Raw genomic sequence first — 144,179 nt, forward strand, 5'->3', positions numbered from 1 at the left:
CTCACTGACTCACCTCAGTACTCCAATTGTGTGATGAGAGGAGGACTGCAACCTGGCACTGTATGCCATACTGGATTGTACAGGCCTCATAGACAAACCGAATGATAGAGACAGGGCCTTCTTGAGAGACCTTTATGATGACCACAGATTGTTCTATGTATGGCGCCTCCTCCACTCGACTGACAAGGAATACTGTTTTTTCTTACCTACCCACGGTACACAATATTGCTTAGGTTATTCCTCATTTAACATCCAGCCTCCCTGGTGAGCCAAGACTCTGCAATCCTTGAGGGATGCCTCTCAGAGCATGCTCCTGTCTGATTGAACATAAACTGGAACCTGCAGGCCCCTATCCGAAAACCATGAAACTTCCATGTAGCATGCTATAGGTCACCCCAGGAGAAAACACAACTGAAATCCCAAATGACCACCCACTTAAATCACAACAAAGGCTCTGTTGTATTGGCCCAAACCTTAAGAGCCACAATCAAAGCCACCCTATGAAGCCAACTGATAAGGGACACAGCACTGGCTAATAAACCGTGTGTGCAGCGACAGCTTACCCTAGATAAAGATATCAAAACACACACCCAAGCACATACCGCATGGCCCTCAGCAGCATACAGGTGTGCATTGAAGAAAGCCAAAGTGGAACTGAATTTGCTCTACATGTCTAAGGTGGAATTCACCCTCTACAAACTTAAAGTCTATAATTGTGAACATGGAACAAAGGCAGGAAGACTGTTGGACACACATTTTCCTCAAAGGGAAGCTGCAATAGCCATCCCAGCAATCCAAAATGGCTCAGACCCCATATTTCTAGATCTAGAAGGCATAGCTGAAATTTCAGGGCCTTTTTATGCCAATATGTACAGTTTCAAAACTCACAATTGTGAAGATTGGATGAAGGCTTTTTCCACCAATATTAACCTATCCAGTCTCAACGACAATGGCACAGCTCTCCTGGTGGAGGAGATCACGAAAGAGGAAGTTGCACTGGCCATCTCCAGTCACCCATCTAGTGAAGCCCAAGAAAAGGACAGGTGAATTTTACCACTGGATCAAAGACGATGTAGTGGACCAACTCCATGCTGTCTACCATGAAGTTGAAAGAACCAGGTCTATTGCTCTTATGTTTAACAAAGCTCTGATCTTGGTCCTACCAAGACTGGGTGAAGACCCATTGTTTTTTGGAAGCTACCACCCAGTCTGCCTCTCCAATACCGACACTAAGGTACTAGCCAGGATCCTGTTTACCTGACTCAAGCAGGTCACTCCGACTTTCATACATGATGCTCAGGTGGGATTTGGAAGATCATCCCATAACCACCTTGACCCACCTTCCATGGCTCTCAAACAACTCTTTGGAAGCCACTATTGCCATCTGGGGGAGAATGCAAGTGGTGAAAATGGTGGTGCCCCACCTTCACATACGTCCTTGGGATGCTGTCTTTCCTTGTCTGGACCTTTATACTATGAGCAATAGGCAAAGGTATAACATCCTTCATCTGAGGGGAAATGAGACCACGGCTGTTCTTCCCCAAGATGATAGCACATATGAAGTGCGGAGGCCAGGTGGTGTGTTGCATAGAACTCTGTTATCATGCCCTCCACATGGAGCAACTGTCTTACATGAGACTGGAGGTGACTGACCCCTAGCCCCGATTCTGGGTTAATTTGGAACTCATCCTGACACAATGTCCCAGGCCTGGATATCTTCTACTGATACCCTCTAGGCTGACACCCGAAGCCAGAAAGTAAACAATGATGAGGGTCTGAAACTACTCTCACAAACTCTTATGCAGCTGCTCTCCACTACACTGTTAAGGGACGAATGTGGAACAATGCCGCCATTAAGGTGGGTGGTCATCCACTAATATGGAAAGATTGGGAAGCGGCAGGGATAAGGACCTAGATTACATTGTGTTTGACGGGGAGATGAAACCCTTTGCCATCCTAAGAGAAGAGTTTCTGTTACCACACTCACAACTATGATGTTACTCACAACTTCAACACTTCCTCCATAGTACCTTAGGGGCTAGGCTGTGGAATATTATGATCTCTTCTATCCAACAATATATGGTCCTAAGGGGAACCTATGAAGGAGTTAAATTGGGGTTCTACAATCTACTTCTTCAATGCCTCTACTCTTGCCCCAACTGTCCCTCCTCCATACTTTCTGGCAGGACATACTTCAGGTGCAATATACAGATGAGGACTGTAAATAGGTGAAAGTGGAAATGTATAAGGTGCACGAAAGGCCAGAACGAAATGTTGCCTCTTTAAAATGTCACTGAACTGGTGAGGATACCCCAAGAGACTCACAACTTCTGGCCTCATCCTCCACCACTCACAAGGTTGGAGATGCACCCATATCCTATGTGACTGCCTTGCTATCGCTCACATTTGGTCACATACATGCAATACTCAGCAATTTGTTATTTCTATGTGTGCTACGGAAGCAAAAACTAGAAGAAATTAAAGTATATCTCCTTGTTTGCCATGCTAACACCACACCTGGGGTGACATTAGTTTTTGTCACTGCCATAGGCTTAGAAATTCTTGTAAATCTGGGTCAGCGTCAAAAGCAACAGGTGTTGTGGTCGAACGCCCACTGCAACACCCAAGGCATGCCCCTCTACCACAGAAAACTGTGCCAGAGGGGCCCATATTTACAAGGTGGCACAGAGCCACAACAAGTGGCATAGCCCCACCTCGTAAATACGGTGCAGTGCACAGCGCCTCTGGAGGGTCACAAAAAGTAATGCTCTGCTGGTGCTAAGGGCATGTAAATATACCCCCTAGTCTTTATAGAAGTCTCTAAAGGCATATTCTCTATCACAATACTAGGTTGCAGTCCAAATTCAGCAGGATTTCTCATAGTAACCCTCTTTTATCATTTATCTTCTTCCAAATTTCCCTCCTCCTAAAACAAGATTACATTACCTGCGAAAGTATTTCTTTACTGGTGTTGCAATTCCAAATACACTGGAAATATTTTTGAAACACAAGAGCTTTGAAGCTTCTCTCTGTAACACACTTTTTTAGATGAAGTACAATTCACTGGGGCACGTTTTTGCATGGCTCACTGGTACAATGTGGAAGGATCTATATCCACCTCCTTATCTGCAGTAGGTCTGGGTGGAGTGCACGGACTCGCAATACGCAGAACTCTGCAAAGCAGTAAAAAAACTCCACTGCGCCATGCAGTTTCGTGGGTGGGCGGTGTTTCCTGTTGCACCCATTCGTGTTGCGTTTTACATCAATACAGAGTACGTTCTTGCATTTCAAATCGCACGAAAGGCACCAGAGGGTTCGCATTGGCCTGACCATCTTGCTTTTTACCTATTCATGGTGTTGGGCCTGTTTTTTTCATCCCTTAATAATCTTTTCAATCCGCCACCCTCCTAAATAGTCTACCCCATTTTTATTTATTGTATTGGTGTGACTTTTTCTGTCTGTCTATTTTTATGCTTTTTACATTTTATTTGTGCTTTTTGTATTTTTTTTATGTTTCCCTTTAATTCCTTAGCTATTTCCTTCCTTCCTTTCTTCCTTCCTTCCTTCCTTCCTTCCTTCCTTCCTTCCTTCCTTCCTTTCTTCCTTCCTTCCTTCCTTCCTTCCTTCCTTCCTTCCTTCCTTCCTTCCTTCCTTCCTTCTCCTCCTGTTTCTTTTCTTCATCCCACCACACAGCACCATGGCAGAGAGGGAGATCGCTGGCAAACTCAGGCCCCACCTCGGGGCAGCCAGTAGCAGCCATCTACCTTGTGGGCAGGGGCACAGCCAAGGGGTGCAGCCCCGGACCATCTTTTGTGAGGTGGATGTGACAGCACTTGTTTTCTATGTGCAGCACCACCTCCGCTCCATACTGGCAGCAGGTGGTAGGCCTGGCAACGGTACCCCCCAACGGAAGTGTCAGCTGCATTGGGAAAGGGTGCGCAGATGTGTTCAGTGCACCACTCAGGTCCAGCGCACCACTCAGCAGCTGACGCACTGCTGGGCATCATCATCAGCTGCGTGCAGAACCTGCTTGACCTGCTAGGCATAAAGATTCCGGGGCTCATAAGTATTAACTATAGTTGTGTTCTACAATGCTAACTTTTTTTCCAATGAGCATGCTGCTCACACTCAGAGGTAAGTTAAGTTTAGTTTACATTAAAAATATTATTATGTGATTCAGTTAGAGCTAGACAGGTGCTCGACGTTACCATCGTACTCCTCGGCACTCCCTTTGGCTGATTAGTTAAGAAGCCAGTGCAGTGCAGACCACTCTGTCTTCTTGCCACCATAGTGAATTAGTGATCTCTGTGTATTCGCATTCTCTGTGACTTTCTTTTTGTAGCTTGTATGGTCCTAAGCAATTTCACAGTCATGTGTAGTACTAGTATGCATTTATGCATTGCAAAACAGGGAGACTGAGTTGGTCCATCAAGGGGGTTGAGAAATGAAAAAGGTAATTCACTGCAATGCATTAGTTCCAAATGTAGTTTTTGTTAAGGAAATTTGGAATAGGGATTTTAGGACTATAGCCAACTCAACAATAGTCGATCATACTAGTACCACAGGCAATGTGATTTATATAAGTACACTACTACTGTGCTTGCCTGTTCTAATATTTGTTGGAGATTAACTGTTCCACAAATCTATTTTTCTTATCTTCTTTATCTCTTGAATCAGCACCCAAGGCCAAGAAGAGAGGCACCACATACGTGGGTCCGGCAGGAGCTGGGGAGGTGCCGACCACCAGCTCCAACGCTGAGTGCTCTGCTCATCCCAGTAAGTCCTATTAGTTATTATTGTTTTCCTAACTTTTACCTCTGCCCACTAATATACTACTTTTCATTTTGGCTTGTTTAATCTCTTTATACTGTCTCCTGTTTTTCCAACTCCACTTTCCAATTTTTGTTTAATTCCTGTTATCCCTGCATTATCTTTTTTTTCTGTCTTTCATTGACTATTTTTATTCCAATCCTTCATTGTGCTTCAACAATTCCAAGTCATCAACATCATAGGCTATAGCCCCTCCATTATGCAAAGTTTTTGATTGGCTTGACTACCTGGCTTTTCTAACATTGTGAACCAACAAAATGCCCAGAGTCATATTTTACATAGACGATACTGCAGTGCTAACTGAACTGTAGCTATGTATTGCAGTTGCATTTTTTTGATTAATTAAATTAAGGTTATGCTGCAGGAGCAGATGGATCAGGGGGAGAAGCGGCAGCATGGATGGGCAGTGGTAAGTCACATTGCTTGATTATTGACAATTACTATTACTCACTAGTTACAAGGGCGTCATCATGTTTGTGAACCCACGTATTACCAGCTACAGCAGTGGTTGGGTTACTTATGGCCTCTTCTAATTGTAACTTAGCAAAAGCACACATAATGTATGCCGAAAATGATGGCTTGATGGAAATGGGAATGAACAGAAGGTTAAAAGAAAGGATGGGTGAAATGAGTGAATGGAAAGGATGCATGGGTGGGGGAAAGGATGCGTGGGGGAGTATTGGAAAAATGGATGGATGAGTTAAGAGATGATTGAAAGAAAGGGTGGATAGTGGATACTGAATGGATGGATAATGGATTGTGAATATTGGTGGAAGACTAGATGAGAGAAAGTAAATCTTTAATCATGGTGGGTATGGATGAATATAGTAGGAAGAATGAAAGGGTGATTGAATAATTGCTTGGATTAATAAACAAGGGAGCTCTTCTGGAGAAGAGCATGCTACTCACCTACCTCACTTCTTTTGTGTTTTATGGTTATCTGAGCTGTGGTTGAAAGTGGGGGGTATTTTAATTTGTGCTCCAATCCCTTGACTCACTGTATTTGTAGGAAAGTCTTCCTTTTGCCCTGGTCACCCCCAAACATTTTGAACAGATACTGGTGGTTACTGACTCTTCGTCTGTGCCCTGGGTACTCCTTACCAGTACCAGGGCCAGTGCTCTGTGTAATGTGGATATGCAAATTAGGCTAATTATAATTGGCAGTATCAACCTGCCTATAACTCCCTAGTATATGGTAGGGCATATAGGTATAGGGACCCCAGCATAGGTAGTGCACCTATAGGTGCATCGCTGAGGTGCCCAGTGTCATTTTAAGGGCATTTAAAGTTACATGCAAATTCGACTTTGAAATTAAAAGTACTTTCACAGTCTTAAACTACCTTAGTTTTACATATAAGTCACCTCTAAGGTGTGCCCTAAGTGGCCCTAGGGCTGGGTGCTATGTAGCAGGGATCTCATACATTTTGTTTATGAACACTGGTGAGGTAAAATAGCAATTTTCCCTCACTGTAGTGAATGGGCTCCATAAGCTAAAATGGGAAGACTTTCTTTTAATTAATAAACTCCCCATAGGAGCTACATATTTCAAGTTTGATATCAAACTGATTGTTATAATAAATGCAACAACTTGGCATTGTTGAATTTAATATAACTAGTTCAGCGAAGGAGTTTTGGAACTCTACCTGAAAGTTGCCAACTTCAGCCCATAGTGCCTTTCTCTGATTGGCCAGCCTCTGGCAGCCTGGCCAGGCTGTCTTGATGAGGTGTGAAGTGGCCTTGGCTGAACACAAAGGAAGTGCCTGGGAGAAGAGATCTGCCACAGCAGGTGGCGAAACAGGATGGGTGAGAGCAGCCAAACTGGTCTTCAAAGGAGGGAAGGACATTTGGAGCAGCTCAGGACCTCCCTCATTTCCTGCAAACCCAACCAGGTGCCCTCTTTACTAGGTTAGGGCGTGTTAAGGATTTTTAGCCACACCAGTAGGTGTGTTCAGCCAGATCTAACATCCAAAATTAAGTTTCAGCCATTTTGGATTTTTAAAGAATGTTGCTCCAAGGGATTGATTTTTGCCACACTTTTCAGGAAGTGGTCATCCAAGGTGGTGGTGTTCTCCCTGTGATTGAACAGTTGCTGCTCTGTTTTTCACCCCAGGAACAAGGATACATTTGGCAGATCTGCACCCACAGAAAGGAGGACTGCCCTGCTGTACCCCTGACCTGCACCTGGACACTATACTCTATAGGACTGCGCCAGCTGCACACTTGGGCTTCACCACAACAAGGACTTTGCCTGGCTTCAACCGGCTCAAGAAGGGACTCCCTGCTTGCTACAGGTGAAAAATAGCTAGCCAGAGTCCCCTGAATCACATCCTGAAGGAATTGACCAGTTGACTACTGTCCAGTGGTCATTTTGGAGTTTGAGCCAGGTGCATTCTGGGAGTTGAAGTCCTAGCCCTCAAGTAGCAACTTGGAGCTTCTGGAACCTTGGGGTGACCTGTGGACTCCTAAAGGACCTTCGGGAAGAAGATCCAGAAGTTTTGAGAAGATTGGAGAACATTTGGTAAAAAGCTCCACAAAGGGACTGTGGTGCGTCAAGTCGGCTTACCTCAACCACGACCCGGCCTGACTTGCAGGTTCGTCCCACTAAAAAGCTCCAAAGCCCCAGACTTCCAGCTGTGGCCCCAACAAACATTTACGTCCTGAAAAATTGTCTAAGTCTGAAGGTAGAATTCTTCACCGAGGACTCCTGTGACACGTATCCGAAATGGGCTCGGGGGAAGTCCGATCGGATTGATGATTTTGCCCCGATCTAGTGTGACCAGATTGGTGCTTTTAGGGCCTGATTTATACTTTTTTAGTGCCGCATCTGCGTCATTTTTTGACACAAAAGTGGCACAAACTTACAAAATATAATTGAATTTTCTATGTTTGCGCTGCTTTTGCTTAAAAAAAGGATGCAAATGTGGTGCTAAAACGTATAAATCAGGCCCTTAATTTCTATGTGCTAGAAAACATTAATTCTTTGAAAATTCATATCTCTGGTTCTTTTTATTCAATTTTATTTGTTTTGGTGTCAAATTAAAGATAAAAATATTTCCTAATTTTATAAATTGGTTTTGGATTGTTAAACTGTTTCCTGTGTTTTAATTGTTACTGTTTTGTGATACATGAATGCTTTACACATTTTATCTCCTAGGTTATGCCTTGCTGCTCGTTGAAAAGCTACCAAGCGTTGAGCTGGGGTTAATTCATTGAGACCTAACTGGACCTACTGGGGGTTAGTGGCCTATTGCTAAGTGTAGGTACTCACCTGCCCTTACCAATAATCTACTTTCCAACATTTTTTGTGTAGACTACAGAGGTCTAAATGCAGTCACTAGGACTGATACTCACCCCATACCTAGAGCTGATGAGCTCATTGACAAGTTGGGCGTTGCTAAGTTCCTGAGTACATTTGACCTGATCTTAAGATACTGGCAGATTGCCTTAAATCCACGAGCTAAGGAGAGGTCAGCATTTTCCACCCCAGAGGGCAACTATCAGTTCAAGGTGTTGCCCTTTTGCTTGAAAAATGTTCCTCCCACCTTCCAACGGTTGGCGAACAGAGTCTTGTCTGGAATCTTTCAGTGCAGCTTATCTAGATGATATAGCCATATTTGATTCTATCCGGGAGGATCACCTGGTCCACCTGAAGGAAGTTCTTCAGGCCCTGCTCCAAGCAGGCCTGATTATCAAGGCAAGCAAGTGCCAGATAGGGCACAGTTCAGTAGTGTACCTGGGCCACCATGTACAGCCTCTCCAGCCCAAGATCCAGATGATCCTGAATTGGGAAGCTACTAAAACCCAGACTCCGGTCAGGGCCTTTCTTAGTCTGACTAGGAATTACAGGAGGTTTGCTCATAATTATGGGACGATAGTGGCCCCTCTGACAGAATTCACCGTAAAGAAACAGCCCAAGAAGGTCATTTGGACCCCAGAGTGTAATAAAGCCATTTACACTCTAAAAAAGGCTATGTGTTCAGCACCAGTGTTACTGGCCCTTGACTACAGCAAAGAGTTTATAGTGCAAACAGATGCTTCAGAAAAAGGGACTGGGGCAGTGTTAGAACAAGTCAATGAAGATGTCCAGGATCAGGCAGTTGCCTTCATCAGCAGGCAACTAAACCCCAGAGAAAAGAGATGGAGTGCCATTGAGAGGGAGACCTTTGCCATGGTCTGGTCCCTGAAGAAGTTGAGGCCATAACTGTTTAGCACTCACTTCTGTGTTCAAACTGACCACAGACCTCTCAGGTGGCTGATGCAAATGATGGGGAGAGAACCCAAAACTGTTAAGGTGGTCCATTTCCCTTCAGGGAATGGACTTCACAGTGCAACATAGACCTGGGAGTGTCCATGCCAACGCAGATGGCCTTCTCAGGTTTTTCCACTTAGCTATTGAGGACAACCAGGGTGTAGGTTAGCACCCATCATCTGTCATGTGTAGGGGGCATTGTAGGAAAGATCTCCTTTTTTGCCCTGGTCATCCCCAAATGTTTTGGACAGATACTGGTGGTTACTGACTCTAGGCTGTGCCCTGAATACTACTTACCAATCCCTGGACTAGTGCTTTGTGTAAAGTGGATATGCAAATTAGACTAATTATAATTGGTAGTATCAACCTACCTATAGGTCCCTAGTATATGGTAGGGCATGTAGGTTTAGGGGCCCCAGCATAGGTAGTGCATCCATAGTTACACAGCTAAGTGCCCAGTGTCATTTTAAGGGCAGGCCTGCCTTGCTGGCTGCTTTTAAACTAGAGTACATGCAAATTCAACTTTGGAATTAAAATTACTTCCAAAGTCTTAAACTACCTTATTCTTACACATAAGGCACCCCTAAGGTGTGCCCTAAGTGCCCCTAGGGATGGGTGGTATATGATGTAACTATAAGCAGGGATCTTATAAAATTGTTTTATAAACCCTGATGAGGTAAAATAGCCAAATTTGTTTTTCCCCTCACTTTAGTAAATGGGCTCTATAGGCTAAAATGGGGAGACTTTATTTTAATTCATAAAGTCCCTAAAGGAACTAGATGTTTCAAATTTGGTATCAAATTGAGGCCCTCATTACAACCCTGACGGTCGGTGTTAAAGCGGCGGTAATACCGCCAACAGGCCGGTGGTAAAAAAAATGGGATTTGGACCCTGGCGGTTACCGCCATCCAACACTGCCACTTCAACACACCAACTGCCAGGGTGGTAACAGCCTCTGGGCTGGAGACTTCAGTCTCCAGCCCGACGGCCGTCACATTCCTACCCTCGGCATTACGACCCGTCCTACCGACATGGTTTTTGTGGTTTCTGCACCGCCACGAAAACCATGGCGGTAGGCACTATCAGTGCCAGGGAATCCCTTCCCTGGCACTTATAGAGGTCTCCCCCACACCCCAACCCCTCCCCAGAGTCCTCCCTCCTCCTCCCTACCCCTCCCCTGCACATATACACACCCACGCGCGCACCCATATACACACATGCACACATGCATACTCACCTCAACCCACGCATGCACACATACATACCCACACACCACAACACACATCAACATACCTTGTCACACACATACATCCACAAAACACAACACTCACAATCACTCAATCAAGCATGCATCCAACACGACTCACACCCGCATGCACACATCCCAAAACATACACACACACCCCCCCACACACACACACACAACACCACCTACCCCCCCTCTCCGGTCAGAGAATCCGACTTCCCTGCTTGCAGGGGGTCCTCCGGCTGGAGACGGTCCGCGGCGCTGCTGTCAGCAGCAGCGTCCTCCAGCGAAACCCCGCCAGGCCGTATCATTGCTCCTGATATTGTCAGCGGTGTTTTGCTGGCGTGGCGGTGCTGTTGTCAGCAGCGCCGCCTTACCGCTGTCCACCACCATGACCGTCGGTGGTGTTCTGCCAGATTTCTGGCGGAATACCGTCGGCGGTCATACTACGTGTTGCCGGTTGGTAGCCACGGCGGTGATATGTTGGCGGTAGTCACCGTGGCGGTAGGCGGTCAATAGCGCAAATGTTGTAATGAGGGCCTGAGTGTTATAATAAATGGAAAAACTTGCCATTCTTAAATTTAATATAACTAGTTCAGGGAAAGAGTTTTAGAACTCTACCTGAAAGTTGCCAACTTGAACCCTGTAGTGGCCTTCTCTGATTGGCTAGAATTTTTGATGAGGTGTGAAGTGGCCTGGGCTGTATACAAAGGAAGTGCCTGGGGGAAGAGACCTGCCTCAGCAGATGGTGAAACAGGGTGGCGACAGAGCAGCCAAACTGGTCTTCAAAGGAGAGAAGGACATTTAGAGCAATACAAGACCTCCCCGATTTCCTGCAAATCCAGACAACCAGGTGCCCTCTATATTAGATTAGGAGAGGGCAGAAGAGGGGTGTGTTAAGGAATTTTAGCCACACCAGTGAGTGGGCTCAGTCAGACCTAACCTCCAAAATTCAGTTTCACCTATTTTGTATTTTTAAAGAATTTTGCTATCTGGGATTGATTTTTCCACACTTCCTAGGAAGTGGTCATCCAAGGGGGTGGTGTCCTGCCTGTGATTGGACTGTTGTCCCCAATTGCTTTTCACCCCAGGAGCAAGGCCAAATTTGGCAGAGCTCCACCCACACCTTAGATCCCTACAAGGAACAATGACAGTTGAAGAAGAAGGACTGCCCCGACCTGCACCATGACACTGCACTCTGCACCAGCTGCACACTTGAGCTTCACCACAAAAAGGACTTTGCCTGGCTTCCACTGGTTCAAGAAGGGACTCTCTGCTTCCTACAGTTGAAAAATAGCTAACCAGAGTCCCCTGAATCAAATCCTGAAGTAAATGACCAGCTGACCACAGTCCAGTGGTCATTTTGGAGTTTGAGGCAAGTGCGTTCTGGCAGTTGGAGTCCTAGCCTTCAAAAAGCAACTCTGAGCTTCTGGAACCCTGGGGTGAGCTGAGGATCCTAAACGACCTTCAAAGACCTTCCGAAAGAAGACCCAGAAGTTTGGAGAAGATTGGAGAACTTTTGGTAAAAAGCTCCATAAAGGGACCGACCCACTGTGGTGAGTCAAGCCGGCTTACCTCAACCGCAACCCGGCCTGACTTGCAGGTTCATCCCGCTAAAATGCTCTGGTGCCCCAGATTCCAGTATTTCACCAGGGGCTTCTGGATAGGTAATCTGACAACCTTGCATCAAAATTGGCTTGAGATGGAGAGTCGACCCTCGTCAGAAGAAAAAAGCTCCATAAAAGTGACAAAGTCCAAACGTAAAAGGTTGACCGTGACTTCCCGCACAGCGTATCCGAGGAGGGCTCGAGGAATGTTGGATCAAGATTTAGCTTTGGCCGGAGGAAGATTTCTATCCTGAAAAATCGCCTAAGTCCGGAGGTAGAACTCTTCACCGAGGTCTCCTGAGACGCATGTCCGAAGAGGGCTCCGCCTAGGTTGGATCAGATTGGTGACTTTGTCACGCTGCAGAAAATCTTTAAAAAAAAGACTAAGGGGGTTATTGCGAGTTCGGCGGCTTATGAACACCATGTTGGTGGTGGCGGTCGGACTGCCAAAATGCTGGCGGAGAAGATTGTCAAATTATGACCGTGGCCTTCATCCCAACAGGATACAGCCAATCCACCGCTGGCACCGCCAGAGCAGTCAGGCTGTCATGGGCGATGGTAGTCACCTTCAGGCCTGCGGAGACCATGTTCCTGTCGGACAGATTATAAGGCTACACACCACCAAGGTCTCCGGCGCGGTCGCACCACCACGGAAACCAACTGTATAAAAGGAGACACTCACCTTCAGGAACACATACCCGTCTTAGCTGCCATGGAACCTAGACGACACGTCTTCCCACTGCTCCTGCTCAGCCAATGACTCCGGAACCAGTGACAACAACAACAGCAACCGTGAGTACACACACTTACCTGTCACTCTTGCACAATGCCAATGTATCTGTGCACACACAACATACTTATCATGAATGGGTGGCAATGGTGACACACACACACACTCACACTAACATGCACGCCTACATACAGCCACACACACACACACAAACATATACATAGTACACACACTACTGCCAACACACACACACACACTTCTAAAACATACACCAACACCCACATACACATCTCTGGCACAGTCAAACACTACAACACACAACACAACCAAATGACACAACAACACCACAGCCCCAACACCTCAAAAGCACCATCAATCATCCACAATTCACACCTCCACTTGACAATTCATACATACATCACAACCTTACAACATCAGAAAACCAACACACCCAATCACACATCCATACAGCAATTCATATGTTATACCCCATCAACACACATTACAACAGATCTGACATACCAATCACCACACACACTCACACACAGTTGAACCACACAAGGGCACACATCAATCAAAATAACACATGTCAACACAATCACTACACACAATATCTACATAAATTAATGTCCCAAACTCATACATGCCCATACCACAATACACAGCCATCACAGCGGGACAAATGCAATGCACACACACACACACACACACACACACACTGGCCAGACACAACTGGTAGCATAACCACTACACACAAAACATGCTCACACATAAACAAACACAGCCAAGATGAAAACAGCCATAAGGAATGAAAGGCAGGATTTTTTTTTACCTTGGAACCAACAACTAGTTGGCCCACATGTATAGCAATAGATACATAAATAGATATACAGAACTATGTACAAAGGCCATTCTAAACATATATGTGCTTCAGGCACATATGGCATATTCCAGTGTCCCTATTTGACTCCTGACTGTCATACAACCTCCACAGATAGGGAGCATCAAGGGGGAAGGCAGGCACCTCAGGGAATAGGGGAGGGTCAGCGGGGGTTAAGGTTTGGGTTTGGGAGGTGGATCTTTGGGCTTGGGATTGGGAGGGGTAGGTTTAGGTCGAGGCTTAGGGGAGTACTCTCTTGGGAGGGGTTGACTTCTTGGCGGGGAGGGGCATGGCTACCTGCAGGGGAGCCAGGGGAGGACTTGGAGGTGGAAGGGCTGGACTTGGGGAGGGGTGCAGATCTTTTGGGGGTCACATGGAGAGGGAGAGGAGTAAGGAAAGAGGACAACTCCAAAAGGAAAAAACAATTTGACACATGGGGACAGTCATGGCAAAAGGGTGTCGGAGTGGAGGGAGAGGGAGTGGTTGTAAGAGGTGTTTTGTTGGATGTCTTAGGTGCATGAGTGTGAGGTATGCTTGTGTGTGCTGGGTGTCTGTTGGGTGGGTGAATGTGGGTGTTTATATTTGTTGGGAGAAGGGGGTGGGGGTGCTGGGAGATGCCGTAGTGGATGGGTGACTGTCTGTTGGGGTGAATGTGCTGTATCTAGGCATGTCTGTGGTTGTGGTGTCTGCGGATGTGGGGACTGGGGTAGATGTCTGCGGGTCTGCTATTGTGGTGACTGTGGGTAGAATAGAAGTTGTGGCTGGATCGGTAAATGTTGGTGTGGTGTCTGCAGGTGTGTCTGGTATAGTGTCTGTGAAGGTGGGAGTGGTGGGGGAGTCAGTGCAGGTAGCTTGTGTTGGTGTGTCTGCAGGTGGGTGTGTGCATGGCGGTGGTGGGTCTTGTGGTGCTTGTGTCTGTCAGTCGTGCCCTTGGATTTTGAGGTGGATGTATGCTTGACTGTCTGTGTGCATTGCCTGGGATGGGGAAGATGGAAGACAAAGGGCGACTAGTTGCCGTCAGTGTGGAGGCCAGAACCTGAAAGGATCTCTGTAGGCCAGTCAGTGCACCATGAATGCCCTCCAGAAACACACTGCTCTGCTGGACTTGAGTTGCCAGTCCCTGGATGGAATTCATGATGGTCGACTGACCCACAGAGATTGACCTCAAGAGGTCAATAGCCTCCTCACTGAGGGCAGCAGGACTGACAGGGCAGGGGCAGAGGTGCCTTTAACAAAGGAGACACCCACCTTCCTGGGTGAGCGGGAATAGACAACTCGGTGGGGAGCTGCAGGGAGGATGGTGGTAGTAAGGGGGATGGTGGACAAAGATGGTGCTGGGTGGGTCCCAGAAGGGTCCGCCACCACCAGGGAGTGTCCACTGGAGGAGGATTCCGAAGATGTTGTGGACCTTGTCCCCACATGGCACTCCCCTCACTCTCCGGGCCACCATGTCCCTCACTGTTGGTGATATCAGCACTCTGGGTCCCGTGGCCAGCAGCATCCCCACTCGCCTATGCCCCATCTCCTTCGCCTGCCAGTACTGATGCACACAAATAGAGGGAGAGGGAGAGAGAGGTTCATTATATTCTTCACCTAAACATATTACAACATAGACCACTGTAGGTATACATCTCCTGGCTAGGCTATGTCATTTAGTAACCCACAAAAACCTACATCATGTCACAACATGTTACTCCTTTCCACCCCTTTATGTCCAGCCTCTCACTCACATCATAATCCAAATAAGGTAGCCTGACTGGAGCATTCCAAGAAATCACCTGTAAAGCTATGCCAGCATGCTCACCATGCCCTAGCTGAAGCAGAAAATCTGTCTTAATCTGGATCATACTCCTATCACCTTTAGGAAAAGCAGTTGACTGATCACAACATAACATGCATGTTCTGAATCTATACCTGACCAGTCCAAGTCCATAAGTAATGTCCCATGATTGTTAAGAAAACTAAATTCACAGACCACACAGCACCTGCCATTCTAATCAGATGCCCGGCTGAACCCTCTGTACATATATACCATAATGGATACAATCACTGATGTAGCCACAACATGAGGCACTTTCATACAGGTGACATCTGATGTGTATAATAAATGTCTGGAGAACAGCCATGTGAGTACATGTACCAAATCCCAGAGGAGCATCTGCTGACACTGAAGACAAATATACCACATCACTACATAACTGCATGTGTAGCTACAGCGGGCTACATAGCACACGTGAGACATCCACTGACAATCACTGAGTGCAGTGTAAGAACACCTAAACCATAGCCAGCCATGAAATACATCATGGGGAACCTAATATTCTACCTGACATGCTGTTAGATTTCCACCATATGATGACATGAGTACAGCAACACCACTCAAACCATTCCTGACGTGATTATCTGTACCCAAGTTCAGACAACACACATATCCCACTGAAAATATATGTACACATGGAACTACATGACAGCCATTACACTGACAACATACCCCACACCAATACCCGTATTAGAAATAGTAGTACAGCTAAACCATTAAATCTTGAAATTAGAACTCATTCAAGAACAATTCCTGTCCAAACTGCCCACATTAGCTAGGCTACGGGTAGCAATGGTTGACCCACTCTACTACATGTGTCCCCAAGTAACCATTGAGACATGATATAGTCAGATAATAACTTATGTGTCACTGTTATTGGTAGGACATTGGCACACATAGCATGGACATTGCATATTGTCAAAGGGTAGCTCTGCCTAGCCAATTACCACCTCTAGAACAAAGCCATTGGGATTAATATGATTTGCCCATATGTCAAAGCCATGAAAATGCATGAAAAGGACAAATAGACAAAATCAGACACCCAAAGTAGAATAGCCTTTCCTTACTACCTTCACATACCCCATAATATGAAGATGATGGGACATTGGCAATACATCTACAGACCCAATTGTACTGCCCTATACTGGCCATATCTGTGGAGTGATTGAGATGCCTGCCTAACATGGAGTCAATACCTGTACCAGGACAAATGTTACATAGCCCTTGTATGAAATATGTCAGGCACCCAGTTGCAAATACTGGTGATCAAGACAGATGGGATTGCTCAGACACCTTAGAGCTACTAAAGCACAAACGCTGAAGGATGGACCAGGACATACTCTATGGGTAGGATGAAACAGCTACTTACATCCATAGAAATGGCTGGGTGGAGTCACACATGTGGCATTGTCATCTGAGCATCTCCACAGGCAGTCATAGATATGTCTTGAAACAGGTGATCTAAATGTACACACATCAAACCATGAATGCCAGATCTACATTTAATAGTCAGGCAATGTGGGTACTAAGTATTACCAATAATCTACATACATGTAGTATCTGCAACATTGTCACAGCTGTTACAGTGTAACTGCGAACACCATACAAACAGAGTCAAGTACAAGAATACAGTCAGTACTTCCCCCTTTGTGGTTGTGGCTGCTGTGCTGCCCTCAAATCCCATCCACTGCAGGGTAGGCCACCGCCAAAATGCAGGCCATTAGGTGGGGTCAGGGTGCTTGATGGGAGGACATCCTCAGCTGGGCCTCCGCGGTCTTCTGGGCCCAGAGTTTCAGGCCCTCCCACCGTTTGTGACAATGGTTGCTCCGCCGGCTCTGGACCCCTATGGTCTGCACTTGCTGGCGATGGCACGCCAGATCTCTTTCTTCTGATGGGCGTTCACCTGCATGGATGATACAGACAAAAGGAGAAAGTCATGTATACATGCACCATACCAATAGGAGTGGTCACTACACATCTGTCACTGCAAGTAGGCACACATACCCACCCTCTCTGCTCACACGTCTTCACAATATGGCATCTGCATGCATCTATACCCTACCAGTTGTCATGCCCGAATAAACATCACACACAGCACCTAGCACATATGGCTGGGCCATTGAACTCACCTGCTCCTGTGGTGCCCCATGTAACTGTCCATACAGGGGTATGACCTCTTCCACTAGCTTATCTAGCTCCTCAGGGGTGAAGGCAGGGGTCTTATCACCTACAGGATGTGGCATGATGGCTGCCAGAGACAGTACACAGCAGCTCACATTGTGGAGGTCTTGTTGTGGAACAGCAATGTTCCACATCTGATGGCACAACTACAAACAGAGAGGGCCTGGCTACCTGGTAAGTATGAATTGTAGTGTTTCAGTATTATGCCACCTGTCATCACATTATAGCCAGTCGCTGAAGCTATATATGTTTTGTTCTACCATTGTGTTCACAGGTGACTATGGCAATCCAAACCTTCCTTGGCTGTTGACTCTAGTGAGGTACCCAGCCACGCCAGGGGAACTCCGTTTCAGTGAGGCCCACAGAAGTACAAAGCATGTAATTAAGCAAACATTCGGGCTCCTGAAGGCAACATTCAGGTGCCTGGACCTATCTGGAGGTGCCCTCCTCTACTCGCCTCACAATGCATGCCAAATAATCATTGCCTGGTGCATGCTCCACAATCTAGCCCTGAGATGTCAGATACCATTGATAGCAGATGAGGGGGAGGCAGCAAGACCAGTGGCTTGTAATGCTGATATGGCAAGTGATAAAGAGCCAGAGGAAGAAGGAGCAGCTGACTCTAGGACAGAGCTCATCAACTTCCACTGACATCCAGGTATATGAAATGGATCTTTACAAATCCTGATTAGATTATTAATGGTGGTGTAATGAGCTCCAATTCCTATATGTGAGTTGTGGAAGCAGACTGATAGATTGTAAAGTGTACAGTGATAGAAGGTCATCTCAAACATGTATTGTTACATCTGATCCTAACATTCACTTTTGGAACAGACAATTCAGTATTGAGCTATGTTTCTTGCATTTTCCTATCCTCTTTTCCTTCCACTCACAGAAATTGCAATTGTCTGTTTTCCTCTGCAAGCTATGGCTTGAGGTATGCATTGTCAGTAGCCAATGGTAGTAGATGACAGACATGAGAGTTGTTAATGACAGATCACAGGTAAATTGGATATAGTTACAATGGGATGAAAACTTGTTTGTACTCCCTTTATACAAGTGGAATGTGACAGCTTCGTCCTTTCCTATTAACAGTGGGGTTGGTGGGGATGTGAAATGGGCATTTCATGTCAGTTGAAGTATGTGGCACTTGTGTGAAGAATGAGTCATGGCCTCTGGTTACACAGTGGGTAGAGTAGTTTGTGATGACCATGGGGCCTAGCTGTGTTTATATTCTGACGTTGCTGTGCAAGATACAAACTGTAAGAAAGCAGTAAGAACATTACTTCAGGTATAGGCCTTATGTTTGTGTATGGTTAATGTACTGGGTTCTCATTGATGTCATATGTGTGTTCCACAGGATATGTGATCTTGTAGCTATGTTATGTGTGTGTGAAGAGTCTGTACCTAGGTATATGTAGATCCATTCTGGGTGCCCCTGCTTTGTAGGTGGGTTACCATGGCCATGACTTCTATTACCTGTATTTGTGCATTGTGTGCCACCATGCCTTCCATCCTGATAGTACTCTCTGTCATGCTCTATTCGCAGATTGGAATACTAACTATACTAATGTGTTGGCCTGGATTGCAACCTTTCTGACATCTGTCCTGTGACATCTCTGTTGTAATGTGTCTCATGCTGTGGAGGCCTCATCTGATGACCATTGCAATGGCTGTTCGATGCAGGGGGGCATTACCTCACCACAGTTGGTCAGCATGGCAATTGTTGCTGTCTTATTAAAGACACTTATACAGTAGCTGTGCTGAGTTCTGATTTATTGTGCATATCATGATGAATAAGGTCAAAATCAAAGTGGTTAAATGAAAAAAGGGGTGATGAGTTAAGTGATGGTAGATGGCTTCATCAGAGTAGCAGCTACACCAGTTGGTTACACAGGTCCAGTGTCCTTGTCTCATAACAATCTACAGGGTGTCTCAGTGGCACACAAGGGTGACATATCAGGAGAGGATCACTTACTGGCAGTGAGTTTGGTCTTGGCATCTGCTGCAGCCTGATGTCTGGGTGGACGTCCATGTTTGCGGGAGGAGGTTTTTCAGCTACATAGGGAGGGGTGTCTGAGGTTTATGGTTCCCCTGGCAGGGCCCCCATTCCACTACCTGTTGCAGGTGTAGATAGGGAAGATGTTAGGTTTCTAGTGGAAGGGGCCTGATGGTGTGTTGAGGAACCAATGAGGGTGGTATTGATGTCCCTCAGCACCCCTGCAATAGTAGACATGGTGGCATTATATGCCTGCCACTGCTGCATGACTTTCTGGTGGTATTCCGTCTGCAGCTTTTGACTCTTCCCCCAACATGGTGATAATTTGGCCCATCCTGTCCTGGGAACTTTGGTATGCTCAAAGGACTTGGGAGATGGTTTCTAGCCCCATCCTCTGGCCCACAGCATCCCTCCCATGCACCCTGGCCCCAGTTGCCTGTGCTCCTCGCACAGTGTGCCCACTCCCAGTGGTAGCAGGGCCATCATTGTCAGGGATGTCAACGTTCAACTCAGGTCCCTGTACTGTGGGGCACACAATAGATTTAACAGGCCTTGGGACACAGGTTGGGGGTTGAATGGTTGCTTGTGATGTGGTTGTACCAGGGGTGGGGGTGTTGATGTGAGCAGGGTGAGTCAGGGAGTTATTGACTGACCAGGTGTCCCAGATTGGCCAGGTGGTTGGTTGTTGTCCAGACATCCAGGTGTGTTGTCCTCACTGGGGCCTTCATCCAGAGGGGGGCTGGCAGTGTCTGGTATCCTCTCCATGGCGGCAATGGCTGAGTTACCTGTGGAGGGAGTGAGGCACATAGTTCAGGTTAAAATGTGTATTAGATTACCTCTTACTGAGATGCATGACAGTGGATGTACATGATTCCCTGCAGTGACATTGACAGATGCTGCACAGCATCCCTTTGTTGTACATTCTACTCTGTGACTTGATTGCCATACTCCATGTTGGGAAATGTCATACATGTTTGGTACAGATTGTACTGCAGATGAGTTCTGTTATTGTCTGATCATTGACATGACAGTCCTCCTCTGTTGCCTAGTTATTTGTGAGGCTTGCTAGATGCCACAAATTATAGCTGTACAATGCACAATTGTGTCCTAGTGTGAACAAAGTATGTGAGTATGCAAGGATAAGAGTCCTGTATCTAGATGTTCTGCATGTACATTGACTCAGCAATCTTACTTTCCAACCCAGGTCAGTCCATTTCTGGTTTGGGATATTTGATCTGCAGCCATTAGGAATGGTCACTCAGCTGTAGCTGTATGTTGCCTTTCTGTCATTGCCATGTACTGATCCTCAATAGGCCAATCTAGATGGTGTAGTTAGTACTTTAGTTGTACATGCATGAAATGTAATGTGTTGTGCACATTCAAGGTGTTCAAAAAGGTGTGCATTCCGGGAGTCGTAGTGATTTGATTTGCTAGTGGTTAACTTGCATTTGCCAAGGGTTGTGGGGCAGTTGGGCTGGGTTGAGTGGTGACATGCAGGAGAGAGGAATTAGGTGAACAGGTGGGAGGTGTGGTGGGTATTTTAGTTAATTTGGGAGTATTTGGGTGGTGAGGAGGCAAGCAGGACAATACAGTTGTGTGACATGACTGCTGTGGGTACTTACCAGACTTCAGTCCCCCAGGTATTCCAGTCATGCCTCTAGGATGCAGAGTGTCCAAGACCTTCTCCTCCCATGATGTGAACCGTGGGGGAGAAGGTGGGAGGCCACCACCAGTCTTGTGACGGCAACCCACCACCAGTCTTGTGACGGCAACCTGGTGGTATGATGCCATGGAACGCACCTTACCCCGTAGGTCGTTCCACTTCTTCCTGATGTCGTCCCTTGTGAGTAGATGGCTGTCTACTGAGTTGACCCTGTCGACTATCCTTTGTCACAACTTCATTTTCCTTGCAATTGAAGTTTGTTGGATCTGTGCGCCAAATAGTTGTGGCTCTACCCTGACAATTTCATCCACCATGACCCTCTGCTCCTCATCAGTGAAACGCAGGTGTTTTTGTGGGGGCATGATAGTGTTTATATCAACTCAGTGTGGGGGTGTTGTGAGTGTAAGGGTGCAGTGTTGGGTAATTGGTGAGGTATGGGTGCTGCGTTGTGGGGTGTGACGTTTGTCAAGATTTGTGTGTTCTTGTGATGTGTGCAGTGTTTGTTGTGTTGATGTGGGGTATTTGCTGAGTGTGATATATATGTGTGCCTATGATGTGAAGGTACTATTTCAATTCTTTTGTCTGACTCTGGATATGTGAATGCCGTTTTTTTGCAAAAACTTGTGGGTTGTGTAGAGGTGTGTAATATAGTGCAGTGAGTAGGTGTGTCTGGTGTGTGGATGTGCCAGGTGTGGGGTGTTAAGACTATCTAGTGTGGTGTGGTGTTCTGCCTGAAGTGAGTTTTGACCATGGGGGTTCACGCTGCCAATGATTTACTGCCATGGAAGAACTGCTGTGCTGATTTGTAGCTCGTAATTTGGTAGGTGGATTTTTGTCAGGCTGGCGGTTCTGGTGGTGGAACTGCCTCTTTTCCACCTGCCAGTGCCCTAGTGGTCTTGGATTTTTGGCGGTCTTCACTGTGTGACTCTTAATACGGCAGTCAGATAACTACCAACAATATGGTCTTTTATAGGCCACCACCACGGCAGTCTTCCGAAAAGACCGCCAAATTCGTAATGAGGCCCTAAGTTCAAAGGTAAACTTTTGACCGTGGCCTCCCATTTGCTGTAGCGGAGCAGGGCTCCATCGTGGTTGGCCTCAAACTTTGACTTTGCCCCAGTTTAGTGTGGCCAGATGACCAGATTGGCGCTTTTAGTTTCTATGTGCTAGAAAACATTAATTCTTTGAAAATTCATATCTCTGGTTCCTCTTATCCGATTTTATTTGTTTTTATGTCAAATTAAGGAGTAAAATATTTCCTATGTTCATAAATTGGTTTTGGATTTTTAAACAGTTTCCTGTGTTTTATATTATTACTGTTTTGTGATACTTGAATGCTTTACACGCTTTGTCTCCCAAATTAAATCTTGTTGCTCATTGCCAAGCTACCGAGGTTTGAGCTGGAGTTAATTTATTGAGACTTAACTGGACCTAGTGGGGTTTAGTGGCCTATTGCTAAGTGTAGGTACGTACCTGCCCTTACCTATAATACACTTTCCAACAGTATTTGTTAAACAAAACAAATATTTATCCCACCCATCATCATTCATCAGCTGCTTCCCTGCCCATGGGATTTGATTTTGCCACCCATGACCGAAGAACTGTAGTATGGTTCAATTTGTGACTGCAGTGTTGGCTGTGCAGGGTGCACATGTTTCAGTTAATGCACAATTTACAAAATGTTAATGCATTGCAAACCAAACACCCAAGATGTATTGTTTCCCTTTGCCCACTCATTCACCTCTTAGTATTTCACTTCATTCCTTTATTCTTTTCTAAGTTCTTCTGTCCCAGCGTACCAAACAAATTGAAAAATCCATTCTTGCCACATGCCACATTTTTATGGCCATGTGAAGTGTTTCCAAATTATATTTCATGGTTGCCCATAACAGATTTGGTTTACTCCTATTCAGATTTTTCCCCTTTAGACTTTCATCTATACAGTTACTGAATAAGCAAAAGCTTAGGCACATGATGAATGGATGATTATTGACAACCCTCTATTCTTTAACAAAAGCTCCACTTACCCACCTAATCCCTCTGACTTACTCTACAATAGGGAAAGTCAAGTTTCCTTTCCTTACTGCCCAGCTAATTAATTTGCTAGAAAGAATTTGTGGTGGTGGGTGAGGCCAGTGAGTAAAGTGGGGCTAGTAAGTGCCTGAATTGATTTCATGTTTGGGGAAAGGAATACTCTGTGAGAAACATGACAAATGTAATCTATATAGCCAGTTCCTTTCCCTGTAGTACAGTGCATAATTTTCCCCAAGGTCTACTTACGGCAGACAGGATAATATATTTGCATTTCATACGTTACATGTGTGATGTATCTTATTTATTCATCTGCCACTTTCGAGTCAGGGTAGAAACTGAGTGAAAGGCACTTAGGGAACAGCAGGGCCAATGGAATTAAAGATAGATAATTGTCAACTACAGCTGCCTCAGCTGCAGACAGTAACAAAGTACTTAAAGTGCTCACTAGCATTCTTCCATTAATTTGGCACAACAACTGTACTCCATAGTGCATAATGCCTTACTCATAAATGAGAGGTAATTAATTTTCATTTTTCCACTGAAAGTATCTGTTTAGTTACTAGAAAAGCCTTCAACAGAGCAAAATGAAATCACTGTTTATTTAATCTGGTGTTACTCTACCTTAATTATTTTCTAGCAGATAGGCAGTCGTTTTCATGTGACGCGTGTGTGGGTAAACAAATAACACTGGCCCTGTGACTCACCCAATCATAAAAAAAATCACATAAAATGCCAATTTGCCTAGGGGACCAGCAATGTAGATCTACTGTGCCACCCATTACCTATTTTTGAAGAAGTGTTTGTTCAGGTCCTTGTTTGCAGTTTGTCTTTTTTACTTTTGTTTTTCTCAATATACCTACTCCTGCTTGTCAACCAGCACCACCCAGACAGGAGATAGCAGCCCATCTGCAGCAGCAGAGGCTGAAGGACATCCAGGCTGAATACCACCCGCTAGTGGTCCTGAAGCAGGAAAAGGTTGAAACAGATGCCTCTGACCCAGCTCTGCAATCCATGAGCCCCAGCCTCCCAGCCACTACATCACCAGACATCTGTCAGGGGCCCTGACTGTACCTGGGGCCACCCCCTCCCTGCTCTGACAGGTCATTATTGTCATATCCTGCAGCGGATGTACTGGATGGAGTAGAGCCTGGACCAGCAGTATTCATTAAAAATAAAAAGGGAATAACTTATTTTACTTTATTTATGCCTCAAATGTTTATTTTGGTGTTTTAGTTTGCACTGTTGTCTTTTAGTGCAGCCTGTTTTTTAAATTGCCTGAAAAAAGTGTATGTCATTTACTTATATCCTTACTCTACTGCCCTCTGCAACTATGTTGACCACTAGGTGTTGGTTGCCATTGCCTAACGAGCCTCAGAAAGCTAGATACAGACCGACAGCATCTTCCTCAGTAGGAGTTAATTACTAACTAAACAAGTTCACTTCAATCCACAGTTTTTCCCTTACCAGAATAGATGAAGCAAGGGAGTCTTCTTACTGCAGGGTTTTTCACAAGGTGGCATCTTTAGTCTTTAAGAGGTGGTAGTAGCAGGCTAGAGTGCTAACAGGGAAGAGAGAAGGTGCTACTCCCAGCTATGTGAACTCCAAATGCAGGATTAATCAAAGTGTTATCCATCAATGTCAACTAGATTGAAAGCCAACAGTGAATTAGTGGGTCATATTATATCATAACTTTAGACAGACTACCACAATGATAGCATTTGACACCAGCAGTTTTAGGTAGCTAGTATTTAAAAACTAAATAAAGGAAATGAAATCATCGAGTCAGGAGAAATGGGCCCAGAGTCAAGAGTGGTTGGATAAGGTTAAGAGTTTAGGCAACGAACGATACAAGGGAGAAATGATGATGTTGATGGAGCCGGTATGAAATATTGCTCAGGCAGGCATGCAGTGAGCTGGTGTCTCTTTCACCACAACCCCAGCAAGTGTGTAATCCATGTATGATGTAAAATTAAGTCACACCCTAATAAATCACACACCCTGGGGAAAGAGGGTTAGTGGCTCAATGAATGGATGGGAAAGGTGTGGCAAAGGCAAACACAACACAAGAGAAACAACAACAATATTCATAGGGGAGCTAGGCAGCACACCGTCATCAATCTGTTGTGGAAGGAAACAATGAAGGGATAAGTATGACACAGTTCATTTAAATGCATTGCAAACAGTCCTGCTGTCCCAGAGAGACCAAAGATAGTATATCTCTGAATGTTATGTTTCCCAGGTTTAAAAAATACATATTGTGGAGGATTGAGGTTAACCCACCCAGTTCTAAAAATTGTGATTGCTCAAAGGAAAATGATACTGTATTGCAAATTGGGCGGTGGATCTCCATTCTTCTTGGAGTATCTTTCACTCTTGGGTGCCTGGCAGTAGGTAAACTGGAGTCTTGAGCTCTCATCAAGTTTTGTTCATGTAGGAGAGGATTAGGAAAATGCTATGTATTGAAAAAAAGAGTAACTGTATTACAGAGTAAAGGAGAAGGACAAAAGTAAGCAAGGTTAGCTTCATAAGGAATCAGGAGTATACTAAGAAGACTCAGAGGCAGAGCAAGAACATAAGAGGAGTTTCACGTTTGCGCCAGCAATGCAGCAAACACATACTCAGAAGCATTTCTCAACAAGGCAGCTCTCTCCAGTCTACAGATCTGAGTTAGTACTTGTCCCCAGAGTCTTTACCATCATCATGGATTCTCTTGAAATCCATAACATTCTCCTTCTAGTTGTTAATGTACTCCTGCTGTGAGTCCTTCCATCCTTCTCCTCCAGATTCTGAGGAACTGCATCCTAGTTCCAAACCGAGTTAGGTAGACATGTGTAGTCCTGTGCACTGCAGTTGAAGAACAAATAGAGAAACAAAACTGGAGTATTTTATGTAGATTTGTGTTTGGTAACTAAAGTGACTGGTCTGGTCTGAGGAACCAAAAAAAAAAGTAGACCCTGCAGGCACATTTCACTAAGTTTGATAGAACAATCACTTTCAGAAAAAAAATGATCACCAATCAGCCCCCAAACATTACAAATCATCAGAATCAAGTTTACAAATTTAGTGAACTCCCTCCTTCACTGTCAGTCACCAGAAACATCATGAATCATCACTCACAATTAATCAATATACACCACTCGTTGGTGTAATTGTTAGTAGTTACCTCTTCCAATCCAAGCATGGTGGTGGAACAAAATTATCTCCTTGATTGGTAGCAGGTAGCAACCCATTGGAATTTGGCATTGGCACTGGCAGTCTTTTAATCAATGATCTACTGGGGCAGCCCTGAAAAGGTATGTAAAAAAAGGATAGGCAATGGCCTGTGAGGGAGGCAGGCATTGTCTCCAGTGTCCTAGGGAGAATGTGGGGGCTTCTTCATTGCACACAGGTCCAACTTCAATCCAGCTATATAATATGTGACTATAAAATAGTGGGGCAGCATAAATCTGACACAAACTTAATGTTCCACTAGCATTTTTTTTGTTTTGCAAAGAAAGAAAGAAGTTGAACGAGAAATATTTACAAAGTTCTCTGATGGCACTGGCATACTCTGCCCAGGAATTAGAGTACATCCTCACTCAGGTGGTAAATCCAGATTTCGGTAAGTAAACACGCCAGCTTCTGACCAACCATCCTCCTCCTCCTCCTCTGGTGTTTCAGGAATGTTGTAATCAGGTATAAAATGATGGGTCATTTTGATCATGGTTAATCTCTCCACGCTTTGAGGTGAGAGACTGGTACTTCTCACAGTTTCAACTGCACCATATGCACTGAACACACTTTCAGCAGACTCGCTGGCCAAGCCAGATACTTTGCTGCCAGTCTCCTGAGCTCTGCCCATTGGTGCATCTTCCCATGCCAATACACCATTGGGCTTGATCCACATACACCTCGTTTGGGCCATCAAGATACTCGTGGAACATCCTCTGACGTGTCACTGGTGCTGCCACTTGCTCAACCTCTTTTGCCTTTGCATCTGCACTGGACATAAGACCTGCCACTTGAAACCAAGCCAGTGCAGAGGTTGGGTCAAATTCTTCTAATACTATTGTTGCCGGTTTTCTTGTTGCCGGTTCTGGCTGCTGTGAGACAAGAGTGCCCTTTCTGGAAGTTGAAGCGGGCACCCCAGACTCTAAGTTCCAGCCATTCTTCTTCCAGTTTTTTGGCTTGCTCAGCAATCCACATCTTGTATTTTGAAACATCTCCTTCAGAAAAAGGAATGAAATTGGGAAGATTTGTTTGTACCATGAATCACATAGAGTGGCAAAGATGTACTCTTTGGATGAGATAATGTCATTTTGCAGCCTTGCATTATAAGCCAAGCAAAGGAATCGCTGTTTGTGAGGTGCAAAAGCCACATTGCGATGCCCATTCCCATTTTGCGAGTCAGTAACCTGGTTACCGACTCAAAAAATGGGATTGCGAGTCACAAATAGGAAGGGGTGTTCCCCTTCCTATTTGCGAGTCGCATCGCGATGTGGGATTGCTTTGTGACCGCGGACGCGGTCGCAAAGCAATTCACATTCACCACCAGTGTCACACTGGTGGTAACCCATTCGTAAAAGGGAAGGGGTCCCCATGGGACCCCTTACCTTGTGTGAATGGCCTTGAAAACATTTAGTCAGAGCAGGCAGTGGTCCTATGGACCACTGCCTTCTCTGAAAAAATGATACTGAAACGTTTAATTTTTCATTTTGTAATGCATCTTGTTTTCCTTTAAGGAAAACGGGCTGCATTACAAAAAAAAAGAAATTGCTTTATTTAAAAAGCAGTCACAGACATGGTGGTCTGCTGTCTCCAGCAGGCCACCATCCCTGTGAGTGCTGCGACTCACAAGGGCGTCATAATTTTTGATCCACCTTGTGACTCGCAGATGGTATGAGGGACACCATCCTTCATCCGGCATTACGACTCGCAATTTGCGACTCGCAATGCCGGAATTTCGTACATCTGGCCCTAAGTTCTCAACTAAGGCAAGCGCTTCTGGGTTTTTTGCTTTCACCTCTGAGTGCAAACCTTTTAGACACCTTTTTTAGCTGTTCTTGTAGCAGATGCAACAACAGGAAAGCTTGGCCCATCGCCCTGTCCTCTTTACTAACGTCCTGCTTGAAAGCCTCAAAAGAGAGCAGCATCTGTGTCAGGCATTTGACTAGGCCCCATTTGTCTGCATCCATGGTTACAGCTTTCACAATCGCATCCTTTCTTCAAATGACATAGTCATTGATCTGTCTGTACTGCTCTAACAGATGTTGCAACATATTACATTAAAAAAAATCAAAAATTACAAAATTTCATGAAATAAAAAAGTACATTAAGATATAATACATTAAAATGAAAATAAAATAGAAAATAACAAAAAAAAGATCAATAATTAACAATGTTTGTATGTAAGCCTTTGGCAACTGGCGAAGACACACAGGCTGGATGCACAAAATAGCTGCCAGCCATATGGTAAAATAACAACAAGGAGGAAAGAGGCTTGGCAATCCAAGAACACATGCAAGCCTATGGCAAAGGGACACTGGCTGGATGGTCAAAATGACTGCCAGTCACATGGTCAAACAACAACAAGGAGACATGGGGAACAAAGAAGAACTCATGAACGCCTATGGCACAGACACACTGGCTGGATGCACAAAATGGCTGCAAGCCATTGGTCAAACAATAACAAAAAGCAAAGGAGCCATGGCAAACAAAGAACACATGCAAGCCGAAGGCAAGGGACATTGGTTGGATGGACAAAATGGCTGCCAGTCACATGGTCAAATAGCAAGGAGCAAGAAGGCATGGCAAATAAAGAACACATGATCAAACAACAACAACAAGGGGTAAGGAGGCCTGGGGAACAAACAAAGGACAAATGCAAGCCCATGGCAAAGGAAAACTGGCTGCATTCACAAAATGGGAGCCAGCCGCATGGTCAAACAACAACAACAACAAGCAGCATAGAGGCATGGGGAACAAAGAAAAAACACATGCAAGCCTATGGCAAAGACACACTGGCTGCATGCATAAAATGGCTGCCAGCTACATGCCCAAACAACAACAACAACAAGGAGCAAGAAGAACAAAGAAGAACATATACAAGCCTATGGAAACTGGCTGGATGTATCTTCCATCCACACCACTCAAAACAGGCATTTCCCATGCAGCATGCTCACAGTGTACTCACCTGTTAGTCTGGAGGACTGTACAGTTGCGTGTACTGGGGGAGAACCCCATGCCCCATCCACTAGTTTCTCCAACTCCTCCAAAGTGAAGGCAGGGGCCCTTTCTCCAGACACATGAGCCATCGTCCCTTCCAGACACAGGTCACAGCAGCACTTGCAGTGTAGGTCCTCTCCTGTTGAAGGTCAGGTATCAAGTGAGTGAACAGACAGAAAATGGTGGTCACATCCGCGGCGGTGCGTACCGTCACCGCCGGCGTACATCGTCATTGGCTCCTGGGACCCATAGGGCCCAATGTTAACCAATGCAGAATTGCGTCACGGTCTTTGACCGCCCACTGTGACAGTGTACAAAGCCAGCGCAGTTACCTCATATCCCCTTGTCCCACCTTATAGGTCAGGCAGCCGCCATTTCAGGAGGCCACATGGGATGGATGTTAACTGCGTCACACCTATCTAGGCCGGGAATATAGACAGATAACGGCACATTGCGGATTAATAACGTTTCTGCAAATAACACATTGTGATACCTCAGTGTTGGATGACTCTGCTTGCTGTTCTCCTCCATAGGGCACATCCACTGGGGCAGGTGATGAGATGGCGGCATCCTCCGGTGTACAGACCCCTGGTGGACCTGTCGACAATGGAAGAGAGACACATCCTAGTCACATACAGACTTGATCGTGCAACAATCCAGGAACTGTGTGCCCAGTTGGAGCCGGACCTGATGTCAGCTATCCGCCATCCCACAGGAGTCCCCCCTCTAGCGCAGGTCCTGTCTGTACTCCATTTCCTGGCCAGTGGGTCTTTTCATACAACAGTGGCCATGGCATCAGGGATGTCCCAGCCAATGTTCTCTAACGTGTTGTCCAGAGTGTTGTCTGCCCTGCTGAAACACATGCGCAGCTACATCGTGTTCCCTCAGCTGGAGGATTTGCCCACAGTGAAAGGTGACTTTTATGCCCAGGGATATATCCCCAACATCGTTGGTGCCATTGATGGGACACATGTGGCATTTGTACCCCCCTGGAGGAATGAACAGGTGTACAGAAACCGGAAGAGCTACCATGCTATGAATGTGCAGATGGTGTGTTTGGCAGACCAGTACATCTCCCATGTAAAAACCAAGAATCCTGGCTCAGTCCATGACGCTTACATTTTGAGGAATAGCAGCATCCTTTATGTGATGGGGCAACTCCAGAGGCACCGTGTGTGGCTAATAGGTGAGCCTAAAGTCCTCACACAGTTTCATTTGCTGTCTCGGTATGGGGCTGTCCCTAAGGGTTAGTGTGTGTCTAACATTTGTCCCTCAACATTTGCAGGTGACTCTGGTTACCCCAACCTGTCATGGCTACTGACCCCAGTGAGGAATCCCAAGACAAGGGCAGAGGACCGCTACAATGAGGCACATGGGCGAACTAGGAGGGTGATCGAACGCACCTTCGGCCTCCTAAAGGCCAGATTCGGGTCCCTCCTTCTGACAGGTGGCTCCCTATACTACTTACCGAAGAAGGTGTGCCAGATAATCGTGGCCTGCTGTATGCTGCAGAATCTGGCTTTGCGACGCCAGGTGCCTTTTCTGCAGGAGGATAGGCCAGATGGTGGTAATGTGGCTGCTGTGGAGCCTGTGTACAGTGAAGAAGAGGAGGCTGAAGAAGAGGACATCGACAACCGAAACAACATCATCATGCAATACTTCCAGTGAGATAAAGGTAAGAAGATGTCACTGCTTCCCACATCTCATTCTATTGTGAGAACTAGCATACGTCTGTCATTTTCATTTAGTGTATGGACCCTGACTTCTCACTTTGACTTTCCATTTCACAGATCTGGGTCCCACTTTGTGCCCTCTGCTATGTTTACTGCTGGCCTACAGCTGTGTTACATTGGTATGTGAACAAGTAAATTGACATTGCTATATTCCATAGTTATTGCAATTACACATTTGTGAAAGCACAGACTGACTCCAGATTGTTTTGTGATTCAAGTGTGTTTATTCCTGTGCTAATAAGTGGAGGGGGTTGTAAAATGGGCTGGGGGGATGGTGGAGGAATGTCCATGGCAGAGTCCAGTCTATTTGTTTCACATGTGCATTGTCCAAAGGGACATAGAAAGTGGAGCAATAGCAGTTTAAGGATGGACAGGGTGACATAGTGGGACAGAAGGGTGACATTCAGGGGGGTCGAATTTCCTGTCGGGTGTCTTGGCAATGTTCTCTGTCTTGTTCCTGGATCTCAGGGACTGTTTGCGGGGTAGTTCTCCATCTGCAGCGGGTGGGGTGCTGGTGTCCTGTTCTTCCTGTGGCGGTGCCTCCTGTCCACTAGCACCGGCAGAGGTGGAGGGCTGTTCATCATCCAGGCTAGTGTCAGGGGCCCCTTGTTGTGCCTCTGTGTCCCTCCTGGTGCTGACAAGGTCTGCCAGCACCCCTGCAATGGTGACCAGGGTGGTGTTAATGGACTTGAAGTCCTCCCTGATCCCAAGGTAGTGTTCCTCCTGCAGCCGCGGGGTCTCCTGAAACTTGGCCAGTACCTTTGCCATCGTCTCCTGGGAATGATGGTAAGCTCCCATGATGTTGGTTCCCTGGGCCTGTCCTCCCCCTGTCACACAGCAGTCCTCCCAGTTTCCCTGTTATCCTGTGCCTCTGTCCCCTGAACCGTGTGCCCTCTTCCACTGCCCCCAGGTCCCTGATTTTCTTGGGTTGGTGGGTTTGCCTGGGTTCCCTGTAGTGGTGGACACACTGCTGATTGACGTGTCCTGGGGACTGAGGGATGGGCCCGCTGGGTGGGTGCTATGCTGGTGTTTCCTGAGGGGGGAGGCTCTGTGGTGGCTTGTGACAGTGTCAGGGGAACCGACTGTCCCGAGGTCTCAGATGGGCTGGGCTGGTCATCTTGACCCAGGCATGCAGAACTGCTGTCATCACTGTGGGCCTCTTCTGTGGGGGGACTGGATATGTCTGGCACCTCCTGTCCAGTGATGTTGGGTAGGGGTCCTGTTGGTGTGTAAATGCATAATTATTGTATCTGTGTGTGCCATTGTGTGCAATGGGTGGTTGACCCTCTACTCCAGTGCTTGCATTATTGGCTTGGTCCTTGTGTGATTGGTGATTTGGGGGCATGAGTGAGTCTCTGTACTGGACATGCTTGGGTGATGGGTGTCCATGCATTGATGTTACATGCAGGGCTTGATTTTGGGATGTGTGGGTTGTGTTGGTGGGTTATCTGTGGGTTGTTGGGATGATGGGTGTGAGGGTAAGGGTGGGAGTATGTGATGGCATACAGGTCGGGTGGGGGGGATACAGTAGTAAAGATTTGACTTACCAGAGTCCAGTCCTCCTGCTACTCCTGCGAGGCCCTCAGGATGCAGTATTGCCGAGACTTGTTCCTCCCATGTTGTTAGTGCTGGGGGTCCACCGCCAGTACTCTGTACAGCAATCTGGTGTCTGGAGACCAAGGAACGCACCTTCCCCCGTAGATCGTTCCACCTCTTTCTGATGGCATCCCGTGTTCTTGGATGCTGTCCCACTGCGTTGACCCTGTTGACAATTCTGCGCCATAGCTCTATCTTCCTTGCAATTGACGTCTGCTGCAGCTGTGATCGGAATAGCTGTGGCCCTACCCAGAATATTTCCTCCACCATGATCCTGAGCTCCTCCTCAGAAAACCTGGGGTGTCGTTGAGGTGCCATGATGTGGTGTGGGTGATGTGTGAGGTGGTGTCTGTTGTGATGTGTGAGGGGGTGTGTTGGTGTGTGTTGTTTGAGGTGCGTGGATGTTGTGTAAGTGATGGTGTTGTGTGTCTGTGGATGCTGGTGTTGTTTTAGGTAGTGTATATCTCTGGCCTGATTTCAAATTTCTGGTAGTAAGGGTTTGTGGGTAATGTGGGTGTGTGTTTTATAGTGTTGTGGGTGTGTGGGTGTGGTGTGTATATGTGTATCAGGTGTGTGTATTTCGAATTGTCCAATGTGGTTGTGTTTTGTATATGTGTGTGTATTTTGAGCGTGGCGGTGTGTACCGCCAATGGATTACCGCGGTTGAAAGACCGTTGCGTTGATTCCTGGGTCGTGATAGTGTGGGCGTATTCTTGTTGGTGTGACGGTGTGGGTTTTGGTATCGCCAGTTTATCACTGACCTTTGATGTGTCTGACTTGTGTGGGTGTCTGTATTGTGGCAGATTCCGGGCTGTGGGTCGTAATACCTGTAGCGGAATTTCGCGGCCACAGTGGTATGTTGGCGGTCTTCTGCACGGTGGTAAGCAGGAATTACCTCCAGGGTTGTAATTAGGGCCTTAGTGCCTGACTACTGGTGCCCAAAGATCTCCTCACAAGCCTGATGTTGTTGCACCCATTACCAAGGCTGATCATTTTAAATCCACTTCATGCCTCTTTAATCCACTACCAGAAACCCCCTTTTTCTTTATCTCACTCCTGCAGGTTCCTCCTTTCCTTCTGTCTGATGGTTTTCTCTCTTTCTTTTGTTCTTCTTTCCCTTTTGTGTACTCTCGCTCTCTTGCTGTTGGAAATGTCTGATGGGACAAAATAGTGCACAATTTGTCAAAGAAGGAGTCCGATGACAAAGATCTGAGGCTACTGCAATTAAATGTAGAGCGCAGCATACCAAGGCTGGTAGTCTTAAACCAATTCATGCCTCTTTAATTCACTACCAGAAACTCCCAGCCTCTTTATCTCGCTCTTACAATTCACTGCTTACTCTCTTTGTGGCAGTTTTTCCGTCTTTCTCTTCCTCTGTCTTTGTTCATTTGTGTTTTTCCCCTCTAAAAATAAGTGCCAATTCCCAAAAATAGGTGCTGTTGGTCCCCCCAGGCAACCACTAGCTCAGATTAGGCACTGAGGAAAAATATGTGACAGTCCTCAAAAATAAGTGTGAAGGCCCCAACAGGCAACCACTGACTTCAATTAAACATTGTGCATTGAGTTGAATCTGTAAAGAAATGTGTGCAATTGAAGGGTATATCACAAACCTTGAAGGAAGGTGCAAGAGCTCTGGAAACCCCAGTATTGAATTAGAAGGAGCCTTCAAGGCTGACAATGGGTATAGAATAGTAGCGCCCTATGTGCAGGACCCTGTGCAGATCAGGAGGCGCTGCTGCAAATATCAGTTCAGAAATGTTGTTGACACTGGGTTTTGGAGTCCAGGACTGTCAAACATGAGGCATGGCAGTTAAGGGGGGAGGGCTTTCCGGAGGGCTGTGTGCTGGGCCTACTGCTGTGCAATATTGCTGAGTGTTTAATAGGGGTCAGCCATCAAGCTTGAGCTGCATTAGTCATAGCCCTCTCACTTGGGCCACTCCAGTCTGCACAGGTGCATCACATCACACTTACATATGTCAACAAATAGTTCAACAGAGATGGGCTCATCATTTACTTGTGAAAAAACAGGGCTGGATTTTATTTAGCATGTGTTATTACAGTGCCCACTCATAAATCAATATAGCAGGGCTCTAAAGAAAAGGTACAGTGTCATAAATTACCAAAGCATCATAAATCATTGTGACAGGATCATAAATCATTTGCAAGTGACTGGTCATAAACCATAAATGGCTGCCGGGTCATAAATCAAAGTTGTTGTATATTTATCCAGTCCTGTCATCTGCCTGTCATCCTTTACAACACCTTTTTGTTGGTAATGCAATCATGCGTGTCACTTTTTGGGGGTCATCAAGTTTCTTGTTGGTTTAGCTCTGCTCACAAGGGGGGTGGCTTCTTACTGCTGTTTAGGCTCAACTCGCTACCTGGTCTGTGAACTTTTGTGTCCTGTCGTCCGTCCAGAAGGTCTGGGCTGCAAGTGCCTTACTCCTCTTACTTCCTGTTTTGGCCCCACTCACCCTGCCGTAAGGCATCCCCAGGTGGGTAGCCTTCCTTTGACATACCACCTTGCCAATGAACCTCCTTAACCAACCTTCATGCTGCCTGTGAGGCTCCCCTCGTTACCTTTAGGATTTTCTGTTCTATGTCGTATGTCGTTCTGTCTCTCTCTTTTCTTTTTTAGATGCAGCCAGCCATTGCCATAACCGCACATAGATGAGACCAAAACACTCCCATTCCCTCCTCTGACTGGTGTACCCCATTAAAAGCATACCATTTTGGGTGTCTAGGGTGAATCAGGCCATGCCTTTAGCTCTCCAAGCCATTTTCCTTGCAATGTTTGCTGACTGAGATATTCAACTTTCTCCCGCAGCTGTCAGCTGCTCCTTTGGACATGGTCCCCCACCATGTGAGCCTGGGGATGATCTCTGACCAAATTATGGTGGCGCTGCCAAATGACCTCACCACCTCCATTAGCCCAAACCAGATATTATGTAGGGAGTTCCTTTCTGCCCAACTGTGCAAGGCCCTTGTCACTCAGGTGTATAATTTAACATCAGGGTATCTGGAAGCTGATTCTCGTAGTTTGCCCAGTGTCTCCGAAACATGGCCCGTCTCATCCCTGGGTAGCTCCACCATTTGATGTTTGTGACTTCTGTCCCCCCACCTGTCTACTTCTGGTACAGGTCTACCATGCCTGCATCCTGTGAATAAATGAGTGCCCGGCCACCCGAACTGTCTGGGCTGGACCTCTGTCAAAGCAACCAACACATCCATCAGTTATTCTTGCAGCCCCTCCTTATGTGGTTACCGCAGCTGAGGCTTCATGTAAGCTTTGGAAGCATTGATTGGAGCACCACCTGCCTACTTTCTTGGTTCTTGCCTTTGGCATATCATGCTATGCTGCTGTTGTGGCTGCTCCTATCCTGAATGAGTGGGACTCAAATGTGGAGGGTGTGAGGCCCACCTTCCCCAAGGCTTTACGCATGACTGCCATGAACTGTAATCTACTCAGCAAGTCCCCATTTCTGTGTATGAACAGCAAGGCCCCTCCCGTGGGTGGTACAGCTAAGTTAATGGGCCACCTCCGCTATGTGGGCCTGTGCCCTGGATTTTGTATTCTTTTGCAGGTAAATCCATTCATCGAAGTACTCCACTGCTTTAGCTGTGGCTTCTGGGTCTCCCAGTGACTGCAGCCCACTCCACCTGCATCACAGTGCTTATATACCTGTTGTAACACAAAGCTGTGCCAGATGTAAGGGCCTGCTCGAGTAGGACTGACAGGTCCGTTCTGCCAGTTGCCACAAATCCTCCGGAAAAGGAGTCATCCTTTGTTAGGCATCTGGAGCTAGCCTTCTGAACTTGCTCATCTGAGAAAGAGGGAGCTCGTCCGCCATTGAGTTCCCCACCCCCGGGACATGTTGTGCCCTAATGTCAAGGTTCCCCTCGAGCTGCAACCTTACCATATGCCTCATCAATCTCAGAATATCCGGGCAGCTAACTATACCACTGTTTATCGTCTGCACCACCTCTTGGTTATCAGACCTTAGTGTAATTTTCACAGGTCTCTGCCTATTTTCCATATATGGTGGTCCACCACTATGGGGAATAATTCGAGGAAGATGATATTTCTGTTGATGCCCAGCTCATGCCATCTTCTGGGTCATTGCCTTGTGCACCACATCCTTCCCAGTATTGCCCCAAATAAATGGCTGCCAGCCACGTCCGTGAACAGGGCTGTGTGTTAGGCTGTTACCCATCCTTCCCTCCATATAAGGAGTACATTAAAGTGGGCCAAAAATTAATCCCAAATGGCCAAGTCCCTTTTTTCTCCTGCCCCTAGCCCGACATGATAATGTTTTTCCAGCAAACCTGCTGTCGGCTTGGTTAAAGGTCATGCCAACACTCGCCTGGCTGGTATGATCCTAGCCGCTAAGTTGAGTTTGCCAATCTGTCTCTGCAACTCACAGAGAGTTGACTTGTCTTTGCTGCATATTGTCCTAATCATCTCCCTTCTTTTCATGACCTTGGCCTCTGGCAGTCTGAATGTGTCAGCTACAGAGTCTAGCTCAATTCCCAGGAACACTAGTCTTGTGGCCAGACCGACTGTCTTGTCTGCTGCCAGAAGCACTCCCAACTTCTTGGCTAGGTCTTAAAAAACCCTCAGTGCATGTCCACCCCACAATAAGAAATTGTGGAGGTAATGAAGCTTGCCTCCCTGCAGGTGACACTGATGAAAGTCCAATTCCAGAAACATGCTGAAACCGTCAAAGTAACAACAGAATATTGAGCTGCCCATTGGCATTGCCTTGTCAAAATATGTCTCTACATTTTACTGAAAGCCTAGCAGGTGAAAACTTTCAGGGTGTTCAGGGAAGAGTCGGAAAGTGGACTCAATGCCTGTCTTCACCATGAGGTACCTTTAAGTGTTGCCTTTACTAGGTCAATGGTATCTTCCACTGTGGAGTATCCTACCAAGCATGCCTCAGAGCTAATCCTATTGTTTACCATTCCTCCCTCTGGGAAAGAAAGATGATGAATGGGACTGAACTGCCCTACCCCCAGGGGTGAAATCCTCTATGCACCCCAAGTCTTTCTCCTTCTTGATCTTCTGCTGCACCACCCCTGGGTGTTCTTGAGCATATTTCAAATCCCCTCCGCCCCCAGAAGTAATGACCTCAAATGGAATTGTAAAACCTTCAAAGACCCTCGCTAGCAAGGCTACATCTTCTTTGTTGGTATGTGCATTGACTAGCCTTCTGAGTAAGTGTGTGTTAATGGGGGGCCTGGCTAGCCAAAAACGTCCCCATTCTTGTGGTTCCCCCCGATATTATTGTGTCCGCTAATGTTTCTTTTTCTTTTCTCTCTTGTCCATGCGGTGCTTGTTGAAACTGCACCCTGAGGATGGGTGATCTCTCCCACAGGTCGGGCAGTCATGCCTAAACTTGCAAGCTGCTCCCCATATGCACTCATCAGTGTCGTACTTCAGGCAAAATGCTGCTGGCCCACTGTTCATAGGTGCTCTCCAGGTGTGGTACACTTTGGGCTTTTACAACTACCTTGTCTTGTCCTGCTCACCTTGAAGTGTGTGATCCGAAAGGGCTACCCACCCCTCCTTGCCCATGCCTTGAGCGCTTTGGCTACCTTCATTTTATGGATGGACCTAGATACCCAGGAATTGCCTGTGTGCCTTGTGTATTTTGGACACACAGAGCCATAGTTCGGTGCATACCATTACCTTGAACGCATCCAACCAATTGTCAAAGTTTCTTTCTTTCCTCACCCCTTTCCCTTCTCGCTTGTCCTCTTATTTCATATCACACAAAGTCAGGTCCAAGCCCTCTAGCTATATTTCTAGCAGTGTAAAAATGTTGGTAAATCCATTACTCCAAATTCTCTCTTTAATTGCCAGGGAGATGAGGCTTTGCAGCCCCTTTGCCTTCATTTTAATTGATGACTGCCCCGATGAGGATCTCACATAGGTTTCTGGTGCCTGGCCTACTAAAGCCAGGTTTTTTGCAGGAATTGTGCTGTGACCTCCCATGCTGCCCCAGGCTGCTATGTGTATTGCCGCACTCCCCTGCTTATGTCTCTCTGCCTCCCCCTGATGGTGGACTGTGTTCCTGTATCCTCCCCACTGAGGGAGCCTGCCTCTGTGCTGCACCAGTGCCAATAAACAATAGAGAAGAACAATATTTCAAACATTTCTTACCAAATGCACTTGTATGCTCTTATATGCACATCATTGGTTGCTTTCTCCCTGGCGTCTTTGCTGGATCCCGCCATCACCTGCAGTGCTGTGGTGGCGAGTCCGCTCGCCTAAGCCCCTTCTTGCCAATCCCTTTATTTGGTGCCTTACTCTTATTCCTCTGGTGCTTCCCTGGCCTTGTCAACACCTCAAGTTTGGTGTTAGTGTCTTACATATCCACCAAGGTACCTGATGACCCGCTAACCTGTTGGTTGCTGAAACTCTTCTCCGGCTCCTCGCCCAGCTCATGGCACAGTCAATCCTTCCTGTGCTTCTCCGCTGCCATCCTCATCATGCATATCATCTCCTCCATCTCATTTGGCTGCTCACTTTGCCCTTGGCCCTCCATGCTGTCAAGTCCGTGTCCTGTAGACTCACTGTGAGACAGTCGGTAGGAATCTTGGTTGCGTTGCCCACAGGGGATGTCCCCAGCCCTCCTAGCAGTATGACCAGGTCACATCAACTGAACAGGCTGCCAACGGATCACCCTTCGTTCTACTCCGTAAGGGGCACCTCCTCGCACTTTGCACTAGAGTGAGGTAAAGCTCTTGGGGGTGGGCTTTAAAACACTGTGCAGTAGAGGGGCCTCTGATATCAAATTCTATAGCCCCTGGAAACTTATGCTTCATTGTTTCAATGTTCTTCTTATTAAATCTTGTTCAAAATACAGACTTCAGCCTGTTATTAATGGCGTTCTGTGCTTATTCTCCCGGGGCCGCCATGACCAAAGTATTAATGCCAAATTAGATTGCTAAGAAAAAGGGGATTGCTGCTTTCAGTTTTCCCCTTCCTCTGGGACCATTGTTGACGCACTTGCTCACTCATGCGCATAGCATTGGGACATCTCCGCTGCAACAAGCCTGCCACCGCTCCCTTATGTGCCCACACTTCCTGAAGTCTTTTACACGAGGTGAATCCTCTTTAAGGGAGCTCATCTCCCTCTTATGGGTGTTGGCCCGTCACCTTTTCAGTGTAGAGTTGAGTTGCTGCCGAAAATGCAGCAGTCCTCTGTTTCATACTCCTGTGGCAGCAGAAGTGATGCACAGGCAGAGGTGTGCCCACTGCCAAGCTGGCTTTCCCTTTTGGGGCAGAGTTGAATGGCTGCTGACACAGCAATACACTGTTTCCAGACCTTTGCCATGGTGGTGATGAAGGGGAGGTGCTGTGATGCCGTGTGGGTGCTCCCTGAACAGATAGCCCCCTTTTTTGGAGCAGAGTCATGTCACTGTAGTAAGCAGCAGTCCTGTGCCCGTGCTACTGTCTGGGCTGCAGCAGTGATCGGCTGCAACAAGGGGGTGAGCCTGCATTGCATACAGTTGCGTCACCACTGACTGCAGCAGTGGTGATCCCAGCAAGTGGAACAAGCATTTCCAATACAATAGGTCTTGCATTTTCTTGGACATTTCTTGCCATATAAATTGTTCAACCCTGCCTCATAATTTTGTCTTTTCCTGCCATGTAATTCCAGTGGCCCAGCATTTAACTAAATCACTTCCATTTTCCTTCTTCCTCTATTTTAAAACATATACAATTATCATATAAACGTTTATCAGAAATAAACCTTTGGCATTAGGGAGTAATGCTCAAAACACCATGGCAAAAATATAATTTGGGATGGATTGAAGGGTGAATGAAAAGAGGGAGTTGGGAGTAAAGAGGGAGAGGACAAGTGGCGTAGTAACAGTGTCATGGGCCATGGAGTAAGAAAGGGAATGTTTGACTGCAAGTTTGGTAGGCAAATACAGCAGTAATTAGAGTTGAGTGAAGTCCATAGGTCTCTGCACCTGTTGCTCCATTGATAACTAAGCCTCCGGAGAGAAAGCAGATGGGGCACAAAAAAAGAAGCAAGAGGAATACAACAGACAAAAGGAAGAAAAAGAAGTGGTCGCAAAGAGATAAAAGAAAGAAGGGAAAGAAAGAACAAGAAAATGAAAACACAGCTAAGCGAAGAAATGGAGCAAACATGTGAGACAAAAAAAAAAGTGAAGGAAGCTAGCGAGTGAAAGATAAAGAGAAAAAAATAATGGAAGAAAAATTAACATTAGAGGAAAAAAGAGAAATGGTGAGAGAAACAAGCAGTGAAAGAACCTTTGTGACACATTTCCCACAGACACAGAATGGGAAAACCACTTTGACACTTCGGGTCCAAACAATTAACTTGTGGTTTCCACATATAGATGGGAAAAAGAGGGATTTATAATCAAGTGTGAATTAACAGATAAAGATAAGAAAAACAGCAGAGAAAGGAAGGAAGAAAGAACTAAAAGAAAAAGTGAAAGGACACATACCGCGTTGAAGGAAAAGGCAAAAAAAAAGACAAAGAAAGAATGAAGGGAGGAGAAAAAATAGTGAAATAATGAACGCATGATGAAGGAAAAAGAGAGGAACAAAACAAGGAAGGAAATAACCAAGTTGTTGTGTGTTTGAAAGAGGAGGTAGCAATAGGAAGAGGGAAATAAAAAAGGGAGAAGAGTAGAAATTAACATATGAAAGAAAGAGCAAAACTGTTAATCTGTGGATTTTAAGAGCTGGAAAGAGAAACGAGGGGGAGAAAGAAAACATTGAGAGTAAACAGAAAAGGAAAGGACCGAGTGAGATAGGTAAAACAGACCCTCCCAAATAAAGATGGCATTTAAGAATAGATTTAATTGGCTCCCCAAAGTCCTCAAACAAACATCAGAGTGTGGAACAGCAGGGGGCACAGCAGAACAGCAGGAGGTGCATTAGCAGAATTGTATGGAACCCCAATACAGCAAAATTGGGGTACTGACAGATCTCTGTCACTGCCCAGTGCTTGAATAAAAGAAAGGCAGCGGGTGAGGAATGAGATATGGAGTGCTGTGTAATTCCTGGTATTGGAATAATGGGGCACTGCAGGTAAGGGTTGAGATGAACTGACAGAGTTGAATGTCGGCTGCAGTACTGGAATAGTCAGGGGCACACAAGGTCAAAAGTGGGGTATGTTAATGGATCTATGTGTGGAACCTAGCATTGGCATGGCAGTGTTGCAGAGTGTTAGGCTGGAAGTGCCCTGGTGAAGCTGCGAGTGGGCCCAGTATGGGAGTGGCATTGCCTCTGAATCACAGAAGCATGGAGTCCTGAAGGTTGTTTGTGTGAGCCTTATTATTGAGAAGAAATATGCACTGAATGTTAGAATTGATGGATTCTGGAAGAGCTGTGGTGGTTCCCGTCAACAGTGGCATTGCATGTTAGACTTGAGGTTCACTGGCTGAGCTGTGTTTTGCTCTTTTGGGTCCAGTATTGGCTTGGCAGTGGGACTGAATATTAGAATTGAGCTGCTGAAATGGAGCTGTGTGTGAGCGGTTTCCCAGTATAGGAAAGGAAGTGACCTCGCCGGGGTAGAACTGAGGTGCACTGATGGAGCTGCGCCGGAGGTCCTACTACTGGAACAGCAGAGTGTACGGACTGTAAGAACTGAGGTGCTCTGGCAGACAGGGTGTGTGGAGTTCTAGCATTGGCACGGCTGAAGGGCTTGGAGTGTGTTAACTGAGGTGCACTGATGGAGCTGTGTGCAAGGTCCCAGTACTGGACCAACATTGTGTAGTGGCTGTCTGCTCTGGCAGACATTGTATATGGGTTTCAGGCATGGCTGAATGGCTTGGAGTGTGAGACGTCAGGTGCACTGATGGAGCTGTGCGTGAGGTCCCAGTACTGGAACAGCAGAGTGTACTGACTGTAAGAACTGAGGTGCTCTGGCAGACAGTGTGTGGGGTTCTGGCATTGGCACAGCTGAGGGCTTGGAGTGTGTGAACTGAGGTGCACTGGTGGAGTTGCGAATGGCATCTCACTATGGAGTATAAGTGGGCACTGTCTCAAAGGATTGCAGAACCCTGGTAGAGCTGAGTGAGGGTTCTCAGCACTGGAACAGCAGTGGGCAGTGAGTGCTTGGAAAGAGGTGCTTTGGCTGGGCTGCAAGTGGGTATCAGAGCTGAAAGACCAGAGACACCTTACAAAGGTTTCCTAGGTGACATCGGGTTACACCTGGGGGTGGGGCCTCTGGATGGGGGGACGTTCCTGTGTGCTTGTTAGTACAAAAGTCGAGGTAGCAGGTTAATTTACACGCCACTTAATTATTTAATTAGGAAAGGTCAGGCACATCTGACTAAGTTGTCAAAAAATGTAAAGCAGTCTCAGTTTATTCCAAAGTTCATGAAAACAATTTTGTGGTGTGCAGATACCACTGCTAATTTTGTTGCAGACCCTGATGTAAGAAGCATTTGGGTGACTAGGCTATAAGCAATTACAAGTCATCCTCCCTTGCTCTCAGCATAATAGACCACAGGGAGGCATACCGAATGTGACCAAGATAACGGCCTGATTTATAGTCTTGTTTACAACTAAATTCGGAAACTGAGGTGCTTTGGCAGACAGTGGGTGGAGGGTTCTGGCAGGGGCACAGCTGAGGGCTTGGGGTGTGTGAACCGAGGTGCACTGATGGAGCTCTGCCTAAGGTCCCAGTACTGGAGCAGCAGAGTGTACTGACTGCAAGAACTGAGGTGCTCTGGCAGACACCGGGTGTGGAGTTCCAGGGACTGGCACAGCTGAGGGTTTGGAGTGTGTGAACTGCAGTGCACTGATGAAGCTGTGACCGAGGTCCCAGTACAGGAGCAGCTGAGTATACTGACTGCAAGAACTGAGGTGATCTGGCATACAGCGTGTGTGGGGCTCCTGGCACTGGCAAGGCTGAGGGTTTGGAGTGTGTGAACTGCAGGGCAATGACGGAGCGATGCCCGAGGACCAAGTACTGAGCAGCAGAAAGTACTGATTGCAAGAACTGAGGTGCTCTGGCAGACAGTGTATGTGAGGTTCCTGCCACTGACATGGCTGAAGGCTTGGAGTGTGTGAACTGCAGTGCACTGATCGAGCTGTGCCTGAGGTCCCAGTACTGGAGAAGCAAAGTGTAGTGACTAAAATAATTGAAGTGCTCCGGCAGACAATGTGTAGGGGGTTCCTGCCACTGGCACAGCTGAGGGCTTGCAGTTTGTGAACTGTGGTGCACTGATGGAGCTGCGTCCGATGTCCTAGCACTGGAACAGCAGAGTGTACAGACTGTAAAAACTGAGGTGCTCTGGAAGACAGCACGAGTGTGGTTCTGTCACGGACAGGGCTGAGGGCTTGGAGTGTGTGAACTGAGGTGCACTGATGAGTCTGTGCCTAGGGTCCCAGTACTGGAAAAGCAGTGTGTGCTGACTTTAAAAACTGAGGTGCTCTGGCAGACAGCGTGTGTGGGGGTTCTGGCATGGGCACAGCTGAGAGGCCAGAAGTGCGTGAACTGAGGTACACTGATAGAGCTGCATCTGTGGTCCCAGTATCGGAACAGCAGAGTGTACTGACTGCAAGAACTGAGGTGGTCTGGCAAACAGCATTTGTGGAGGTCTGGCACTGGCAGGGCTGAGGGCTTGCAGTGTGTGAACTGAGGTGCACTGGTGGAGCTGCGCCTGAGGTCCCAGTACTGGAGCAGCAGAGCGTTCTGACTGCAAGAACTGAGGTGCCTTGGCAGACAGCATGGGTGGGGTTCTGGCATGGCTGAGAGCTTGGAGTGCGTGAACTGCGGTGTAATGATGGTGCTGCACCAGAGGTCACAGTACTGAAGCAGCAGAGTGTACTGACTGAAAGAACTGAGGTGCTCTTGCAGACAGCATGTGTAAGGTTCCTGGCACTGGCATGGCTGATGGCTTGGAGTATGTGAACTGTAGTGCACTGATGGAGCTGCGCCTGAGGTCCCAGTGCAGGGGCAGCAGAGCGTTCTGACTGCAAGAACTTAGGTGCTGTGGCAGACAGCGTGTATGTGGTTCCTGGCACTGGCATGGCTGAGGGCCTGGAGTGTGTGAACTGCGGTGCACTGATGGAAATGTGCCCATGGTCCCAGTAATGGAGAAGCTGAGTTTACTGACTGCAAGAACTGAGGTGTTCTGCCAGATAGCGTGTCTGGGGTTCCTGGTACTGCCATGGCTGAGGGCTTAAAGTGTGTGAACTGCAGTACACTGAAGGAGCTGTACCTGAGGACCCAGGACTGAAGCAGCAGAGTGTACTGACTGCAAGAACTGAGGTGATCTGGCAGACAGCGTGTGTGAGGTTCCTGGCACTGGCATGGCTGAGGGCTTGGAGCGTGTGAACTGCAGTGCACCGATGGCTCTGAGCCCTAGGTCTCAGTACTGGAGCAGCAGAGAATACTGACTGCAAGAACTGAGGTGCTCTAGCTAACAGAGTGTGTTGGGGGTCTGGCATGGCTGAGGGGCTTGGAGTGTGTAAACTTTGGTGCAGTGATGGTGTTGCGCAGAGGTCCTAGTACTGGAGCAGCAGAGCATTCTGACTGCAAGAACTTAGGTGCTCTGGCAGACAGCATGGATGGGTTTCCTGACAGTGCCACGGCTGAGGGCCTGGAGTGTGTGAACTGCGATGCACTGATGGAGCTGCGCCCATGGTGCCAGTACTGCAGCAACAGAGTCTACTTGCTGCAAGAACTGAGGAGCTCTGGCAGACAACGTGGGTGGGGTTCCTGGCACTGGCAGGGCTGAGGATTTGGAGTGTGTGAACTGCGTTGCATTGATGGAGCTGCACCTGAGGTACCAGTACTGGAGCAGTAGAGCATTCTGACTGCAAGAACTTAGGTGCTCTGGCAGACAGCGTGTGTGAGCTTCTGGCACAGCTGAGGGTTTGGAGCATGTGAACTGCAGTGCACTGATGCAGCTGCGATCAAGGTCCCAGTAATTGAGCAGCAGAATGTACTGACTGAAAGAACTGAGGTGCTCTGGCATACAGCGTGTGTGGGGTTCCTGTCACTGGCAAGGCTGAGGGCTTGGAGTGTGTGAACTACAGTGTAATGATGGATCTCCACCCAAGGTCCCAGTACTGAAGCAGCAGAGTGTACTGACTGCAAGAACTGGGGTGCTCTGGCAGACAGGGTGTGTGAGGTTCTTGTCACTGGCATGGCTGAGGGCTTGAGGGGTGTGAACTGCAGTGCACTGATGGAGGTGTGCCTGAGGTCCCAGTACTGGAGAAACAGAGTGTACTGACTGCAAGAACTGAGGTGGTCTGCCAGACAGTGTGTCTTGGGTTCCTGGCACTGCCACGGCTGAGGGCTTAGAGTGTGTGAACTACAGTGCAATGATGGATCCCAACCCAAGGTCCCAGTACTGGAGCAGCAGAGTGTAGTGACAGACAGTGTGTGTGTGGGGTTCCTGGCACTGGCACAGCTAGGGACTTGAAGTATGTAAACTGCGGGACACTGATGGAGCTGTACCCAAGGTCCCAGTACTGAAGCAGCAGAGTGTACTGACTGCAAGAACTGAGGTTATCTGGCAGACAGCGTGTGTGAGGTTCCTGGCACTGGCATGGCTGAGGGCATGGAGTGTGTGAACTGCAGTGCACTGATGGCTCTGTGCCCGAGGTCCCAGTACTGGAGCAGCAGAGTGTACTGACTGCAAGAACTGAGGTGCTCTGGCAGACAGCATTGGTGGGGTTCCAGGCACCAACACGCCTGAGAGCTGGGAGTGTTTGAACTGTGGTGAACTGATGGAGCTGCGTCTGAAGTCCCAGTACTGGCGCGACAGAGTGTACGGACTGCAAGACCTGAGGTGCTGTGACAGACAGCGTGTGTGGGATTCATGACACTGGCAGGGCTTGGAGTTTGTGAACTGCGGTGCACTGATGGAGCTGTGCCCATGGTCCCAGTACTGGAACAGCAGAGCGTACTGACTGTAAGAACGGAGGTGCGAAGGCAGACAGCGTGTGTGGGGTTTCTGAAATTAGCATGTCTGAGGGCTTGGAGTGTGTGAACTGCTGTGCAGTGATGGAGCTGTGCCAGAGGTCCAGGACTGGAGCAGCAGAGCATACTGACTGCAAGAACTGAGGTGCTCTGGCAGACAGAGTGTGTGGGGTTACTGGCACTGGCATGGCTGAGGTCTTGGAGTGTTTGAACTGTGGTGCACTGATGGAGCGGTGTCTGAAGTCCCAGAACTGGAGCAGCAGATTGTACTGACTGCAAGAACTAAGACAGCGTGTGTGGCGTTCCTAGCACTGGCATGGCTGAGGGCTTGGAGTGTGTGAACTGTGGTGCACTGATGGAGCTGCGCCCGAGGTCCCAGTACTGGAGCAACATAGCGTACTGACTTGCAAGAACTGAGGTGGTCTGTCAGACAGTGTGTGTGGGGTTCCTGGCACTGGCATGGCTGAGAGCTTGGAGTGTGTGAACTGCTCTGCACTGATGAGCTGCACCCGAGGTACCAGTACTGGAGCAGCAGAGCATACTGACTGCAAGAACTGAGGTGCTCTGGCAGACAGAGTGTGTGGGGTTCTTGGCACTGGCACAACTGAGGATATGGATTGTGTGAACTGTGGTGCACTGTTGGAGATGCGCCTGAGGTCCCAGTACTGGAGCCGCAGTGTTTACTGACTGCAAGAACTGAGGTGCTGTTGTGTAGCCATTTTATAGCTCAATGCACAATATTTTAACACACTAGGCCGCTATGCACTCTAACCTAGATATATTTTATTCAGCTTCGCTTTATTATGATTATTACAATAACCATTTTTACGGTCTTGTTTATTTTCATCTATCTAACTGTTTTTGCCTAGGCCAGCACTCTGTTATCAAACAAGACATTCTTGATCACTCTGTGCTTCATTCAAGGCTGCAGTTCAGTACATTGCCGGTGAACGTGGTAGAAGTTTAGTCTCCAACATTCGTAGAAAATACATATCCTTACGTAGGGACATTTTCTCAGAACATCAGCTGTGTTATTATATAAACACTTCCTTGTCCCTTACACGTTAGAGGGAGATTCCAGCCAGGGAACCACGACTGTATGCTGATTGCTGAATGCTTTGCTACAGATGCTAACGCAGACCCCAGGCTTTTGCTCAGGTATGAGGGTTGATGTCCTCCCAGGGGAACCTGAAAGGCAGAATTAGAGCTTAACATGCTGTGCTCAAATTACAACCTAGATAGGAAATAGTCCCTTGATTATAGTGACAATATGATAGGGTTGTTTTTATGCTTCACTCTTCTCATCACAATTCTATTACTGTCATGTTTTGTTGTCCTGGTTATTGCAGCTCATGGTTTGCCATCTAAGATGCAGTCATTTTATTAACTCATCATTGAAACATATACTGCCTCTGTTTGTCACTTATATATGAGACTGAATTGTAAATGAGAGAACCGGATGCGACCTGAGTGACCACGACTTCCCTGAGAAGCCTAGTATGTCATGCACTTGGCTGCCCAATCATCACTATCCTTTGGTAGGGATGAGGCACTGCTAGTTGGCCAGAGCAAAACCCGGATTGGAGCGACAGGTGTCACCCGCAGTGGGTTAGATTCAGTCTCCTACACCGCAGGTGACTCTTCTGCTCAAAATCCAGTAGTCTCATTAGAATAATGAGACCTTACACGAAATGGCGCCGCCAACGTTTGGTCAGGCTCTAATTTTCGAGTCCTCCGGAGTATCTCTGTCTCATTATATATAATGACGCCTCAATACCGTATGTGGAGACGTCCTTGGTACTGAGGATTTCCACCCCAGCTGCGTAGGCTATCCTATTTGCAGCTGGAGGTTGTTCAAGCTTGAACTTTAAAAGGAAAGCCCTATTTGGTGTGCCTTCTCTGAAATCATAGTGTCACTACAATGGGGAATCCACAGCAGGTACAAATAGCGGTTAATATGAGACACCCTCTAACTGCACATTTATTAGCGAATGGCCTAACGGCCCAGAGGTGTCCAATCACATTTGTGGTGGATGCCCATGCAGCTTATAGAACACAACTTTTCTATTCGTGGGTCACATTTCCAGCAGTTGATGGTAATACAAATACATTTCACCATTATACACCAGCAAACGCGCCTGGACAATACAGAGCATACACATATTTCGAAATGCCTCTATCTTATCAAGAACATAATAATTGGCTTGATGGCGCCCTACCACACACAATATTACCAGTAAGGTTAGGTCCTCTAAGTAATGATGGTCCTACCTGGCCTTTATTGGCCACTTTTACACCACATCCTGCGGTTGCAAATTTAGTGGTAGCTGAGGTTCGTCGTTTATATACTGAACTAACAGCGATATATAGACGATTAGTACAATTTGTAATGCAAACATTAAATGCAAACCCAGCACGTGCTGCTCCAACACATCCACATGCAGCAATGCCAGGTATAAATCCTGCAACTGTACATTCGATTATGTGTAAAGTACCTGCAAAACAAGAGGAAACTCCGTTTTGGTTAGCACAAAAGATTGATGTGCTGGAGGCAGTATTTCCCCACATGGGACCTCAGGATAAACATAGAATATTAACAATGTGCTTGCCCTTGGGATGGTCCCTACAGTAGATGACTGTAATACCTGGGGCACGGTGTTTGCCGTGTTCTATACAACCGCACATGGTACACGGACACTTGCCATTTTACCGAAGGTGTTGAAACAAATTCAAGATGAATACGGGGCTGCCCCGGCCCTAGATTTAGGGATGCAATTGATGGGCACAGTATCCTCAATCATTTTAAGTAATCTTAAAGGGGAAGCGGTGGCGCTTGCAGTGCGCATGTGGCTCCGTGATGTTCCTCAACAGGATCAGGAACGAGGGCTGCCTAAAATAATCGCAGAGACCTATTCTAGTATCGGTCGACCTATTAAACCACAATTTCAGGGTACATCGAGTAACGATTCCCCTAAGCAAGCACCTGAGGGTAATAAGAAACGCTGGGATTAAAAGCAACGAACTCCTAAAAAAAAGAGGGGAGAATCTCCGCGTAAGGAGACCTCGCAGAGTAGATATAATCTCAGAAACAGAGATAATATAAAAACACCTGATAGATATCAATATACTGATACACGCCAATCTCGTTCCTTTCAGGACTCATCTCAAAAACGAAATGAGAGAGGTGGGCGATCAGAGCGAAGGACAGAGTACGGGAAACCGAGACAGGAATCACAACACTCTTCGAAGGTTTCTGTTAAAAAGGAAGAGAAACCCGCCCAACAAAAACAAGAAAAAAGTGGCAGCAGTCACAGTCCAACATGCCACACAGGAAGAGGGTCCTCTTGAAGAACAAGAAATGGACTCTAGCACTACTAGACAGCGCAGCAGAGGTCACAATAGTTCACCGGAATCTTCTAGAGCATCTGGAGGTGAAAGCAACTGATGACTTTCTACAAGTAGAGACTGCGGACATGCGTGTCTCAACGCCTGATAGGGTATACAAAGTAATGCTACAGTTAGAAGGAGACATTGAACGCATAATAGACGCAATCTTTTGGGATCGCGTAATAAACATATATGATGTTTTGTTGGCCGAACAAGATTGGCCACCTGAATTTGTCCGTAATTGAACCCTGTGTCTCGCCAATGAATAATCCATTATTCACAGTAGCTAAGCCAGACCATTCATATAAAAATAGTATTAGACTACAGACATTTAAACAGTCATGCACGCACTAATGCTATACAAAATTCACGTAGCACAGCACTAATGAACAATATAGTGCATTAAAAATACAAAACAACACTGGACATTTCGAATGTTTTTTTCTGCCAGAATATAGCGCCTGAGAGCAGAGACTTAACAAGTTTCAGTGCACTAGGCCACCAGAAAAAATTCTGTTGTTTATCTCAGGGGTATAAGAACAGCCCAGGACTGTTCGAAGCTCGTGTTACTGCAATTTTGCACGAGATAGACCCTGAACCATTGTCCTATGTAGATGATATTTATCTTACAGATGATGAATTGCTACAACATTTAAGACGGGTAGCCCGCATTGTTGATGGATTTGCTGAATTTGGTTACAAATTCAACTTACAAAAATCAAACATTGCCTTCCTCAGCATCCTGTTCCTGGGATATGAGCTATCAAGTGAGGGAAAGAGCCTAGCCCCACAATTCTAAGTGAAATGTGCACAGATGCAACCACCAAATACAATCAAAAAAGTCAAATCTTTATTGGGTTTCCTAAATTTTGGCAGAACTTACATTCCAGATTATGCTACATGCATAAAACCTTTATATGATCGAATACGTCCTGATTTTTCAAGCAAATTCTGGACAATTGAAAATACACGCATTCTTCAAGAGTTGCAAACAGACATGCTTGCAGCACAACACCTACACACAAGGGACAACAAAACTCATTTGGTCATCAGAGTAATAGCTGGGGCCATCGGTTTCACCTATGTGACATTCAGTGAAGGTGAGACAGTCCCGATTGCATACAAATCACACTTATATTCAGCGGCAGAACAACACTTTGCTCCCACTGAGAAAATTCTCACTGCTGTGCAGATGGCTGTCATTAAAGAAAGACCTCTTGCCCAAGGAAAACGCATTATTGTCATTTCTCCGATCCCAGCCCTAGAGACTGTTACAAAAGCTAGCGTTACAAACGCAAAAGCATTACATTCAATGTTGGATACAATGGGCTACATTTCTGACAGCCACTGATGTAGACTACATTTTTGACCCAAAGTTACAAACTCAAGAATTTTTACAATGCGAAATAGAATACCCAGTTCCAGCAAATACATTGCCCATTGAACAATACTCTAGAGTCATGTACACCGATGGCTCAGTGCAACCTGAAATTGGTACTAAACACCAATAGTCTGCTGCTTGCGCAGTTATAAGTGACTACATGGAGGGTGATAAATGTTGTCCTTTACATACTTTTACGCAAACCCTAGGGGATTGCACAGCACAGTTGGCAGAACTAAAAGCTCTGCTGATGGCACTGGAACACACGGATCCTGCACAACCTACGCTGATTGTTTGTGATTCATATTGTGTACAGTCCTTTAATGAATACCTGCATTATTGGCACCAGAATGGGTTCAAAGATTCCAAAGGCAACACCATCAAACACAGACTTCTGTGGGGGAAAGTAGCAGATCTGAAAGAGACGCTACCAAATGTCCACGTTGGGATACACGTTGCTGGAAATACATTGGCTAATGAAGCCGCAAAGTCAGCAGTGGCAGTGGCCGCTGTAGCTGCAGTAACTCGTTTGAGTTCAAAACTGGACGCAGACATTTGGGCTGCCGTGACACCTAGGCTGATGGTGCGCCCTATCCTAAAGGATTTCCTAATAAATATTCCTACCGAATGGGAGTGTCACGAACTGCACTCGACTTCTCACCTCTGGATGCAGGATTGGAGAAAACACCCGGTCTTCTGTAGGTTCTGGATAATCCCGGACAGGGGCAACCCTTTCTAATAGCCACTGTGCCGCTTGACAGAGAAAGTCAAAGCAGACCGTACCCTCCAGAAGGAGTCCCAGAGGAAAAAACCCCAAAACTGGGAAAAAACCTGAAACAGGAACTCCTGAAAAAGAAGCAAAAAACAGGACTTGAAAACAGGAAAAAATAAGGCAAAAATTCTCCAAAGGTGAAAACAGGAACGACGAACAGGAGCGAAGAGAACTACCAAGGGGAAGGGTTTGCAACGCAAGATAGAACAAGACTGAGTGGCTTATATACTGGAAAAGGGGACGTGACATCACAGGAAATGAAAATAACACCATCTTGAATTGAGAAAAGCCCATAGAAAAGAATAGGGAAAAAGGATGTAGTATATAAGCAAAAGAGCATGTTGACAAATGAAAACAGGAAGAAGACAACATGGACACCAGCAGGAACACTAAGGAATGCAGTACACAGAAGGCAAAAAAAAGAAATGAAAAAAGACCAGAAAGAAGACCAACACCGATAGGGGAGAAGACAATTCCCTACAGTTGGTAAGGACAACGCGACCGGGAGCGCAAAACACACTTCCCAGTATGCGTTGCCAAAACGGCAAGAAAATGCGGGGAACGGCGCTCCGAGAATCGGCAGCGCGTTCTGACCGCGGTCGGAAAAAGAGACGCCGCGTCGAGGCGCAGCGTTACAGTAGATCCCTCCCCGAGGCCCCGGGTTTGTCAGGGTGATGGGCAAAAAACAGGCGAACCAAGTGGGGAGCATGGACGGAGGAGGCATCCTCCCCAGAGCAGGCACTGATAGGGTAGCCTTTCCAGTGAACCAAATATTGTAGTCTGCACCGAAAAAATCGGGAATCATAAATTTCCTGGACTTCATATACAGGCTGGCCGTCAACAAAAAGAGGAGGAGGATGCTGGAACTGTCGGTGGTATGGATCAGGAACAAAGGGCTTTAATTGGGGCACATGAAAAACTGGATGAACCCTCCAAGTATGAGGCAATCGCATTCGCACAACAACAGGATTCAAGATTTGCAAAATCCGAATTCTGGAGGAAAGCCACACCTTGTGGCCTACTTGATACGTAGGGGCCGTTTGTCGATAACGATCCGCTTTCCATTTCATTGTTTGTTTAGAAGCTAAGAGAGTTGAATGAATTAGGCTCTGGATTTGGCAGATCCGACGTGCAAAAGAAGTGACTGCAGGAACAAAAGAGGATTTACTGGGAACAGTAGATATGGCCCTAGGATGAGATCCATAGGTGCAATAAAAAGGTGTGGCCTTGGTCGCACTATGAACTGTGTTATTATAGGAGAACTCGGCAAGGCCAAGAAACTCCGACCAATTACTTTGAGTGGCATTACAGTAACATCTCAGATACTGTTGGAGTTCCTGATTCACTCGTTCAGTTTGACCATTCGTTTGTGGATGGAAACCAGAGGATAAGGAGACCTCAATGTTTAAGAAGGCACAAAAGGCTCTCCAGGATCATGACATATATTGTGGCCCTTGGTCCGAAATGACTTCTTGCGGAAGACCATGGATGCGAAAAATATCCCGCATGAATATGCGACTCATTTCAGGGGCTGTTGGTAACTTTTTCAAAGCTGTGAAATGTGCCATTATGGTGAAGGAATCAACTGTTACCATGATTACATGGTTACCAGAAGAGGTTGGTAAGGAACATATGAAATCCGTGGAAAGGGTACACCAAGGAGCTGAGGGAACCAGTAAAGGCCTTTATAAACCTGCAGACTTAGTTCGGGGTGTCTTGGTCTGGGCACATACTGGATATGCTGAAACATAGGTTTCTGATGGATACAACTACCTGTGGATTCCTCACCTATTGAATACCCCCCTTGCACCAGCATCCAACGGAAATCTTCTTCCGAGCTTCTGCACGTCGACAAGGACGTTACAATTGCCCACATGACGCCGTCTGACGTCATACAGGCAATAAGAGGTCCTTGCCGACGTGCCAACGTCAGTTCCCTTTTTTCCGTGCCATTCGAACGACGGTTATTCTTCGAGGGAGCTACTGTTACTACTCGAAGTAGTTACAGTTATTTTTGCTGTTTTCTCTTTGAGACAAGTTAAATGGTCGCAAAGAAAATCTGGATTCAAGCCCTGCAATGAGTGCGGTGGCAAAATGTCGGTTACAGACCCACATTCTGACTGTTTGTGGTGTCTTAGCTCCGACCACGACGTTGACAAATGTGACTCTTGTCAACAAATGAATTCAAAGGCCTTAAAGGAGCGTGAGGCAAAGCTCTTTTTGGCAAAATCGAAGAAAAAAGAGAAAAGACATCATCGCAAGTCATCTTCTCCGAAGTCGCATCGGCGTCATCGTGACTCCCGGTACCGTCGAGAATCTCGACTCCGGTCGAGTAGAGAGAGAGCACGTTCGAGGTTGCCTTCAACTCAACGCCGGAAGACATGGGAAGTGAGTCCCACCATCTCTCCTCAACCGCAGACGTCGTTGGCATCTCCAACATCCCCGACTTCGCCGACGTCGCCTGTGAATCCTCCTTTTGTATTCGAGGTTCCTCGGCGTCAGGAGTTTTCTCCAGCTTTACAGACGTCGGGACCGGCGTCGATGTCGCCTTCAACCCAGGCTCCTCAGTACCCGGCTTTCCCGGCCCCTGGAGCCGATAGTTCCGCATTCTTGAATGCGATGTTCTCGATTTTTCAGCAGATGGCTCCATGTGGTGGACCGGCTGGTCCTTCAGGCCCTTTGGCCTTCAATATGGGTGCTCCGGCTCCGTTACGACCGGCACCTTTTATGCCCTTCCTTCCCATGGGAAATGTGGGCTCGGCGTCGGCGTCGGCGCCTATGGCGTCAGCATCTCAGCCAGTGACGCCGAGTAGACCTGTGGCTCCGGCACCGGAAAAGTCTCCTGTCCGCCCTTCTCCTCGTTCGGCGCCGAAGAAATCCGTGGCACCGATGGATCCGGCGTCTGATGGGTCAGAGGATCGGCGTCAAGCTTCAACGTCTGCTAAAGCCATGTTGACGCCGAGGATTGAGGAAAGATTACACTCGAGGAGGCTTGCTCTTCGCCTCCTTGAGGAACAAGAATATCGGAGACAGGCGTTAGAGGAAGGAGAGATTGAGGAATCTCGAGAAGACCTCCATGGGTTAGACACGGCTAGTGGTCTGGACACCTCTCCAGAATGGGACTTGTCATCACCTGGAGAGTATACGGAGGAGGCTGCAACATTTCATTCAGTCATCAGGAAAGCAGCTGACATTTTAGACCTCCCTTTGCCGGTGTCTGAGCCTAAGACAAATATTTTAACAGAAGTGTTGCATCCTGCCTCAACTACTGCAGAGCCACTTCTGCTTTTTAATGAGGCTCTGTTGGATCCAATCCTGGAAATTTGGAAGAAGCCGGTGTCATCTTCGGCAGTGAACAGATCTGTGGCTCGAAGATGTCGAGTGGCTCCTGCTGACCCAGGCTTCCTCTCCAGGCACCCTACTCCTGAAACCCTGGTGGTTCAAGCTTCGTGTTCAGCCCGGTCTGCCCCAGGATCATTTCCAGCTGTGCCCTCGGACAGAGACTCTAAGAAAATGGACATTTCATCAAAAAAGGCTTTTTTCGTCATGTAGCATGGCTTTAAAATCCACTAATGCTAACTGTATATTAGGGAGATACATTTCCGCCCTGATGGACGAAATAAAGTCGTCTCATACTGAGGTACCCCAAGAGGTTATGAGCCTAGTTGCTGATGCTCAAGCAGCGGCAACCCAAGTTATTCAATCTGGACTAGATAAGACTGACTCTGTAGCCATGGATATGGGTACTGCTGTTGCCACAAGGAGGCAAGCCTGGTTTCGTAGCTCTGGTTTCTCGTCTGATGTACAGTCAACCCTCTTAGACCTTCCCTTCGATGGCGATAAACTTTTTGGCTCCAAGGCGGACTCTGCACTAGAGAGATTTAAGGAGAGTAGGGCCACGGCGAAATCCTTAGGCTTGCAGGCCTCCTCTTCTGTTTCCTCCAGACTTTTTAGAAGGTTTTGAGGATTTGGTCGTCGTTCCTCCTCCTCCTTTCGAGGGAGATTTCAGCAACAACCCGCCTCTGCTCTCTCCTATAGATCTTACAGGGGAGGGGTAGGGTCCGAACCAGGGGAGCCACCCAGCAGCACTCTGCCTCTTCCTCTTCCTCTGGAGGGGTGCAGCATGGGAAGCAGCCTTAGCCTTCCACCAATTGCTTCCCACACCACTCCTGTAGGGGGGAGGTTATTGGGCTTTCTCCGCAAGTGGGAGGTTATAACATCAGACTACTGGGTTATCAGCATTGTGGGAAAAGGCTATGCCCTTCCCTTTCGGGAGTTTCCTCCCCCATCCCGCCCCGCCCATCCTACTGTTCAGAAGAGCATCTCCTGTTGCTAGAAAAGGAGGTTCAAGTCCTCCTTTCAAAAGGTGCAGTGGAGTTGGTTCCAGAGCAGGAGAGGGGTCAGGGTTGTTATTCAAGATACTTTCTGATCCCCAAGAAGGATGGTCGGTTGAGGCCAATCCTGGACCTGAGGATCTTGAATTGGTTCCTCAAACAGGAGAAGTTCAAGATGCTGACCCTAGCTCAGGTGCTTTTGGCACTGAACGATGGAGATTGGATGGTGTCTGTGGCAGTGGCGCAGGCGGTGGTGCATGTGTCAGCACCTGTTGATGCACAGCAGGACGTCTCCTGCAGCCTCGGACAGCTGCCCACTGGGGAAGTTGCTGGGACTGTTGCTGAGGCTGCAGACGTGCAGGTGGCAGTGCTGGTGGCGGTGCTGGTGGCGGTGCAGGTGGCTGTGCAGGTGGTGGTGCTGGTGGCAGTGCAGGTGGCAGTGCAGGTGGCGGTGCTGGTGGCGGTGTTCGCCACCGTACAGGTTGGTGTAGTCGTGGGCATAATGGATGACACTAGTCCCTCAGTCTGTGCCACCGTACCCTGTCCTGACCTGCTCTTCTAATTTTGTCCCTTCCACACCTTTGATAGTGCTGCAGGTGTCTTGCCACTGTCCCCTTTTGTTTTGGCGAAGCCCTTGGTGGCTGGTAGGTGCGGTTTCTCCCTCCAGGATGTGGGCACCTTCATCACCTTGGCAGGTGGCGGAATGTCCTTGGCCTCGCAAGGTGGCACACTGGCAGCCCTGATGGGTGGCGCACTCGATGACCCCACAGTTGCTGGCACCACTGGGCCTGGGGATTTGGTGGCTGAGGTGCTGGGCTGGGACCTGGAAAGCCTGGCCCTAGGGGAAAGATGGGGGGGAGGTGAAGGGAAGAGGTCAAAGTTTGCCAGGAAAAGTTTTTTTATACACACTGGGACGTGAAGATGGAGGGGGTTTGGGAGTGGAGGAAGAGGTAGTGGTTGTAGGAAGTGTACGTTTGCTGAATTTGGGTGAAGGTGCATGGGCCGGAGGCTGTTATGAGGTGGATGGCTGTTGGGTGGGTGTGTGCCTGCATTTGTGACCTTTGGGAGGAGAGCTCACAGACACACTGGGAGAGGACACTGGGGATGTGTGCATGGTAGTGGGGGTGGTGATTGGCGTGCTGGTGATGGAGGTAGTGGCTGAGGATGAAGTGCATGCAGGTGCGAGTGGAGACGAGAAAGGGAGGGAAGAGGAGGCCATGGAGGAGGGGGACACAGTGGAGGCAGTGGATGTTGCTGTGTCTGCATGGGGATGGTGCTTGTGTGAGTGCTTGTGGGATGTGTGGTGCTTATGTTTGCCATGTTCACTCTTGTGTGTTGATGAGTGTGCATGCTGATCTTATGGTGTGCTTGGGATAGGCTGAGGTGCAGGGGATTGGGTCTGGGTGGCGGAAGTTGGAGGGGGGAGGCTAGACACAGGGACAATAGCTGCCATCAGTGCTGAGGCCAGAGCCTGAAATGCTCTCTGTTGGGCCGCCTTCCCAGAATGAATGCCCTCCAGGTATGCATTTGTTTGTTGCAAATGCCTCTCTACACACTGGATGGCATTCATAATGGTTGATTGCCCAACAGTGAGGGATCTCAGGAGGTCAATAGCCTCCTCACTGAGGGCAGCAGGGCTGACTGGGGGAAGGGCTGAGGTGCCTGGGGGGAAGGAGATTCCCACCCTCTTGGGTGAGCGGGCACGGGACACACGCTGAGGGGCTGCTGGGAGGGCAGTGCTGGTAGGTGGGGTGGCGTCTGTACCTGTTGATGCAGTGGGCACAGAAGTGCCCGCCACCGCAAGGGAGCTCCCATCAGAGGAGGAGCCGCTGTCGCTGGTGTATGCTCCTGTCCCGTCGTTGAGCTCCGCTCGCCCTCCATCCCACTGGTGGCTTCAGACTCCGTTGCTTCAGACTCCGGGCCAAGTGGGTTGCAGCTCCCTCCTGCTCCGGTGCCACTGCTCCTCCGCTAGATGATGCTATTGCACACAAGAGCAGGGAGACAAAACAAAAAGGGAGGGGAAAGACATTAGAAACACATGTTCGGTGCATGCAACATCACTACAGTTGGCGGACACAACACACCAGGAGCAGCCCTCTGCACAAAGCCATGCACTAACAGTTCCTAGCAAATTCACATGCCCATGGGGGACGAGGCCTAAGCCCAATTGCTGCACACCTGGAAGTCACAGGAGCCTGACTAGGTGTAGATGGCTATTACCAGTAGTGGGGTTGGGGTGCCACAGAGCCTGCCTAACAAGGGACCTTGCCTACCAAGTTCGCCCTGGCCTAGGGGATCCCACAGCCCACCTCCCCCACCCAGACACCTCGTAATGCGCGCAGAGTCAGCTGAATGAGAGAGTACTCACCCCCTTGTGGCTGCTCTGATGCCCTCAAGCGCCCATCCAACTCCGGATAGGCCACTGCCAGGATCCGGTACATCAGGGGGGTCATGGTGTGACGGGCACCCCCTGCACGTTGGGAGGCCATACCCAGCTGGGCCTCCGCCGTCTTCTTACTCCAGCAGCGCAGGTCCTCCCATCTTTTATGGCAGTGGGTGCTCCGTCTATGGTAGACCCCCAGGGTCCAGACGTCCTTGGCTATGGCACACCAAATACCCTTCTTCTGGTGAGTGCTGACCTAGATGAAAAGTGAAGTAAAAATGAATATTCTAGCCGGTACATTTCATCTCGTGCATTTCCAAAAACCTCCCACACTGGCCCTGCCAATCATACACACACAATCCAGACATGCTGGCCTGCCCCCTCCCCACCCTCTTCCATCCACGACACTCCATACACTCTGGTGCCATCTACCATGCTCACAGTGTACTTACCTGTTTGTCTGGAGGACCGTACAGTTGCGTGTATTGGGGGAGGACCCCATCCACCAGTTTCTCCAACTCCTTCAAAGTGAAGGCAGGGGCCCTTTCCCCAGACACTGTAGCCATTGTTGCCTCCAGACACAGGTCATAGCAGCACTTGCAGTGCAGGTCCTCTCCTATTAAAGATCAGGTATCAAGTGAGGGAACAGTGAGAAAATGGCGGTCACGTCCGCGGCGGTGCGTACCGTCACTGCCGGTGTACATCGTCATTGGCTCCTGGGACCCATAGGGCCCACTGTTAACCAATGCTGAATTGGGCCGCGGTCTTCAACCGCCCACCGCGATGGTGTACAACGCCAGTGCAGTTACCTCATTTCCCTTGTCCCACCTTATATGTCAGGCAGCCACCATTTTAGGGGGCCACATGGGATGGATAAAAACTGTGTCACACCTATCTAGGCCGGGAATACAGACAGATACCGGCACATTGCTATTTTCCAACGTTTCAGCAAATAACACATTGTGATACCTCAGTGTTGGAGGACCCTCTGCTCGCTGTTCTCCTCCATAGGGCACGTCTGCTGGGGCAGGTGATGAGATGGCGGCATCCTCCGGTGTACAGACCCCTGGTGGACCTGTTGACAATGGAAGAGAGACACATCATTATCACATACAGACTTGATCGTGCAACAATCCTGGAACTGTGTGCCCAGTTGGAGCCAGACCTGATTTCAGCTATCCGCCATCCCACAGGAATCCCCCCTCTAGCGCAGGTTCTGTCTGTACTCCATTTCCTGGCCAGTGGATCTTTTCAAACAACAGTGGCCATGGCATCAGGGATGTCCCAGCCAATGTTCTCTAACGTGTTGTCCAGAGTGTTATCTGCCGTGCTGAAACACATGCGCAGCTACATCGTTTTCCCTGAAGTGGAGGATTTGCCCACAGTGAAAAGTGACTTCTATGCCCTGGGACATATCCCCAACATCACTGGTGCCATTGATGGTACACATGTGTCATTTGTCCCCCCGCAGGAATGAACAGGTGTACAGAAACCGGAAAAGCTACCATTCGATGAATGTGCAGATGGTGTGTTTGGCAGACCAGTACATCACCCATGTGAATGCCAAATATCCTGGCTCTGTGCATGACACTTACATTTTGAGGAATAGCAGCATCCCTTATGTGATGGGGCAACTCCTGAGGCACCGTGTGTGGCTAATAGGTGAGGCCAAGGTCCCAACACAGTTGACATAGGTGTCTGGGTATGGGGTTGTCCCTAAGGGTTAGTGTCTGTCTAACACTTGTCCCTCGACATTTGCAGGTGACTCTGGTTACTCCAACCTGTCATGGCTACTGACCCCAGTGAGGAATCCCAGGACAAGGGAAGAGGAACGCTACAATGAGGCACATGGGCGTACTAGGAGGAATATAGAACGCACCTTCAGCCTCCTGAAGGCCAGATTCCGGTGCCTCCATCTGACAGGTGGCTCCCTATACTACTCACGAAGAAGGTGTGCCAGATAATCGTGGCCTGCTGTATGCTGCACAACCTGGCTTTGTGACACCAGGTGGGTGAGCAAGATGGTGGTCTTGTGGCAGCTGTGGAGCCTGTGGACAGTGAAGAAGAGGAGGCAGAAGAAGAAGATGTCGACAACCGAAACAACATCATCATGCAATACTTCATTTGAGACACAGGTAAGAAGATGTAACTGCTTCCCACATCTCATACTATTGTTGGAGCTAGCATAAGTCTGTTATTTTCACTCAGTGTATGGACCTTGACTTGTTACTTTGCCTTTCCATTTCACAGATCTGGGTCCCACGTTGTGCCCTCTGCTATGTTTACTGCTGGCCTACAGCTGTGTTATATTGGTATGTGAACAAGTACATTGACATTGCTATATTCCAGAGGTTTTCCAATTACACATTTGTGAAAGCACAGACAGACTCCAGATTGTTTTGTGATTGAAGTGTGTTTATTTCTGTGCAAATAAGTGGAGGGGTGTGTGAAATGGGCTGGGGTGATGGTGGTGTAATGTCCATGGCAGAGTCCAGTCTATTTGTTTCACATGTGCATTGTCCAATGGGGCATAGGAAGTGGAGCAATGGCAGTTTAAGGTGGACAGGGTGACAAAGTGGGACAGAAGGATGACATTCGGGGGGGTTTATTTCCTGGTGGGGTTCTTGGCAATGTTCTCTGTCTTCTTCCTAGATCCCAGGGACTGTTTGCGAGGTGGTTCTCCATCTGCAGGGGGTGGGGTGCTGGTGGCCTGTTGTTTCTGTGGCGGTGCCTCCTGTCCACTAGCGCTGGTGGAGGTGGAGGGCTTTTCATCGTCCAGGCTAGTGTCAGGGGCCTGTTGGTGTGCCACTGTGTCCCTCCTGGTATTGAGAAGGTCTGCCAGCACCCCTGCTATGGTGACCAGGGGTGGTGTTGATGGACTTCAAGTCCTCCCTGATCCCCAGGTAGTGCTCCTCCTGCAGCCGCTGGGTCTCCTGAAACTTGGCCAGTACCGTGCCCATGGTCTCCTGGGAATGGTGGTAAGCTCCCATGATGTTGGAGAGTGCCTCGTGGACAGTGGGTTCCCTGGGCCTGTCCTCTCCCTGTCGCACAGCAGTCCTCCCAGCTTCCCTGTTATCCTGTGCTTCTGTCCCCTGAACCGTGTGTCCGCTGCAACCAGGTCCCTGATCTTCCTGTGATAGTGGGGTTGCCTGGGTTCCCTGTAGTGGTGGACACACTGCTGATTGACGTGTCCTGGAGACAGAGGGATGGGCCTGCTGGGTGGGTGCTGTGGTGGTGTTTCCTGAGGGGGGAGGTTCAGTGTTGGTTTGTGACTGTGGCAGGGGAACCGAATGTCCCGAGGTCCCTGATGGGACGGGCTGGTCATCTTGATCCAGACATGCAGAGCTGCTGTCGTCACTGTGGGCCTCTTCTGGGGGGGGGGCTGGATATGTCTGGCACCTCCTGTCCGGTGACGTTGGGTAGGGGTCCAGTTTGGGTGTAAATGCATAGTTATTGTATCTGTGTGTGCTATCTTGTGCAATGGGTGAGTTACCCTCTACTCCTGTGCTTGCATTATTGCCCTGGCCCTTGTGTGATTGGTGATTTTGGGGCATGAGTGAGTCTCTCTACTGACATGCTTTGGTGATGGGTGTCCATGCATTGGTGTTACATGCAGGGCTTGATTTTGGGATGTGTGGGTTGTGTTAGGGGGGTATCTGTGGGTTGTTGGGGTGATGGGTGTGAGGGGGTATAAAGAAGTAAAGATTTGTTTTACCAGAGTCCAGTCCTCCTGCTACTCCTGCGAGGCCCTCAGGATGCATGATCGCCAAGACTTGCTCCTCCCATGTTGTTAGTTGTGGGGGAGGAGGTGGACGTCCACTGCCAGTCCTCTGTACAGAAATCTGGTGTCTGGATACCACAGAACTTATCTTCCCGAGTAGGTCGTTCCACCTCTTCCTGATGTCATCCTGTGTTCTTGTTTGCTGTCCCACTGCATTAACCCTGTGGACAATTCTCGCCATATCTCCATCTTCCTTGCAATAGATGTCTGCTGCACCTGTGATCCGAATAGCTGTGGCTCTACCTGGATGATTTCCTCCACCATGACCCTGAGCTCCTCCTCAGAGAACCTGGGGTGTCTTTGAGGTGCCATGATGTGGTGTGGGTGATGTGTGAGGTGGTGTCTGTTGTGATGTGTGAGGGGATGTGTTGGTGTATGTTGTTTGAGGTGCGTGGATGTTGTATGAGTGATGGTGTTGTGTGTCTGTGGAATCTGGTGTTGTGTTAGGTAGTCTCTCTCTCTGGCCTTCTTTCTGAATTTTGGTTGTAAGGGTTTGTGGGTGATGTGGATGTGTGTTTTATATTGGATTGGGTGTGTGGGTGTGGTGTGTGTATGTGTATCAGGTGTGTGTATTTTGATTTGTCCAATGTGGTTGTGTTTTGTAAATGTGTGTGTATTTTGAGTGCGACGGTGTGTACTGCCAATGGAATACCACGGTTGAAAGACTGCTGCGTTGATTAGTGGGTTGTGATAGTGTGGGCGTATTCCTGTTGGCGTAATGGTGTAGGTTTTGGTATCGCCAGTTTATCACGACCTTTGGTGTGGCGGGCTTGTGTGGTGTCTGTATTGTGGCGGATTCCGAGCTGTGAGTCGTAATACCTGTAACGGAATTCCACTGCTGCAACGGTATGTTGGCAGTCTTCTGCATGGCAGAAAGCGGAATTTACAGCCAGGGTTGTAATGAGGGCCATGGTGTGGGAAAATTGTGGCAGTAATGGTTAAGATCATCCTCACTAGATGCGGTTAGAGAACACCTCAGTCTCCTGTCTAACACCACTGATTTACAGGACTTCCTGTTAGGCCCTAGAACACCACGTAGGAAGTGTTTCTTATATGCAGTATATAATGAAGTTTGGAAGCTTCCCAACTTGATGCTTCTGCCCGGTTAAGGCAAATAGATCAGGAAAATCTAAAAAAGGCATTAGCTGTTGTGGACAATGGGATTAACAACTTGTCCGACCGGATATATACCATAAATAATATCGTCTCTGCTGCTATAGACATTATACAATCAGATATGTCTTCTTTACACCATGGACAGAGTCAGATCAGGTACATTATGCAGTTGGGCTGGACGCTTCAAACATTGAAGGCAGATCGCGTTCCCTGGCAGTATGTCAGTGCAAAGGAAATATTTTCTCCCTTTAATTTGACGCAACAACAACAACTAATGGCTAAGAAGGAAGCGACTTATGTCATGCTCAATATCGACAAATTGGAAAAGTTGCCTTTTACTGTGGCCGAAATACCATCTGCTGAATGGTTTATACATGGGGTCATTAATCTTCCTATTTCAACACTTCAATTCACCTCCTGTTTAAAACACATTCAGGTAGGCAGATATGAAAAGCTGGGAGATAGTTACATCCATGAGGTGTGGGAGCTTCCCTTCTCGTACAAATGCTTCAATGGCATGAAAGAAGTCTTTCTTAGTGGTAGAGAATGTGAGACTTCAGTCAGCCATTCAATGGTTTGTAAACAGCTTTCCTTGCATGGGGCGTGTAACGCCTCTGCTGCAAACTTGGCTTGTTATCTGAAGGGAGTTCCAGTCCCCTTGATTAGACCTGCGTTCCAGTTGCTTTCAAACAGCAGCTACGTCCTCCTTAATGGTGAAGACTGTTGTGGCATGCAGGCCGGAATAGTTTACGTTTTTTTGGTCTCTAAGGTCGTTACATGCTGTGGGAACGTACTCTTTCCCCCCACTAAAATTAAGGAGGTAGCTGATATTTGGCCTCACATTGCTACTTTAAACGTGAATTTTGACAAGTTGAGCAGACTCAAGGCTTTACTGTTTCAAAAGAATGTGGCCCTTACATCTGCGCGCGAGACCTACGCACTTCAAGTGGCAAGGTCATCGGCAGAAATACAGTCCCTGTTAAATACAAACTTTCCGAGACACTTTGGTGAACTCGTGGGATGAATATTTAATGCATCCAGTACAACTGGAATAGCACATTTTCTCAAAGCTTTTGGTTCTTGTTTCATTCACACCTTCTCTTCCTTATTCGGTTTGATACCTTCAGCTATCCACTCAATTTTCTCGAATATTTTCGGGTAATTTCTGATAACTTTGGCTTTATTATCTGGCATCCTGCTGTTGCTGTTTTTTAAGCGCAATGGCTGATCCGCCGCAACGAGGAGAAATGACGGCACTCCCATCAGTGCAGCTGTGCCGTGAACGTATGATACAGTATGTTGGAGCAACACTCCTAGAGCAATTGGAGTGTGGCTGGTCTTTGTCATTCAGACCGGTTTTGCATTGTGTGCAGCCCGTGTTTCGGTGCCTCTGGTGCTCTTTTGAACCTGCACTGGAAATCTGTCTTTCGCAGCAGCACTTGCCTGCAGTGGACGCTGATCAGTTGATGTTCTCACTGAGCGTTCATTACCGGACAAGCGCATTGAGGTTACGTTTGCAACGTGAAGCTACTTATGAGTTACCCTTCCTGGAGGAAGTTGTTCACGACTCATCACTGGGCACACCACAGATGCCACCTTGATTGACACTGGGGCTAAGGAACACACCTGCTCCTTGATCCTTCTTGGCGAGGACTTCCCGATTTTAACATCGGCCAAAGTGGAAGATCTCCTATTCTCCATGACTCGTACCTAGATTGGAACTTTTCTAAATTGACATGCCCTTCAAATTCGGTTTTATGCCACATGCTCATGTTTTAAATTGTCATGTAGGATGCTTGTGTGTCCCTTTGACTTGTCCTAATTGACTTTGCTTTTATTTATATCCTAGGTTGGGCTTTTTAGCGATAACATTTTAGCTTTGGCTTTGAACCACTTTCAACCGACAAGGGACGGGTGTTGTGTAGCCATTTTAGTTATAGCTCCATGCACGTTATTTTAACACACTAGGCCGCTAACCTAGATATATTTTATTCAGCTTCACTTTATTATTATTACAATAAACATTTTTACAGTCTTGTTTATTTTCATCTATCTAACTGTTTTTGCCTAGGCCAGCACTCTGTTCTCAAACAAGACATTCTTGATCACTCTGTGCTTCATTTGAGGCTGCAGTTCGGTACATTGCCGGTGAACGTCGTAGAAGTTTGGTCTCCAACATTCGTAGAAAATACATATCCTTACGTATGGACATTTTCTCAGAACATCAGCTGTGTTATTATATAAACACTTCATTGTCCCTTACACATTAGAGTGAGATTCCAGCCAGGGAACCACAACTGTATGCTGATTGCTGAATGCTTCGCTACAGATGCTAACGCAGACCCCAGGCCTTTGCTCAGGTATGAGGGTTGATGTCCTCCCAGGGGAACCTGAAAGGCAGAATTAGAGCTTAACATGCTGTGCTCAAATTACAACCTAGATAGGAAATAGTCCCTTGATTATAGTGACAATAAGATAGCGATGTTTTTATGCTTCACTCTTTCCGTCACAATTCTAATACTATCACGTTGTGTCGTCCTGGTTATTGCAGCTCACGCTTTGCTATCTAAGATGCAGTTTTTTTATTAAACTCATTACTGAAACATATACTGCCTCTGTTTGTCATTTTACATATGAGACTGAATTGTGAATGAGAGAACCGGATGCGACCTGAGTGATCACGACTTCCCTGAGAAGCCTAGTATGTCAAGCGCTCAGCTGCCCAATCATCACTATCCTTTGGTAGGGATGAGGCACTGCTAGTTGGCCGGAGCAAAACCCGGATTGAAGCGACAGGTGTCAACCGCAGTGGGTTAGACTCAGTCTCCCACACCGCAGGCAACTCTGCTGCTCAAAATCCAGTTGTCTCATTATAATAATGAGAGCCTACGTGACAGGGCTCTGGCAGACAGCATGTGTGGGGTTCCTGGCACTAGCACAGCTGAGGGCTTGGAGTGTGTGAACTGCAGTGCAATGATGGAGCTGTGCCCAAGATCATAGTACTGAAGCAGCAGATTGTACTGACTGCAAGAACTGAGGAGCTCTAGCAGACAGTGTGTGTGAGGTTGCTGTCACTGGCATGGCTGAGGGCTTGGAGTGTGTGAACTGCAGTGCACTGATGGAGGTGTGCCTGAGGTCCCAGTACTGGAGCATCAAAGTTTACCTACTAAAATAATTCAGGTGCTCTGACAGACAATGTTGCACTAGTACGGCTGAGGGTTTGGAGTGTGTGAACTATGGTGCACTGATGGAGCTGCATCCGAGGTCCTAGTACTGGAACGGCAGAGTGTACAGACTGTAAAAACTGAGGTGCTCTGGAAAACAGCATGTGTGGGGTTCTGGCATGGAGAGGGCTGAGGGACTTGAAGTGTGTGAACTGGGGTGCACTGATAGAGCTGCATCTGAGGTCTCAGTACTGGAGCAGCAGAGTGTTCTGACTGCAAGATCTGAGGTGCCCTGGCAGACAGCATGGGTGGGGTTCTGGCACAGCTGAGGGTTTAGAGCGTGTGAACTGCAGTGCATTGATGAAGCTGTGACTGAGTTCCCAGTACTGAAACAGCAGAGTGTACTGACTGAAGGAACTGAGGTGCTCTGGCATACAGCTTGTGTGGGGTTCCTGGCACTGGCACAGCTGAGGGCTTGGAATGTGTGAACTGCGGTGCAATGATGGAGCTGCGTTCGAGGTCCCAGTACTGGAGCAGCAAAGTGTACTGACTAAAATAATTGAGGTGCTCTGGCAGACAATGTATAGGGGATTTATTGCACTGGCACGGCTGAGGGCCTGGAGTGTGTGATCTGCGGTGCACTGATGGAAATGTGCCCATGGTCCCACTGCTGGGGTAGCAGAGTGTGCTGACTGCAAGAAGTGATGTGCTCTGGCAGACAGTGATGTGGGGTTCCAGGCACTGATACGGCTGAGGGATTGGAGTGTGTGAACTGCGGTGCACTGGTGGAGCTGTGTCTGAGGTCCCACTACTAGATAAACAGAGTGTACTGACTACAAGAACTGAGATGCTCTGCCAGACAGTGTGTCTTGGGTTCCTGGCACTGCCATGGTTGAGGGCTAAGAGTGTGTGAACTACAGTGCACTGATGACTCTGCGTCCAAGGTCCCAGTACTGGAGCAACAGAGTGCACTGACTGCAAGAACTGAGGTGCTCTGGTAGACAGTGTGTGTGAGGTTCCTGGCACTGGCATGGCTGAGGGCTTGGAGTGTGTGAACTGCAGTGCACTGATGACTCTGCGCCCGAGGTCCCAGTACTGGAGTAGCAGAGTGTACTGACTGCAAGAACTGAGGTGCTCTGGCAGACTTTGTTGTTGGGGTTCCAGGCACTGACACGCCTGAGAGCTTGGAGTGTTTGAACTGTGGTGCACTGATGGAGCTGTGTCCGAAGTCCCAGTACTGGAGCAACAGAGTGTACTGACTGCAAGAACTGAGGTGCTGTGATAGACAGTGTGTGATACAGCGTGTGTGGGATTCCTGACTCTGACAGGGCTGAGGGCTTGGAGTGTGTGAACTCTGGTGCACTGATTGAGCTGTGCCCATGGTCCCAGTACTGGAACAGCAGACTGCAAGAACTGAGGTGCTCTGGCAGACAGCGTGTGTGGAGTTTTTGGCACCACCGTGGCTGAGGGTTTTTAGTGTGTGAACTGCAGTGCGGTGATGGAGCTGCGCCCAAGGTCCCAGTACTGGAGCAGCAGAGCATACTGCCTGCAAGGATTGAGGTGCTCTGGCAGATAGAGTGTATGGGGATCCTGGCACTGGCATAGCTGAGGGCTTGGAGTGTTTAAACTGTGGTGCACTGACGGAGCGGTGTCCGAAGTTCCAGTACTGGAGCAGCAGATTGTACTAACTGCAAGAACTAAGGTGCTCTTGTAGACAGCGTGTGTACTGCGGTGCACTGATGGAGCTGCGCCTGAGGTTCCAATACTGAAACAGCAGAGCGTACTCACTGCAAGTACTGAGGTGCTCCGGCAGGCAGTGTGTGTGGGGTTCCTGGCACAGCTGAGGACATGGAGTGTGTGAACTACAGTGCACTGATGGAGCAGCGCTGAGGTCCCAGTACTGGAGCAGCAGAGTGTTCTGACTGTAAGAACTTAGGTGCTCTGGCAGACAGCATGCATGGGGTTCCTGGCACTGCCATTGGTGAGGTCCTGGAGTGTGTGAACTATGGTGCACTGATGAAACTGCACCCATGGTTCCAGTACTGGAGCAGCAGAGTGTACTGACTGCAAGAATAGAGATGCTCTGGCAGACATAGTTGGTGGGGTTCCAGGCACTGACAGGCCTGAGAGCTTGGAGTGTTTGAACTGTGGTGCACTGATGGAGCTGCGTCCAAAGTCCCAGTACTGGAGCAACAGAGTGTACTGACTGCAAGAACTGAGGTGCCCGGGTGACAGTGTGTGTGGGGTTTCTGGCACTGCCACGGCTGAGGTCTTGGAGTGTGTGAACTGCGGTGCACTGATGGAGCTGGGGCCGAGGTCAGAGTCCTGGAGCAGCAGAGTTTTCTGACTGTAAGAACTTAGGTGCTCTGGCAGACAGCATGTATGAGGTTCCTGGCACTGCCATTGCTGTGGGCCTGGAGTGTGTGAACTGCGGTGCACTGATGGAACTGCACCCAAGGTGGCATGTTTGAACTGTGGTGCACTGATGGAGCTGCATCCGAAGTCCCAGTACTGGAACAAAAGAGTGTACTGTCTGCAAGATCTGAGGTTCTCTGGTAGACAGCGTGTGTGGGATTTCTGGCACTGCCACGGCTGAGGTCTTGGAGTGTGTGACCTGGGCTGCACTGATGGAACTGCGCCCGAGGTCTGAGTACTGGAGCAGCAGAGCGTACTGACTGCAAGAACTGAGGTGCTCTGGCAGACAGTGTGTGTGGGGTTCCTGACACTGGCACGGCTGAAGGCTTAGAGTGTCTGAACTGAGGTACACTGATGGAGCTGCACCCAAGGACCCAGCACTGGAGCATCAGATTGTGCTGACTGCAAGAACTGAAGTGCCCTGGTAGACAGCGTGTGTGGGGTTCCTGGTACTGGCACAGCTGAGGGCTTGGAGTTTGTGAACTGCAGTGCACTGATGGAGCTGTGCCTGAGGTCCCAGTACTGGAGCAGCAGAGTGTGGAGACTACAAGAACTGAGGTGCTCTGGCAGACAGCGTGTGTGTGGTTCCTGGCACTGGCATGACTGAGGGCTTGGAGAGTGTGAACTGGGGTGCACTGATGGAGCTGCACCCAAGGACCCAGTACTGAAGCAGCAGAGTGTAGAGACTACAAGAACTGAGGTGCTCTTGCAGACAGCATGTGTGGGATTCCTGGCACTGGCACAGCTGAGGGCTTGGAGTGTGTGAACTGCAGTGCACTGAAGGAGCTGCACCTGACGTCCCAGTATTGGAGCGACAGAGTGGTCTGACTGCAAGAACTGAGGTGCTCTAGCAGACAGCGTGTATGGGGTTCCTGGCACAGCTGAGGGCTTGGAGTGTTTGAACTGAGGTGCACTGATGGAGATGCAAGAGGGATCCTAGTATGGGGCAGAAATAATCACTGTCTCTAAGGATTGTGGAGCCCTGGTAGACATCAGGGCCTAGGATATAAGCAGTTACAAGCAACCCTCCGCCCTTGCTCTCAGCACACAGGCAGACACAGTTGGTAAAGAAAATCCAATCCAAGGAAGGGCAGGAGCCAGGCAGCTGAGAGAGGGTGCAGAGAGTCCACGTAGCCCAAATGTGACTAAGATAGTAGCCTGCCTTATACCCTTGTTTACAGCTAAGCTCAGAAGAAGAATGTTCTGCAAATGAAAAGGGGAAGCTTCCCTGGACAGGAGCAGGAAACAAAGTTAAAAAAAACATCCCCTGCAGACCAGATAAACAGGACAAAGCTGAATTATACCATAGTTGGTCCCTGCTCCCTCCCAGAAGAAGGAGGGACAAAGAGGTATAACTGACCACTGGCAGGCAAGAATTTTTAAATGACAATGAAACTAACAAATGAAATAGCTGGAAGCCCACAGAAGAAGTATACTTAAAAGTATACAAGAGGTTGTACGCTTACACTCGACCTAAAAAGGCACCTATAAACAATGGTGAGTCCAACAGCAACCTCGTCAAACTAGATCCAACGACGATGTTCTTCATTTCCTGCACACTTCCCCTACTTTCCTGGATGTAATTTTGCCAGGGGCAGCACATCCTTATAGCACCCCACTGTCCTTGTGAGGTGCATTGGCCCTGGATTCAAAACATTATGTGGACCCCCATTGGCCCAAAACTTTTCGCACTGACCTTGACGCACTTTCCAGTTATGTGAGGAGGACATCCCCCCTTCGATGGGTTCACCAATGTGGCACAAAACTGGTCAAACTAGTCCTTATGGGTCCCTGGCACTGTTATGGTGCCAGCCCTTGAGGCCCTCTTCAGGGGAGGCATCTGCAAAAGTAATTGAAATTGAGGTGCATTTGTGACAAAGGTCTATTTTAGGTTGAGAGCTGCATTGGTTCTTTAAGTGCAATTGTCATTAAAATCATGTGTGATTGAGGTGCATTTCTTAAAGTGAATAAGATGATTTTTTCTTTGACGCTCAATTGCGGACATGAGGAAGTTGCTGAGGTGCATTTATAAAACAAAAGGAGGTGCATTCTTCGAAGTGGTTGAGGTGCCTTTGGAGCTGAGGTCCATTTTAGGATGAAGGGTGCATTTGTTGTTGAAATGCGTTTAGTATTAACGGCATTTGTGTCTGTGGTGTATTTCTCACAGTAAAGAGGTTGCTCTTGTCTGTGCTGTGAATTTTTCCAAGTATGGAAACACTAATTTGAGATGCAACATGATGAGGTGGTTAAGGGATGGCCTCTGCTGGCTGCCGCCTGGCCTTTACACCAGCCTTCTATTAAGCCTAGAATTATAGACGCTCTCTCTGCTGCTAAAATACTGACTAGAAGCGTGTGTGGCTCTGTCAGTTTCCACGCGCTGACCCCCCTCTCCCTGTGACACGCTGATCACTTCTTATCGGGTCCCTACACGCTGTCTCAGGCAGAGCCCTTCCACCAGCAGTCTTTTGTTCCCTAATAAGCCGATGCGCTGCTGGTAATCCTCCGATGTCTGATAGTGTGGAGTAGTGTGGGCCATCCCTCTGGAGATGAAGCGACTGCTATCTCCTTCTGGCCACTGATAAGCATGGCAGGCTAACCCTCAGCTGGCTGCCAGGTGTTGGGAGCGCTGATACACAGGGTCGCTTATTTTCCAGCTCCTGATGACTCCAGCGTGAGCAAATCCGATTTTCGATGTTGCACATCAGTCCCGGTGTCTTTCTGCGACCCGCACCCCCTCCATTTTCCTTTGAGCATTTCAGTTTCACGAAAGAAGCACGAAACGATGCGGTCACTAAAATATGCTGTGGGAGAACAAAAAAACAAGTGTGTTAGGTCAAAAGGATCTACTTCAGGGCTGTAGCTTGGTCAGACAGATCCGGGGGTGTGAGCTTCATATTTCCCAACAATCACGCTGGCTCATAAGGTTAAAATACATTATATGACAAGCAGGACGCACAAGAGGGCCTTAAGGGGCAGTGGAAATGAAAAGGGATGCAAATCGGCAGGGGTACCAAGTGACAGAAAACACATATTTGTGTGAAATAACTAAAAAAAAAAAAGAAGCCTTTCCAAACAGATAGGGGGGGATCCCGTGGATGTCTTGGAGAGCGAAGGCGCCCCTAAGACTTGGCCAGACAGCCCCTGGGAACCAAAATTAAAGAATGAAGTGATGCTGCTTTAGGCTGCGCACACCTGAAATGGCAGCTATCATTTTTCAGAAAGGAGATGGAGGGCACTGTTATGTACTGTCGGTCCTCGCACAAGGTGGCAAATACTAATGGATTCCCTGAGTCAACGAAGGCACAACGTTTTTCAAGAGGTCATGCCACACTACTTCACTAAGAGACTACTGGGCATGGAGGCCTTGGCTCATAGCAGTCTCCCAACACAGGCCATTGTTGATGGCTGTGACATGGAGTGGTTTGGTCCAGGAATCAACCAAGTGCAGACTTACAGGTGGTGAATCACTGGAGAGCTGCGAGCGGTGAACCATGACCTTAATGCTGTTGGTGACAGGCAATCTACATTAGAGGATTCAGAGTCAGCCAGAGGCAAGAACTCGAAATCTCACAGCAGGAAGTGGTGCGCCATCAGGAGTAACAGCGTGACCTTCAAGCGCATACAGAAGATTTGGAAAATCGTTCCAGTCATAACAACATCAAACTAGGGGGGCACCAAATGGAGCCAAGGGGAATGACATACAAGGAAACACACACACCTTTGTTGCAGCAGATCTTAGGCTCCGAGGACATTCTGGACATTCGGATTGTTAGAGTACATATGGTAGACCACCGAGGAGGAAATAACACAAGGCCCCTAGACATTCTAGCATACACCAATACTTTTAAAATGAAAGAGGAGATTCCAACAAGAGCAGAGGATGCTCACCCTTTCCAATTCTGATATCACAGTCAGGCGCTCTTTCAAGACATCTTACTGATAACACTCTGGAAACGAAGAGACTCAAGCTGATCACAGCTTACCTCAGAAGCAAGGATACTTCCTATGTCTGGGGCCATCCCTTTTTCTTAATCTTTCGATGGCAACGTAAACTTCATCAGGTCATCTCAGTCTTCAATGCATGGCAGATTTTAGAGTTTGTGGCGTAAGAGACACAGGTGGTCATTCTGACCCTGGTGGTCTTTGACCGCCAGGGCGGAGGACCGCGGGAGCACCGCCGACAGGCCGGCGGTGCTCCAATGGGGATTCCGACCGCGGCGGTAAAGCCGCGGTCGGACCGGCACCACTGGCGGGGTCCCGCCAGTGTACCGCGGCCCCATTGAATCCTCCGCGGCGGCGCAGCTTGCTGCACCGCCGCGGGGATTCCTGCCCCCCCCTACCGCCATCCAGATCCCGGCGGTCGGACCGCCGAGATCCGGATGGCGGTAGGGGGGGTCGCGGGGCCCCTGGGGGCCCCTGCAGTGCCCATGCCACTGGCATGGGCATTGCAGGGGCCCCAGTAAGAGGGCCCCTACATGTATTTCACTGTCTGCTGCGCAGACAGTGAAATACGCGACGGGTGCAACTGCACCCGTCGCACAGCTTCCACTCCGCCGGCTCGATTCCGAGCCGGCTTCATCGTGGAAGCCTCTTTCCCGCTGGGCTGGCTGGCGGTCTGAAGGCGACCGCCCGCCAGCCCAGCGGGAAAGTCAGAATTACCGCCGCGGTCTTTCGACCGCGGAACGGTAACCTGACGGCGGGACTTTGGCGGGCGGCCTCCGCCGCCCGCCAAGGTCAGAATGAGGGCCACAGTCAGATGCACAGTACCAAAAGCAAATATCATCACAACGTCCCTGCACATGACAGCAAGTAAATAGATCATGTAGAAAATCCCATCTGGACCCAGGCACTATTGTACAGGAGAGACAGGTGGTGCTGGATCAAGTGTCAAAGGAAACCAACTGCCACGACACATGATAATTTGGTGAAACACACATAATTTGAATGGGTCACTGTGAGCTGAGATAGCCTGCTCATTGGATTTGGCTTGGTTTGAGTGGGTGGAGGAGAACTTGACTCTCTTATATGTTGGACTGCTCCGTCCCAGTCCAGGTTACACCCATGGGACAAGTTCTTATGTTTGCTAGTCTGAATAGCTTCTTTTATTGCTATGCCATTCTAGCTTGGGTTTGGTTTGTTTACAGGTGTCATTCACTTGTGAAACAAACCCAAGACCCACTTTCTTCTCCCTTTAGCTGGCTTCTTTTTCGGTGACTCTAATAGATAGGCCTTCAGTCTGCCTGCCACATACACCCCTACACTCTCTCCTCAGACAGTCTAGCAGCAACACATCTCTAGATTCCCAAGATAGTTAGTTTTAATGTTCGCAGCTTAAATGGCCTGATAAAGCACTGACCTGTTCTGTCTATACTAGAGCATAGAAAGCTCCTGTTTGCTCCTGGACACACACCTTTTACCCAGGGACTGGTATAGATTGAAGTTCAAATGATTCCTATATCAATATCTAAACTAGACAGGTTGAAAACTAAAGGGGTAGCCATACTTTTCCCCTGGGACTTTCCCTGTGAATTGGCGGAGCCCATCGTTGAGATCAAGGGCAGAATGCTAGCTTGCTGCATCAAACTTTGGGAGCTGTACTTCAACTATACCAGGGAGCTTTTATAATATTTATACCTAGGGAGCGTAACTGTTATAAAATCCTCATCCACACCCAAATGTCTCTTTAATAGCTGGTGGATGGGAAATATTAAAATTGCTATGTGTAGGGTTCTAAGGTTATGATGGTCGTAAGATCCTATTGTTGCGCCACAAGGGACACCTGGGTGTGTATGAGGAATTTTTAACAGTTACACCCCCCTAGGTATAAATATTCTAAGAGCTCCCTGTAATATGGTTGAGTCCACCCTGATTAATAGGAGTCAGCGTGAACCTCATGATGAAGCATGCCACTATAATAGTGGTTGAGGGTTATATATAACAAAAATAGAATTATTTTTCCCTCAACCTCACCCCTTTAGTAAGGGGTACATGGGTGTGGAACGTAATCTCTCTGGTTAGAAAACTCTCTCCTACAATAAAGGGATACTTCCCAGTTTAAGTGTTTAGTAGCCCAGAAAAGACATATTCCTCCTTGCTCCATATATTTGGGGATCTCTCCACCCCCCAGGGTCTGGAAGATTGGCTTCTTCCAGCCCAATACTTTGTAAAGATTATACTCATCCCCTGTTACAAGGGCCTCTCTGACAGTGTGGGACAGGTTGAACGAAGGGCCTTACCTCCTTCTCCTCACCGATGGTGCTGATTATCTCTAACCCAGACTTTACTCTGTGTCTTGAAAGAGAATGCTTTATTAACTGCAGACACCTCGGTGTAAAAGAGTAGGCAGCATTTATGATAGGGGGGGTATTATCTCCTTTGACAGGTTGAAGGCAGATTATGGGCTCACAGAGGGTACTCAGAAGCAATATATGCAGGTCCACCTTTCGGTGACACAGTCTTCAATAAAATCAAATGCATAAATGCCAATCACCGATTTTTGAAAAAAAAATGTTTTTCAAGAGAAACAACATTTACCTAGTTTCTGAAATTTACGCTCTCCTTGCATCACCTCCTTCGATGGAGAATCCATGAAGATCGAGATGGGTGCAAATTCACACATAAACAGTGGGAGGACAAATTCCACCATTCGTGGCATCAGATGCCACCAGCAGAGGAACAATGACTAAAATAACAACAGGTTAGTATTACACCCCAGCTCGGGCCATGGGGTTATTCTTCGAGTGTACCAGAGAGTGTTGGAGGGTTGGAAAGTGTTGGAGGAGCTGTGGTGAACTGGGTCCCTTCTTTATCTTTTGTGGAAGTAACCTAAGCTTGCAAGATATTGGGAGACAATCTTGAAAGATACTGATACCACTTTTTTAGAGCAATATTTAGGAAGGATTGTAGGCAACACACAACAACAATGCCAGGGATGGACACCACGTTTAACACTCAACTTACATGATTTGGGGTTTGCTGGACAGACTTGCATTACCCACTCAAATCGCAGAGGGGTCAACTGAGTTCCCTGGTATAACAAGAGGCCCCAGGGACCGCTCCGAAAGGAAGTTCTGGCATTTATTTTATTCCTTTAGGTTTCAGAGGATATTTCGTGGCATCCGGCTCCCATGAGGCCCTAAACTCACTATTGAGGGTAAGGGGGGTGTGTATGTTATGGGGATTTGTTTGGCATTTATATTCTCGCGCACCTTTGGACAGACATTTGCATACACGGATACGATAAATCATTGCGTGTATGCATACTGATTAACGTAATTATGTACATTTTGAATAGTGAACACAAAACACGGCAAAGAATGGTTTGCTGCATGTTCTGAGACCTACATGTATGGTTTGGACATTAATAAAGGAGAACAGGTGGCATATTTCAAATATATATATCTCTCACCTACAGTTTATTTTAATAACTGTTATTTTACTTTTGTCCTTGTTACACTCTTAGGTTGAGTAGTCGTATCCACTTGGGGTTTTTGTTGGAGAGTTGGGCACTGGTGAACTGTTCACTAGCGGCTTCCTATTTAAGGGTAACTTAAACATTTTGTACCCCCATAGGGAGGGTGAATAACGAATGAATTAAGTCCTGTGGAAACGCCAATTACCTGACTGGCCCCACATGGGCATGAAACATGTAGACTGACACAGAAGGACCACCGAATAAATAGTGGTCTATTGGTTCTCTCAATTATTTTTAACCTTGGCAGGAATTCCTTAAATAAAGCATGGGCACTAGGAATTATTCTTGAGTCAATTTTAATTTGTACGATTTTCAAAAATTCACAATCACCCACCACATCCCGATTGCACTGATTATGACATCAGATCTCTCACCAAAAGTGCCCTCTCCTCTTTTTTGGGGTGGTAGGGTCTACGAGGCATTTTAGGCCCACCTAGCACAGGAACTGGACCAAAGGATGAAGCATACCATCCAGGTGGGCGAGGGTTATTGTATCCTAATTTTGGGATGACCTGGACACAAGAGGGCAACTACTGTGCATCTGTTGACCTTGACTCCTGTCTGTAAGGCAGGGACCTCCTGGTGAAACGTCACATCTGTTGCTGTGCGTTACAATGGGAGGATACACGACGGCCCAATTTAAATCTTTCAGTGCCCTCTCCCTCTCTGTTTAGGGTACTGGTATGAGGTTATGCAATTACCCATGTAAAGACTGTCACATATTTTACTGTTGTGATACATATGTAGAATAATTAGAACAAAAAAAATCACATTGCTTACAGTATTGCAAACTCTAGTCTATGGGGGTCATTACAACCCTGGCAGACGGTGTTAAAGCTGCGGTAATACCGCAAACAGGCCGGCGGAAAAAAAAGGGAATTATGACCATGGTGGAAACCGCCAACATAGACAGCCACTTTAACACTCCGACCGCCACGGCGGTACAGACAAGCAGCGCGGCGGTCACCGCCAACAGACAGGTGGAAGTCAATGTATCGCCCACAGTATCACAACCCACCAATCCGCCACCTTTTCCGGGGCGGATTCACCGTGGATAAAAACATGGCGGAAACAGCTTCTGCAATGGGAAAACGCTCACCTTAACACACTCCACGAGGAAGGAGGGCACCATGGAGCCGGAACTACAAATACTCCCTGCCCATGTCTTCCTGCTCCTCTACGAACAACAGCAACAGCAGCGCCGAAGACAACGGTGAGTACTGCACCTACGACATAGGTGAGGGGGGAGGCAAAAGTCAGGGGGACACACACGCAACACCCCCACCCCCACCCCGACCCTCGCACATTACAACACACACACCAATGCATTTCCAAACATCACAGTAACAACCCCCAACCCCCCCGGAAGAATGCAAAGACAAAAGGAAATCAGTACAACCATTGTAATGTATCAAAATACAGTAACCAAATATATACAGATATATATACACATTCTAGAAATTATACATTCTGATTAGTAGTGCAGGTATGCACATATCAATGTCCGTGGACCACTTGGCCCACAAAGCATGGGCGAGGCCCACACTAGATAGCTGTCCACAAACAGAGAGAACACTGCAGGGGCATCAGATAGAAATACAACAGGCACCTCAGGGGGAAGGGAAGGTGGGGGGCACCTCAGCCAGATTACAGCACCACGCCAGATCCACGAAGGGGCTCCATGCCCATTGATGTATCCTGGGGAGTGCAATGCCACAGTCTCTCAAGTCTCTACAGTGGGTGGTTTGCCCACTGTTCCATCCTGGGGAGTGCAAAGCCACAGTCTCTCAAGTCTCTACAGTGGGTGGTTTGGCCACTGTTCCATCCTGGGGAGTGCAAAGCCACAGTCTCTCAAGTCGATAACATTCTCCACTGGTTCTGGAGGGGGACTGTTGTCCACAGTGCTTCATCCTGTGCAGGACAGACGGAGTGGATGCATGTCTCCACTGGTTCTGGAGAGGGACTGGTGCCCAGAGTGCTTCATCCTGTGCAGGACAGACAGAGTGGATGCTGTTCTCCACTGGTTCTGGAGGGGCACTGGTGCCCAGAGTGCTTCATCTTGTGCAGGACAGACGGAGTGGATGCTGCTCTCCACTGGTTCTGGAGGGGGACTGGTGCCCAGAGTGCTTCATCCAGCCCGTGACAGTCCCAGTCCCGTCACTGTCCCAGCTGCACATGGGCTAACGATGCTTGAGTTGGCGGTCTTTGCCCTGTTCAGCGGTGCTTTGCCATGGTGGTCTTTGCCCTGTTCAGCGGTGCTTGACTTTGCAGTTTCTGACCTGTTCAGCGGTCTTTACCATGGCGGTCTTTGCCCTGTTCAGCGGTGCTTGACTTTGCAGTTTCTGACCTGTTCAGTGGTGCTTTGCCATGGCGGTCTTTGCCCTGTTCAGCGGTGCTTGACTTTGCAGTTTCTGACCTGTTCAGCGGTGCTTTGCCATGGCGGTCTTTGCCCTGTTCAGCGGTGCTTTGCCATGGCGGTCTTTGCCATGTTCAGCGGTCTTTATCATGGCGGTCTTTGCCCTGTTCAGGGGTGCTTGACTTTGCTGTCTCTGACCTGTGCATTGGTGTGTGGCTTGACGGTCCCTCATTGCCCAGCGGGGCTGTGGCTGACGGGGCCCTCCAGGGCACTGACTCTGGCGGTGGTCTCCTGACCAGTGACGATACTGCTGCCCTCCAGGGCACTGACTATGGCGGTGGTCTCCGGACCAGTGACGATACTGGTGCCCACCAGGGCACTGACTCTGGCAGTGGTCTCCTGACCAGTGACGATACTGCTGCCCTCCAGGGCACTGACTTTGGCGGTGGTCTCCAGACCAGTGACAATAGTGCTGGCGGTGGCGTCCTGGCCAGCGGGGAGGATGGCGGCCTTCCCCGCTGTGCTGCTCCTACCAGACTTTGGAGACTTCTTCTGCCCCTTCACCCCCTTGGGAGGAGTCACAGCTGACTCAGCACTCCCCCCGGGACCATTGTGAGCAGTTTTTCCGCCAGGAGTCTTCACCCTACCAGTCTGTCACTGTCCAACTTAAGATGCTTTACAGGGGGTGGACTGGCAGTGCTTTGTCTCCGTGTCACACTGGCTGCCCTGGTGCCCGGTGCACTCCACAGACCTCTAACACGCAACACTGGTACCGGACTTTTTTTGGCTGAGGTGCTACTACGGGACCTATGAATTGGAGGGGTGGGGGTGGTGGCACAGAGGTCAACATTGCTCAGGAAAAGTTTCTGATGAAGACTGGGATGGGTAGCTGGAGGGGGTCTGGGAGTGGAGGAAGAGGAGGTGGTTGTAGGAGCTGTAACTTTAGGTGATTTGGGTGCAGGTACTGGAGGCTGTCGTGAGGTGGATGGATGTTGGGTGTGTGGGTGCCCGCGTTTGTGTACTTTGGGAGGGGGCGTCACAGACACACTGGGAGTGGACACAGGGGAGGTGTAAATGGTAGTGGGGGTGGTGAGTGCAGGTGAGCGGGGTGTGGTGCTAGGTGTTCTGGTGTGAGTCCTAGTGCCTGTAGATGTAGTGCATGCAGGTGAGGGTATAGATGACACTGGGAGGGATGAGGGAAATGACGAGGAGGGGGACACAGTGGAGGCAGTGGATGTTGTTGTGTCTGTATGTGGGTGATGCTTGTGCGAGTGCCTGTGGGTTGTGTGGTGTCTATGTTTGCCTGAGCTACTTTTGTGTGTTGAGGTGTGTGCATGCTTGTCTGATGGTGTGCTTGGGATAGGCTGGGGTACAGGGGATTGGGTCTGGGTGGAGGAAGTTGGATGGGGGAGGCTAGACACAGGGACAATGGCTGCCATCAGTGCTGAGGCCAAAGATTGCATGGTTCGATGATGGGCAGCCTGACCAGAATGAATGCCCTCCAGGAATGCATTAGTGTGTTGCAACTCCCTTTCAACACCCTGGATGGCATTCAAAATGGTAGACTGCCCAACAGTGAGTGACCTGAGGAGATCAATGGCCTCCTCACTGAGGGCAGCAGGGGTGACTGGGGCAGGGGCTGAGGTGCCTGGGGCGAAGGTGATGCCCACCCTCCTGGGTGAGCGGGCACGGAGCGAAGGCTGAGGGGCTGCTGGGAGGGCGGTACTGGTAGGGGGGGTGGCGGCTGTATCTGTAGAAGTTGGGGGCACAGATGGTGCGGCCACTATAAGGGAGCTCCCATCGGAGGATGAGTCCGTGTTGCTGTTTGCTGATCCGGTGACCGACGTGAAGCTCCCCTCGCCCTCTGTCCCACTGGTGTATTCAGAGTCCGTGGTGTGGCCCTCCATGGCCATGTGGGATGCAGCTCCCTCGTGCTCCGGTGCCACTGTACCGCCGCCTGATGATGCTGATGCACAAAAGAACAGGGAGAGCAGAAAAAGGGGGGGGGGACGACAGAAGAAAGACAGGTTGAGTGCATGGCTTACCGCTACCGTTGGCGGACAATACAGACACAGCAGCCCCCTGCACTACGCCGTGCTCTTGGCCTCTGCAGATGCAATTCCTGGGATATGGCCTACATGGCTATGGGTGTCATCTGCCCACATAGATGACACAGGACCATGTCTACCTGTACTTGGCACTCTACAGAGGTGGGGTGGAGTGGCACATGGCCTGCATTACGGAGGGGCCAGCCTACGGAACTCGCCCTGTCCTAGGGAAACCCACAGCCCTCCTCCCCCACCCACACCCCTCCACTGCGCGCAAAGTCCGCAGAATGAGAGTGTACTCACCCCCTTGTGTCTGCTGTGATGCCCTCAAGCGCCCATCCAACTCAGGGTAGGCCACCGCCAGGATCCGGAACATCAGGGGGGTCATGGTGCGATGGGCACCCCTCCCACGTTGGGAGGCCATCCCCAGCTGAGCCTCTGCCGTCTTCTTGCTCCAGCGGCGAATGTCCTCCCATCTTTTACGGCAGTGGGTGCTCCGTCTCTGGTGGACGCCCAGGGTCCGGACGTCCTTAGCGATGGCACGCCAAATATCCTCCTTCTGGTGGGGGCTGACCTACATGACATACACAGGGGAAGAAGTGAAGTCATTACCAACTGCACCGTCCAAGTGAGTGGCCCCCATCCCTACCCTTGCCATGTGGCACATGCATTCACAGTCCTTCATTCACTCAGAACTCTGCCCCTTCCTTCTTAGAACCAGCCCTCTCCACACAGGCATAGCCCATACAACATGTTCCCTGTGTACTTACCTGTTGGTCTGGAGGACCGTAGAGTAGCGTGTACTGGGGGAGGACCCCGTCCACGAGCTTCTCCAACTCCTGAGCAGTGAAGGCAGGGGCCCTTTCCCCAGACGCAGCAGCCATTGTCTCTTCCAGACCGAGGTCACAGCAGCACTTGCAGTGTAGGTCCTCTCCTGGCGAAGATCAGGTATCGAGTGATTGAACAGATAGAAAATGGCGTCACGTCCGCGGCGATGACGTCCGCGGCGGTGCATATCATCACCGCCGGCGCACTTCATCATTGGCTCCTGGGACCCATAGGGTCCAATGTTAACCAATGCAGCATTGCGCCACGGTCTACGACCGCCTACCGCGACGGTGTACAACTCCATCGCAGTTACCTCACATCCCATTGTCCCACTTTAGAGGTCAGGCAGCCGCCATTTCAGGGGCCCACATGGCTTCATTTACTACTGCGTCACACATACCTAGGCCTACACCCAACACACATACAGGAAGAGATTTGTATTTGGTGTCGTGTTCTGTGTAGCTGTGGGTACATACCAGAGAATTTGTTGACTCTGTGATCGCTGTAGTCCTTCTTAGGCACCGTCAGCTGGGACATGTGAGGAGATGGCGGAATCCTCCGGTGTACCGACCGCTGGTGGACCTGTTAACAATGGAGGAGCGACATTTGATCATCACCTACAGGTTTGACCATGCCACAATCGAGGAACTGTGTACCCAATTGGAGCCAGACCTGATGTCACCAATCCGCCATCCCACAGGAATCCCCCCTGAAGTGCAGGTGCTGTCAGTGCTCCATTTCCTTGCAAGTGGGTCATTTCAAACAACAGTGGCCATGGCATCAGGGATGTCCCAGCCTATGTTTTCCAACGTGTTGTCCAGAGTGTTGTCTGCCCTGCTGAAACACATGAGGAGCTACATCGTTTTCCCTCAGGTGGAGGATTTGGCTACTGTTAAAGGTGACTTCTATGCCCTTGGACATATCCCCAACATCATAGGTGCCATTGATAGGACCCATGTAGCTCTGGTCCCCCCCGCAGGAGTGAGCAGGTGTACAGGAACCGGAAGAGTTATCATTCCATGAATGTACAGATGGTATGTTTGGCTGACCAGTACATCTCCCAGGTAAATGCTATGTTCCCTGGCTCAGCGCTTGACGCCTACATCCTGCTGAATAGCAGCATCCCGTATGTGATGGGTCAACTCCAGAGGCTCCGGGTGTGGCTATTAGGGGACTCTGGTTACCCCAACCTGTCCTGGCTACTGACCCCAGTGAGTAATCCCAGGACCAGGGCAGAGGAACGCTACAATGAGGCCCATGGGCGGACTAGGAGGGTGATCGAACGCACCTTCCGCCTCCTGAAGGCCAGGTTCAGGTGCCTCCATATGACAGGTGGTTCCCTATTCTACTCACCAAGGAAGGTGTGCCAGATCATCATCGCCTGCTCGATGCTTCACAATCTTGCTTTGCAACGCCAGGTGCCTTTTCTGCAGGAGGATGGTCCAGATGACGGTGTTGTGGCAGCTGTGGAGCCTGTGGACAGTGATGAGGAGGAAGCTGAGGAAGAAGACATTGACAACAGGGAGTCAGTCATACAGCAATATTTCCAGTGACACACAGGTGAGATTTTTTTTTTACTATTACATTCACTTTCACACTTCTACCTCTATCCTGTCTGTCAATTTGAAGCAGTATTTGGTAACTGATTTGTACATTTCTATTACGGTTTCACAGGTGTGGTTACCAACGTGTGTCATCTGCTTGCATCCTTCATGGACTTGTGATGTGTGACATAGGTATGTTGACATTAAAAAATCTAACGGATTTTGTCATAGCTAATACACATTTTCAAAATCACAGAATGACTCCAGATTGTTTTGTGCTTCAAGGGTGTTTATTTAAGTGCTCAAAAATGGAGTGGGGCTGTAAAATGGTGATGGGGATGGTGGAGGAATGTCCATGGCAGAGTCCAGTCTATTCGTCTCACAGGTGCTCTGCCCATATGGGCATAGGAAGTGGAGATGGGGCAGTTCCAATCTGGACAGGGTAACAAAGTGGGACAGTGGGAGGACAATCAGGGTGGTCTCATTTCCTGGCGGGGGTCTTGCCATCTTGCTCTGTCCTGTTCCTGGATCTCAGGGACCGCTTGCGGGGTGGTTCTCTGTCTGCAGGGGGTGGGGTGCTGGTGTGGTGGTCCTGTGGCGGGGAGTCATGTCCACTAGCACCGGCGGAGGTGGTGGGCAGTTCATCATCCAGGCTAGTGTCAGGGGCCCCTTGGAGTGCCATGGTGTCCCTCTTGGTCTTTTGTATGTCCTTCAGCACCCCTACGATGGTGCCCAGGGCGGAGCTGATGGTTCTGAGCTCCTCCCTGAACCCCAAATACTGTTCCTCCTGCATGCGCTGGGTCTCCTGAAACTTTGCCACGACCGCTGCCATCGTCTCCTGGGAGTGGTGGTATGCTCCCATGATGGAGGAGAGGGCCTTGTGGAGAGTGGGTTCCCTAGGCCTGTCCGCCCCGTCGCACAGCAGCCCTCCCATTTACCCTGTGTTCCTGTGCCTCCGTCCCCTGGACTGTGTGCCCACTACCACTGCCCCCAGGTCCCTGTTGTTGTTGGGGTGGTGGGTTATCCTGGGTTCCCTGTAGTGGTGAACACACAGCTGATTGACGTGTCCTGGGTACGGAGGTATAGGCCCGCTGGGTGGGTGCTGTGCTGGTGTTACCAGAGGGTGGAAGGTCAGTGTTGGGCTGTGCCTGTGCAAGGGGAACCGACTGTCCCGAGGCCCACGATGGTCCGGGCTGGTCATCTGGATCCAGTTGGCCAGAGCTGCTGTCGTCACTGTGGGCATTTTCTGTGGGTGGAGTGGAGATGTCTGGACCCAACTGTCTGATGACGTTCCGTAGTGGTCCTGCAGGGGTATAAGAGCATGATTATTGCATGTGTGTGTGTCATGGTGTGCAATGGGTGGGTGTGCGTGTACCCCAGTGCAAGCATTCCTGTGTGGGGGCTTGTGTGATGATGGTTGGGGGGGTGTTATGGGTATGTGCAGTGAGCATGCTTTAGTGAGGGTTGACCATGCTTAGTTGTGTCATGCAGGGCTTGGTGTTGGGATGGGTGGTTTGTGTTATTAGTACATTAGTGAGGAGTTGGAGTGATAGGGGAGGGGGTGAGGGTGGGGGGTGTGATGGCATGCAGGTAGGGTGGGGGATATGATAGTTAAGATTTGACTTACCAGTGTCCATTCCTCCATCGACTCCTCCGAGGCCCTCTGGATGCATGATGGTCAAGACCTACTCCTCCCATGTTGTTAGTTGTGGGGGAGGAGGTGGGGGTCCGCCACCAGTCTGCTGAATCGCGCTGTTTTGCCTGGAGACCACTGAACGCACCTTCCCCCGTAGGTCATTCCACCTCTTCCTGATGTCCTCCCGATTTCTTGGATGCTGTCCCACAGCGTTGACCCTGTCTACGATTCTTCGCCATAGCTCCATCTTCCTGGCTATGGAGGTGTGCTGCACCTGTGATCCAAATAGCTGTGGCTCTACCCGTACGATTTCCTCCACCATAACCCTGAGCTCCTCCTCTGAAAACCTGGGGTGTCTTTGGCGTGACATGGGGTGGTGTAGGTGATGTGTGGGGTGGTGTATGTCTTGATGAGTGTGGTGATGTGTAGTGGTGTGTGGTGTTTTGTTTGTGGGATGTTGTATGGGTGATGGTGTTGTGTGCCTCTGTGTGGTGGGGTTCTCTATTGCTGTGCTCTCTGTCTATCGCCGTCGTCTATAGTTTTTGGTCGTAGGGGTTTGTGGGTGATGTGGGTGTGTGTTTTATATTGTGTTGGGTGTGTTGGAGTGATGTTTGTATGTGTATCAGGTGTGTGTATTTTGAATTGTCCAATGTGGTGGTGTTTTGGAATTGTATGTGTATTTTGAACGCAGCGGTGTGTACCGCCAATGGAATACCGCAGTTGAAAGACCCCCGCGTGGATTCGTGGGTCGTGATAGCATGGGCGTGTTTCTGTTGGCGTGACGGTGGAGGTTTTGTTTTCGCCAGTTTATCACTGACTTTTGGTGTGGCGGACTTGTGTGGGTGGATTCCAAGATGTGGGTCATAATAGCTGTGGTGGAATTCCGCTGTGGTGTGTTGGCGGACTTCTGCACGGCGGTAAGCGGCTTTTACCGCCAATGTTGTAATGACCCCCTGTGTGTCTTAGAAAGGGTTAATATATTGTCTATTAAAAATACACATGCATTAATTTTTCACTGCGTGATGGTGTTATACTCACATATTGCTGTGATTGTTCTGCCTCATTGTATTGTAAATGCATTTATATAGCACTTACTACTGATGACAAGGCACTGAAGCCATTTACAAGAGTAGCACACTACTTCAGAACCCAACACTAGAAGTTAGTCCAGTGATTACGCATGGTTATTTGAATTAATCTTGTGCAGTCGGTAAGAATTAAGTGTGATCTTTAATAGAAACCATGCAAGTTATTGCTAATGGGCTTGATAAAGAAGCTAGAGGAGATTGAGTATCGCTAGGTTTCAGGAATATGGTTTCAAAGGAGAGGTTCTAATCTATGAACTGAGGTATAGGTAATTTGCAGATTTAGAAAATAGATGTTAAGGGAGACCGGCGTGTGACAGTGTCCTTTGTACTCAGAATAGAGGCATGTAGAACATGTAAAGTGAGGGGAGAGTCATTTGAAAGAAATAAAGGAGGGGAAACGATGGAAAGGCTTACATCAATGTAAATTTTTAATGCAGGGTTTAAGGAAAGAAATCGGAGAGGGTTCATCAGCTGGCACAAGCACTGTTCTATAGCCATCTACTACACACAGACAACCAAAATAAGTGAGGAGAGCAGGTGGGGAGTAAAAGTCAATCCCCAGTGCCACTTACGAGAAAAGAAGTATTGACTCCATAGATGATGAACAAAATACATGTAGAATTTATGAGTAATTCATGTCTGTCTTAAGAAATGAGGACCCCACCAGCGATTGTGTTGCAGTAATTATTGCACCTGTTCTGTTATTGGTTTTTTTCCAGGGGAAGGTGACTGTTTCATAATGAGTTTGTCTATAAGCATAGAGTGTTGGCTGTTCGATATACATGCACTCATGCAGAAGTCAACATGAAAAATCTTACAACAAGCTAGTGCCTCTGAGAGACTGGGGCAGTCAGTCACAAATTAAATTGTATGTGAGCAGTTCTGGGGCCGAGGCATATATGGCCGTACCTTTCCCTTTAGTCATATATTAAACTCAAGTCAATTTCTACGGACAAGTTGTGCACGAGTCTAGAGGATCAGCCCCCTAATCCTCAATCACCAAGAAAATGGTGCTGTAATAATGAACCAAGGATCAGCACAAACTTAATCCAAAGTGTAGACGAGGGAAGACCTCCTTAAGTATCTTTACATCCTTGGGAAATATTGTGTGTATATATTATTTCATCAGTAAAATCTTCTTTGGTCATAAATATTTAATATTAAATTGTGCATGGGATTAATACAATCTCTAACAATATGGTGTAGAGACACAAGCAGGTAGGGCTAGGGTCAGTGCTTATTTGTAAAAGAATGAGTGATGGTGCCCAACGCTCTCCTTGGAAGCTTACAGCCAGAGTGCCAAATACCAAGGGCCAGATGAAGGTAGATTCCAATTTGCGACTTGCAAATTGCGAGTCAGAGCGACTCGCAATTTGCGCGTCGCAAATTGGAATGTAGGATGGTGTCCCTGACACCATCTGCGACTCGTAAGGGGGTCGCAAATGCCCACCTCATTAATATTAATGAGGTGGGTCGCAATTTGCGACCCCCTTGCAAGTAGGGGCCTTCACAGGGATGGTGGCCTGCTGCGGACAGCAGACCACCATGTCTTTGACTGCTTTTTATTAAAGCAGTTTTTTTTTGTTGTAATGCAGCCCGTTTTCCTTAAAGGAAAACGAGATGCATTACAAAAAAGAAAAATGAAACATTTTTGTTTCATTTTTTCAGAGCAGGCAGGACCACTGCCTACTCTGAATTTTTTTTTGCAGTTCCATTCACAAAGGGGAAGGGGTCTCATGGGGACCCCTTCACTTTTGCGAATGGGTTACCACCCATTTCAAATGGGTGCAAACTGTTTCCTACATCTGGCCCCAAGACTCCAAAGTCTTGAATCCTCCTCATGCTTCTTCATTCAACTAATAGACACTCCCTGCCCCTTTACCTCACTCTTGTATGTTCCTGGTTTCTCCCTTTGTGACAGTTTTTCTGTCTTGGTCTTCCTCCATCTTTTCTCTTTGTGAGTTTTTCCCTATCTTGCTCTCTGGAAATGTCTGATGAGGAGAAAAAAAGTGCTGGTCACCAAAAATGAGTGCTGATGTGCTTCACCGGCAACCACCACCTCAAATTAAGGAGTGCTAGGGTTGGACTGGAAACCAAAATCAGTCCTGCCAAAAATGTTCAAACCAGCTCAACACTGCAGGATGCTGTGATTAGAATGGGCAATGGAGGACTTCATTGTTGTGTCATGGAAGCCCATCCGGGTCTGAAAGCATCCTTCCTGGCTGCAGCTCACTAGGAAAAAGCCAGAGTGACAGGCTGGCCAGTCCTTCCTGAATGTGGCTGAAGCATGTATTGTCATATGTAGAAGTGTGTATTGTTTCAATTGTGGGCACTGTATATGCACTAACATATTTGCGCCATCAACGCCCAACTCAACACCCTAAAGGCTCAGGAACCACAATTTGCAAATAGTACAAACATGCTGAGTTAATTCCTAAAGTATGGTTCACACTAGAAATGACACAGTACTGTTCGAAAGAACTTTGCTAGGTACTGGGATTATAAGCAGAACACTAACCCAAACACCATCTGGTTTCTATCCCACTCCCCTTGTCCACTCAATGGCGCATTAATGCACACAGTTGGGTGACCTGCTTTCTCTGCCTGCTCCATGATACTTTTCAGCAGATACTGTTCTGTTTTGCAGTGACAAGTTGATAACTTCAGCAACCTTGCATCTGGCTCCCCACATTCCTACTTAATAAATTGTATTAACCTGGGCCAATCACCTTATTACCCTCAGTATCTTCAGTGATTGATTAGCAATTCTCTTGCCGTACAGGCAGTTTGAAAATTATGGTGTATGCATGATTTCTTAATTGGCATATCTTAGAAATCCAGACAAGGTAGAGTGTTGTTTTTCTTCATAGTATACAATTGGGGGATTTATTTTATTATTGGCAGGTAAGATTTTTATTGATAAATATTTTCTGGAACTGTCTTTAGCAAAAACGAAAATCTCATGTTAAACATGAAAGGAAATTAATTCCAAATGTAAGTTTCTGTACTAAGGGCCTTGGGGAGATACTGGGCTGGTATTATGGATTCTGGTATCGCCCCATGCAAAATCTGACCATCACGAGATGAAGTCACAAGACACAACAAGAAACGTTGACAGTCAAATGTCTTGTAGAGGACTCAGGTGATGTGGATGACAACTCAGGGAACAATGGAAAGGGCACATGTGTTGAGTATAGAAGGAGAGGTTTTGGTGTGGGCAGGCCAGTTAGTAAAAAAAACTATTTGTGGCATAGTAGCTGGAGGGGTGTCTGTTAAGTTAGTGGCAGATTCCAGTTCCACTTATTCTATAATTTACAAATAAAAAAAGTGCTCACCATATAAGGCTTGACAATTGCATCACTCAGAATTTCTAGATTATCTTTACAAGTTTTGAACTATAATTATGATATACAATATGTAACCAGGGCCCTTGCCTCTTAAGGAAAGGTTAAGTTGTGAATGGGATGGATGTTGTGTTACAGTCCTAGAAGGGGAGTTGCAAGGCATCAGAGAGGAAGAATTGATCATCACTTTAAAAAAAGGACACTGCCTTGGAGTGTATAATAAGGTGCATGGCCATAGGTTGGCCATAAAAAAAAAGTTAGACCATGATATATGTCCCTTTTGGAAGCTGAGGGTTGAGTTATCAGTGGAAAAAAGCTTGTTAATGAGGAAGGAGAATTTTATTTCCCCACTGTCTTTCCAGAGTAAGGTTGTAAATTTATGTCCAAAGTGCATCTGGGAATAGTTAAAACTAAGACCCTCATTATAACACTGGCAGTAAATCCTGCTTACCGCCATGCTGACGGCCGCCAACTTACCGCCGCGGTGACGGATATCCATTCACCATATTATGACACACACACACCAATCGGTCAGAATTCAGCCACAAACACAAATCCGCTAGCTCAAAGGTCAGTGATAAAGTGGCGGTCCCAAAACTCATACCGTTACGCCAACAAAACAACGCCCATCACATTAGGACCCACGAATTACCACGGCGGACATTCAACCATGGTAAACCATTGGCGGTACATACCGCCGTTCTCAGAACGGACACCCACATACAAAACAACAGTACATTGGCCGATACGAAAAATACACACCTGACAACCATACACACACCACACACACTCACCCACAGCACTATAAAACACACACCCACATTACCCACAACCCTTTACAAACAACAATTACTGCCAGAAGACTGAGAAGAAGAGCACAGAGACAACTAGACACACACACCACATACAGCCATACACCCCTCACGCACTCCACATCACACACCCCACTACATTACTCAACACACTCTCACCAACACACATCATACAACACCCATGGCACCACAAACGCACCCCCGCTTCACTGAGGAGGAGTTAAGGGTCATGGAGGAGGAAATTGTCAGGGTAGAGCTACAGCTCTTTGGAGCACAGGTACAGCAGATATCTATAGTAAGGAAGGTGGAGCTATGGTGGTGAATCGTGGACATGATCAACGCAGTGGGACAGCACCCAAGAACAAGAGACGACATCAGGAAGAAGTGGAATGACCTACGGGGAAAGGTACGTTCCATAGCAGCGAGGCACCAGCTCGCCACACAGAGGACTGGCGGTCGACCCCCACCTCCTCCCCCACAGCTCACTGTGTAGGAGGAGCAGGTACTGGCAATATTGTATCCTGAGGGACTCGCTGGAGTAGCCGGAGGACTGGACACTGGTAAGTCAACATTTACCACTTATCACCCCCCATACCTGTATGCCACCACACCACCTCACCCTCACTCCCATCACTTCACACCATCCCACACACTGCAAGTACACATGACTAACCACAATGCCCAGCACTGCATGCCATACCAATGCATGGACAGCCCTCCCAGCCCTGCATGGACACCCATCATTAAAGCATGTACAGCATAGGGAAACTAACATAACCACAATACATCACCATACACAAGAAAAAGCTGTCAGGGCAACACCAACCATAGAGGGCAAGCTAAAGAACTACAAATGCCATACACTTGAAGCATAGTACATCATTTGCATCCCCTCAGGTACCCCAACCAATGTCAGTGGAGAGGAGGTGCCACCACTATCCAGTCCCCCAACAGAAGAGGCCCCCAGTGATGACAGTAACTCTGGACTTATGGATCTGGAGGACCTACCTTGCCCATCAGGGGCCACTGGACAGCCGGTCACCCAAGCCCACTCACAGACCACCACAGAGCCTCTCCCATCAGGAACCAACACCACAGCACTCATCCAGGGCACCCACACCTCTGTCCCCAGGACACGTCAATCAGCAGTGTGCCCACCTGTACAGGGACCCCAGGCCACACCTCACCCACACGACAATCAGGGACCTGGGGTCAGTGGCAGTGGGCACACTGTTCAGGGGACAGGGGCACAGGTCAACAGGTCAACAGGGACATTGGGAGCAGGCAACTGACTCTCCAGGAAGCACTCTCTGAGATCCTGGGAGCCTACCAACATTCCCAGGAAACGATGGGCCAGATCTTTGACAATGTGCAGGAGAACAGGCAGATGCAGGTGGGACAGTATCAGAGGATCAGGGAGAACTTGCAGGCCATTAACACCACTCTGATCTCTATTGCAGGGGTGCTGGCAGACATGGCCAACATCATGAGGGAGGCAACAGCACAGAATAGGGCCCCTACCACTAGCCAGTCAACTGAACAGCCCTCCACTTCCACTGCCGCTAGTGGCCAGGAGGCTCCGCCACAGGACCCAAAGGCCACCAGCACCCCTCCCCCTGCAGAAGGTGAACCACCCCACAAACATTCCCTGCGACCCAGACAGAAGCCAGAGGCACTTGCCAAGAACACTGCCAGGAAATTAGACTCTCCTGATTGTCCCCCTTGTGTCCCACTCTGTCACCTTGTCTACCCTGAACTGCCATTGCTCCCCTTCCCAGGTCCCCTTGGACACTGCACCTGTGCTACCAAACGACTGGAACAATACCCTGGACTTTCCCCCATCATCACCCCATTGTATTGCACTTTCCCCTCAATTTCTTAGCACTACAATAAACACCCTTGGATAAAAATCGACTACTAGTATTTCATGTATTCCAAATTTGTATTGATTGAAACAGCTACATCCATTGTAAATGAACTGTACATAGTGAGAGCATAGAATGAATGACCTGTTGCTGGCTGTTGTGATCACATCATGACATTGTTGTCATATCACCAACGTCTGTAAAATGATAATCCATAGGTGACAGTAGGTAGAGGAAACAAGTGGGTAATGTCAACATGCCGATGCCACACAGAATACAATAGTCATAGAAATGTGAAGTTGCACTGTCTCACCTGTGTGTCATTGGAAGTACTGATGGATCACTAATGTTCTGTTGTCCACATCCTCATCCTCTGCCTCCTCACCCTCAGGGTCCACTGTTGCCACAGGGGCATCTCCAGTCTCCTCCTCCTGCAGACAAGGTACATGGCATCTGAAGGCCAGGTTGTGCAACATGCAGCATGCCGCTACTATTTGGCAGACCTTCTCGGGTGAGTAGCACAGGGATCCACCTGTCAAATGGAGGCACCTGAACCTGGCCTTCAGGAGGCCGAAGGTCCCCTCAATTATCCTTCTGGTTAGCCCATGTGCCTCATTATAACGTTCTTGAGCCCTTGTCCTGGCATTCCTCACAGGGGTCAGCAGCCACAATAGGTTTGGGTAGCCAGAGTCACCTGCAAGTATTGAGGGACAACATTTAGCCACACACTATCCTATTTGGCTGACAGCAGAGGCATACACCAAGATACACTGGGTGGGGACCAATGCTCACCTATAAGCCACACCCTGTGTTTCTGCAGTTGGGATATCACATTTAGGATGCTGCTAATCCTCAGGACAAAGGCATCATGCACCGATCCTGGATATTTAGGATTGACGTGGGAGATGTACTGGTCCACCAGGCACACCATCTGCACATTCATGGAGTGGAAACTCTTACAATTCCTGAACACCTGTTCATTTGGCCGGGGATGGGATAAAGTCAATATGTGTACCATCAATCGCCCCAATAATATTGGGGATATACCCCCTTGCATAGAATCCGCCCTTCACAGTGGCCAAATCTTCCATCTGGGGGAAAGCAACGTAGCTGCACATGTGTTTTACCAAGGCGGACAAGACTCTTGCCAACACAATTGAGAACTTTGGCTGTGACATTCCTTCTGCCAAGCCCACTGTCACTTGGAAAGAACCTGTTGCCAGGAAATGGAGCACTGATAGAAGCTGCACAAGAGGGGGGATCCCAGTGGGATGACGGATAGCTGAGATCGGGTCAGGCTCCAACTGGGTACCCAGCTCTGTGATTGTGGCCCTGTCCAGTCTATAGGTGAGTACTATGTGCCTGTCCTCCAGTATAGCTAAGTCCAACAGGGGTCTGTACAAGGGGGTATGTCTCCCTCTTCTATTCATCTGCAGCAGTAGCAATCTAAGGGACACAAGAGTGAGTAGGCTGTCACATTTTGAACAACTATACCATAACAGCAGTCCACATTGTGCAATCATGTTTTGAGACATTGTTGTTTAAAGGTATGTGCCTAATTATCCTGTTACGCAGGAATTATCGATAGGCCTGTTCACCCTCCCCTGAAATGGCGTGCGCCTGTCCTGTGTGGAGGGACAGGTGGAAGTGAAGTAATTCCGCCGATGTTGTGCGCCGTGGCGGTAGGCGGTTGTGAACCACCGTGCAATTCCTCATTGGATTATATTGGGCCCCATGGTGTACAGTGGCCAAAGGGGATCTACGCCGGCAGTAACGGTGTACACTGCCGCGGACGTGACTACCATTTTCTATCTCAATCCTCACTTGTTTCCTGACCTTCCAGAGGAGAAAACTTACACTGCATGTTCTGCTGCGACCTGTGTCTGGAACCTACCATGGCCCGTGTGACCGGGGAAAGGGCCACAGCCTTCACTTCGGAGGAATTGGAACAACTGGTGGATGGGGTTCTACCGCAGTACGGGCTGCTGTATGGGCCTCCAGACCAACAGGTGAGTACACTGTGGGCACAATGCATGTGGCATGAACGCGTGGAGATGTGTGTGAAGGCAGCATGTAAGGGTGGGTGGGGGGTGAGGGGATTGTGTGCTGGCAGTGTATATGTTGGGAGCTGGCCTATGTGTGTTGCATTGGTGATGGGATCGGGTATGGTTGGCCATGTGTGCAACAGGCTGGACTGTTTGGTTAATGGAATTCTCCTGTATGTATTACCTCTGCAGGTCAGCGCCCCTCAAAAGAAGGGATTATGGCGTGCCATCGCCAAGGATGTGCGGATCCTGGGGGTCTATGGAAGACTGAGCACCCACTGTCAGAAACGGTAGGAGGACCTGAGACGCTGGGCACTGGAGACCGCAGAGGCCCAGCAGGGGATGGCCTCCCAACGAGGAAGGGGTGCCCGTCGAACCCTGAACCCCCTGATTGCCAACATACTGGTGGTGGCCTACCCGGAGCTGGATAGGCTCTTGAGGGAATCACAGCAGCCACAAGGGGGGAGTACAGTGGGTATCATTACAACTTATGGCTGGTGGGGTGGTATCCGGGTGGTGGTTGTGTGTTAGTGGGTGCCCCTACGGCCAAGCCAGACATAGCAGCGTAGGTCCTCAGAAGGGTAATAGTTGCATGGCAACTACAGGTAACCTAGCATGTTAGTATTCACTTGTAGGCAGGGCTGCGTGGGTCCCAGGTGTGCTGCAGTTGGCAGTGTGTGCTCCTCCTCATGCCTTGGTGACTAGCCATTTCACTTGTAGTACAATGCATAGTGTGTAGGCCTGTTCCATGTGTGTGAGGGTGCTGTGTACGCCAACAGTGTTGTTGGTGCAGTCATTGAACCAGTGTATGCTTTTTCTCTCTCCCCCCTTTCTTGTTTTGTCATCCTGTCTTGTGTGCATTAGCATCATTTGGCGGAGGAGCAGAGGCACCAGTGACAGAGGGAGCTGCATCCCATAGTACCCTGGAGGCAGAGTCCACCGACACCGAGGGAACAAGTGGTATGGAGGGCGAGGGGAGCACCATGACAGAGACTGGAGGGGACAACACAGACTCTGATACCTCCTCCCATGGGAGCTCCCTGGTGGTGGCGGACACCTCTGTGACCACCCCAGATGCAGGTACAGCCGCCACCCCCTGTACCAGCATCGCCCACACAGTAGCCCCTCAGCGAGTTGCCCGTGCCCACTCACCCAAGAGTGTGGGCATCTACTTTACCCCAGGCACCTCGGGCCCGGCTCCAGTAAGCCCTGCTGCCCTGAGTAAGGAGGCTATTGACCTCCTGAGATCCATCTCTGTAGGGCAGTCAGTAATTGTGAATTCCATCCAGGGGCTGGCATCCCAGGCGCAGCAATGCACTGGATTCCTGGAGGGCATTTATGGTGGGTTGGCAGCCCAACAGAGATCGATTCAGGCTCTGGCCTCCTCTCTGATGGCAGCCATTGTCCCTGTTTCTTCTGTCCCCCCTCCAACTTCCACTTCCCAGTCCCATTCTCCTCATCCCCAACCCATCCCAAGCACACAGACAGACGAGCATGCACACAAGGCAACACACAAGAGTAGCACAGGCAAATACAAGCACCACACTTCACCCCAGAGGCTCTCACACACCATACCATTGCAGACACGACAACATCCACAGCTTCCATTGTCTCCCCCTCCTCCTCCTCCTCCACCTCCCTCCCAGTTACGTCCACACTCACACCTGCATGCACTACATCTACGTCCACTTTCAGCATCACCACACCAAACAGAGCACACACTGGCAGACACCTCCACAACATCCATGCATGCGTCCCCTGTGTCCTCTCCCACCATGTCTGTCGCCCCCTGCTAAAGGACACAAACGCAAGCATTCAGACACCCAACAGCATTCCACCTCACATCAGCATACAACCCATGCACCTGCATCCAAATCCAGCATACATACACCTCCAACAACCACTCCCTCATCCTCCACTCCCATTACTCCTCCCTCCTCCCACCCCAACATCCCTAAAAAGCTTTTCCTTGCCCAACTTGACCTCTTCCCTACCCCTACCCCCATCCTGCATGTATGGGCAGAGTTCCAAGCACACAGCCCAGCACCTCAGCCAAACAGTCCATTGGGACAGTATTAGCACCACCTACTCGTGCTAGTAAGGATACCAGACCTACAACACTGAATGGGAAGGATCCAGCACCATCAAGGATGAAAGGTAAGAGTCCTGCACCAGCTGTGAGGAAGGGGAAGGGGCCTGCACCAGCTGTGTGGAAGGAGAAGGAGCCGGCACCAGCTGTGAGGAAGGGGAATGAGCCTGCACCAGCTGTGAAGAAGGGGAAGGAGCCTGCACCACCAGCCAGAGGGGGGAAGAGCCCATTCTCCCCTGCCAGGAAGTGTAAGGGATCCCTGACACATGAACAGGAGGAGACAAGGCACTCTACACCAGTGGAAGCTGTCAGGCAAATACCACCACCAGCTGTCATGGGGCCCCCACCGTCAGCTGTGGATTTGCAGCCATCAGTGAGTGCAGGGGCTGCCCATAAGCCGCCTCCTCCAACAACCACCACCATGCAGCCGTCAATGAGTGCAGGGACTGCCCAGGAGCCTCCTCCAACCACCACCACAGTGCAGCCATCATCCCCGGCGGACGCATGTAGTCCACCCTCCAAGGACTACTGTGAGGGCTGCCCCTCCAGAACCAGTGGGCAAGTCACCCACTTGAGAGACTGGGGCCTTGCACTCCCCAGGACAAAGCAATGGACATGTTGCCCCCTCCAGAACAAGTGGGCAAGTCACCCACTCCAGAGACTGTGACCTTGCACTCCCCGGAACAAAGCAATGTTGCCCCCTCCAGATCCAGTGGGCTTGTTCCCGCATTGGGCTGAGGTGCCCCTCCCCCCAAGGTGCCTGCCTATTTGCAAACTGATGCCCCTGCAGTGTACTATCCAGATGTCGTCAGGATTCGAGTTGGGCCTTAGACTGTGCTCTGTGGCCATGTGGGCCCTTTGAATATTGGTCTGGGCAGTGTCCCTTTGTGTACATGTGTACATATCTGTTTCATTGAAAAATCTAATTAATTTTGATGTTAATCTGATTACAATCACTTTAGTCAATTTGTGCATTATTCTGCCGTTTGTCTGGGACAAATTGATTTTCGTGTGCAGCTGGCTGTGTGTATGGTGTGTGTGTGTGTGTGTGTGTGTGTGTGTCGGGTGTGTGTGGTGCGTGTGTGTGTGTCACTCTAGTTTTCCTACTACCCTTTCTCGTGTGTTAGGTGGCTGTACTCACCGTTATCATCTTTATCGGCATTCATGTTCCAGGTGGAGCATAACGTGGAAGATCATCTGGAAAACATGCAGTTTGTGTTCCATGGTGGTGTGGTTCTTCCCTGTGTCTCAAATGGTGAGTCCTTTCACTTCTGAGCTCTGTTTCCACCAGGCTTTTGGTACTGCCCCAGAAAAGGTGGCTGTTTGCAGGGTCAAAATATGGTGGGCAGTACTTTATCTTCCACCTGGCTGTTGGCAGCTACCGCCGTGGTGGCTGTTGTTTCCGCCATGGTGGTTGGTGTGGTACGTTGGCTATGGGAGTTATCACCGCCATGGTCATAATTTGGCAGTACTTACCACCAGCCTGTTGGCGGTATTACCGCCACTTTATCACCCACCGCCAGGGTCGTAATGAGGGCCTAAGTGTAGAACCAAGGAATTGTATTGGTGGCTGAGCTTCGATGAGGAGGTAGAGAGATGTGTACGAGAGTGTGTGACATGCTTGAATTCAGACAAAGTCCATCTCGCATTAAGGTCACTTTTGCATTCTATTGAATCTCCCAATATGCCTTCAGAAATAATGGATATTGACCTTCTGGGATGGATACAAGATGATGATGCTGTTGTAAAGTTTGGCCTTGTAATGGTAAATTCTTTTTCTAAATGGTCTGAAGTAAAGATTATATGCAAGGCAGATGCCATCAATGTAGTGAATTCTATGGATGTGATCGTTCAAAGGGAAGGACAACATAAAACTGTGGGAGTGACAAATGTGGACACTTCCTGGTGGAAATCTTTCAAAAATGTTTGGAGCAAAATGGTATTAACACAGGGATGCCTTTATTTATTGACTCAAGGGTAAATGTTATGTGGAATGTTTTATTACAGTAACCAAGTGGATCAATAAAATGGCAGTGAGCAATAATTGGAATTGGGAGAGGGAGATCAAAAATGATTTGGGCTTACAGGATTTTGCAGCGTGAAAGCATCAGTCATAGCTCATTTGTGTTGATGAGAACTAGGGCTCATTTAACTAAGGATAGCGTGGGATGGATGAATAAGACAAAGGTAATGATTTGGTCTCCAAAAAAAGTCAAAGGAAGGATAATGCACAGGAAGAATACAATGAGAGGTTTGATAAATTGAATGGCATGAAAAAAAAAGTTCTCCAAGTAGGCGCTATAGAGTAAAAAGGGTGGCATGGTGTCAAATGGTGAAAGAAATATTTTGCACATTTTAGGTGTAAACATTTTCTAAGCAGTGCAGTCTTATTGAGTGATGGCAAACTAGGGCATCCTAGTTGGTTATCCTTGTACAGAGATTGCCAAGATATTCAAGCTCAGAAAATACATTTTGATTGGCTAAAGAGTGATGGTAGAGATGGGAAGACAGATCACAATGTTGGTGGTGACTGTGTGAGTAGAGATATTGATGCTGGAAATATTGGAAGTGGTGTTTGAGCAACTTGATTGGTTGTCTGGATGTTCCACTGAGTAAACGCCTATTTGGCAGGAGCACTGTTAAACCAAAAAGATTACACAATTTTGTTTGTGAGTAATGTTACAAACATTAGTATTCTGACAAACAAAGATTATTGTATGGTTGAATGCTGTTCTTTATTTTGTTTCTAGCTTCCTAATGTCATGCAGTTTAAGCATTTTCAGGTTTCTGTGGTTAAGGGGGGAGAAGTGTGGAGTCTACCATGGAAAGCCTGTCTGCATTCCCACCTGGTGCCATTCATGACAGGAAGGAATGCAGGATGGCTGACAATCAAGGCAGAAGTGTTGGTGCTCCATGGTACGCTTAAAAGGAAGAATAAATGTTTCTAATTATACTGTCTTCAGTTCATCTTTGGATAAACAACAGGCTGCTACGAGTCCAGGTAAAATGTAAGGCGAGTACAACATCATCCCAAACAGTGATCTCCCCGCAGCATTCTCCAGAAGCTTTTGTTCTTCTTACAAAAACAGAATATTGATCATAATTCCTTCATTTTCTAGAAAACGTAGCTTTGATGAGCATTACATGAGGAGGCTTCACTGATGTTGCACTTATGAAAATGTTAATATCTGATCTTTGCAAACCTCTGAGATTGACTTGTTGTGGGTGATTTATATTTGTAGCCTTTAAATGGAGACCTAAATCACTGAGGAATGAGGAACAAGGTACAGACGTAGTGCTTAGCTTCCAGGGATTCTGTAACAATTCAGGTCAGTAGAGTGGCTGAGGACAGGTGCAGGGGGTGGTCAGTCTGTAAGCAGCAATATCTACTACTTGTGTCAGCACTCTGCCTTGTTCCTTTCAGAACAATACCTATTTTAGCTTAGGGTGCTTTGAAATTAGTTGGCTGATGTGGTGGTCATCTACTTATAAATCAGTTTGGATAGTGACAAGCAGCTGTCCTTCTTGTGTGTGTCTTCTGAAAGCAAGGTTAATGCTGGCTGCCTGCAGCCTCTCTAGCTCTCCCTGGGGAAGGAAGTAGAATCAGATTCCCTGTATGATGTGTAAAAGGCCACTGTAATTAGGAGCAAGTTGGGCTAACATAGCACAATCTACAGCTTTACTGCCCTCTTCATACACAAATGCTACACATCCATTCTAGTTTCCCCATATTTTGTTCCAGCTGTGGACCTTTCTGTCTAACACAACTCTTTCTTTCAGCATACTATCCGTGCCCGCTCCTGGACCAAGCTTACCTTCTTGTTCCTCTCTAATTCATACTTCTCCTATGTATTTAAAGGTTCTCTTACTCCTGATACCCCAAACTCTTCTCTTGAGCCATCCCACCTCCAGCCAGAAAGCCTCCTCCCCTGGGAGCTCTTTTTTCTATCATCACCACCATCAGCACCTCCAATCATATCCTTTTTCCCCATAAGGCCAGGGGCACCCCATCATGCATAAACAACATTGGAGAAACATGTATGATATCCAAGTGTCTGACCTCCATGCCATGGACCTTTCAAAACATTGAAACCTCACAGTTTACCTCTTTAATCCCCTTGTTGATTGCAACTACTTTTTTTGCACCCATCCAAACCCTTCTGAGTAACAACTGGTCCCAAAATAGGTCCACCTCGTCCGACCTTCCACTGACCTCCCTTAAATACCTCTTTATCATTTTTATCAATTTCAAAACAGTCTCTTCCACTAAAGAATTTTCCATCCATTTGCCATTTATTTCCCCATAATGTTGGCACCAACTGCCACCATCGTATCCCCCCTTTACCGTACCTCAGCACCATAATCTCATTAAAATACATGCCTAATTGTTGCCCATAGCTCTGCCTCTTGTACACTTTCCCAATTCATAATCAAGTTACCATAATTCCAGGCTGCTTCTTATTTCTGCATGCCGTTACTGAACCTGGTAAGGAAATCAACCTTATTAATGTATTGCTGTCCACTGTCTTGTTGAGGACAAGTCACTCCATCATCCTCCCAACATTTTCAACTCCCTCTTCTTCAGGCCTATCCTAAACCCTTCCATCGCTGTGCCAATCCTAAACGAGTGCATGCCAAAATGTTTTCCTGCCCAATCTAACCTGTTACTGTTAATTAGTTAATTAAAAGCAAATCAACACTGCTAAAAAGCTGGACCTTCAAGGCGCAATTGAGGTTCCAGAGGGGGCTGTCAACGCCCTGTGGACTAAATTGTGAAATTTGACTTTGTATAGAAGCTGGGCATGAGCATGTGCATATGGGCCATTTGCTCCCTGACTTGGACAACGCTGAAGATTTGACTCTGATTAGCCAATGGCTTCAGAATTCTATGGTCTTGGTTGTCATTCCAGATCCACAATGTGAAGCCCTTGACTGCCTGACCATAGAAGAGTTTGTGGTCTTATAGAAATACCATTATACCTAGCAATTTTTGGGAACAAAGGTGGAATGTATTACAGTGACTTAACTTGATTTTTCTAACACTTGACATAGCATCCCTATATGGTGATTGAAGCTTCTTAGAAGTATTTAACTCATCATTGGCCTCCCTTAGCTGTCTTATTTTGGAGATGCTTGTGGGAGCTGACAGTCAACCAAGTACTAGAAGGACATTAAGGAAGCTCTTGACAAAAACCCTGGCTCTCAGTTTGATGGTTCCAAGGAGGAGATGCAGAGAATTTGCCAGTGCTTCTCTAGCTAGGTCTCGCCTGCCACAAGATGGTTGACTACTGATGTGTGGGGATTCCATAGGAGGAAGTGATCTCTTGGCGATGTGGGACTTTAGCTACTCAAGCCTCAGTGGTTTGGAACAAAAGGCCCCTAGATTCCTTCTTTACTGATGTGCGTATTGAACCCTTCATTTGCGAAAATTTCAGTTGGTCACCATTACAAGATGCATGATGCAACTACTGACCACTGCCAAAGCCAGGAATGGCTTATAGATGGCATTCATCTCCAGTCTGTCATCCAAGACTGGTTTCTTGTTCCATCCAAATTCCAGAAACCATAAGCAGTCTGTAATTTCCAGTTTGTGGCAGGCTTTTTTGAACTAGTTACTAGGATATTTTTTAACTGGTGAGAAGTATGTTGATGATGTCCAGGCATCATGCCTGGATAAACTTTATGCTGAATCTTTCAAATCTGTGCAGTGAGATTCATTAGATTGGTCTAGGAGATATGATGGATCCCACAGGTTTGATAAGTGTCCCACAGGAATCAGAAATGTCAACAAGTATTTAATGTTAGGACCTTAAAGGAGGCCACCACACAGCATGGAACAGTCATAACTTCCTTACTTTAGTCCTTAATTTATTATTTTTGTTATGCACTGAAAGACAGCATTGGGTCCTCTAGGGAAGAGTCCTAAATTGAGCATTCTGGGAAAGTACAAATCCTTGCAGAGCATAGCACTTTCTGTAAACCTGAAGAGGTATTACACATCTTTCAGGTCAATAGTATTTTTCTAAGCCATGTGATAGACTGCAAGTCCTCACAGAACAAAATATTTACATTTTATAAACCTGCAAGTAAAGGCAAGCCCACAGAGCATTATGTTTTTTTCAAGCCGTCCCAGAGAGGGCAAGCCCCTGAATGCAAGTACAGCATTTCCCATGCTTTGGTTCAGCTGCACCTACTGCCTCACATTCCCAGGATTTTCGCCATACCCCTTGCAAAAAATAAGACATGTTTCTGAGAGGGTTTGCCCTCTCACTCAGAGCTTATAAAACTAAAAAGAGAGCATTGCCCTGCAGGGACTTACCCTTTCCACAGGACTTGAAAATGATGCACATTACCCTAAACAGTCCTGCATTCTCTCTACAGGGCTTACAAATAGATGATCTGAGCCTTGCAAGTGCCTCCCATCCCCTGTCATACTTAAACAAAGAGATGTGCACTGGCATGTTGGGGTCTACGGTTTCCCAAAGTACTTCATAAATAACGGAGAACTCTTAGAGTAGGTCTGACCCAGAGCAAACCTCTGCTCCTCAAACCTTTAAAATGTGTATGAGTCCTTCAATCAGGGGCAAATGTATAATTCGAATTCCTTTTCGTTCTTTTTTTATATTTACATGTATATTAGCAAATTAAGCGTTAGCGACTGATAGAGCGTTCCGTACTAATAATTTACCTGTATTCGGACGCTCTTTAGGCCGATGAATCTTTTAACTAAGTGGGACTCTCCGTACTCTATATCGGTTAATTTTAATCAAATCAATAATCAATAACGAACATAAGCAATGCCTTGATCAACATAACACTTAACAATTAATCCAGAATACATTTCGGCGAACCCTGACCTTTCAGCCAGGAATAACCACACCAGTTTATTCAAAGTTAGTGAATTTTATTTCCCTATATTAACAAAGCTAGCACAATATAGATGTGTCTCAACACCAAATGATAAACGTAAATGAACATTAATAGCTGTCCATAACGGCGAAACAGGTGCAATCTATGCAGCATTTGAATAACAAGGCATTCGATAATAGCAATGCAAATCACTAAAACTATAATCTGTAATGAGCTAATTGCATACATTTAGTCAGCATAACAAGATCTCAAATTGCATCGTGTGACAAAAGGAATCCTCGTCTAACCTCAAATTAGCATCGGCATGTGGGACTTCATGCAAAAACAATTTCGCAACATTAATTTAGAAAACTCCTAACTAGGGCTCTTATCAAAATCAGCAGTTGGTTACCTAAAAGAAACACAATGCAATTGTACAATTTCCTTTCATATTTACCAATTACGATCAGCATTCAAGGAAGTCTTCGTCTCACAGGTACCGTTTCTCGATCAGCATGGGACAGGGTAGAGGGGGCAGGGGTGGACGGGGCGATTGCCTCACGGCGGCAAAATAAAACTACTACTTCATGCAATGGACAAATTCAAATTAAAGTCTCTAGGGTGAAAATCATTTAAGTCTCTTTCTCTCGATTAGAGAAAGAATCAAAGTCTCTCAAAATGGCGTCGCAGCAAGGTGGGCCATAATAGCTGCAATGTCCTGCAAAATGGCGGGTATGGGCGATGTCCAATAATGGCTACTTTCTTCTCGTGCACCTGGTTTAAATAGCCAACAGTTCAAATCCAGTAGGGTCGTCCATTGGAGGGTTCATAGGTTAGCTTCAAATTGTCCAATCAAAAACAACAGTTCTCAAGCTTTTACTTAAGCATACATTATCCTTGGAGACGGGTACGCAAGTTGCAACATTTTATACCAATTAACTCATTTTCAGAGCTTCCATTGTCCGCACCTGCAGATCGACCTTGGAGTAAAGAGAAAATATGCCAGGCTGGCACGAAACCTTAAGATAAGCATGTGAACGATCTCAGTGGAAAAGTACAGCTTCAAGCAGAAATACACGTTTAATAGCACATTGGAAAAATACGAGCATCTAAACCGTGAGACCAGGCAACTAGGCCGAAGCCTGCACTAAAGTAATGCTAAGCTAAAACATTTCAAACAAGCAAATCATAGCACACGTTTACGATTATGTCGGATTAGTGCAATTCTAATACATCACGTTATATAAAGCACGCTTATAAATGTTGGCAAACTACTCTGAGGGCACATTTTGTCCCCGTACAATCTTTATTAGTTCGGTTAAAGTCACACATGATTATTTCACACTACGTTTATGCGTTAATAAATGTAAAACCTTCATTTTCTGCTTCATCAATCCCTCCTCTGATGACTACTTGTCATCACACCAAATCATTCCCACAAATTTTATTCCATTAAAATTCTGTCAGTTCTCTTTTCCTTTTAATTCCCCTAGTTTTCGCTTTGTATTCTTCTGCCATTCTCTTCATTATTTTCTCTTCCTTCCTTCTTCTAATTCTTTCCATAATCATTATTATTCCCCTTTTTATTCCCCAAATTCCAAATATGCAAATTAGTACTATTAATATTCCTTGTATTATTTTCAGTAATATTCCATTCCGAATTCCCCCAATCCAATTTCCCACTGAAGCAAGTCCTTTTCCAACCTTCTCCCACACTCCTGGTTCTTTCAGTTCCTTCAAATCTGCACTCTCTTTTGTTAGATTAGCAAGCATAGTTTTAATTTTCACACTATTGTCTGGAATATACGTACAACAGTGTCGTGCACCAAGCATTTTGCAAACGCCGCCATCCTTTGCTAAAAGAATGTCTCAGGCAAGCCTGTTTTGAAGAGTCATAGCTCTTTCCGCTGCAAGTTCAGCATCTATCAGGATTATAGCACCTGAAAACTTTGTCAACATGTTATCCACTATAGTAGACAACTTTCTTATTTTGATGGAATTCAACACGACTCCCAACGAAGGAATCATGGCTCCAAATATATCTCCTACCACAACAGCTGCAGTCTCTCTTTTCTGGATACGATGTGATCCAGATGTCTTTGCAATCATCGATAGGTCATCCAGTTGATAAACCTTTGGGAACACTATACCCAAATAACATCTCCCCCACCATCCCTTTGGAAGACGATAATAGGCATTATACCCACAAATGTAATATACCCCTGGAATGACAGGGTCAAGTCCGTTCATCATGAATGTCCATTTGGCCTTTAAAATAAACGTATGTTTACACTCACTCGCTCCTACAAAAATAGTGTCAGAACAGGATTCACCTCGACATATACAAAATTTCCCTACATGCCAAGCATCTAAAGCAATTCTCCCTTGTGTCTTTATTGCGGCAAAATCATAATTATCTACTGAAGTCCTCTTATGTAGCTCTTTTTCTAATTTCGCATTCATTTGTGCTCTTCTATCATCTGTGCGATCTAAAAAGCTTATTTCTATTGCAGAGAGCGAGCAGGTAAGGTTTTCCCTATGAGCGTGAGCCGTTTCAAAAGGTTGCATTGGCTCGAAAAATTCCCTCATTATTTTAGCATCCCAATCTTTAGCAATCTGGCTTAGCTGCGCTATTATAGGAACATATGCAAAGGTAACATCATAATTTGAGTAAAAATACTGTATGTTAGTTTGACCGTAAAACCTAGACATTACTATACTACATGTAATCCCGTATGTAAGTGGCATGTGGTGATAAGTCACCCCTTCCTTTACTGATGTCGGTATCTGTGTACACACATAACAATCCTTTGCATCCATAGTCTCAACATATTCTGTTAGCAAGTGATAGAAAACATTATACGAAAGTTCTTTCTTATCATGCAAGAGTCTCTCATCTAATTCTAGTCTCTTTAATACGGTTAGTTCAGTGACAGTAACAGGAGCAAGAGTAGAAACATCAATTTTCTCATTCTCACCCTTTCCATGCATTCCAAGCACAATTGCCATTATTATTAGTACACATGCAATTACCAAGCCTATACACACATATTTACAATATTTCTTTCTACTGTTTTGCGTCATGATCTGTATAGAATCAGAGAGCTAGAAGCACCTATAAAGAAACTATTCAGCAATTCAGTTACAAAGCTGAACGAGCGCGATGTTCACACCGTCTTCTTCAAGAGGCCAGTCACTTATCGGTTAGCAGCATTTGTCTCAATTCGGCAATAACTCAGTCTCAATTCTGCAACAACTCAAAAATATATATATTTTTTTTTTCAAAGTTCAATAACTCACTCTCTCTTTTTTTTTTTTTTTTTTTTTCCAGTTGGCACGTTGTCAAATCGTGTTTAAGAGTCAATCAGGTTTTCAAAAGTCTTATCAGGTTAGCAAATGTCTTATCCGGTTTAGCAATGTCTCAGCTGGTTGTTTCGTATCACGTTAGATTGTAGCAAGCAATATCATTTATTACCCTTTCAATCGACAGAGTCCATAAAACTTTTCTTTTCTATTGGTATCTCTTCTTCTTCGTTCTCGAGGCTAAGAGATACAAATTCGTCAATCCAATCGTCATTGACTACATATGCCCATTCTGGACCGGAATATCTCCTGTTTGGCATCCTTTTCCTTTTCAATTTTGCTTCTCTTTTCGATTCTGCCTCGCTGGTACTTTCCTCCTTGGCCAAGTCTTTTCCTTCACTTGAGGATGGTACCACGACAGTCGCTTCCTTTCTTTTCTCTTTCACTTTCGGCCTTTCTCCGTCGTTCAAACTTTCTTTAGTCCTTTCTTTTATTGGTGATATGCTTAGTCTCCTCTTTGCACCATGTCCATTTGATGGACCTGCGATCTTTTCTGTGGGAACTTGAACTTTTTCGTTCTGTTCTGCCTTGTCCCCTCCTTCTGGGGAATCAATCACGTTCTCTTTTTCTTTTTCTGTATCGTCTGCTTCTGGGAAAGCCCTCCTCTGATCAGGCTCGCCTGCTTTTTCACCTCTTTCGAGCCCTTCGTCACCGTTACTTTCGTCAGGCTCTTTATCACTTTCAGCTGCTTCCGGCTCTTTGTCACCTTCAGCTGCTTCAGGCTCTTTGCTACCCTCAGCTGCTTCAGGATCTTTGTCACCTTCAGCTGCTTCGTCACTGTCTGAACTTTCTCCTTGGTCTTCCCCAAGTGAGTCTGCTTCGTCCCCAGAGAATATTTCTCTCTCCTCCGTTCCTGCCTGTTCGCTTTCAGTTCGGTTTTGCTCTGTCTCAGCACTCAGCACTGTTTTATCAGGCACTGGCAGTTTCAGCGCTTCAACTTCCTCATCTGTGGGACACAACACTTTCTTTGTGTGACTGGCGTGAATCCAGTTGGGAACTCCCGCACACTTCACAGCGGTAGTTGTCGTCAGGATCACTTGGAAAGGGCCTTTCCAACGGGGTTCCAGACACGACTTTCTCACGGGCTTCTTTACCACGACCCAGTCACCTGCTTTCAGTGTGTGTCCTGGACCTTGAATCGGTGGCAAGGTGGTCGCTTCCACCTGGTGAGAGAAAGAGCGAACCACGTCAGCCAGACCCTTGCAGTAGTCTAACACCATATCATCTGTGATATTCAAGAGCGCGTTTGCAGGAACTGCAGGAAGTCTCATAGCCCTGCCCATGAGAATTTCGTGCGGAGACAATCCAGTCTTTCTATCAGGGGTGTTTCTCATTGACATTAACACCAAGGGCAATGCGTCAGGCCATTTCAAATTTGTTGATGCACATATTTTCGCCATTCTTGATTTCAGTGTACCATTCATTTGCTCCACCAGTCCTGATGCTTCAGGGCGATAGCTACAATGCAGTTTTTGCTCAATGTTCAGCGCTTCGCAAAGTAACTTTATCACCTCGTTATTGAAGTGACTTCCCCTATCTGATTCTAAAGAGATCGGGAATCCGAAACGTGGTATTAACTCCCTCAACAATAGCTTTGCAACTGTAAGGCTGTCGTTTCTACGCGTGGGGTATGCCTCAATCCAGTGACTAAAAATGCACACAATCACCAACACATACTTCAGACCTCCATGCACAGGCATCTCAATGAAGTCCATCTGCATTCGACTAAACGGGCCACTGGCTCTGCCAATGTGGCTCGCGTTCACAACTGTTCCCTTTCCTGGGTTCATCTGCTGGCAAATGACACATCGATGGCAAACTGCTTCTGCAGCTTGACGAAATCTGGGGTTAAACCAATCAGTTTTGAACAATCTTATCATGGCATCTCTCCCTAGGTGAGCTTGCCCATGATAGAACCGCGCAAGCTGTGATAAGAGACTGTTTGGCAAAACAAATTTTCCTTCATTTGAAACCCATAACTCATCTGGTCTCTTTATACATTGTGATTTAATCCAGGAATCTCTTTCATCCTCCCTGACGTTATTCTGTAATGCTTTTAATTCATCTATTGTATCTACGACCTTCAAGGCAAATGCTTCAGCTGGTTCGAGTTCTGGTTCACTTATCGAATTCCATTCATCTCTGAGTAATATACAGTTCAAGGCACAAAATCTTGCAACTTGATCCGCATATGCATTTCCCAGAGAAACATAGTCCTGTCCTTTTGTATGAGCACTACACTTTACCACTGCAACTTCGGCTGGCATTTGAATGGTGTGTAACAATTCCCTTATTCTCTCCCCGTTTTTCACTGGGGATCCTGAAGAAGTCAGGAAACCTCTCTGTGACCATAGTTGTCCAAAGTCATGCACAATCCCAAACCCGTACTGACTATCAGTGTAAATGGTGACTTTCATCAATGCAGACAGTTGACATGCTCTTGTGAGGGCTACAAGTTCTGCTACTTGTGCAGAATAGACTCCTTGAAGCCACCCCGCTTCCAAGACACCTGTTACGGTACATACAGCATATCCTGCTTTCAAAATTCCCATCCCATCTCTTAGACATGAACCATCAACGAAAACAATTTGGTCATTTTCATCAAGCTTAGTATCCTTAATGTCAGGTCGAGGTTTTGTGCAAAATTCAGTCACCTGAAGGCAGTCATGCTCGACGTCTTCAGCGTTCTCAATTTCAGCAATTTCTCCAGGGAGCAAGGTTGCTGGATTCAACGTAGTGCACCTTTTCAGCTGCACATTCGGTGAGCCCAGTATTATCGTTTCATACCTTGTGAGTCTTGCTCCAGTCATGTGTTGCGTTCGGGAGCGGGTCAAAAGTATCTCAACTGAGTGAGGGACCATGACTGTTACTGGGTGTCCCATCACTATTCCTTCACTCTGAGTGAGGCTGATACCAACTGCTGCTACGGCGCGCAAACACCCTGGAAGTGCTGCTGCGACCGGATCCAAAGTAGCTGAAAAATATGCTACTGGTCTGTTTACGCCACCATGGGCTTGGGTCAAGACAGACAAAGAACATGCATCACGTTCATGACAAAACAATGTGAAAGGCTTTGTGTAGTCAGGCATACCTAAAGCTGGAGCCCTGCACATGCATTCTTTCAATTCAATAAAAGTATCCATCTCATCTCCTTTCAGCTCAATTTGATCCAAGGCATCCTTCTGGGTCAGTTTCAGTAAAGGCTTTGCTAGGGTTGAGAAGTTGGGAATCCACTGGCGACAATAACCCACCATTCCCAAAAACTTCCTCACCTCCCTCCTTGTCTTTGGTGGACTCATTTGAAGTACACTCGTTATTCTTTCCTTCATTATTCTCCGTGACCCTTTCTCTATCTGGTGACCCAAGTATTTCACTTTCTTCTGACAGAACTGTAATTTGGAAGGGGACACCTTATGTCCATTCCTTCCCAAATGGTTCAACAGAGCAATGGTATCGGCTGTGCAGCCACTTTCTGTCTTTGATGCAATCAATAAGTCATCAATGTACTGTACTAGAGTTGACTCGAATGGCAATTCTAATGCTTCCAAGTCTTTCTTTAGAATCTGATTAAATATCGACGGTGACTCAGAAAACCCTTGAGGAATTCGACACCAACTGTACACTCTGTCTAAGAATTTGAAACAAAAGAGAAATTGGCTGTCCTCATGAAGAGGCACCGAGAAGAACGCTTGTGACAAATCGATGACTGAGAACCACTCGGCATCGCAAGGGACCTGGAACATTATCACAGCTGGATTCGGTACTACAGGGCAGCATTTGACTATGATGTCATTTATTTTCCTCAAGTCCTGCACGAGTCGGACCTTTCCACTCGGCTTTATTAGTCCCATTATTGGTGAATTACATGGACTGCTTAACACTTCTTTCAGCACTCCCTGTTTTACAAATTCGTCAATGAGTTGGGCAACTTTCATGAGGGTGTCTTGTGCCATGTGGTATTGTGGGGTCTGGGGAAAGATTGCATTGGGCTTTACAGTCACTTTCACTGGTTCCACTCCTTTCATCAATCCCACCTCTTTCCCTGTCATATCCCACACTTCCTTTCCGACTGTTTCCTGTAATTCGGCTGGAATATCTTCTTCAATTATCATCGGGAAAAGGCAAATCAGAGGATACTCTTCATCGACAGTTTCCATCTCATCCCCCTCTACACTGTCCTCTTCTTCCCCATCACTGCTCGTCTGAATTTTGATTCCCTCGTTCGAACACATAATCGAACAACCCAATTTGCACAATAGGTCTCTTCCTAACAGTGCTATCGGGCTTGAGTCACATACCACAAATTGGTGTAACCCTTGATAGTTACCAATGCTGACTGGTACCGGATCTGTTATTGGGTTCGTCAGGTGCCTGTTTGCTACTCCTACCACTTGAACTGTCCTCCCTGAGAGTGGCAAATTTGGTACTTCACTGCTCTTAACAGTTGAACGTGTGGCCCCTGTGTCAACCAAGAATGAAACACGATGACCCATTACTCTTCCCTCTACGTACGGACCCTTTTGATCAACTTCCAAGGATGCTGCAAGCACACAATCTCCTTCTTCTTCTGAACTTTCACTCTCCCATACATTGTTTATTCCACTCTCACTGTGTAGTGGGAACTGTTGTACTGTGCCATTTGTACTCATTACCTGACCCGAGACCTGTGGAGGAACCATCACTTGCTGCTGACCCATTGGTGCCAAAGGTATTTGCATTTGCTGATTAGGTACCATGGGTAACTGCTGTTGCATTGGCTGCATTTGCGTCATCTGCATACGAGGCATCTGCATCTGCTGCGGCTGCATAGGTTGTAATCCCTGCAACTGATTTACGGTCTGAAAATTTGGGTTTGGACCTCTCATTTTCGGTCCCCTCATTGTCTGAAATGCATTGACATCATTGTTTTGCTGACCAACACCTGCACCTGCACCTTCCTGCACCACCATCGGGCACTCGCGTTTCCAATGACCGACGATCCCGCACACGTGACACGGCATCACCTTCTTCATTGCCTGCACACCATTCACAACAGTGTTCAAATCCGGACCATTATTCACAAAACCTCCTCTGCCTCTGCCTCTCGCCTGTGACTGAAACGCCATGGTTCCCTGCAACTGCGGCTGCGGTTGCGGTACCTGTTGTTGGAACCCTTGCAACCCTTGCAGACCTTGCAAACCTGTCTGAGCTGCCTTAAGCTGCATCATCATCACCTTCTCTTTCAACCTTTTCTGTTTCACCTCAATTTCGTCGCTACAGTATTTCGCATAATTCAATACTTCGTCAATAGGTTTCGACTGCCAGCAAATCAAATGCGACTTTATCATCTGACTTATCTCTGGCCTCAGCCCTTCCACAAATCTAAACACAAAATGAAGCATGTCCTTCGCCTCTATTGTTTCCGTGCCACTGTAGTTCTTGAACGCCTTCAGCAACCTCTCATAGTAACTATGAATCGATTCTTTAGCCTCTTGGGCAGTTCGATCGATCTTCTGCCAATCCACATTTTTCGCGGCAACCTTCGTCTTCAAATGCTCAATCACCTTATAGTACAAGCTCATCACCATAGGTGATGGTGCACCCGTATCCCTGTCTCTCTCCGGTTCACTTGTCGGCCAACCTACCGCTCTTTTGCAATCCTCCCACAAATCTGCCGGAACCACAATCTCAAATAGAGTGTTCAGGTCTTCCCAGAGACATTTTGCAAGCTTCACAAACCTATCAGTCTGTTGATACCATTCAATCGGCTTCTCTCTCAGTTTGGGAAAATCGTCCGTAAAAGACTGAGGGCCTCATTATGACCCTGGCGGGCGGCGGAGGCCGCCCGCCAGGATCCCGCCCTCCAAATTACCGCGCCGCGGTCAAAAGACCGCGGCGGGTATTACGAGTTTTCCCCTGGGCTGGCGGGCGGTTCCAGTAAAACCGCCCGCCAGCCCAGGGGAAAACGACCTTCCCACGAGGATGCCGGCTCGTAATCGAGCCGGGGGAGTGGGAAGGTGCGACGGGTGCAGTGGCACCCGTCGTGTATTTCAGTGTCTGCAAGGCAGACACTGAAATACTTTTCGGGGCCCTCTTACGGGGGCCCCTGCCGTGCCCATGCCATTGGCATGGGCACGGCAGGGGCCCCCAGGGGCCCTGCGACCCCCCCTACCGCCATCCTGTTCATGGCGGCTTTCCCGCCATGAACTGGATGGCGGTAGGGGGGGGTCAGAATCCTCATGGCTGCGGAGCGCGCTCCGCAGCCATGGAGGTTTCCAAAGAGCAGCGGAAAGTCAGCGGGAGACCGCTGACTTTCCGCTTCTGACCGCGGCTGAACCGCCGCGGTCAGAATGCTCATTGGAGCACCGCCAGCCTGTTGGCGGTGCTCCCGTGGTCGGTGGCCCTGGCGGCCACCGGCCGCCAGGGTCAGAATGACCCTCTGAATGTCGCTTCTATGCCATGGTACATGTATTAATTTTCCCCCTGCTGTCTCCCTCATTGGTAACATGGTTACTGCCTCGCTACTCTGTGGTCTTTTCTCATTGTGCTCTGTAGCACTGTCCCTCCTCTTTTCCTTTCTCTTTACCCACCTGCTTTCCCACTTGTCTATGCACCTCCACACTTGTGCACTCTGTAGCAGTTCTCTAAGGTGCGCCTTCATGCCTGCTGACCTCATGTGTTCAAAGTCTGTGGTCCCAAAATCCAACCTGTAGCTCCTGCTCAAATGTTTTGTCTTGTCTATGTCAACCCCGATTTTGTCGGCTATTTCCTGCAAGCTCTTATGTACCTTGTTCACTTCCTTCGTAATCCTGGGACATAGATACCTCAGTTCTTCTTCCGAGTAGGACTCTAACCTATTCACACCCATAGTCCCTTCCACCAATTCTTGTGCTTCCATGTTCAGCCTCATCCTATTCATATAATCTTCTCCCTTCCCACTGGCTGAGCTTTGTGTGGAATTCAGACTGTTGAACCACTGTGTCAGCTGTTGCGCATTCAACCCCATAAGTGTAGCATTTACATCGACTGCCATTGATGGTTGCGGCAACTTTTCAATGTTCGATGTTAGAGGTATTATCAGTGGGGGACTCGACCTCACCAGTGTTGACTGAGCACATATGGGACTAAACTCCATCAAGGACCCAGATCCAGTTGGCTGAGCCGCTATCGGAGTTATCCGTGGAGTGTTTTCTATGCACCTTCTTTCTGTCCCATTCTGCAGCATTGATCCTTGACTGCTCATACCCAAGTTAGGCTGACTGTACAAAGGTACCGGTGGGCCTACAGTAATGGGTAGTGATATCGCGTCTGGGTTCTGTCCATTTCCCATGTTCTGAGACATGTTCATTCCCACACTATGGGTCATCATTGCCGGCATGCCCATCTGACTCCCCGTCATCTGAGCATGTGCTGTTCCCCCCTGCATCTGCTTTTGAGGCATCAAAAACTGGGTTGATTCAGCTTGTGCCATTGTTGGGTTGTGACCATTCTGTCCTCCCACTGCGGCTGGATCTAGAATCATTCCCGTACTATTGTCGCTGCTGTAATACCTTGGGACCTGCGGCTGATAATTTTCTGCAGGTTTCAACATGGGCACATCTGGATATATTCTCCTAACCTGCGGTATCTGCGGGGTGAACAGTAAGCTCGGGCCCTTAGGTCCCGATGATGCTCCTGAACTCTGGGTTTCACTGTTCTGTACCGGTGCCGGAGGGGCAGAACTGGTACTTGGACCTTGTCCACTCTCCGCATAAGGTGGTGGACGGTCGTTCAGCAATTGCATTATTAACTCCTCATCCTCTAACTCCTCTTCTCTTCTCAACTTTTCCTCGTCCTCTCTATTCTTGGAACACTTCCTGTCTGTCTTACAGGTAGCTTTCTTACCTGCCTCCCCTTCTTCCTTAGTAATTGCGGGAAACAATTTTATCCCCTGCAATACATCTGACCTCCACACCTTCTGTGCATTATCCCACCTAGCGTCCGCTAGTGTCTTTTCTACCTTCCTTATCCTAGTCTCGAACTTATTTTGCTGCTGCTGTCTAGCCATTAGTTCCCAAATTGCTAGAGCCTCAAACTGTGCTGGCCTTGGAGGTACCTTCATGTCGTACATCGTGAATCTCAAATTCTCTTGGATCCTTATATTGAATGTCCCATGTATCGGGAACGCTACGCTCCCATGTTTCTCTGTCAGTTTGTGCCATTGCTTTAACCAAAGACACGGAGCTACCCCCTTCTCTTCCATTACAATGTAAGCTGGTGTGCCTTCGGGCGGCGTTTCCTCTCCTACGCTCGCTTTAATGTATGACTCCCCCTTCATCTCACTCCTAAATGCTTTAAAAAATTTCATTTTCTCGTCTTTTTTATTTCACAAAGTTTGTAATCAATAGGTGACTGTAATTCCCGGAATACTCTTCGCTTGCCTTTCCCCTTCCAATCGAGCCCCACGGACTGCGTCCAATCCGTGCGCGACCCTTCTCTACAACCAACCTATCCCAGCGCGGCTCCTAGTGACGTCACACTCACACACACTGCGGCTGACAAAGCCTCGCGGCTAGTCCTCCTTCACTCAGCACCTCTCGTAACAACTTCTTGCATGTATCGCGAGCTACCAAAAATATAAAACAGATCTGTCGGTTTACTACAGGAAGGGTAACACAACTGCTTCAGGACCTTAGGGATTTTTCACTAGCCTCGGCAGTTATTCCATCTTTCTCGGTCCCCACGTTCGCAAGCACATCTGACCCGCAGACTCTGCTCTCAACTTGTCAGTGATCTATTCTAGTGCACTTAGAATTTTGTCAAAGCCCGAAGTCGAAGTTTCTTTCACTCCCTAACACACGTACCGACTCGTTGACCACGCCCGATCAACCTACTAAACCGCCCAGACCACAACATAAAACAACATACTCTGGAGTCTCTTGACCTCGCAGGGCCCGTCTCAACAACAACAACCACGTGGACCTTTTTATGCACGAAGCGCCACATGCACATGAAGTTCGACGACTTCCCTACTCTCACACTCGGAGTCGCACCTCCGCTATTTCTATGAAGTTCGACGACTTCTCTACTTCTACACTCGGAGTCGCACCTCCGCTATTCTCTAAAAAAAGAAAATCCTCGCAACCTTTTCACTCAATCTGCGGCAATAAGCTGTGCAAGCGCAAAACCCTAACTTCACTCATACCATCACTAGTACCGCCAACGCCGATTCCACACCTCCATTCTCACCATTCGCAAGCTCCGAGATTCCGGGAAAGTCGCGGTGGACCTAGCCCATCATCATTCTGTCAATCTGTTTTACCCAAGAAAAATCTAATTCAACTTCTTGAGTGGGGTCTCAAAATGCGTACCCGTTAATTCAACACCATGTACTCTAAGAGTACAGGGTCCCAAAAGACGAAACCGTCCTCTGCTACCATCTACTGATAGAGCGTTCCGTACTAATAATTTACCTGTATTCGGACGCTCTTTAGGCCGATGAATCTTTTGACTAAGTGGGACTCTCCGTACTCTATATCGGTTAATTTTAATCAAATCAATAATCAATAACGAACATAAGCAATGCCTTGATCAACATAACACTTAACAATTAATCCAGAATACATTTCGGCGAACCCTGACCTTTCAGCCAGGAATAACCACACCAGTTTATTCAAAGTTAGTGAATTTTATTTCCCTATATTAACAAAGCTAGCACAATATAGATGTGTCTCAACACCAAATGATAAACGTAAATGAACATTAATAGCTGTCCATAACGGCGAAACAGGTGCAATCTATGCAGCATTTGAATAACAAGGCATTCGATAATAGCAATGCAAATCACTAAAACTATAATCTGTAATGAGCTAATTGCATACATTTAGTCAGCTTAACAAGATCTCAAATTGCATCGTGTGACAAAAGGAATCCTCATCTAACCTCAAATTAGCATCGGCATGTGGGACTTCATGCAAAAACAATTTAGCAACATTAATTTAGAAAACTCCTAACTAGGGCTCGTATCAAAATCAGCAGTTGTTTACCTAAAAGAAACACAATGCAATTGTACAATTTCCTTTCATATTTACCAATTACGATCAGCATTCAAGGAAGTCTTCGTCTCACAGGTACCGTTTCTCGATCAGCATGGGACAGGGTAGAGGGGGCAAGGGTGGACGGGGCGATTGCCTCACGGCGGCAAAATAAAACTACTACTTCATGCAATGGACAAATTCAAATTAAAGTCTCTAGGGTGAAAATCATTTAAGTCTCTTTCTCTCGATTAGAGAAAGAATCAAAGTCTCTCAAAATGGCGTCGCAGCAAGGTGGGCCATAATAGCTGCAATGTCCTGCAAAATGGCGGGTATGGGCGATGTCCAATAATGGCTACTTTCTTCTCGTGCACCTGGTTTAAATAGCCAACAGTTCAAATCCAGTAGGGTCTTCCATTGGAGGGTTCATAGGTTAGCTTCAAATTGTCCAATCAAAAACAACAGTTCTCAAGCTTTTACTTAAGCATACATTATCCTTGGAGACGGGTACGCAAGTTGCAACATTTTATACCAATTAACTCATTTTCAGAGCTTCCATTGTCCGCACCTGCAGATCGACCTTGGAGTAAAGAGAAAATATGCCAGGCTGGCACGAAACCTTAAGATAAGCATGTGAACGATCTCAGTGGAAAAGTACAGCTTCAAGCAGAAATACACGTTTAATAGCACATTGGAAAAATACGAGCATCTAAACCGTGAGACCAGGCAACTAGGCCGAAGCCTGCACTAAAGTAATGCTAAGCTAAAACATTTCAAACAAGCAAATCATAGCACACGTTTACGATTATGTCGGATTAGTGCAATTCTAATACATCACGTTATATAAAGCACGCTTATAAATGTTGGCAAACTACTCTGAGGGCACATTTTGTCCCCGTACAATCTTTATTAGTTCGGTTAAAGTCACACATGATTATTTCACACTACGTTTATGCGTTAATAAATGTAAAACCTTCATTTTTTGCTTCACCACGACTCCAGTATCAGACAAGACATTTACATTGGGGGCCATTATCAACATACAAATACAGTTTATATGTGCATCACTGTACAGTTGGACACAGTGGAATTTCCAGATACGATATCTTTGCTGCATCAAGTTATCATGAGTACCCTTCGAGTTTTAATCCAACAATATAGTGCCAACATGTAACAAGTTCAACTGACAAACCACTGGTGTGTAGTAAAACTTACAGAGGAGAGGGTTCCGGGGAGGGCGGGCAGGAGTGGGATAGGGTTTAGTGGATGTGGGGGGTGCACACTCAGACCTACCCGTTATTGGAAATCAATTATTTTAATTATGAGTTCCTAACTGCTGTCGATGTTCGTTAAAGATCATTTGTGATTTCTCTACTCATCATACGTTTTTCCTACCCATAAAGCAATGCTCATACCGTCATCTGGGCACCCATGAAACATGTCTAGGTCTCCTATTTCTCTAGGAAGGACCACCAATTGTGTGAGCACCACCATTTCTAGGCAGTGGGGAAGGATTGCACTCTACAAAGGACTCGGACAGGAATGTTCTGGTAAATTATGTATATGGTTGTAATGTTACTTGCTTATCTTTTTCCTAGTCAGAGTTTTTAAAACAAAGTTATTTTTTCTTACTTTCGGTGTTATGGTAGTTGGTTTAGTGGAGCATGCACAATGTTAGACCTTGTTAGCCTACTAAAGATTGTAATGAGTTGCCGTTACACATCAGAGCCTCATTCTCATTACCTGAATTAAGAAAAAGCTGAAAACATTGCTCTTTGAATAGCCTCTCCGCTGCCCTATGCCTAGCTGTACTTTCACGGACAAAGTGCCAGGTTACCTTACCGGGTGATAGCGTGCTTTAAAATCAACATATTATTACATAATAATATACAGTCACTACAAAACATGACATTGCAAACACACACCAACACACATGGAGCTCTGCACAAACTCCATTTATCACACATTGTTAGAGAAGAATACACATCTGAGGCCTGTGCTATGTCTGTTCTCGCATATGAGGTAAGCTTATACCGCTGCTGCACATGCTGTGTGCGCCTGCACATGCTTCCTGTACTGCTGATGTCTGTGAGCGAAGGAAGCTTGCACTGCTGTTGCAAATACTGTGTGTGGAGGAAGCTGAGATTGCTTCTCCCTGTATTAACAATGTGCTGTCCGTGGTCTCTTCCTCCTCCATCTTGTTTTTGTCCTACGTGTCCTTCTGAACTTTGCATGACCTGTTTGATTCTCCCCTTTCGACCATGAAAAGGTCTTCCACTCTCGCTTCTATTTATGCCAATCATGTGACCCACAAGGTATTTACCGACCTTCACATGCAGAAAACCACATACACAGCATGGACAGCATGGATACTATTACTGTACACGTCCCTGTACGCGGGATCTTATATTAAAAGGGTGCACTACTGCTGCTGCTCTTATGCTACATCTTCTGTGAATTACTCAGACGTGCTGACTTTTTTTGAATGTGCAATGCCAATACAATAAGCATTGCCAATGCTTTTTTTGTTGCTAGTCGCAGACTGGTAGAAAATAATCCTCCTCCTGACGATGGTGCCCTCTGCTGGCTCGCATTTCGGCGGTTCTCTGCGTTGGCCTTCGGTTAGGTCTGCCGGGTCCATCCTCTTTATAAGATAGTTCATCTGAGTTCAAGGAGGCCTTCATGGTACAATAAGGCGTGTCTGGTTCAATAGCCTGCAGTCCCGTCCAATGTTGCTCATCCGATGATTGGGCGCTGCACTCGAGCAATGACTGTGTCCGATGCGCATAGGACTGATACTGAACGCTCGTGCATCTGCGACAGTGAGCGTATGTGACGCGCGTGCGTCCCTTCCAGGTAGGGAAGGAGCATCTGCCGAGAGCCAGGCTCGATGGGGATGCGCCATGGGCGGCTCATCGGCTCCGACGGGCCTTCGAGTAACAGCTAGAGACACCTCGTCGGCCCATAACATCTATCCTCCTTTGCAAATGAGAGAAAATTCGAAGTGGGATGGAGAGATTTGCATTGTCTGTCTTTAAAGGTTAGGAGCCTCGAGTTGAATGCCTCAATTGCGTGCATTCCCGCTGCTGCCCTGTACGAGATATCATAGGAGCGAAATGAGAGTCCTTCCCTGAGACGAGCATTCGTACATCATCGCAATCCATGGTATTATAAGTACGATTTTTAAACCTACCATTGCCCCAAGTCTTGCAGTCTGCTTTCACTGCAACTTCATCAACATGCCCAGAAGAAGCGGCTAACAACTGGCAATCGACATCACCAATGTGTGCAGCCAAAGACATATTTATTAATTCAATTGTTTACATTACTGTACTGTACCCCAATAGCATTTGTGACAGAGTCTACCTCCTCCCCTCCTCCCTGAAGCTCTTCAACTTTTTCAGGATCGCCGAGGGTCGCACCAGGTAGACCCCGATGGCTAAATCTAAGAGTGAGGGGATGGGTTGCTTTGAGGACACTTTAAAAAGTAATTTGTGTAAAAAAATATATTTAATTATATTAATTTACATCTGATATACACAACAGCATTTAAAGGGTTAATAGACTCAGATATAATAATTATCAATACATTACATTATAGGGTTTACACTATGAAGAACAATATAAGATTGGATGCATAAACGTAATTTACGTAGAATCAGTTGATGTCAAAAACTACAGGTCCCAGAATGCAACATCATAGTGAATTGGTCTCAAACTATATAAGTGAGGTTAGATACGACAATGTTTACCTGTGATCAAGACCTGTTTAGGTTGAAACGCGTTGGGTGGTGGATAGCACTGTATTATGGAATAATTAAAGGCTGAGACAAGAACCTCCTAGAGTGCGATGAATTATTTATTTTTATATATATATATATATATATATATATATATATATATATATATATATATATTTAACTAAGGGCAGTCTCCACTAGGGAGTTATAGTTAGAAGCTAGGTTCTATAGAAAAGACATGTTTTACTTGCTTATTTCTTTGGCCCCGGTTGATCAATCTTCACCAAAATTTTCCAAAAATATATGATGCTCACTTCAGTTACTGTCTGGAAAGTTTCAGAGTGATCTGATAAGCAGCAGGAGAAAAAAGGGGCGGGGTCCCAAAATGCATTTTCCCCATGCTTTTTTTCCCAAGGATTGTGAACAGGAATAGAGTCTGAGTCGCTGGATAGAGTTCCATCAAGTTTGCCAGAAAGCTAGCTCTTGGTCCAGAAAGAGCCCTTCTTAGGTTGCGCGCGCAAGTGCTTTCCGACCTGTTGTAATCTATCTGTGGACTTTTAACCAGTCCCACCTCACGTCCATCACTTTCAACTGTTTGTGGGCTTGCCTTTCAAAAATTTCTTAATGTAAATGCCTTAAGTTTGTCCCACCTTGGGGCAGTTTTTTTACCGCTTTGCAGACTAACCCTGTTACATGGATTATCACACGATTACCGATATGTTTTACTGTGTGTAAACGACTTTTTTCTTTGGGGGTCTCTCCTTCGCGCTGAAAGCGGCCATGGCACTTTGAATCTGCTTGCACTGCCTTCCCCATCTCCTCTCACCCGTCCCTCAGTTTCCTGTTCGTGTCTGCCTGTCCCCACCACCCCTCCCAAGTCATTGCTTGTTTTGTATAGCTTTTACGTTGTTTTGAAGATTTGATTGCTTAACTACTATATGTGCACTGTTAATGGTTTGTTATTGTTTCTGTTTTTAACCATCCTTGCTTCAGCATTTCCTATTCTTGCAATGCTATCTTATCCAAAAAATTAGTTAACAGCCGTGTATGCAATGGGTCTCAAACTGCACCCTTAGCGCGGTGTGTCATTTTCCTTCCATCTGTTGATGTCAAAAATACAAGTGGTTAACAAGCACTCCTCCTGCGAGACTTGCAAGATGGATTCCTTGCTTCTGAATATGTAGATACAAATGCTGCCTAGGCGCAAAGGCCGCTGGATTTCCTTGAAATAAACATTCTCTCTTTCTGGGGCTTTGTCTCAAGAAATGATTGCATTAGACACCATAAATTGTCCTTGCTGGCACATGTGCGTGTGCACAAACACACACACACTTACGTAGCATGCCCGCACACCGCAGCAGCAGCAATGCGCTAGAAAGATAGATAGATAGATAGATAGATAGATAGATAGATAGATAGATAGATAGATCACATTGTTTTCCTTTATCCACATTGACGGGTTAGTATAAGGGCGGGTGATGTGTGGTGATACCGCAGCGCAGAAAACGTGAGAAGAAGGCAGGATGCCAGGAACAGGCACGCTTTGCTTTTTTTTTTAAAGCTAAGATTCAGTTTTCCAAATAAAGGCCAATATTTTAATTAGTGAGGCAGGATACAGAAACAGCTACTTAGATATGCAGATGTTTGAGGTAGTATCTTTAGCATTTTCTCCCGCTACAAAAAAAACCTGAGAATTTGTTCCATCCATTTCAGCACCTGATTTTCTTTTTAGGGGCGAGCGCACAGCGCTCCGTCCCCTGTAGTAATCTCTCTTTGGGCTTCCAACCACTCCCATGTCACGTCAGTCACTTTCTGAAGCAAGCACTTAAAATCAGCTTGCTTTCATATGTGAAAGGCATGCATACGCCATGCCTTTTCTGGTGTTTAGCCCACCTACACAACACCGGTAAACTCGTAAAATAATACGAGGCTCGATGTTTTCAGCATGGTTTCCAGACTACTTTATCTGTTTATTTTCCACGCAGCGTGAACACGCTGGGGTTTACATAGCGCGATTGCGCTCCGTTTTATCTTTTTCTATTTCAGCACGATCACACTGCATTTTACATAGTGCGATCACGCTGCATTTTTTTTTCTTTTAATTTGTGTGGCAAGAAAAGTCCTGTGAGGAGATTACAACGCTAATAGCTCTAACTCGAGCAAATGCGAGACCTGTTGCATTAAAAATGCTTGTTTTTCTTTTTGCATTCATTATATAGAATATTTCAGGACAAGGGCCACTGAAGTAGTGGAGCGTAAATCATCTGAGAATCATTTTATGATTGAACTTGACATACATGTCATGTCATACAAATCATACATTATGTAATTTAATTCAAAATAAATTGTGTATTTAAAGTAACGTGCAAAATAAAAAAAGGCGCAGTCTGTATTAACTTCAGATAGACACTCCAACACAGACACGCATGTATAGTAAATGTTAGACATATTAAAGAGTAAGCGAACAGCTTTGTAATTACAGTTGCATTCTTTAGTCTGTTGAAATTAATGTTTGTTTTTCTGCTAATCACTTTAGCTCTGCTTGAGGAATCTGTATATTTTCTGATAGAAAGTGATCCGGCAACTAAAAATGGCCCTTTAAAATTTCGTGAACATAGTTCATTAGGACTAATGCTATTAAAGTTGCCCCAAAAGTATTAATTTCTCCTTCATATAGCAAGATCTAGTGGTCAGAATTACAGAAAGCTTGGCTTGAAGAATGTGTAATGTGAAGTGTGCTTGTGTAATGAGCTCCGATACCTTTGGGCCCAGTCTGTGCTACATAAAACCAGGAGCGCCTCGTGGTGCCTTGAACGTGGGGGCAGTGCTTAGGGGGTGAGGGGGAGAAAAATTGATAAGAAAATATAACGCTTACCTGTTTCCCCGCCACCACCACCGTGCCGCTCATTTGCCTCCACTGCATCTGAGCCTGCCCTCCGGCCAATCTGAAAACAGCATGACAGCAGCATTCGGATCAGCCTGTGCACCAAGCCAGGGTGCTTCGAGGCAGAGTGGAAGTCTCTGCCTGCTGTCTCCAACCCGGCAACACAGTGCCAGGTTAGAGAGAGCACAGTGTGCATGTGTTTTTGGCCGGCCCGAGATGGCCTGAGGGGAGTGCTCATCGTTGCCCATGGCCCGCACCTTTTACAATAAAACCTAATTTATTATCGATTTATTGTAAAAGTTTTGCTGCTGCAGGAGGGTGACGCTCCTCCACCATAGCAGAGGAGCCACACCTGCAAAAAACAGCAAATAAAAACCAAAGCATGAAGACAGAGGTTGAAACAGATAGGTCTAGTTTTATTTTGTATAAGTAAGTTCAGTATTTTTTAGAACACTGAACATTAAAAATGCAATGATATTTCAACAGTGTTTTTTATTTTTTTTTAATAAATAAATTCAAATGAAAAATGAAATCCGATTGGCCAGCCAGTTGTTGTTCCAATCGGGTTCTTCATGCTTTGCAAACTTAGGAAGTCAGGAAATATTTGATCCATCTTTCAGTATTGGAACCAAGAGGTTCACAAACCCCAGGGCATCGTGCGTGGTGGAATTTCAGAAATGTATGCATGGTAGTACATGTGGACAGCTCCAGAAGTGGCAGTGGCATAGTCCACTGGAGGTGGACTAAAGGTGTAAGGGCATGCCTTATACCCAGAATTGGCCACACAATGTACCCAAAGGCTGTTGGGTACTGTCAAATACTACGTTTTCTGGGCATCTGATGGCTGGTTCATTCACGCTGGGTGTATATTCTTTGTAAACATTTCTGTGCCCTGCCAACTCTGGGGACCACACAGAAGACTGTACCCAAAGAAGAGGCCCTGTACCCAGAGTTTTCTGGGCACAGTCATTGTGTCTACTGGACTCGGTGATGTAGGGGCATTGAGCAGCTTCAGTGAAATTGTTGTTTATGTCAATAGTGATTTGAAATCTAATGTCACTAGTGAAGTTCTTTTTATTAAATGTACTGAAGGTAGATTCAGTACATGTAAGTACAACAGTAGGCCTGCTAGCCCTAAAAATGTCCTCTAGGGGCTAAGTATATGGTTACACTGCATTCGTTTCTCCTGTTTTTTCTTGTGGTTATGCCTTCTAGAGGCTAACAATGTGGTTACATAACCATGTTTCTTACAAATGATAATTTTGTTTTAGTGCCCTCTAGGGGCTGTTTTTGAGCATTACAGTCTACTGCCAAACGTTTATTTCTGATAAAGGTTTATATAATAATTGTATATGTTATAATGATCTCTCCTTATTACAATTATGACCATGATTCAGCCCAACCTAACATCCTTATTATTGAACACTATTGATATGTTTTGGTGACCCTTCTAGTTTATTTGTCATCTGTGACTGTCTTGTGTCTTGTTTTTGAGGAATTGTGTTAGCCAGCCAGCAACTCTGATGGTGGGGTGATAAAAGTGGTATTTATTCTATAGGAATTAGCATGGCAGATGTAAATGAGGATGCTAAATGGCAAAAGTTAAATTTTTTGCTGCAGATAGAGGAAGAAGACAAATGGAAGTGCTTTAGATATATGCAGTGCCGTTGAAATTATATGGCCGGAAAATACAAAATTATGAGGCAGGTTTGACCAATTTATGTGGCAAGAAATGTCCAGTTATGTACATAATAGCTCTAATTCAAGAAAATGCCAGACCTATTACATTGCAGATGCTTGTTTTTGGTGTAAATCCATCCAGTCATTTTTGAGATATTATAGAAAATTCATTTTTGTATGTGTAGGGACGCAAAGGGTCTCTGCAACCTCGCAATCTCGTGGTGAGATCTGAATGGCTGCCACCACTTCAACAAGTAATTGATGGCAGCCATCTTGGGACTCGACTCGGCAGAGTCCCTGAAAAACAGATAAAAAAAGAAAAGGGGCCAGGTAAGGACACCTTGACCAACTTAGCTCTGATGTTGGGGTCCCAGAGGGACACCCCCAAGGAAATAAAGCACAAAAAAATGACTTCAGCAAATTTGCAATTATGTCACAAATCTGCTGCAAGAAGTTTTAAAAAAACATGCGCGGTCTACTGCACTTGTTTTAATAAAGCCCCCGGGTGGGCCAGGTCCCGGGGGACAAGTAAAAAATAAAGGAGGCGGGTGCTTTGGCCCCCCCTCCTGGACTTAATTATGCCCCGGGGACCACCACCTCCCTGGGGTTATGTTTCAACGGTCTGCAGGAGGGCTACATGGCCCCCCGCATCCAAGAGACCACCACTTCCCCAGGGCAAAAAAAATAATGAATGTGAGGGGGAAGCCACCCCCACCGCAGCGCTGGGGTTCGCCACTTTCTTGGGGCAAATATTTAATTACATGCGGAGGGCACAAGGCCCCCCCTTAAGCCCTGGGGATCGGCACCTTCCTCGGGCTAAAATAAAAGAATGAAGGGGTCCATTGTGGGGCCCTAGGGAACACTGCCTCCCCGGGGCACATACAACATTGGAGCTGGACTGCCACACCCCATTACTGGCTCCTGCCATGTCCTGGGGTGCCCACACCCGCGACATAGTTGTTTGCTCTGATTTGGCGGGAGCTTTAAGAAGCTCCCGCCAAGTCAAAGCAACCACTCAGGTTGCAGAAAGAGAGAGCTGACAAACAGCTCTCGTTGTTGGAAGTGGAGGTTTCCTCTGTTTCCTTGCTGCTCCCCCTGCAGCTTGAGGAACTGCTGGGCAAAAATAAGAAGACTGATGGGCTCCCAAATTGCCCCCATGTACTTCACCAGTTTCAGCCTATGTTTTTCAATATGAGCATTCCAGTCAAGATTCCTTGTCATGGTCAAACCCAAATAATCAAAGACACAAACCTGGACCAAGGGAACCCCTGCAAACTTAGTTTTTGATCTAGTAACATGACCTGGGTTAAATATAATACATTCTGTCTTCTCTGTGTTGATTTTTAGGCCTCTCTGTACACAAAAACTCTCAAAATAGGCAAAAACTTTTTGCAGCCCCATTGGTGATTTAGATAAAAAAGGGTATCATCCACTAACAATAGCGCAGGAATTTTGAGGTTAGCCAACTGCGGAACATCCCTGTTACAAGTATTCAGATGTTCAATCAACCTGTTCACATAGAGACAAAAAAGGGTGGGGCCAAGACACAACCCTGTCTGACCCCTCGATCTACCAGGAAAGGGTCAGTCAGTTCTCCACAAGGTCTATACCCCACTTAGGCATAATAATTGTTGTGCAGTCTAAATATAGCAGACAGCAAGTCAGGAGGGACTTGCCAAAGTCTACCATGCCTTAGAACGGGGGACCTGGTCAAACGCAGACCTTCAATCAGCAAAAGCAATGTATAAAAATACCACCTCACAAAACCACTGATTTCCAGTAAATTAACTGGAGGCTAAAAACCTGATTTGTTGTTCTGGCACCCTCACTAATCCCGCCTGGAGATCGGTCAAGATGTAATTTTCCTCAATCTACATCTGCAGTCGATCAGGTAGAATAGATCTAAATAGTTTTTGAGAGCAATCAATTAAACTAATTGGCCTTTAGTTCTGTGGATCATTTGGAGAGCCCTTTTTAGGGATGTGGATAATCTAAGCCCCTGCCCAGGATGGAGCGATTGGTGCACCCGCTAGAATATTATTAAATATAACCAAAAAATATGGGGCCCAGAGATCAATGCTGTTACAAATGTAAGAACCCCTTACCATCAAGCTAACATCCCAGGGGATGGGCTTTGGAGAAGGGAGAATGCCCTCCCTAATCATATATAATGAGGGAAAATCGGCCACCCAGTCTGTTGCCAAAACATTAGTCCCCAGATGATTACCATCTTCTCTACACCCTGTTACAACCAAATTCCAAAACCCACATACATCTCCATTCCTAGTGGCAGCAAGCATTTTCTCACATTGTACCTCTTCCCATTCTTTATTGGCTACTGAAATTGACTTTTTATACAATGACCTCTGAGCTCTGTTTTCACCCCTTTCATGTGCTTTGATTGTGGAGCTTAAAGTGGACCTTTCCTCCCTACAGTCTCTATTACACCATGATTTGGGAGCCCTCCTACCTAAGGATCTGCAAACAGCCATATAGAAAACGCCCTTTAGCCCACTGAACAGATAATTGTGAATTGAAAAAATCCACTTTGACAAACCTGCTGGTTAACCCTATAAGTGCGGGCGTCGGCCACTGGCCGACACCCACACTCCCTCCCTGGTGCGGGTAAGGTCCAGTGTCCGACACCAGGGAAGGGGTTAAAAATCCTCCGGTGCAATGCACCGGAGGATTATTATTATTTTTTCCCTGTTTGAGACGCGGAACAACTTCCACGTCTCCATCCCGCCCCCCTCCTGCCCCTTTGTGACGTCACTTTTTTTCCCTACCGGAGCAGAAGCGGATCAGGTAAGAGTCCTCTTCTGCTTGGGTGGGGAAAAAAAGGCCAAAACGGCCTCCCCAGATGCCAGGGAGGCATCGATGGAAAGGGGAGGCTCTCCCCTTTCCATCAATGCCTCCCTTGCACCGTTTCCTGGCCATGAATCGCAGCGCGGCTGCGATCCGTGGCCAGGAAACGCCCCTAGACACCAGGGATCTTCTTTGGGGGGGTCGGCCCCCTTGTAAAAGGGCCGCCCCCGCCGGGGGCATTTTTTTTTTATCGGTACTGTTTTGGGGGGCGATCGCGCCGCGCCCCCCATATTTAAAAAAAAAATAATTAAAGAAAGTAAAAAAATTCAAAACAAAATGGCGGGGTCGGCCCTCAGAACAAGGGCCGAACCCTGGGGGTAAAAAAAAAAATCTAGTTTTCCCTGGGGGGGTCGATCGCCCCCCCAGGGAAAACTAAATTGTAATAAAAAATAATAAAAATCAAATTGTTGGTGGTCAGCCCTTAGGGTGACCATCTATGGGGCCATTTTGTTTTATTTTTTATACATGAGTGCTTTGCCAAGGTAAAGCACACATGTATGAAAAAAAAAAGTTATGTAAATTAGTGTCTTGCTTTCTCTCTCTCTCTCTCTATATATATATATATATATATATATATATCTATACATATATATATATATATATATATATTTTTTTTTTCAGGTCGAGCATTGCAGCGCGCATGCACTGCTTTTCTGACGTGTTGGTTTGTCGACCATGACTACCACTCGTTCGTGGGCTTGCCCTTTCAAAATCCTTTGATTACATTGATAAATGGTTTAACTTTGTCCCTCCATGGGGAGGTTTTGTTACCGCCTTGGCCATCGCCCCTGGTACATGGCTAATTGCACTTTTGCCGTTACGTTTAACTGCGAGCGAACTTCTTTTCCTTTTGTTTATCTCTTCATCTGATGCTCATGGTGGCCGTGGCGCTGTGAATAGGCTCCCTTATGTGAAAGTGTTTAACTTTCACTTTTCAATTTATGTGGCAAGAAAAGTCGGGTTAGTAGTTTATAACGCTAATAGCTCTAACTCGAGCAGATGCGAGACCCATTCCATTGTAAATGCTTGTTTTTCTTTTGTGTGTTGTTTTCTGGGAGCCACAATTGGCCCCCCAGGGAAACCACACATATACATAAAAGTTATATATATATATATATATATATATATATAATGGCAAACAATTTCACTGCACTCCACGAGGACTGTGATCAAGACTCCTTGGTGAGTCGAAACGCGTTGGTGGTTATTGACTGCAATAAAATACACGTTTATTTGTACCTCGTGGAGTGCGGTGAAATTTTTCGGCATTACATAATTTCGAGATTGGTCTTCTCTGTCACTGGGCACCGGCAGTGGAGAGCGCTGCCCAGCAACCCTTCGACCACTTTGTTTCTAAACAAATATATATATATATATATATATATATATATATATATATATATATATGTATTATATATATATGCAACACAAATTGGTTAAAAGATTGTTGCGCAGCGCACTCCACTGCCGGTGCTCAGTGATGGAGGAGAGTAACCTCGAAAATATTTTGTGAACAAGAATCTCACTGCACTCCACGAGGTTCAAATTGACATGTTTTATTGCAAGTATAAAAAATGAAAGAAAAGAGGGACTCATTTACCGTGATCAAGACTCCTTGAGAGTCGAAACGCGTAGGTGGCTATTGCTTGCAATAAAATATGCCAATTTGAACCTCGTGGAGTGCGGTGAGATTCTTGTTCACAAAATATATATATATATATATATATATGCATGTATGTCTTTTCTATAGTGGCAGTTGCCATAAAGTAGCGCAGATGGTTTATTGTCCTGCTGCAAAGGATATACATTTATATGTATTTAGCTGAGTGGATTAGTAAAGGCAAGCGTTACCTGCGTTTTAAAACAAATGTTATGCCAGGGGGACTATGGAGATATGAGTGGCACTTTTGCTGGGTAGTACTGAGGGAATTAGAAGAGGAGGTAATGGGAGGCAGAGCACCAAAAATGACTGTTGCACTGGATGCCACCAGCGCTGAAGGCTGTGATGATGGGTATGTGGTAAGGTGAAGTAATACATTCTTTTTTTGTTTTTTTTCAGTGTTTTCTGAGAATCTGCAGGATTGGAGAAGAAGCGGAGGTAAGGTGATGACATTTCCTATTGTACACAACAAACATACCCACGAGCAATTTTGTGACTATCTGCCTTCTACGTAGGCTAGTAATTTAGAGGGACAGTTTAGCCAGTAGCAGAGATGGCGTCTCATTGGATGACTGCTTATCAAGCCCTAACTCGGGTTATGGAGGACAGTTCTGATGTAGGCTCAGAGACTGAGACACCAGACACTGAGACAGCATCTGACGGAGAGGACAATGGGGCAGAATCTGGGAGTGATTTTTCAGTCGGCGGAGTCCCATCCGACGACACCTCTTCCAGTGAGTCTGAAGGAGACAATGACAACAGCCGTGCTGTCCCTTCGCAAGCACATTCTGGGCAGCGGGACCACATTGGGTTAGCCGAACCCAGAGAGCACATGCTTGGGGCCGCAAGCACAGAGAGAGTGCTCTCTTGGCAGCCCCCTGTTTAGTTCAGACCCAAATTCCACGTTTTACTGGTGACGCTGGATGTAAAGTCGATACAGCTAACTTTTTGCCAGTCGACTACATCTATCTATTTTTGGATGTTGACTTCCTTCAGAAAATTGTGCAGCAAACAAATTTGCGTGCAGACCAATTTCTGAGGGAGCGCAGAGGCACTCTAGGGCCCCGTTCTAGGGCACGCCAGAGGACTCCCACTTCGCTGGCGGAGTTGAAGATATTTTTGGGCCTTACGCTCAAAATGGGGTTAGTGCAGAAACCCACCTTGCAGTCCTACTGGACAACTCGCACGGTTTGGGTAACTCCCATCTTCGCACCACACATGAGCAGAGATTGTTTTTTGCTACTGCAGCGCATGCTGCATTTCAATTACAATTCTGCTGCATTGCCCCGGGACCATCCAGATCATGACAGGTTGTTCAAAATTCGGCCTGTCGTGGAACATTTGTCTGCCAGGTTTCCAGAGATCTATACTCCTGGAATGAATATAGCAGTCGATGAGTCATTGATCCTGTACAAAGGACGGCTGCTTTTCAGACAGTACATTGCGAGCAAAAGCGCACGCTATGGCATAAAGCTGTACATGCTGTGTGAGAGCTCTTCTGGCTATGTGTACAGCTTGAGAGTGTATACAGGGAAGGATTCTACCCTAAACCCTGTAGGTTGCCCTCCCGCGTTAGGGGTCACAGGTAAGATTGTATGGGAACTTGTCCAGCCACTTCTTTACAAAGGTTATAACCTTTATGTGGACAATTTCTATACAGGAGTAGAGCTGTTCAGTGAGCTCTACAAAGCTGGCACTGTGGCCTGTGGTACAGTTAGTTGTAACCGCAAAGTATTCCCGCAGGAGCTTGTTTGCAAGAAGCTCCAGAAATCAGAGAGTACTGCATTGCGTTCTAACGAACTGCTCGCAGTCAAGTTCTTAGATAGGCGTGATGTATACGTGCTCACTACAATTCATGATGAGAGCACTTCTCCCATCACGGTTTGGGGTCAGATGGCCGAAGTCCACAAGCCCATCTGTACACTTGATTACAATAAGTACATGGGCGGAGTGGAGAAGAACGACCAGGTTCTTCAACCATACAATGCTTGTCATAAAACTTGCACTTGGTACAAGAAACTGTTTACCCACCTGATTCAGATGGCAACATATAATGCGTATGTTGTTTACCGTGAGACAACCACAGGAAACTCATGACTTTCCTTGACTTCCAGTTGTCTGCAATTGAAAGCCTCACTGCTGTTACAGAAGAAGCAGCAGCCTCCACCTCATATGTTCTGGAGGATGTGGCAAGGTTGCTGATCGCATTCCTAAAACACCCAAAAAGGATCGTCCATGTCGTCGCTGTAAAATGTGCTCGAAGCATGGAAAGCTGCAGGAGAGTCGGTATTACTGTCCCCAGTGTCCATCACAACCAGGCCTCTGTATCCCTACTTGCTTTACGTTGTATCATACTAAAGCAAAGTTCTGGGAAATCGACTGAGGTTGAGCTGCCGTTGGGTAATCCTTTCAGTGGCAGTGCATGGATACCGAACGTCCATGGGCCACTGCTTCGTTAGGCAAGGAGCCACAGAATTTTACTTCATCATGGACTTTCTTTTGGACTGCTTGAGAGCTAAATCCACCGTCAGAACGTGGTCGGTGTTCTGTTCAATTAACATGCATTATATTCCCCCTACTGCATATACTAGTGGACAGAACATATGCCACATTGTCACGGAGTACCCTTTCTTCACCAGCATGTCTACCTTACTTTCAACTGTAGATATGTTCTCTCAGTTTGAGGAATCACTTTGTACGGCATACTTGGAAACCCCCAACTTGCATCCACAAACTAGTATAGGTTCACTTGGCAATTATACAGGATTAGCCAGGACTCTGATGAGAACAGAGACATGAATGGGTAAGGAAAGCTTATGGCAGGAGTGCCTTCACAGGGTTATTGCACAGGTAGAAGGCAGATAGTAAAGGTTGTACAGATGTACATCATCTACACCTATGGATTCACACCCATTGGTGCCATCCCAGCACTGAAGGAGAATGACTTGTATAGGTCAGTGTTTGACCTGCTTTTCATGTTCATCCTCCATCAGAACTTAGTAGATGTTCAGTTTGCTGTATAAGTACATTACAGTCACATCACTGCACATAATGTTCGCTGTGACATATGCTACGTTCTCATGGACTCCCCTATGTACCAAACACTACCCTTTTTCATAGCCTATGACCTTCTCTTTAGGGAACATCATGAGAAATCCCCAGCATGTCTCCCTTAGTTTCAAACGTAGATATGCTCACTCAGTTCGAGCAATCGCTTTGTACGGCATACTCGGACACCCCCAACTTGCATCCACAAACTGGAAGGAATTGGATTTAGCACAGAGAGTGCGTTAAAGGCGCATGAAAAACATGTCTTCAGGTGGCTGTCACAGGAGTCATTAGTAAAGGTTCTTAACGCATGCATTTGGTAATGTTAAGGAAGAAGGAGGCAGTTACTTGACAGGTGGTAAAATGTAGTCAAACTTATTCTGTTCTGTGGCGTGTGAATGTGATGGGCCCTTGTCTGGCAGCGGTAAGTTAATGTGAGTGCAGTGATTGGTTGGATTGGGCCCGTGGCTGGCGATATGAAAGGGTTGTTTGTTGTGTGTGAATGGCGTGGTGCCTGGACGCGGCTTTATGGCCCACATTCAGAAGGCTTGGTTTCAATATTCAGATACTTTGATAAGTATTCATGCTTTGAAACCATAACTTCTGGAGGGGCTAAAACCAACCAGTGTGAGTGGTGGGTTAACTTTAACAAACTAGTACCAGGGGAGTCCAAGGGTGCAGGACTTGCGTGGCTCTCACCAGTTTTCCTTCACTGAGAATCCCCTTGAAATAACAAAATGTGCTTAAAAAACACATTTGCCTTGCATTCCAATGAGCAGAATTCCAGGGATCTGCAGGGAGCCATTAAAATTACCTACCACAAAACAGCCTCGTTTTTTAAGACAGTCACCTAAGTATTTGGTCCTCGGCTCGGCAGCCATGTAGGGAAACCTACCAAACACAGACATTTCTGAAAACTAGACACCCAAGGCAGCCCACGTAAATGTGGTGTGTTTGGATTTAACAAAGTTTTCTTACCCAGAATACCCTGCAAATGTGAAACGTTGATTAAAACCACTATTTTTCCTTTCTTTTTTATCACAGAAACTACAGGAATGTGCAGGGATCCTCAAAATTCCTACCACCCAGTGTTTCCCCACTTGTCCTGATAAAAACACAACCCCGCTTGTGTGCCTGCGCCTTGTGCCTGCTTCAGGAATGAATCACTCCAGGGTTAACAGTAGCCCTCATGCAAGGACTACCATTGACCCTTGTGTGATCCATTCCTGTCGCGGGCACTAGGCCTACCCACACAAGTGAGGTATCATTTTTATCGGGAGACTTGGAGGAATGCTGGGTGGAAGGAAATTTGTGGCTGCTCTCAGATTCCAGGACTTTCTGTCACCGAAATGTGAGGAAAATGTGGTTTTTTAGCCACATTTTGAGGTTTGCAAAGGATTCTGGGTAACAGAACCTGGTCAGAGCCCCACAAGTCACCCCATCTTGGATTCCCCTAGGTCTCTAGTTTTCAAAAATACACAGGTTTAGTAGGTTTCCCTAGGTGCCGGCTGAGCTAGCGGCCAAAATCTACAGGTAGGCACTTTGCAGAAAACACCTCTGTTTTCTGTCAAAAAATGGGATGTGTCCACGTTGTGTTTTGGGGCATTTCCTGTTACGGGCGCTAGGCCTACCCACACAAGTGAGGTATCATTTTTATCGGGAGACTTGGGGGAATGCTGGGTGGAAGGAAATTTGTGGCTGCTCTCAGATTCCAGGACTTTCTGTCACCGAAATGTGAGGAAAATGTGGTTTTTTAGCCACATTTTGAGGTTTGCAAAGGATTCTGGGTAACAGAACCTGGTCAGAGCCCCACAAGTCACCCCATCTTGGATTCCCCTAGGTCTCTAGTTTTCAAAAATACACAGGTTTAGTAGGTTTCCCTAGGTGCCGGCTGAGCTAGAGGCCAAAATCTACAGGTAGGCACTTTGCAGAAAACACCTCTGTTTTCTGTCAAAAAATGGGATGTGTCCATGTTGTGTTTTGGGGCATTTCTTGTCGCGGGCGCTAGGCCTACCCACACAAGTGAGGTATCATTTCTGTCGGGTGACTTGGGGGAACGCTGGGTGGAAGGAAATTTGTGACTCCTCTCAGATTCCAGAACTTTCTGTCACCGAAATGTGACGAAAATGTGTTTTTGTAGCCACATTTTGAGGTTTGCAAAGGATTCTCGGTAACAGAACCTGGTCAAAGCCCCACAACTCACCACATCTTGGATTCCCCTAGGGCTCTAGTTTTAAAAAATGCACAGGTTTGGTAGGTTTCCCTAGGTGCCGGCTGAGCTAGAGGCCAAAATCCACAGGTAGGCACTTTGCAAAAAACAGCTCTGTTTTCTTTGGGAAAATGTGATGTGTCCACGTTGTGTTTTGGGGGATTTCCTGTCGCAGGCGCTAGGCTCAGCCACACAAGTGAGGTACCATTTTTATTGGGAGACTTGGGGGAACATAGAATAGCAAAAAAAGTGTTATTGTCCCTTGTCTTTCTCTACATTTTTTCCTTCCAAATATAAGAGAGTGTGTAAAAAAGACGTCTATTTGAGAAATGCCCTGCAATTCACATGCTAGTATGGGCACCCCGGAATTCAGAGATGTGCAAATAACCACTGCTCCTCAACACCTTATCTTGAGCCCATTTTGGAAATGTAAAGGTTTTCTTGATACCTATTTTTCACCCTTCATATTTCAGCAAATGATTTGCTATATACCCAGTATAGAATGAAAACCAACTGCAGGGTGCAGCTCATTTATTGGCTCTCGGTTCCTAGGGTTCTTGATGAACCTACAAGCCCTATATATCCCCACAACCAGAAGAGTCCAGCAGACATAACGGTATATTGCTTTAAAAAATCTGACATTGCAGGAAAAAGTTACAGAGTAAAACATAAAGAAAAATGGCTGTTGTTTTCAGCTCAATTTCAATATTTTTTTATTTCAGCTGTTATTTTCTGTAGGAAAACCTTGTAGGATCTACACAAATGAACCTTTGCTGAATTCAGAATTTTGTTTATTTTTCAAAAATAGTTAGCTTTCTGGGATCCAGCATTGGTTTCACACCCATTTCTGTCACTAACTGGAAGGAGGCTGAAAGCAAAATAAATTGTAAAAATGGGGTACGTCTCAGAAAAATGCCAAAATTGTGTTGAAAAATGTGGTTTTCTGATTCAAGTCTGCCTGTTCCTGAAAGCTGGGAAGCTGGTGATTTTAGCACCGCAAACCCTTCGTTGATGCCATTTTCAGGGGAAAAACCACAAGCCTTCTTCAGCAGCCCTTTTTGTCCAATTATTTTGAAAAAAACCAACTTTTTGCTCTATTTTGGCTAATTGCTTGGTCTCCTCCAGGGGAAACCACAAACTGTGGGTACCTTTAGAATACCTAGGATGTTGGAAAAAAAAGGACGCAAATTTGTCATAGATAGCTTACGTGGACAAAAAGTTATGAAGGCCTAAGCGCAAACTACCCCAAATAGCCGAAAAAGGGCTCAGCACTGGGGGGGAGGGAACGGCCCAGCAGCTAAGAGGTCTTCTCTTAGAAGGGCATCTAAACTAACAGTAACCTGAACACAAAAACCCCTAGCATTTCCGGTGGGCCAAGCAAGGTGGGCCATTTCACCCTGTACTTATTACTGGATGAATGCAGACTATCAGTTAAAGGGCCACTTACACAACCCTCCCTTCCCAGAACTCGGAGATCCACTTCGAGATTCAGAGCATTATGGCCACTATTCTGGCGTACAATAACAGCCATGTCAACCAATAATGGCCACATCTTAACATCCACTAAAATGTAATCAATCAAACTAGTGCTAGGAGCTCAGTTGAAGGTATGCCTTCCTTCCTTATCAGACCTCGTTCTCCCATTGTATGCTCGTAGGCCATATTTCATTGTATAGGCATTACTTTGCAGGGCTAAGCTAGAACATTGGTGCCATTGTCAACAAGGGCATTGACCAGACATTGTCGAGTTCTGAGGTCAATGCGACAGAACTATTATCTAATAATAAAATCCCCACCCACATCCTTCAAAACACTCCTTTGCGCATCAGACATATGAGTGTTCAAAACAACTCCCATAGTAGAGGATTCTTTATTAGCTACATCAGGCCTTAGATACACATTGTAAAGATATATCACATGGGATGCAGTACTCAAACAAGCACACCGAATATCCTGGGAGGGTATTGGTAGTTCTCTTGCCTTAGAGGGAAGCCTTCTATGAACCCAAATAGTTAGCCTTCCAGATGGGCGACCCCTCCCACAGGAAACAGTCTTTTTTGTAAAGTTTGCAAACCCTAAACAGTGCAGAAGTTGGACTGCCCAGGTTTCCTGAAATAAACTTATAGCACATTGATCGATTAACCTTGTCCATTCAGGATTACCAAATTTCACTGCTAATCCTGCAATATTCCATGACAACAAATTGCCAGCAGACTTTGAACCACTCAGCTGAGACTACTCCTGTGTTAGTAGTCCCCCAATAACACCATAACTGTCCAAAGGAACAGGCAAGGCACAGTCACTGCTCAGGGAGCCTATGTCCAAAGACCTTTGCCCACTGTAATCACAAGCGGGTTGGCAAACCTCAATACAGGAAGGGTAAAAACCAGAAAGGGACAATCCTCCATGCAAATGTCCTGCCAGTGCAGAAGGAAGATTGGGCCTACAGACCTCTGCACACCTGTTAGTCACCTCAGTGCTCCACTACCCAGTTCCCAAGGAGAATATGTCACTAACCCCCTTGGGTCGAATGGTCATGATATAATTCCCAGTAGAATTCACTCTACCTCCTCCACCCTCTCCATCCTCCCCACCCCCATCTTCATTGTTCCCCACTTCTAACCACCACGAGGTGGAACTCTTCCTCTGAGGGACAAGTCAATCCACCCTAACCACAATGTCAAACTGGCTAGAGAGTGGGTGAGAGAAACCATCATTACTAGGAGCCTGCTTGACATAGGGCGTTGGTAATGGATCTTTAGCATGATAGACTTAATTAATTGTCCTTTGTCTGGAAGAACCCTTACTACAGCCAGGCTTATAGAAATACCCCAGTGGCAGTAGTACCAATTAGATTCCCTCAAAGGACACCCTGCGGGAAAATAGGATCCTGTGCACCACCTTGGAAGACCAAAAGTTAATAATAATACATTAGCCAAATATGGGGGGTCATTACAACATTGGCAGTAAAAGCCACTTACCACCGTGCAGAAGACCGCCAACACACCGCCGCGACTGCGGAAATCCGCCACAGCTATTATGACCCACATCACGGAATCCGCCAAAATTCAGACACCCACACAAGTCCGCCACACCAAAGGTCAGTGATAAACTGGCAAAAACAAATCCTCCACCATCACGCCAACAGAAATACACCCACACTATCACGACCCACGAATCCACGCAGCGGTCTTTCAACCGCGGTATTCCATTGGCAGTACACACCGCCGCGCTCAAAATACACATACATTTACAAAACACTACCACATTGGACAATTCAAAATACACACACCTGATACACATACACACACCACTCCCACACACCCAATACAATATAAAACACACACCCACATCACCCACAAACCCCTACGACAACAATTACTGAAAGAAGGCCAGAGAGAGACACCACCATCAACAATACTGGCATCCACAGGCACACAATACCATCACCCACATAACGTCTACGCACCTTACACTACACACCACTACATATCAGCACACTTATCACCCCACACACCACCCACCACATCACCTACACCACCCCATGGCACGGCAAAGACACCCCAGGTTCTCGGAGGAGGAGCTCAGGGTCATGGTGGAGGAAATCATCCGGGTAGAGCCACAGCTATTCAGAGCACAGGTGCAGCACACCTCCATTGCAAGGAAGATGGAGCTATAGGGAAGAATAGTGGACAGGGTAAACGCAGTGGGACAGCACCCAAGAAATCGGGAGGACATCAGGAAGAGGTGGAACGACCTACGGGGGAAGGTGCATTCCGTGGTCTCAAGACACCACCTGGCGGTTCAGCGGACTGGCGGCGGACCCCACTTCCTCCCCCACAACTAACAACATGGGAGGAGCAGGTCTTGGTGATTCTGCATCCTGAGGGCCTCGCAGGAGTAGGTGGAGGAATGGACTCTGGTAAGTCAAATCTTAAATATCTTAGCCTACCTGCATGCCAGCACATACCCCCACCCTCACCCCCATCACTCTAACTCCTCAAAAATGTCCCAACATCACAAACCACACATCCTAACACCAAGCCCTGCATGCAACAACAAAGCATGGACACCCATCACTAAAGCATGCCCACTGCACATACCCATACACCCCCTTAACCACCATCACACAAGGTCCCACACAGGAATGCAAGCACTGGGGTACATGGTCACCCACCCATTGCACACCATGGCACACACAGATGCAATAAACATCCTTTTCTACCCCTACAGGACCCCTACCCAACGTCACCGGACCGGAGGGTCCACACATGTCCACACCACCAACAGAAGAGGCCCACAGTGATGACAGCACCTCTGTCCAACTGGATCTAGATGACCAGCCTGGCCCATCAGGGACCTCTGGACAGTCGGTTCCCCTCACCCGGTCACAGGCCACCACAGACCTTCCCACCTCTGGAAACACCAGCACAGCACCCACTCAGCGGGGCCATACCTCCGTCCCCAGGACACGTCAATCAGCAGTGTGTCCAACACTAGAGGGAACCCAGGATAACCCACCACCCAAACAACAACAGGGACCTGGGGGCAGTGGTTGTGGGCACACGGTCCAGGGGACGGAGGCCCAGGAACAAAAGGGAACTGGGAGGGCTGCTGTGCGACAGGGGGCGGACAGTCCCGGGGAACCCACAATTCACGAGGCCCTCTCCAACATCATGGGAGCCTACCACCACTCCCAGGAGACGATGGCAATGGTACTGGCCAAGATTCAGGAGACCCAGCACCTGCAGGAGGAACAGTATTCAGGCTTCAGGGAGGAAATCAGAGCCATCAATTCCACCCTGGGCACCATCGTAGGGGTGCTGAAGGAAGTACTCAACACCAGGAGGGACACTGTGGCACTATAAGGGGCCCCTGACAGTAGCATGGGCGATGAACTGCCCACCACCTCCGCCGGTGCTAGTGGACAGGAGGCACTGCCGCAGGACCACCACACCAGCACCCCACCCCCTGCAGAGGGAGAACCACCTCGCAAACGGTCCCTGAGATCCAGGACAAAGACAGAGAACAATGCCAAGACCCCCGCCAAGAAATGAGACCACCCTGATTTGTCATCCTACTGTCCCACTTTGTCACCCTGTCCATCCTTAAACTGCCCCAGCTCCACTTCCTATGCCCATTAGGCCAATGCACCTGTGTGACTAATAGACTGGACTCTGCCATGGACATTCCTCCACCATCAACCCTCACCATTTTGCTACCCCCTTCAATATTGAACACTTAAATAAACACCCTCAAAACACAAAACAATCTGGAGTCAGTCTGTGATTTCGGAATACTGTATTAGCAGTCACTGTGGCAAAAAGCTCTTTCATTTGTAATGTCAACATACCTATGTCACACAGCTCTAGTCCATGAGGAATCAAAGCAGATGTCACACTGTCGGACCCACATCTGTGAAATCGTAAGGGAAAGTGACAACTCAGTGACCATACACTGGAAGAAAACGACAGACAGTAGAGAGGTAGTAGTGTTTAAGTACATGTAGTAGTCAGGTTTGTGTTCTTACCTGTGTTTCACTGGAAATATTGCTAGATCACTGAGTCCCTGTTGTCCATGTCTTCTTCTTCTGCTTCCTCGTCTTCACTGTCCACAGGCTCCACAGCTGCAACAACACCGCCATTTGGACCATCCTCCTGCAGAAAAGGCGCCTGTTGTCGCAAATCCAAGTTGTGAAGCATACAGCATGCCACGATGATCTGGCACACCTTCTTTGGTGAGTAGAATAGGGATCCAACTGTCATATGGAGGCATCTGAACCTGGCCTTCAGGAGGCTGAAGGTCCGCTCGATCACCCTCCTAGTTCACCCATGGGCCTCATTGTAGCGTTCCTCTGCCCTTGTCCTGGGATTCCTCACTGGGGTCAGTAGCCATGACAGGTTGGGGTAACCAGAGTCACCTGCAAATGGATAGGGACAACTGTTAGACACACACTAACCGGTAGGGATATCCCCAGACCCACACAACCATTCCCACTGACTTTCTTCCAGGTGCTCACCTAATAGCCACACACAGTGCCTCTGGAGTTGACCCATTCCATAAGGGATGCTGCTATTCTGCAGGATGTAGGCATCATGCACTGAGCCAGGGAACTTGGAATTCACATGGGAGATGTACTGGTCTGCTAAACATACCATCTGTACATTCATAGAATGATAACTCTTCCTGTTTCTGTACACCTGTTCACTCCTGTGGGGGGGGGGGGGGACCAAAGCCACATGTGTCCCATCAATGGCACCTATGATGTTGGGGATATATCCCAGGGCATAAAAATCACCTTTCACTGTAGGCAAATCCTCCACCTGAGGGAAACGATGTAGCTCTGCATGTGTTTCAGCAGGGCAGACAACACTCTGGACAACACTTTGGAAAACATAGGCTGGGACATCCCTGATGCTATGGACACTGTTGTTTGAAATGACCCACTTGGAAATGGAGAACTGACAGCACCTGCACTTGAGGGGGGATTCCTGTGGGATGGCGGATAGCTGACATCAGGTCTGGCTCCAACTGGGTACACAGTTCCTGGATTGTGACACGGTCAAGCTTGTATGTGATGATCACATGTCTTTCCTCCATTGTCGACAGGTCCACCAACAGTCGGTAAACCAGAGGATGCCGCCATCTCCTCACATGTCCCAGCGGATGGTGCCTATGAAGGACAACAGCGAGCACAGAGTCAAACAACTCAGAGGTACTTACCCACAGCTTGCAGAGAACACCAATCATAATCTAAAAAGTGGCCTGTATGTGTGTTGAGTCTAGGCCTAGGTATGTGTGATGCAGTTGAAAATGAAGCCATGTGGGTCCATGAAATGGCGGCTGCCTGACCTCTATAGTGGGACAATGGAATGTGAGGTAACTGCGCTGGCGTTGTACACCGTCGCGGTAGGTGGTCGAAGACTGTGGCATAATGCTGCATTGGTTAACATTGAACCCTATGGGTCCCTGGAGCCAATGACGATGTACGTCGGCGGTGACGGTACGCACTGCCGCGGACGTGACCGCCATTTTCTATCTGTTCAATCACTCGATACCTGATCTTCGACAGGAGAGGACCTACACTGCAAGTGCTGCTGTGACCTTGGTCTGAGAGAGACAATGGCTCGAGTGTCTGGGGAAAGGGCCCCTGCCTTCACATCGGAGGAGTTGGAGAAACTTGTGGATGGGGTGCTCCCCCAGTACACGCTACTCTACGGTCCTCCAGACAAACAGGTAAGTACACTAAGAGCATACTGTATGGGCTATGCCTGTGTGGAGAGGTGTGGATGTAAGAAGGAAGGGGGGAGAGTGCGGCGTGCATGAACCGACGGTGAGCGCATGTGCCACATGGCAAGGGTAGGGATGGGGGCCAATGACTGTGACGGTGCAGTTGGTAATAAGTTTCTCTTCCCCCTGTACAAATCATGTAGGTCAGCACCCACCAGAAGAAATATATTTGGCGTGCCATCGCCAAGGACGTCCGGACCCTGGGGGTCTACCACAGACGGAGTACCCACTGCCGGAAATGATGGGAGGACATTCGCCGCTGGAGCAAGAAGATGGCGGAGGCTCAGCTGGGGATGGCCTCCCAACGTGGGAGGGGTGCACGTCGCACCATGACCCCCCTGATGTTCAGGATCCTGGCGGTGGCGTACCCAGAGTTGGATGGGCGCTTGAGAGCATCACAGCAGCCACAAGGGGGTGAGTACACTCTCATTCTGCTGATCTTGCGTGCAGTGGAGGTGTCTGGGTGGGGGACGTGGGCTGTGGGTTTCCCTAGGCCAAGGCGAGTTCCGTAGGCAAGGTCCCTCCGTAAGGCAGGCCATGTGGCACCCCACCGCACCTCTGTAGAGTGCCAAGTACACCTAGTCATGCCCCTGTGTCATCCATGTGTGCAGATGTCGTCCATAGCCTAGTAGGCCATTTCCCAGGAATTGAACAGTGGAGCCCAAGAGCGCGGCGTAGTGCAGGGGGCTTGTGTGTCTGTCGTGTCCGCCAATGGTAGCGGTAATGCATGCACTCAACATGTCTTTCTTCTGTCGTCCCCCCTTTTTGTTGTCTCCCTGTTTTTGTGTGCATTAGCATCATCAGGCGGAGGAGCAGTGTCACTGGAGCACGATGGGGCTGCATCCCACATGGCCATGGAGGGCCACACTACGGAATTGGACTTCACCAGTGGGATGGAGGGCGAAGGGAGCTCCACGGCGGGGACAGGAGCTGAGACCAGCGACACGGACTCGTCCTCTGGTTGGAGCTCCCTTGTAGTGGCAGCAACATCTGTACCCCCCCATCTACAGGTACAGCCGCCACCCCCCCCCTTCCAGCACCGCCCTCCCAGCAGCCCCTCAGCCTTTGCCCCGTGCCCGCTCACCCAGGAGGGTGGGCATCACCTTCGCCCCAGGCACCTCAGGCCCTGCCCCAGTCACCCCTGCTGCCCTCAGTGAGGAGGCCATTGACCTCCTCAGGTCCCTCACTGTTGGGCAGTCTACCATTTTTAATGCCATCCAGGACGTAGAAAGGCAGTTGCAACAAACAAATGCATTCCTGGAGGGCATTCATTCTGGTCAGGCGGCCCTTCAGTGAGCTTTTCAGACTCTGGCCTCAGCACTGATGGCAGCCATTGTCCCTGTGTCTAGTGTCCCCCCTCCAACTTCCTCCACCCAGACCCAATCCCCTGTACCCCAGCCTCTCCCAAGCACACCTCTAGACCAGCATGCACACACGTCAACACACAAGGGAAGTTCAGGCAAACATAAGCACCACACATCCCACAGGCACTCACGCAAGCATCACACACATGCAGACACACCAATATCCACTGCCTCCACTGTGTCCCCCTCCTCCTCATCTCCCTCCTTCCTCCCAGTCTCATCTACACTCACACCTGCATGCACTATATCTACAGCCACTACTACCATCACCAGCACACCGACCACCACACCCCGCTCACGTGCAGTCACCACCCCCACTACCATTCACACGTCACCTGTGTCTTCTCCCAGTGTGTCTGTGACGCCCCCTCCTAAGATACACAAATGCAGGCACACACCCACCCAACAGCCATCCACCTCACGACAGCCTCCAGTGCATACACCTTCACCCAAAGTCAGCAAACGAACACCTCCTACAACCACAACCTCTTCCTCCACTCCCAAACCCCCTCCAGCTACCCGTCCCAGTGTCTCCCAAAAACTTTTCCTGTACAACCTTGACCTCTTTCCCACACCTCCCCCACCCCGTCCATCTCCTAGGTCCCAAACTTGCACCTCAGCCACAACATCTCCGGGACCAGTGGTGCCTGTAGTCACCGGAATCTGGAGTG

Source organism: Pleurodeles waltl, chromosome 6 (assembly GCF_031143425.1).
Source record: "Pleurodeles waltl isolate 20211129_DDA chromosome 6, aPleWal1.hap1.20221129, whole genome shotgun sequence".
Lineage (NCBI taxonomy): Eukaryota > Metazoa > Chordata > Amphibia > Caudata > Salamandridae > Pleurodeles > Pleurodeles waltl.